This window comes from Bactrocera tryoni, chromosome 5 (assembly GCF_016617805.1).
Source record: "Bactrocera tryoni isolate S06 chromosome 5, CSIRO_BtryS06_freeze2, whole genome shotgun sequence".
In the NCBI taxonomy this organism is placed as follows: Eukaryota; Metazoa; Arthropoda; class Insecta; order Diptera; family Tephritidae; genus Bactrocera; species Bactrocera tryoni.
The window spans coordinates 50,462,798-50,573,633 of record NC_052503.1 but is presented as its reverse complement, the minus strand read 5'-3'; the positions used below and the strand labels follow the sequence as shown (position 1 = coordinate 50,573,633).

Here is a 110,836-nt window from a genome sequence, read left to right as displayed (position 1 = left end):
AAAAAAATGCAATAAAAATACCGCAAGACTTTTTTGCCAACCCATTATTAGCATGCTTTTCGCACATCGTTCCGTTCTCCTACATGTCTCTTCTACATTGTCAGGCATTGAAGATCCTTAAAACATGTAACTCGGCCAACCTACTACTTACGTATATAGTATTATATAGTATTATATATAGTATTATATAGTATTATATATTTATATATAATATTATTATATTAGTATAAGCAAAACTTAACTTCCCAACAACAGGCAACCTTTGCAACTATTTTTTATTAAACATTATTATGCATCTTATATATTAATTTAAATATGATTTATATACAGAGTGAAGTAAAGAGAAATAATTGTTTTTAGTTGGACCAAACAAGTGTGCGGAAATGAGAAATAATGACATGCAGGGGATAGATAAGCGAGCCGGATGTTAAATTTAACTTCACACAAGAGAAGAGAACTACAAACTGATACATTCAGGAGTTTATGTACTTTTATAACTTTTAAACAACTGAAGTATGGAGGTCTGAATCTGGAATGTCACTTGAAATATCTTAAGGCGAAAAGTAAAAATTGCTTTTGAATGGACGCTAATTTGTCGGAATGGGTTCCACAGTTTTTAAAATATTTCAAGTAATATACGGCAATGTTAAATACTTGCTTAAGAATATAGTTTATATATTATGAAGGTCTACGGTAAAAGCACATCGTTTTACAGTTTTTAAGATTCGGTGACATATCATTTATACCGCACCCAGTAACCAAATTGTTTAAATCTGCTTGCAACAGACATCTTTCAACAGTTGATGTATATCGATAGTAAATAACAGTGTGTTGCTTTATGAAACCACAATGAAATTGAAATGTATTATAGAACTAGAGAATCCGTCCACGCTTTACTGTGGCTGACACATAGATAATACTACCACCATCATCTTTATGATTTCTATTAGTTAGATTATAACTATTGGAGGAGGGTCGATGGAGTCATGGGTAGAAGTTCACGCAAGTGAAGAAAGTTCTCTGATCGCCATTCACTTGAGAGTGGCCAGAAACGATTATTTTACATATGGTTCAAGCAGCTCACGACTTTCGGTCTTTGACCAAGTATCCTTTGGCTAGCCTAAGAATATCCGTTTGAAGGCGAGCTAAAGTGAGAAGGCGAAACATTCCCTCCACAGGGTTGTGCGCAGGGTTTGCGACCCGCCACGTAAAAAACAATAACAATGCAAACTAAACGACAGCCTCGGATAAGTGACCCCTCTTTTGATGACGACCATGGCAAACGAAATAAGGACTACGATTTGAGGGCATGCACCTGGAATGTCCGGTGTTCGGGCTGGTTGATGTCCTCGTTAGAGTGAAGGCTGACATCACCGCCGTCCAAGAAATGCGATGGACGGGACATGGCAAGAGACGAGTAGGTCCTTGTTGCATTTACTACAGTGACCATATAAAGGAGCGCAAATTTGATGTGGGATTCGTGGTGGGAGAGAGAACGTCAAGCCACAATTCGCATCAAAGCAAAGTTCTTCAACATATCGCGATGTGACCAAAGATGCCTTCTATGAGCGTTTGGAGCGCACTTATGAGAGCTGCCCCCGTCACAATATCAAAATCGTGCTTGGCGACTTTAACGCCAGGGTGGGCAAAGAAGGTATATTTGGCATTACGGTCGCTAAATTCAGCCTCCACAATGAAACATCCCTAAATGGGTTGAGGCTCTTCGACTTCGCCGGTGCTAGGAATATGATTATCTGTAGTACTAGATTTCAACATAAGAAAATTCATCAAGCCACCTGGCTGTCACCGGATCGAAAAACCACCAACCTGATCAGTCATGTTGTGATAGACGGAAGACACGTCTCAAGTATTTTAGATGTGCGTGGACTCCGAGGTCCGAACATCGACTCGGACCACTACCTTGTTGCAGCCAAGACACAGCTGCAACCGATACCATTGGTTACCGGAAAACGCAAAAGAACAGCTGGTACGACAAGGTGTGCCGTGTCGCAACGGAGAGAAAACAGACTGAATACCTCGCAACGTTACGATCGACCACAACATGTGCAGGATAGGATAGATACCGAGAGTTGAAGAGAAGCGAGACGCATTTACAGACAGAAAAAGAAAGAGGCCGAAATGTGTGATTATGAAGAGCTTTACAAGCTAGCCGACATTGGTAATGCTCGAAAATTCTACGAAAAGATGCGGCGACAAACAGAAAGTTTCAAGACCGCAGCATACTCTTGTAGAACCCTCAAAGGTGACCTAGTGATCGATGCCCAAAGCATACTAAAAATTATGGAGAGCACACTTCTCTAGTGAACGCACAACACCAGGAGAAGGCGGACCCGATTCCCCAATCGATGACGATGGAGCAGATGTTCCATTGCCCGACCATGAAGAAGTTCTAATAGCAATTACCCGTCTGAAGAACAACAAAGCAGCGGAGGCCGATGGAATACCGGCCGAGCTATTCAAACACGGCGGCGAAGAACTGATAAAAGGGAGACCCCACAATCTGCGCCAACTACCGTGGGATAAGCCTCCTTAACATCACGTATACGTGTGAAAGATAAGAGGCCACCGTCAACAAACTGATTGGACCCTATCAGTGTGGCTTTAGACCTGTAAAATCAACAACCGACCAGATATTCACCATGCGCCAAATCTTGGAAAAACCCCGTGAAAGGAGAATCGACACACGCCACCTCTCGCGCCGTTGTTAACTCGGCTATAATCGCGTAAGCGGTGCCTACGCCAGTAAAGAAGAAGAACTATTACTTAATGAGATATAGCAACTTGTGTTATTTTACAAGAAAAATCGTGTATTAATAAAGCATTTTAGGGGAAAATGATGTTGAATTTACGCTCTGCACCAGGGAAATCAACCGTTGAAAAAAGCTTTGCTAAGTTGGAAAGAAGCGAAATGAGCACCGAGGACAATGACGCCCTAAAGACTCGCAAGCTATGTATGTGCAAAGTGGGTACCTCGCAAGTTCATAATCTAACAAAAACAACGAAATGCTGATTTTGAGAAGTGTTTGGGGGCTCTTTAATCGTAATATAACCGAATTTTTGCGTCGGTGTGTGACAATAGAAATGTGGCTCCATCATTTCACACTGCAGTCCAATCGACAGTCATTCTAGTGGACTATACATTATGAACCGGTTCTCAAACGTGGAAAGACGAAAAAGTCGGTTGGCATTCATCGACTGATTACTGAGCCAGTTATAATCCATTGCACTGCGTATTTGGTTGCAGTTCTTTTCTACTACTCCAAATATTTAGCAATAGTATTATTTTTGAGGAAGGATCAGTTTGAAATTGTACGCATATACTTCATCGTTTCCGTTTAAATATTCCTTGTTAGCGGGCTCCGATAATAAACGCGTCCGATTGCTGCTAAACTCAAAGTGGTCTAGGGAGAACCGCGGCCTCCGACGCGCTATTTACACGATCGCTTTCGCCGCCCCGACAGCCTTGTACCGCCGCAAACGCTACGTCTCGCAATTTTTTAATCTGTAATATCTTCTAAAATATTCATTTAAGCTATTTAATTGAAAAAATATTAAGGTTGTATTGGTTAAAATCGCTCCGAAAATCAGCCTTCATTTGTCGTAAAAAGTAAACGACAAAAAGTGTTATTGTGGGATATCCATAAGAGATAGACATATACCATCGCGTAGTTTCTGTAGACCTTTTCAATGTGTACAATACTTAGTACATTGTTTTAATAAATCTCGTAGTGTTCAGCTTGCGTTTACAATGTAAGCGGAAAAAATTAATTAATTATTTACGGCACCACATTAGAAACCTCGAAAATAACAGTATTTATGTGCCCAAAAAATAAGGTGACATTGTATTTATTTTGAAAATTCTTTATTTATTCTTCCAAATCAATTTCATCCCCTTCAAAGTAATCCCCTCCCGATGCAATGCACTTATGTCAAGGGATTTTCCAATCTTCGAAACACTGGTTGTAGTCACTTTCCGGCATGGCCTTCAGTTCCGTCTTCGCTGCGGCTTGAATCTCCTCTATCGTATAAAAACGGTGTCCCCGGAGCGGTCTTTTGAGCTTGGTGAACAGCCAGAAGTCGCACGGCGCCATATCAGGTGAATACGGTGGTTGCGGAACGATATGGGTTGAATTTTTTGCGAAATGATCACGAATTACGGGGGCAGTATGGGATGGTGCATTATCGTGGTGTAAAAACCAAGAATTGTCTTTTCACAATTCCGGCCTTTTTATTCGCTCGATTGATCGGTTGTTTCGGGGTCGTAAGCATAGATCCAAGTCTCATCGCCAATAATAATGAGGAAAGCATCGTTTCACACACTTCAAATCGCCTGCAAAATTGAATGCAATTTCTTTGCTCAACAAATTTCGACATCGCAAAAAACGATTTCGGGTGTAAGATTTTTTATTTCAGACCCAATTATTTCATGAGTTGTCACACTTATATTAGTTTTCAACAAAACCAGTGTATGTATGGGGCTCAATATACTAAGCATTCATACCGTACGCCATGTCGTATGAGCAACACAGAATTTGTATCAATGCTTCTTACATTGAAGAATTAGGTTTAGGGCAAAACCTAAAACTTCAGAAACGTTAAATTTTTAACATTTATCTATATATAACATTTGCGAGCATTTTCTTCTAGTTCTAATATACGGTCATAGCGTTACAATGATCATAAAGTTTAAGTGTGTATTTCATTCTATCGTAGAAATATAGTCAGTCTTTGCCATAGAAATTCCCAGATATTTTTATTGTTATTTATTATAAATACTCTGATGAATTTGTTATGGGTCTAAGCATTTTTGACTTGAAATTGTGTATTATATCAATGTTGATGCAACGGTAGTATTTCACACTTGAATATTTTGAAGGACAGCGCATATAAACAAGTTTGGTATTAGGGCTAACTTTTGATTATTTACTTATGTGATATGTATATAATGTATAGTGCTTGATATAATAAAAATGAATGGGCCATATTTTTCCCTAACCCATACACCAAATATACGAAATACCATCTTCTTGATCAGTTTAGTTTAATAAGATTGTGTTGTCAATGTCATACCCAGTTCCCATATTCAAAATAATATAATCTTACATATACCTGTACATGCGCCCTAAATATAATTGCGATCCTTCGTTAATTTTACGTTAAATACAATGAGACTTAACGCCAAATCTCATATTTTGATAAGTGAATTCTTTAAGAATGAAACTACATATCTGCTCGTATTGCCTAAAGACAAGGTTTTTGAATACTAAAATAAGACAATCGTGTAATAGTGAATAACAAATATTATCTTTATAAAATTCTGGCAATAATATGTCTTGTACATATGCGAAAAGCTTTCGGATGGCTGTCGGATCGATAAATATGTAAGAAATCTTTGCAAAATTAAGTGAACGTATAATATTTGATATATAGCTTAATGCCGAAAATGTGTGAAATCCGCTCACGAATCACCCCAGCTTCCATGTAAGTATACTACAAGTAATGAGTTTTGTTATTTCAACTGACTGGTTACGAGTTTCTTCATAAAATAGCGTTGTAGCAATCAGTCCAATCCTTCCTATAACCCCCATATACGCGATATAATTACTTACTTTCATTCAATCATTACGTTGCTAACTAAGAAGTGTAATTTCAGAAATGTATCTAATTGATAAAAGTTATAAAAAAGTGTTGCTTTATTGTTTCAAAATATATTGCGATTTTTTAAATTTCGCGTGCTGCGTACAACAAAATTAAAAAATGCTACTCACAGCTGGAAAAATATTAAACTAAATGCGACAAAGCTCTTTGAACTGGTCACAAATTTGTTGGTTGCGGAAGATAAGATTTTCTCAGTCTTGCAAAGGCTAGATAATGGAGAACTCTGAGAATTAACGTCCGACTGGATTTTTAGTTTTACATCATGAATGTTTTACTTGGACAATGTTTAGTAAGAGCTGCTACGATTGCGGCCAGATGTACTTTGCTAAGAGCAAGCAGTTCAGTAGATCACCTACGTTCTGCTCTAGACCAGAAGGATGTAGTAGTGGCACAGGTCATTGAGCACCGTCAGCCAGTGTTAAACCGGAAAATGACAACGGACAACGATCAAACTCGTGAAGAACAAAAAACAAAAACAAATCTCTTAATTTTTAATACAAATATTCGATACTTTATTTGCTTCTTATCAGCTTATTTTATTGTTACTTTAGTACTTATTTATAAATTCCGCCATATGTTGGTAAACTCACACATTTCTTTCATTGTATAATAGTGTTTTTGTTTGTGAACAGTATATACTCCATTGCATATCCTTACAATTATTGATATTTAATATATAATTCTAGTAAACATATGTATATGCCTTTAACCTTTTGTAATATTCGATTTTTCTTCGGTTTTTATCTACTGTTTAACTACATGTGTATACGTATGCATTTGTAATTTTTACAACCAAATTATATGAAATTGGACCACTTAATTAATTTATATTTACCGCAATACGGAATGACAATATCCAGTTTCCTAACTTCTAACAATCAACCGACTATACGTAAATAACTTTAAATTTTTATTGGTTAAGATGAGTTTGCAAATGATCACGCGCTCATAAGCCAAAGGGAGAGATGTGAGAAATGTGCTATCATCGGTACGAAATTTGTGCTGTATAACATATTACATATTTATCCGTTAGAAAAAATTAATCTGGAAGAAATCTTTTAGCTTAGCAAGAGCAAGTAAGCGCCTAATTAGGTGACTAACATAATTGGCTGACATAAGGTTATCTTGATATCAACAGCAATCGGTAAGTCTAGGATCAATAAAGATATCAGAATCAAATCTCACACAAATATCTTCAATGTTTAGCAATTTCCATCAAAAAATGTTACAATCAGACTATGCCTTTTCAAGCATACAGATACTGAGCATGAAACCCTCAATGTATATGTCTGACTTTATCTGACTTTATACCGAAAATATAGTGAGTCTGTAAAATTACATGAACATATTTTCTTACATACTGTTTGGTGAAAATTGGTGAAATCCAATCTTAAAGAATGTACTAAATGCTTTTAGTATATAAAAATCCTCATAGACATAGGTATACAGTACATATGTATATACCGACATACATATGCATATGCCTATGTTTTAGCGACCAGACATTTCAGATTATTTTCAGTCCATGCATGAACATATAGTATATCTTTTGCAACCTTATTTGAAGAGACAGTCATTTTCATTTATGCGGAAATTGATTACTTTAATTTTGATATCTGTCCATCGATATTCGTACTCCCTAGTACTACATTGCTTTTGTCTCCAAACCAACGTGATGAATTGTTTTTGCTTGTTTATCAAATTGACGCACGATTTTTTTGGAAAAATTGCCATCAAGATAGAGTTCAAGTTCAAAAAGTGAGAGTGTGGTAGTAAAAAGTTAATACTTCTCGAGATATTCGGTTTTTTAAGTAAGGTTGTATGGGATTTTCATAGATTTTATATTACATGCCATCTATGAAAATTCTATAAAGCCTTACATAAAAGCCGAATATCTCGAGAAGTATTAATGATAGCGATTTTGACCTCGGAACTTTTTTATAGCAAATAAATCTTCTTACAAATTTGTCGAATATATTTTTTCTATAGCTCTTGTCATTTACGAGATATATACAAAAAATTGCGAATTTCATGGAACAATCAGGTTTAGAGCCCCGTACTACCTCGCCGGTGTGAGTTACGACTTTGTTGCACTGGGCACTTTTTTAGAGTGAACAATTCTGAGAAATATGCGTCTAAAGTCAAAGCGATGCCATAAAATACCTCTGATCTGTAGGAATTTAAAGATAAAAAGCAACGATTGCAGTGTATTTTCTATGGAAAATTTTTACAAGCCTTGGCCCAGTTCTTAATGTTAATATTAAAGGCTAAAATTTTCAGGGAATTTTTTCTAGAGTATTTTCAAGGAAATTTCGTGACTAGACTGAAAAAAATTAAGAGTTAAAAAAACACCCTAATGTATATATAAATGATCAGGTTTATGAGCAAGTTTTTAATCCGGCGACTCTCTGCTGAGACTTGATGCTGCAGATGGATGGTATTAGACCACAGTCACGCTCGCAAAATGCCGTTACACAAAAAATTGGAAAAGGCTAAAACCAAAATTTCAAATACAAAAATCTAATTTGGTCTAAGGATTCAAAATTGAAAGGGGCATATTTGATGTGAAAATCTTTAGTAAAAGGGCATTGCTTCGCCGTCTAATATGTTTGATATACATACTTATCTCACAAACGAATTTCGCTACCCAAATTTGCTAAGAATACTACATACATATATATATTTCTACCACCAATTCACACAGTGTTACATGTTGTGAAATCGGGTAATAACAATGACAACTCATGAAATAACGGTTATGTGGAAAATTATTAAAAGTGCGATAATTAATTAACTAACGTCAAAAGCATTAAATTTTAAAGCCAAGTTGGTCCGTATGGTAGTTAAACTTCGGTAATGGTCATGAATCGCCACTTTTAGGTGAAATCCTCTAAAACAGGAATTACTGCACTAACTCCAACCAATCTTATCACATGGCCATGTAGCACAATTTTAAATTCCATATGATTGTTTCTCTTTGCAGTTTACACAAAAACTACCAACGAAAATATCGCAACAAAACTTTGCCTTCCCCTTCATAAATACAAAAGATTCCGATCTGAACTTTTTCTTTGGAGATTGCGCCATTGCCAAACAACAATGCGTGGCAAATGTTTTGAAGATATCTCGTCAAATGAAAAGGTTTTCCATACAAGCACTTGATTCCGATCGTTTAGTTCGTATGGCAGTTGTATGCTATAGTAGTCTGATGTTGTCGGTTCCGACAAATCAGCCGCTTCTTGAAGAGAAAAGGACGTGTGCAAAAATTCAGATCGAAATCTCAAAAATTGAGGGACCATTTCGCATATATACAGACAGATGGGCATGATCATTTATATATGTATTTATATTATAGGGTATCCGACGTTTCCCTCTGTGTGTTACAAATATCATGACAAATGAAGTATAACCTGTTCAGGATATAAAATTCTGATGATAACATTCCAAGACCTGTATGGCTTTGTACTGAAAATATCGCTTTATAATGTATACATATACATATGTATCTGTCAATATGAAATAGCATAATTTGATAGACGTATAATATTGGAAATACATTACTATAGCTTAATGCCGAGGGTACACACTCACAGTCTACGAATTATGCCAATAGATTTTCGTTATTTAGCATACTTTATATCAAATATTTCAGAGTTTGAGTTATGTGCATAAAGTTGTGTGAAAAACATGTTCTCGAGTATACTTGTGCATTGCCACAAGTTGATAAAATCAGCTCAGACATTGACCTAGCCCCATTGGGCAATGTCTGAGCTGATTTTATAGTCATTTTCGACTAACAGTTGAAATTATGTGGATCATAGTATGTAGTATCATAAATCGGATATCGTATTCTCTGGTTGACTTTTTCAACTTCAGATCAACCCAACTGGTTTTAGGTATTACGATTTCAATTATATTCAATCGAAGTTTGATTTATGTTGCCAACCTAAAAAATGAAAATTTGACAGATAATTAAACAGCTAAAAATTTGTAAATGAAAAATAAAATTAAGGTAAATAAATATTAAAATGAACATTAGTTTTGATTTTTACTACGATGACAAACATATTGGTGCCAAAACTGATGAGTTGCGCATAAGAAGGAAGCCTTCGTGATCACTGAAATCCATTCAAACTTCTAAACACCAAGTAAGTCAGATTAATAGGTTATTTTCGGTAAAATCACAAAAAAATTAGTTTTTTACTAAAACTAAAACGATGAAGGAACGTTACCACAAACTATTCATTTTCTTGCCGCCGGTAGTCATCAATAATGAATTTTAAATGATTTTAACTTTGTGCTGAAGCAATCTAAAAATCTTCTTTAAATAATGTATTATGAACACCATATTTCTGCGTTGTGGATAAAACACCAGTGATTCAAAAGGAGCAAAAAAATAAATAAATTTAATTTTACTCAAAAAGTCCTACAAATAGTAGATTGTATCGACTGTTGTTCTGTTCTCTGCGTTCGAAACACTTCCCACGTTCCCTTAATTTTATTTTAATTTTCCAAATTGTAGCCTTTCTCATCCAGTTTCGAGATTTTACTACAAAAGCTCAACAAGAGATTTGCCTTCCTAGGGACTTGTACATAATAACTGTTTAAAATAGTAGCCGTTAATAGTTTTCCAAAATAAATGCACTAATTTGAGGACTTGATTTAAGTTTGACAACATTTCAACTAACATAAGTATTTTTTGAGTAGTTGAAAACCATAACACGGAATTTCAAAACCGTAATGGAGGCCCGAAATAGTCTCGCCCTGTTCACCTTTCATCGCGTCGTAACTTAACATTGGACCAGATTTTTAGTGAAGGGCTCATGGTGTTAACAAACAATTTTACTATAAGCCAACTATGTATTTAGCTATCCATTAAATCGCTGGATAATTGCCAAAAGCGCTACAAGGAATTTCTATTTCAACGAGCTTCTTAAGGCCGAATTGACGAGCTTGATAACTTCCTCACACATAGGGCTTATGAGTTCTATGGTATGCATGTACTCGTATTAGTTTCCACGCTAATTATTTCAATGTACTGGAATTTCAGTACTCCGTTGATATAGAATTTTTTGTCTCGATTGATTCGGGATAAACAATAACGAGGGATAAGGATTATTGAACTGAAACTTATTATCTTCTTAAAACGTCAGAAACAGTGAAGTGAAAAGGGATCAAAGTTTTATATCATTTATCATTTAGGTACGAATATAGTCACATAAAATTTAATCGTATGCAAACTCAGTTCCCTGTCAAACAATTTTGAAACCAACAACACCGAATATTTCTATAAAAACTAGAAGTTTATGTACATATTTTCTAAGTAATTTTTTATTAAAGTTTCTCAATTCTAAGAATAAAAGACCATACCGTTTACAAAGGCCCCCATTATGATTTTGTTTGGCAACTTCCTACAATGAGTTCGGTAAACCTATGGAAATTATCGTTAGGTACCAAAAATGTAAGATGACGAAAACTAACAAGGAAAAAGAGCGCATTCTCTGATCCAACCGTTACTATTTTTTCACATTTATTAAAATTAAAAATTTCATAAATATTTTGTGCTCACAACCGTAGACCTGCTAAAGTAAAAAATGTTTATAGTCAGAGTCTTGAATCCAAAAAGTATGCAGCAAAAAGTATATTAAAATTTTCAGCACTTTTTCACCATCGACAGTCGCCGATCAAATGCAACTCATAATAGGGGCCTAAAACTTTTATAATTTTTAAAAATGATCAAAAGCGTATTCAAAAAAAATATGTTTAGGTAAGTAAGGGCCCAATTTATAACAATGTATATATTGCAACTCTTCCGGAAAGTTTGTATAGTCACAACTTTAACAATAATTATTATCTTATTTGCTTATGCTAGACTTTTAATAGAAAAAATTATAATATCTACTTAGTAAAAAACATTGAAGAATAATATAAACGGTAATAAATATTATAATAACTATGTTATGCTATATATATTTTTATAGTTAAGTTGCTGGTGTAAATAAGTCTTTTTGTGATTTATATTTATTTTTTATCCATTTTTAATGAATTAAACTTATACAAAAAGTTATTCACTATAAGTTGATTGAATGAAAACATTTGTTTAACAGATAATTCATTTATATTACTCACACTATATATGTGCATTAATGTAATTCGATTTCCTTGTGATTAAAACTAAAACAAAAATTATAATATCATGACTTATTGTATATATAATGTAAGTATATACACTGTCGCATTTTTACTTAAACATTTAACGTATCCATTTTCGTATAATGTGTTTGGTATTATTTTTATTGTATATGTAAGATACATAGGCTGTAATATTAGTTCAGAAGATTTTTAAAAATAATTATCAAACTTTTGTTATTTCCCGTAATTTCTTAAATTAAAATCAATTTCCTAATCTATAGTATTATAGAATAACGGGAGTTGAGAAATATGCGCTAAAAACCGAGGAAAAACTACAAAATAGAATTTCGTTTTATTAGGTGACCTCAAGAATTAAAATAGATTCACATTCCGATTTTATAGATATTTGGCAATGATCACTATGCGTCCTTCTGTTCTGTTTCGCAGTTCAGCACGGCTTTGGTCCGTTGATGTTACACATTAATTTGAAAGGCTTCTCTTTGTAGTTTCTGATTGCCACGTACCCGAGGTGAAGTTTGAGCCTTGGATTTATCATTAGAGTCGGAAAAACGCGCTGGTGGATTTATGTGGTCCTGATAATTTTGTGGATAGTTGGATATGCTGCCAATGTTTACCAAAAGAAATTTATTAAACTTTTAGTTAAAAAAATACATACATATATGTATGCATATATGGATATTAGATGTTACCTAAACGTTGTTTCTTCGTTGTGACTTGAATAACCGCTGGAGCTGCGCACATGGCGTTTGCCACTTGTACCTGATTTTCCGCTCTTACGAGCTACAAATGGGGGTTTCGATTTTCTCGATAAGCTTGTCGGTGTTGTCTCAGACGATGAAGATGTTTCATCTTGAGTATCTACATACGTATATATATATATGTATATAAAAACCATAAGATGTTGTATATAATTTCAAAGACATAAGGGTGTCCCAAATAAGTTCGTGTACGAATATGAAAAATATGTTTTGGTGGGAGGTTATCATTCAGAAGTGACATTGTGTGACAAGGGGTAGGAGGGGTCCAAAACTTTGTGACATTACATTTCAAAATTTGTGATGTACAAACGTGAAATTTATAGGTGAACAAAAAAAATTAAACATTTATAAACACAATCTTTGTTTTTTAATACTTAAGTTGTAACGAAGAATTTTACCACCACCTGTGTTAATTAAACAGACATCAGAAGGTTATGGAGTCACAGGGAATGATGACAACGACGCTAAGTTTGCTCCATTATTACTACAGATATTATTAAATCTCCAAGCATCATCCCATCCGAAACAAGTTCCATATGATAGTTATTGCCCTAGTATCGAGTCATACTTATTTAAAAGATCGTGTAGCATACAATGTATGTGGCCTATATTTTTCTTCATATAAAGCCACCAAACAACACAAACAATCACATAAAAAACAGGAGCTGTTACCTATTGGGAAAATTCGTCCTCAAAGAATTGCGGCTAGATGTGCCCGAGAGATTTCTGTTTAATGAATGATGACGATGCTTTATGGATGGAATACGAATGATACGAAAGATGTCAGGAACATCCAAATTCAGAACGAAAATGAAGTGCCTGATTTACCAATAATAAATGATATAAAGGTGTGGGTCAAAAGTCCGTGGACACAAGAAGATTAAGTTTTGTATTTTTAATTATCATAATTAAGTATCTATTATTTCTTGACTAGTCAACTTGTGACAAGGCCGGGGGGTGGGGTTAAAGGGTCCTTAAATTCGTGTGACGTAATTTCTGGATGGCCCCTTACAAATCGTTCAACGTTTACGAAAATTCACGTGGAATATTCGCACGTGTCATTCGGCAGTTACCACTCGAAATGCTCGAACGATGGACCATCGGAGACGTAGCCCCGGCCAACATTTAAAAGAGCTAATCTTCAAAAAAATAAATGAATGATAAACATTCCCCAAAAAATTTTAAGTTTCTGTGTTTTTTCTTTAAAATAGTAGAAGTCGAAATAGATCACCGCTTATAATAATGTATTTTGATGGGGACACCATTATTAAAAGTTAACTAATTTAAAAAGTTGTTCTTACCACGTTGAGTACGATACTTCGCAGAGTTGATTCCTCGGGTAGACACGTCGTTGTCGGACTCGGATCCTAATGTGTCATATTCTGTAATTGGTATGTGAAGAGTTAGGATTTTCCTAACTTCGGAATCTGTTGAACCTGGATTGTCCGATTCTAAAAAGTTTAGTACGGTTTGATGGATTTTGTTTTTAGATGAAGTTGATTGTGGATGATTGTTAAGTTTATTTTTTGGTTTTAATATCGGTTTAAATAAAATAATATAAAATTTATTAAACTGAGAAAATACGTGGGCAACTATTTTAACTAATTTCATTTTATGTGAGAAACAGAGAAGTTTTGTAAAAGTAACGCCCATTAGTTTTAGTTTGTATTTCAATTATTTTGTTTATGGCGAACAGCTGATCTCCTTAGCCTGATTATAGTATAATGAAATCAAAATTGCAGCTATGTATTTGGTCAGGCAGCATTAAAATATGCAATGTTCCCAACAAGCTGGATTAACTTTAGTTTTAGTAGTTTGCGCCAAACAGAGAGTGAATCGCCCATTTTTTAAAGAAAGAATGTTACAATTTAATTTATCGCGACAGACCGTCGGACACACAGGCAGACATCCAGCGTTAGGTGGACAAAGTTTTTATGCTCTTGGCAATATATTGTAAAAACAAGTGATAAAATGAGCTTTTGGCAAATACAAATTATGACAAATTACAATAAAATAACTTGAAAAGCTTTGGCCAAATAAATTCTGAAATGAAATTTAGAAAACCGATACTATACACTATTGAATTTATTGAAACCTCGTATGACGATCATGAAATGTTTAACGATTATAATATTATCCATGTATATTCAATGAGATTTAATTTTAGTTATGGCCCAAGTTAATATTAGATATATAAAATAAAGATAAACAAGTTGTCACATACTGACCTTGACTTTCGGAATGCGGATCCCGTAAACGCCCAACTTTCCGACGCACCTTTGTATACTCTGGCTCTTTCGACTATTTGATTGGAATTAAATCATTAATGTAATCTCAAAAAAGCTGGTAAAAATTACTCACATGATAATTATCTGGTTTTACATCGTGATACACAAATGAGCCACGCACAGAGTGGTACGGTCCACTGTATACATTACCGCTATATGAGCTTTCGCTGTATGTTTGTTTATTTAGTTGGAATGTTGCATATGGACAGATATCTTCTATGTATTCATTGCCTTCAGCCTTGCCAAAGCTACCTGAGTCGTTTGAATGCGAACCACGTGTAGGTCCACTACCAGGGTTGCAACGCACGGCCAAGTACTGCTGATCTCGATTTTGTTTATTTTGCAAATTGGCCAGAGATGGAGACTCGGACATTGAGGAAGAGGCCAAACGCGCTTGATTGTCAATTTCTATAAAAAGTGAAACCACCATGATTAGTCCATTGATAAATATTCAATAGTAATAACAAATCAATATAGAACATGTAAGGAAGGGCTAAGTTCAAGTGTAAGGGAACATTTTATACCCTCGTAATTTGCAAAACTCAATGGCGGAGAAATACTTTCGGGCACCGATGTTACAATATAATACCCTTGACATGTGCAATTCTAGCAAGATAAAATTATATTCTTCCATCTCTTTAACTTGATTTTATTTGGTCAGTTTTTATGACGACTTTCGCTAATGTAGTCCGATATAAGCGGTTCAAAAATTCAGATCTATGACTCAAAAACTATATTCATGAATTTAATACATTGAATATACATATGTGGAAAACGTCAGCCAGAAGATCACAATGACTATACTAATGAAAAACGAAAATTTTACCACTTAATTTCAATGATGTTTTATTGATTATTTATACACTATGACCAACAATTTGAAGTCATGTAGAAACCCCGAAATAACTTTATCGACTATTTTGGTGCTAGGGGAATTGTGATCTGCTATAACCAAGCCCGGAAACAAAACTCTAATTTGGTTCTTAAAGTCGTACGGACGGGAATTTATGATTTGAAAGTTTATTTAAACCAAACCTGCTAAGAACAAATCTTTATGGAACTACTTCCTAGAGAAATAAACAAGATCCGATAATAAACACGCTCTTCTTCTTCTTCTTCTTTATTGGCGTAGACCCACTTATGCAGTTAAACCCGAGTTTACAACAGCGTGCCAGTCGTCAGAATTTAAGGGCTCGAAAAAAATTGCCATATTCAACCAAACTTGGTGTATAATATTATGCAGACATTCTTATGTTTCTGTTGGTGATAATGTGCCATTGTATTAAAAATGGGTAAAATGTGGTCAATAAATCCTGCAGCCCACAGACGTTATCTATTCTACAATCTATATTATCCATGTTCTTTTGTATGTAGATACGCTAACTAGACGATCTAAAATCTTTCCAAAGTCCTTTTCTCTCCATGAAACTGCTCACTTGCCACGAATATCGTAGATAAAGCAAAGAAGGCATCGATTACCTTATACTGCTGTGGAGGAGCCATTGGCAAAAGGTGGGGTCTCACCAAAAGTGGTCCTCTGGCACTGTGACACCACAGTCAAACCCAATATATTCTATGAGGTATTTTTGTTGTGGAGGGCTCTAGAAAAGACCACACTTTCAAAGAAACTCAAGAGCGTTCAACGGCGCTCATCAGCGTGTGTGGTGTCCTAAAGTTCACTCCAACCATGGCACTTAACGTCATCTTGCACATAGTGCCCGTCGACATCGTCGGAAGGTCTATGACTGCGAAAGTGGCTATTAGACTCAGTGAATCTGGGTTCTTAAAATAAGATGTATCTGAACAATCGAATATCCTCACACACTTCGACTTCATACCGGATCACTTAGACCATGGAATCGCCAAACCGAACTCTGGCGGCTACTTTTCTGCCCATATACCGACGAGGGAGCTATGGGTGAGAAGAAGCCGTTGGAGGAGAGTGTGTGAGTTTCTTTAAGAATTGCTCAAAGCTTGGGGGAAGGTTGCCGGAGGGGTTTCCTGTCAAGAGCTCTCTATCAACTCCAGCTTCAGACTTCCTGACTATTGCAGTGTCTTCCAAGCCGAGGCTGCAGCCATTAAGGTAGCAGTAGATCTACTGCTCCAGAAAGCAGCCTTCTTCAGAGGAGTGACCATTCACTAAGATAGCAGTGCGACGATACTAGATTTGAACTCATTTACAGTACGCTCAGGGTTGGTCATGGAGTGTTTTTGTGAAAATGCTGGTATGGGTGTCGGGCCATAGCGAAATCGCATTAAATTGTAAAGCTGATGAGCTAGCAAGGAAAAGCACCCTGGAACCGCTATCGGTAGAATGGCAACGGGTCGGTGCTCCCGTATCCTCTTGTGTTCTATTACTAGATAGCTGGGCTTCGCGAAAACTTAGGCAGCGCTGTGCCGTCATCGGTACATGCCACCAACGAACTGGCGGGAGTTGGAATTAAACTCATACGCAAATTTGTATTGGCTACTCAGCGTTTTGCTAATTCTTTCTTCTTTTCTATGGCTTCACAAAGGACTACATATACCAGTCCACTTGCGATCATCGAAAAGCCATCTATCCCTAACCAATATGGAAAACTTTTTTGTAACGATATATCTTCAAGAAATTGGTACGGATTATTGTCCAAGGCAACGGTACAATATCCGAAGAAATCGTTCAGGTCGGACCACTATCATACAAACTGGACGATTAAAATGATGTTCTTGTGTAGACACTTTTTCATTTGTGAGGGTATTATAGCTTCGGTGCAGCCGAAGTTAACGAAACGTTTTATTTCACACATACTTTTCTGCAATTAACTTCAATATCAACATGTGAAACTAATGAGATGAAAATATTTATTAATATGAAACGGATTAGCTAAGTGAAATTAATATTACTTCCATACTTACTTCGTTTACGAATAAGTAGCACCGCTGCTATTATACCTAATAGCATAAACATTGAAAGACATACAGGAAGTAGCACCTTAAAGTTCGCATAAAAGGGACCATCACTCATGTGAGATACAGGATTCGCGTGATCTGTTGAATATATAACTGAAACCGAATATTTATATACATAAACCTAGATGTTAATTTAGGGGCGTTAATTTGTGATTACCTCCTTGTGACGAGAGTGTTGTAAAATTGTACACTGCTGTTGTAGAGCCAGCATTATTGTGAGCTGTAACTTTTAGTTGATATTTAGTGCCAGGAACTAAATCACTAACCGTATAAATGCGTTCAGTCGGAGGAATATGATTTGAGATAACATTCCATTGGGATCTGTTAATTGATGACAACAACAACATCACATTTACTTATACAACTTTTTATTTAAATATATGTATGGTTGGAAATGAAAATAGGTTCAATAAAAATTTTGCTTTTAATTTTCTACGGTTTTGCAGAAAAAATCAGTTTTAATAAAGCCAAAATTTAATTTAAGTGCGAATACCCCCAACACAGTGTTATTAAAATAAGTTTGTTGTGGAATAATTATTTGTAAATAATTTGTAAAGTATTTCAAACTTATGTACATATATCATATTTATATCGATGACTCTAAGATATGCATTACGGACAGTAGCAAAAACCGAAAACAACCTACAATTACCACGAATTCTGAAATAATTTTTTTGAAATTAAATTCGTTATCTAGGTAATTGCATAATTTGCTCTGCGCATTTTGTATTTCTTACTGCTAATAACTTACCTCCCAAACACCCTAGACTCAATCATGAAGTATAAAATGCCACACCCTCCATCGCCCCATGAGTCCAGCCAGCATGTGACACTGGTCGAATTGTTCGTGATCATTTGCGAATGTTTCGGTTGTACTGGTGGATTTCCTTTTGTGTAAGAATTCACAATGTCACACGGCAACCCTGTACCGATTTTGTTGTAAGCAGTTATGTAGAGTTGATAACGTGTCCCACACCATAAATTTGTTAATAAATGTGAGTTTGTTTTAGCATCCACTTGCAATTCCTCCCAATCACCATTTTCACGCTTATAATTTATTACATAACCAAGAATAGGGCTTCCACCGTGACTATTGTCCATCCATTCAAGATGTAAACTATCTGTATAACTATTCACCACCGTTAAGTTGGGTGCTTCTGGTGGTACTTTTATAACAATGTTATAGATAATCTCATCCTTTCCCCATGTATTCTCGACACTGCACGTATAATTACCAGCGTCGCTAGACTGGCATTCACGTATATAAAGAGTGCCGTTCTTCGCAATAACCTTGCGTGAGTTCGTATCCATATTATGACCATCTTGCCGCCAAATTGTAACGGGCGCTGGTGAACCAACTTTGAGGCAAGGCAATTCAAGGTGCTCTTTCCAGGGACTTATTAAACGCTGACTAAAAGATACAATGCGTGCGGGCACTTTGTTGTTCGGTGGTACAGTAACAACTTGTGTCTTCTCACCCTCACCAATTTTCGTAGACGCTGTTAACCAGAATTGATATGTGGCGGATTCTTGTGTGCGTTGAGTCTCGTGCATTTCAACAAAGGGACCAAGTATGCGCTTGTGAGTGCCTTCTTCACGACCCCCCTCCAACATGGACATATAGAAAGTGTAGCCGGTCTGAAAGTGAATTAGTCAAATAAAATTATCTGCATTTGATAAAATACTATATTTGTACAATATCGCCATTAGGAAATTCCGGTGGCAGCCAAGAAATAATGATTTTAGTGCTGGATGCAGGTATCGCTTTGATGGCTTGGGGCGCCGAAGGTACTACACGAATTCATAAAAATTATTATGTAATAAAAATGAAAGATATTGATCGCAATATTTTACCATCCTCATGTGTGCGACAGTGAAATGGTTTCGTTTTCGTGCCGTCTCCAATCTTGGTATATGCGAGTACCCACACCGTATAATTAGTATATTTGCGTAAGTTTTCTATGGTAACATATTGATTGGTTGACTTCACAACATCGGGATCCGTTTCTTGATATGGATATAAAAATATATCAATTATTCATATGATATGATGTATTTATATGCAATCATAATGTTATTTGAATAACGAACTGAATAAAATCACTCCTTTTGGCGATCTCTAAATTGTTAATGGTTGATAGCACGTGTTGAAATTCAACTTAAATTATAATGATCGGATAACTTAGGCTTTAAATTAATTACCGTATAATTCATTAACAGATATAAAAAATACTTTGTATCCTTTGATCTTGCCATTTTGTCCATCAACATCTGGTGGTGACCATGTTATATAAATTGAAGTTGATCCAAGCACGTCGCATTGAGGACTCTCTGGAGGTGAAGAAGGCACTAAAAAAGAAGCAAATACATAACAGCTTTTCATTTGAAATATTGCCTAATTCGTTGTTCAATTATATTTAATCTATATTTGTTCCAAATATTCAATTTTCGAACTCCAGCGGAGTGGGCCCACACCGCACAAAAATGGAGATGTGTTCTTTGAGATTTGTGCATAAAACACTACGAAATAAAAGGTGATCCATTCTGAGGTTTCCTACTTTTTTAATGAAAACAAAAACACAGAAACTTTATGTGTATTACCATTCAAAAGAATATTCTTTAGCATTTATTTTATGTCTTAGAAGGTCCATTTGCTGAATCCAATTTTCAATGACTCGCTCCCGCATTTCGACTGATAACTGGCGAATGACACTGGTGGCCTAAATCGAAGTGGGATTGTCCGCTTATACCTTAGACTTTAAATATCCCCACAGGAAAAAGTCTAACGTTCTTAGTGGTCAATCGACCGACCCAAAACAATAAATCCATTGATTGACGCGATGTGTGGGAAGTGGGGTCATTTTGTTGAGACCACATGTCGTTAAGATCACAAGTTTCAATTTCATGCATCAAATAGTTGGTTATCATGGTGCGATAATTGTCACCATTGACAATTACGTACTCACCGTCATCATTTCTGACGAAATATGGACTAATGATTCTTACGGCCCACAAACCACAACAAATCCTTTTTTTTTCTGGATGCAATGGCAGCTCTTGAATCTCTCCAGGCTGCTCTTCGTCCAAAATGCGGCAATTTGGCTTGCTTACATACCTATGGAGCCAGAAATGGGCTTCAGCTGAACAAATTTTGGCTCGAAAACGTCTGATCTTCTTGGAACTTTACAATAGCCTATAGAGCGAAGCGATCGCGCTTGGGAAGGTCGACCGGCTTTAGTTCTTGTTCAAGCTGTATTTTGTATTGCTTTGTACGTGAAATGCAAGTAGTCGTTTCTTACGCCAGTCCGGTTTAATGCGAACGTCGCCGAATCGACTCTCCACGGTTTTCGTGTACACTCTCACCTACGGCTGCTAAATTTTCTTCACTGTCTGCTGGACATAGTTTAATCGAATATTATCCAATAATGAATGCTGGGTCTCAAGACGGGCCGATTTTGTTAACCATAAGTTGAGCGAAGCCCGCGAATTACAACACTTACAAAACATGAATTATTCGTAATAAAGTTGATCCATTTGTAAACGTTGTTCAGGCCATTATAAAATGCCACACCATACTGAATAAAAATAACATGACTGATGCGTGATCTGTCAAAAAAGGCTATTGAAAAAAGTACCTCTACTTGGATCACCCGTTACATACATACAATATATGATCAATATATGATTGTTTAACTATAACTGACAACCATACATAAACTGACATTTTTCTTGAAAATAATTATAGATTGATATCAAAAATAAAATATTTAATACGTTAACGAGTTACGCAGTGGGACCACGCATTCAGAACTAGCTTATACCTCTATCAGTTAAAACAATGTCATGTAATCGGTTACCGATACAATAACTAGAACTGAAACGAGATGAGCGTACGCTTTTGACGACTGTATTTCTTTGGTGTTGCAACAAAAGTCCCGCTATTTATAGCGTCGCCTGTTCTTTAGCATCTTAACTTATTGAGATAATACATATAATAATATAAAGTTTCAGTTATTTAAACAAACTTTTAATTTTTGTTAAGGTTGAACATCACTTTTCAACGGATTGAGTTGATATCGATAATACCGAATTTAAAAACTCCAACCAAAATTATGTTAGGTGGAAAACCGTAACAGGGGTTGAATTAAGGGGGTATTCTGGTCTAGAAATTTAAAAAAATCGATTTTTTTTTTCAATTAACTATTCAAGAATATGTGTACAAGAGGATTTTTCAAAATTCGAATTATTTTCGGAGATATAGGCATTTTTCTGAGCCGGCATCCAAACTGGTTCGGCCGGAACTAATCGAACAGACTTCACGCGAAACTGTATACGCATTTTTTTCAAAACTGGCTTTTTCGGAACGATACCCACGATTTCTCAAGTTCTACTGGACCAATTTACTTGAAATTTTTATAGAGTCTTCTTTATCGGCTTGTCTATGGTTGGAACTAGCCCCATCCCCAAATTTTTATTATTATTATTTTTAGAAAATGAGTCAGAAAATGATCCAAAAAAACTTTTTTTTTCAGGCAGTCGCCATTTTGTGAAAAAAATTTTTTCGCACTTTTCCGTAGTTCCGGTCATTGCGACATTATTCTAGATTTATAACCTTATTTTTTGGTTTCAGATAACTAGGAGGGTTGAAATCATGGGTATGGTCACGTCGAAATTTGTAGAAACCCCCCACTTCGTCAGCTCATAATTTTTGAAATTTTATACTTTTTTTAGTTTTTAATTTTTTTCTGTACTCTTCTAAAATTAACAAATAACCAATAAAAAATGGGTAGTAAAAATATTAATTGCCTTTTTTTACGACTGAAATTCATGCTTCTAGACCAGAATACCCCCTTAATAATTATTTATTATGCACCCAATGTAATGATTTTAGACTTTATGTTTGATTTTATATGGTAAATTGTTCAATTTGTTACATATTCTGAAAAAGATGACCAGTTCAGGCCTTACATAAGCCTCAACCGTCTGATATAATGATTTCCGCTCTTGTGGTTGATTTAAATCTTCAAAAAAACTAGACATACACAATGGGCAAAGAGTGTTTCTCTACGCCGTACTAATATAATGAGACTATATTCCCTCAGATTCTCTATCAATATGCATTGCATTGATACCGAATTGGCATGTTGATTTAGGTTGTTGTTTGTGGAAAAATTACTCAGATCTAGATCATTACAATATTTTAATTTCCGTCTGATTGGTTTTCATATCGGTAACCGATAACATGATATAACTACCTAATTACGATAATGATCCACATCTGATCACTTTCACTTACCATCTTCCATTGTTTGCACGGCAATCTCTCTGCTTGGTGGCCCACTACCTTGACTTGTGTACGCTTGTACAATAACATGATACTGTGTATATTTGTTTAAATTACTCAATACAGTTTCACCGCCAAAATGTGAGCGCACTTCCACAGTTTTAAAGCTAAACCCTTGGGTAGGATTCACCTCTTTGTCTTCAGGTGACAACGACATCTGATATCCAACATAGTAGCCAAGCAATATTCCATTCCAATGATCGCGTTCTGGCGCATCCCAAGTGACTGATATCTCAGTCGAACTCTTTGCTTCTGCGCGCACATTCAACGGTGGTCCCGAAGGAACTTCCTCCAGTGTGGTTACTTGTACGACCTCTGAATACTCGGACGCACCCAATTTATTTTCAGAAGTCATCCGAAAATGGTAAGCTTTAGCTGGACGTAAGTTTTGTATATTAACAACCGTTTGTCCACCCGTGATCGCGATATGCTCTGCATTTTGCCAAATATCTATTTGCGTAAAATATCAAGTTGAAAAATTAATTAAAAAGCTAATTTATATAGACAATATTTTAAAGTATGATTTTATTAAAAATTACAAGTATATTTAAAATAAAGAAATAACGAATTTTAGTTAGTTTTTAGCGGCTTTTATTTTTGGTTTGAATATACATTATTAAAACTCAATTAGCCGATAATACAAAGTGTTCTTCCTATGTCCAAGCAGAAAATAAGGATGGAAAGATTGTTTACAGAATCGATTCTCGATTCCGATTATTTTTTTATATTTTTCGATTCTAAGAATCGATTAATCGAGCGCAAGAATCGATTCTTTTGATTTTAATCAATTTTAAATTCAAAGGACAAAAATTTATTAATTAAATCGATTAAATAAAACACAAAAATAGTTAAAAACAATTATATTTTTTGTCTATAAATAATATACCAAGAACATTACATTTCATATAACATTTTTTTTTAAATAATTCAAGTTGTTTAAACAAGTTTAATAAAATAAGTTTATAAATAAATTTAAAATAAGTAAAAGAGCAATAAACTAATTGACAGTTTAATAAAACCATACATTTTCCGGGACAGATCTTAAAAACGGAAGCATATTTAAGTGATCAGGCGTTAACCGGCTGCGAATTTGCTGCGAATTTCGATAAGTATTTTCTTGAAACTAGTCACTTAATTAATAGTAAAGTCGATTGTCAATAATCGATTCTTAATCGACTTCGACTACTGAAGATCGATTCCGAAAAATCGATTATTTTACGAGAAAACTCGATTCTCGAGTAGAATCGGAATCGAGTTTACCATCCCTAGCAGAGAACTGATCCAAATTTCTTCAAAACTGAAGCTGACTGTAATGTTGCTGTCAATCGGGAACGCTATAGAGCTATGCTTAATAACTATATCTCGCTCGAATTGGAGGATGTTGAAGTAGACGACATTTAGTTCCAACAAAACGGCGCTACATGACTTGCAGCCGACGAAGTAATCAATTTATTGAAGCAAACTTTTGGTGAGCGCATTATCTACTAGATCGTGCGATTTAACAACGCTGGAGAATTTTTGGCGGGATTTTGCTCGCTTGTCTACGCAGTTAAGCTGGAGATGATTGACGCTTTGGAAGAAAATATTCAGCAAGTTATTGCTGAGTTACGGCCCCAATTGCCACAAAATTTGGCCTCCCGGTTGGAATTTATTCGAGCCAGTGGCCAAAACTATTTTTAAAATATAATGACAAACCCGTATCTTTATAATAAAGCTAAATTCTGAGCTAAAATATAAAATTATAATCGTTGGATTTCTTCTTGGTAACCACATGTCTAAAAAACACGCTTCACTAACACCAACATTTATTTTGAACTATTGTTTGACTTTGTTAAAAATACTTTCTCTTACCAGAAATTTGTTTATAGTATATATGATATCCTTCGATTGGACTGTTTCCAGCGAAGGGCTGACTCCAAGTAAGTTGCAGACTGCGTGATTGTTGTGAGTTAATACGCAAATTTTTCGGTTGCTCTGGAACCTCCTGTACAATTAACTGAATCGACATTTCATCCTTTAAAGAAATAATATTTCTTTATCACATCACGAAAATTCTATATTTTTAAATTATATGTTGCATTCCAGTCGGTGTGAAACAACACCAACTAACATACGAAATTTAAGAAATTTCAATAAACCTTATGTAGGTACAGCTCGGAATATACACCTAAATTGACATCAAATATGTCACTATCACAAATATGGCTCTACATTTTATGAATATTTAAATTGCATAGCACTTACCTGACCAAATGCATTGCTAGCTTGGCATATATAAATCCCAGTATCTTGTCGATACGTATGTGAAATGCCCAATTCAGAGACCATCCCATCATCTAATATTTGATCTCGAATGGTATACCTGAATGAAATGTGCACGAATAACAATGGAAGTTTTAGCGTTAAGAGTTTTATAAATACGGGTTTGTACTAACTCAGAGAAAGCCAGACCATTTGTTATATATTTCGTTTGATCTATCTCGATCTGTTTTAAGAAAACAGACATCTATCCCGATATCAATTCTCCTAGTTATCTTTACTCTTTTTATTGTATTAATTTTTTCTATACGGGATCGAGTCAATAGACAGCAAGTAATTGTAAAAATGTGACACTACTCTAGGAACAAGGAGTAAGGGGAAGGTATTGATATGAAAATTGGTTAGAGCCCAGTCACAAGTCACCACGAATGTGATGATGAAATAAAAGCAAATTTAAACCATCGAACTCGAAGGAAACAATAATTCGAGTGACAACTCACAAAAAAATTGGACTAAGTATAAGAGTTACAAAAGTACAGGTATAAGCAATTTTACGTGGTTATATATTTAGTTTTGTAGAAAAACGTAAATAATTTGATAGGCAGCGCTTTTTTAATAATTATGTAGAAACTACATATGTAATTTACACTTGGTTAATTTACCTGGAATCGAGTGACTCATCTAAATACTGCTGTGTTGCGTGCATTTTCCATTTGATGTCGATAGGATTATCACCCTGAACATTACATTGAATGTGCACCTGCTTTCCTTTCGCCACTGAAATCTGCTTAGTTTTCGTTTGAAAGTGAGCGGGTACTAAAATTATAGAATTACTTATTATTTTAATGCTATTCTAATTACAAATTAATATTTCTTATCATAATTTGATCAAATATTAGATTAATTATAACAATAAATCAACAATGAAACTAGTAAATATTTTAAAAATTATGAAAAAATAGAAGCATTTCTCAAAATTTATTTTCTAGAGCTAAACTAAATTTTTTACCCACCATTCACTTTTAGAAAAATTACTTTGCTGACACCTGAGCCGATATTGTTTTTTGACTCACAGAGAAAGTGCCCCTGTGACTCCTTATTTATCTTCTTAAAGTATATCGTGCCATTCGGAAAGAGTTGCACAGTAGGTTCATATAAAAAGTCTTTATATTCTCCCGGTGTCGGACCGATTGCCTTTTTCCATGTTATTGTTGGTTTTGGATATCCAGAAGACTGACAATGTAGTAAAACATCTTGTCCAGCCTGCGCGCTTGAGTCTTTTGGTTCCAATATCCACTTTGGAGGCACATTCACTGTTAGCGGTACAGTGAAGCGTTCCAAACCGGCAATATTACTGGCAATACATGTATAGTTGCCCGAGTGTTCCGAGGTAATATGTTCTATCACTAAACTGGCAGAGTATTCATCTAATCGACGAAATACCTCATTCCTTCAAACAAATTAAACAAATCTGCTTTAAATGTTTAAGATATGGACTTCATTGTTATTGAACTTACCCTGTTCCTATTAATGGTTTTCCATTACGCTCCCAACGAAAACTCACTGGCAAATCTCCCTCCAGTATCTGGCAAGAAATCGCGGCCCGCATTCCTTCACGCAACATATTCGTCATTGCCTGAATTGGCATTATTTTTGGGGGAACTACATAAAAACAAAATATATTTTATATATACAGACAGACCTACATACATATATATAGCACAATACATATGTTATGCTGTTTCATAGTTCATTTATCAGTTTTTTTAAGTTTTAGAGTTGAATATTTTCGACGATGTCTGTCTGTCCGTCCGTCCGTCTGTCCGTCCGTCTGTCCAAATCCGAACGTGCAAGCTGTAACTTGAGGTATTAAATGCAGTGAGATATCATGATGAAACTTGGTACACGTATTTCTTGGCTCCATAAGAAGGTTAAGTTCGAAGATGGGCAAAATCGGCCCCACTGCCACGCCCACAAAATGGCGGAAACCGAAAACTCTATAAAGTGTCATAACTAAGCCATAAATAAAGATATTAAAGTGAAATTTTGGCACAAAGGATCGCATTAAGGGAGGGGCATATTTGGACGTAATTTTTTTTTTTTTTGGAAAAGTGGGCGTGGCCCCACGCCCCCTACTAAGTTTTTTTTCGTATCTCGGAAACTACTATAGCTATGTCAACCAAAGTCTACAGAGTCGTTTTCTTCAGGTATTTCCATATACAGTTCAAAAATGGAAGAAATCGGATAATAACCACGCCCACCTCCCATACAAAGGTTATGTTCAAAATCACTAAAAGTGCGTTAACGGACTAACAAAAAACGTCAGAAACACTAAATTTTACGGAAGAAGTGGCAAAAGGAAGCTGCCCCCAGGCTTTTTTTAAAAATTGAAAATGGGCGTGGCGCCGCCCACTTATGGACCAAGAAGCATATCTCAGGAGCTACAAGACCGATTTCAATGAAATTCGGTATATAATGTTTTCTTAACACCCTGATGACATGTACGAAATATGGCTGAAATCGGTTCACAACCACGCCTTCTTCCAATATAAAGCTATTTTGAATTCCATCTGATGCCTTCTTTGTATAATACATATATACATTAGGAACCAATGATGATAGCGGAATAAAAATTTACAAAAATACGGTATTTGAAAAATATTTAAATGACGGATAATGAAATCTCGATTATCACTTTACCATGCGAGAGTATAAAATGTTCGGTGACACCCGAACTTAGCCCTTCCTTACTTGTTTTTTTATGCACTGATGTTCATTTCCTTTAATTAGCATTTACCTAGAACTTGTATTTCCACGTTACGGCGCGAAGTTTGCTTCTGTTTATTTTGAGCCATGCATGTGTAAGTTCCAGCATCCTCGAGTCGCTGCAGTTGCTCTATTATTAGAGTGCCGTTGTTGTATGCGCGCTGCCTGCGATTTATAGGCAGTGTTTGACCATCTTTTGAACGCGTTGAATTTCGCCAAAATTAAAAATAAATAGTCAAAATCGAAGAAAAACTACATTTAGTGGATTTGGAAATAGTATTCGGAACAAGGTAATAGTGGTTTAGAACAACTTTGTTGGAAAGCTAAATTTAAATAGGTACACGTTTAACAAAGTTGCACTTGCGCCTCCAGGTTTTAGCGAAATCGCTCAATTTTCGATAACATATGAATTATAACAACTGAGGTCGTTATATCTAGTTTATGTAATGTACTTCAACAGTTAATTTCAATGTGTATATAGAGGGTGTTTTTTATGTATGTGGTTTTCGAGAAGGCGATTTGCATATAATTTAATAGGCACAATTCCGATTTCTTTGGCGCCGCGATTTGAAGGTACCGTTGGAAAGAGGAAGTCCTCCTGATTAAAAAATATATAGGGTTATAGGTACCGCAAACGCTTAGTTTACGAGATATTCGACCTTAAAGTTCAAAAATTCTCAAAATTCGAGCATTTCAACAAGCTATTTTACCGCATTAAACACACTTTACTCACATTTTTCACTTCAAATTAATTAATTTAAACTATAAACTTTTAAATAAATCCACATTTTACACTTTTAACAGTTTTTTTACCGAAGAAATCTTTATTTTAAAAATTACATTTTACACTCGTAGTGAACATCATGTGTGTGCTAAAATTACGACGAAATGTGATAATAAGGAAATTCGCTGAAATGCCTTTTTCCCAAAAATTCCTCTATCCATTCATATGGATATGTTCTTTATTTAATTTAATAAACAAATATGTAATATTATATAATAATATTATATAATAATATTTAACCATTTTGTAATGAAAACTCAAACTTTGTTTCAATATCAGTGCAAGATAACCAAAAAATATAACCACTTTATAACGAAACTCAATATATATTTTTTTATTTTAACGCAGAAAGGAGTACTATGCGAAAGTACTTTAGTCACCCCGGGTATTCGCTCGACCAGGGTTATTTTTTAAAAGCGCGGCCGAAGGCCGCCAACGCAGAAAGGAGTACCTCGCGAAAGTACTTTAGTCACCCCGGGTTCAGTCACCCCGGGTATTCACTCGACCAGGTTTTTTTTTAAAGCGCGGCCGAAGGCCGTCAACGCAGAGTTGGAGTACTACGCGAAAGTACTTCAGTCACCCCGATATGATATAAATTTTACAATATTATTATAGATTTTTACTTATTTATTTTTATTAAACATAAATCGCATATTATACATATACATACATATATATAGTATATATGTATACATATGTATATATACATACATATGTATATAAACAAAGAAAAATCGTTAAGAATCCTATAAATTTGGTGTTTGAGATGTGGCAACGCTCGTTTTCCTCATAATTGTAAACAATCTAGCCTTTGCAACGATGAGTGTTCTAAGTGATTTTTAAATTAATAAATATAGGTAAAATATTACAAAATAAAGATGAAATGTGAACTTATTTCAATCTTCAAAGTGTATATTTAAATATAACAAGAGAAAAATGTGAAAAAATTTAGAGAAACATAGAGAAATAACATGTTTTCTTAGTGCAAATTTTTGAATTTTTAAACGTGAATATTTCAAAAAATATTAGTTATTTTTACATTATTTTCGGATATTCCTTCTCTGGAGAAGCTACCCTATCCACACATACCCCATTTATATGGAAATTCGTTTTTTACCCCGCCATAAGTAATCGGAATCGTGCCATTTAATATTATATGGCCAAGAGTTTGACTTTAATGTAAAAATAAGATTTCGCCTTACCACAGGGGCTGGCTCGAGTAAATTTCAGCCGAGAATCCAATTTTCGGACATTTTTTGCAGTAATTCGAACTGGTCGGTAATAAGCACCCATATTATCTTCCACGGTGTCAATCGACTCCATTATTTTCTTCAATAAATTGATTGATTTGTTAGCTGTATGGCATGTCTTGTTAAAACCAAAGTCCGTCTTGTTACAACCAAAGGCCGTCCACATCAGCATCTTCCAATTCAGACACGTAAAAGTCATTAATACCACCTCTATAGCTCCCCATTGATTCCCTTTGCCCATAAAGCACACCAAACAGTGACTTTTGAGAATGTAACGGCGTCTAAACTACGGAATGCGGATTATCGTCACTCTAAATGGGACAATTACGTTTCTAAACATACCCATTTAACCAAAGTGGGCTTCATTGATGAACAAAATATCTTATGAAAATTGGGATTAGTGGCCACCCCTTTTTGGTAATAAATTTTCACGATTTGAAAATGTTGTGTCAGAAAGACCAACTCCGTAAAAGGTATTGCCTCATAGAAAACCACATGTCTAAACAAATAACACCCATACGTAACTTATGTATGTAAGTAAATAAAGAGAAATGTAATGAGACATGCGTCTTATGAGCAAACGAATGTGAGACGATAGATAAAAAGTTTCACTTTACTAAGTAATAATAAAATCAAATAAATATAATTACCACGCTCCCAATGAATTTTATCTATTGGATAACCTGCTACAGGGCACGTTACTGTTAAATCTGAGCCTGAGATACCAGTTATTTTAGGCATTTCTCGAATAAATGGAAGCCCGTAGATATTCACCTTAGCGCTATGTGATACTCTGCAATATTAAGTATATTTGATTATTTTTTCTACACACATAAATTCTACATTGTATGAGGTATTGGAACCTCGAATGTCTTCGAACCATCTGACTAATCAGAAATAAAAGCGATGAATATTATTAATAGCAAAAAATGTATATATGCAAAAATATAAAATGAAAGCCGTCCGGAAATATATAATAATGAACTATTTTGTACAGATTACAGTTATTTGAAAATACATACTTCCCAATTGAATTTTGTGCTGTACAAGCGTATTCGCCGCCATCTTCCTCTTTGACGTTTGATATGTTCACGTGACTGATAACGTCATCATGTATGGTTACATATTGACCAACCAAAAATCGAGAGTTGTCCGGAATCTGAAATAGAAATGATTTACATTAGAAGGAAACGCATTGAATACAGCCGTTAGGTTTATCACTGTTTTGTTTGAAATAATTAGATCAAATTGGAATACGAGGGCTGCTATATATATTCTGGCCTAGGGCAACACTAAGTGTTGCCAGGTGCAATCTGACATTTCCATTGGAAAGTTTGACATTTTTTAGCATAACATCACTCAAAACGTTTTGTCATTTAATCGTGAATTGTTTTATTTACAGGGAATTAAAAAATTCATCTCGGCCAAAAAATGGAATTAACTCGTGAACATTCTCGTGCGATCATTTTTCACAACTTTCGACGTGGATTATCACGACAAGAGTGCATCGATGAACTAAAATCTTTGTATGGCTATGAAGCACCATCCTATAGCACTGTGAAAAACTGGTACAACGAATTTAATCGTGGCCGACGCTCGCTCAAAAAACCAGAAAACATCGATGCCGTACGTGAACTGATAATGCAAGACCGTCATGTAGCATACCTTCAGATAGAGGCATGCCTATGCATTTCTCCCACCAGCATACATTCGATATTGCATGAACACCTGGCCGTAAAAAAGGTTTGCTCTCGTTGGATCCCGCACAATTTGACAATCGCTCAAAAGAAGGCTCGTGTGGATTGGTGTAAAGAAATGCTGAAAAAATACGATCGCGGTGCTTCAAAAGACGTTTATAAGGTCGTCACAGGTGACGAATCATGGATCTATGCGTATGAGCCCGAAACAAAACAGCAATCGACAAAAAAAAAAAAAAAAAAAAAAAAAAAAAAAAAAAAAACATTTTCGTTGATAAATATGCCTATTTACATTATTAGGCCAGAAATATATATAGCAACCTACGTATTGGCACCTAAGCCCACGTAACTTCATATATGGTTTTATAATAGAAATTTGAAATATTCGACATTTTTATAATAAACACAAAATTAGGCGAAAATGATTTGAAATTTTTCGAAAATTGGGCGTGGCCCGTCTCTTAATAAGTTTAATGCACGTATCTCACAAATCCCTAAAGCTATATAAAAACAAATTCGCTAAATGCAAATCTTTTCGGCTACTCTTTTGCCAACTAATTTGTTGAAGACTAATAAAAAAACGATATTTCTCTAAATAAGTATTATTATACTCTAAACAAGTATTAAATTACACATACTATAATGACATGACTTAATTAATCAATGAACGCGGTTATCCAACATTATATCAAATCCTATACTCGACCAATTTCAATCAAATTTAGGGCACTAAAACTTTTTGGCGTTCTTCAGCTGTAGTGTTACGAAATAGAGGAAATCGAATAATCACACCTACTTCCCATTTATAACAGTTTTAGTTTCCATATGAATATTTCATTATGTAGCACGTTACCGAAATAACGCAAATATGTAGTACTTTTAAGGTATACCAACTCACATCTACAAATTGTCGAAATGGGATCATAACTTTTCAAGCCTCCAAAAACTGAAAAGGTGGATCCCAGTGCCTATACCTGATGAAGTTATCATCCATCTACATGTAAGTGTTAATGCTCACTCCAAACGTCTAATGAGCTTTTGCCATATAATTAATATTGTCGTCTTAACAGCAACTATTATTCGGTGCGTTTAATATGATATTTTTGATTCGGATACTTACCGGGAATCCATCGAGTGACCATGTAAATTGCGGTAAAGGATTTCCAGTTGCTACACATTTTAACGACACAGTGGGTCCGGGCTGCAATGTTTGCTCCGAAAACCAATAAAGTAATTCTGGAGATGCATCTGAAAAAAATTAAAACCATATATTAAATTGTGAAGAATAAGAACACTTTGGTATATATATATACTTGGATTTAAAAATATACATGTGTAACTCGTATCCAGATAAGCAAAAACAAAAGATCTTGAAAATTTATGGTTTTTAACATCGAAAACAAATTTAAATTGTAAGCAACCCCTTAGAAATCAGAAAATTATGTCAAGGAAAATCAATATTTCGACGCGATCAATATCGACTTTTCGAGATGACACGGCACGGTCAACGGCTATGAAAATATCGTTTTTATATATGAAAAATGTTTCACTGTTGAAGAGGTTTTTAATAAGGAAAACGAGCAAATATATGCAAAAACTTCCATAGACGCAAAACAAGATATACCTGGTCACATTCCAGCTGCTTTAATGGTCTACTGTAAAGTAGATAGATCTTCACTTAACTCTAAAAAAATATTAAAGCTGGGGCAAATGTGTACCAGCAGGATATTTTAGAAGGCGTAGTATAGCAATTAAGCACTACTCTTTTCCATGGAGAGCATTGGATCTTCCAGCAAGATACTGAACCATCCAGGAGTGGCTTAAAAGCAATATTCCTGATTTCATAGCTGCAGATGACGTCTGGTAAATCATGTTTAAGTCCATTGGATACAGTTTGTGATCAGATTTTGAGAACATGGCCTGTCGAATACCCCACAAAAATGTAGAAAGTATCAAAAAATATTTGGTTCAAGCAGCATCATCAATACCAATAAAAACTGTGCGAAAGCAAAAGGAGATCATTTCGAATATAATTTTGTATATCGTAATGACAGGCCTAAATTAAATTTGGTAGTCGAAAAAGTTTTTTCGTATTTCTAATCAAACTTCTGTTTTTATATTTATACTAATAAATAAATAAACAAAAATGTACCATTTTGGTCGACCACTTTTTGCCACTTTCCCGCTAGAGACATTATTCCATCAGTGTAAAACTTTCATCAGCGTAAATCGAAATTTCCAGAACGAAAGCGAGCGAACCATTGTTGTGCTACACGAACTGATACAGCATCGTGTCCGTAAACGTCAAAAATTTTATTGGTGGCTTGCGTGGTATTCTTCGCTTTTTTATACACAAATTTCAAAATATAGCGAATTTCTACATTATTTTCACTCATTTTGGACAGCAGTAACTTTTTTTAAGTTCCCCAAATGAAGTCAAATGTAGCTTAAATGAAGATTAAAATCTCACCAACACTATGGTATAGGATATGACACAATATGATTGGTAGCACTAGAGATAGTATATGGCAACGACATCTAATGTCAAATACGAAACGACTTTTTCGACTACCCAATATGTACATGTATAATCCGCCATAACCTAATCCTATGAGCAAAAATTATTTATCCTCTCAAGTTAAGTAATGTGTAAACTAAGTTTTCTTTCTTGTATAAAAAGCATATAGTATAAGAACTGGTATATGAAGTCAAAAACGAATGAATGAGCAATATATGGCGATATCTGAACATGAAAGATGTTATATTTAAAGCATTAAATTAATAACTCAATTTTTCTTATGTGAAAAATGTATGCAATGGATGAATATTAAATCATATAACTTGGTGTCTTTTATATTTATGCATAATAATAATTATTTTTATTTTATTTTATTTAATCACACAGCTTACCTCCCAGTTGTAGTTCAGCTGTCGACTGAATCTGCTCCCACTCATTCGAAACAAAGCACTGATACATCCCAGGATCGTCCTTTTGCACTTTCTTAATTATCAGTCTTGGTGGGTCAGTTAGTATCTGTAAAATGAAAATAATAATTGTAATATGTTTTTTACAATTTTTCAATGCTATTTATTATTAATTAAACAAATTATGAATGGCTAAATTCAGTTGTAACCGAACATTTCATACATACAACTTATGGTGAAGAGGTATGGTGGAAGTCATTATCGAAAAAGTGTCGTATTAAACAACAAGGAACAAGTGCAACGGACCTACTTGCTGTAGATTAAGAACGCAATGAAAATTACGTCAACTAAGCCTCTGGAGGTTCCTTGACATCCGGCCAATACATTCACAAGTGAAGTATGATGCTTATTTAGGCACCAACGTGCCGTTCTACCATAGTGACAACGTAGTTATTCCTCTAAGTTTCATTAAGATATCTCACAGGTTGGCCAACATTTTCGGTAAAAAGTGAGCCATAGACACAGAGCTCCACTAATTCGTTATTTGCATTCGGCAATACCTCTCATCCCTCTCTGCTTGAAAGTCCCTACATAAGTTATTAAGCGACTAATGAAAGGGCTGTACTGAATTTATTAAACCAAAAATGATTTAGAAAATATGTCCGTCGACATACATACATACAGCACAATCATTATATAAGAACTTAAATTCTTCAAGATGTCTTGCAAATTGAATGATACTCATATTACTATCTGAGTACTTTAATAAGTATATTTCGACAACTTGAAGGCCTTGACAATATTTATGTAAAGCTCCAAAAATTAGGCTATAGTTGTAGCGATAACCTCTTCATTCGACCCTAATTTCTGCATACACGCAAGGAATCAATTTCATATTACGGCACACATTTTACACTTGTACAGATAATCAATTAAGATCAGACCTAGAAAACGGCAGCCATCCTCTTCCTAGTGTTTCGTCGGCTGCGACACGAATATACGCTTGGGAGTGATTTCACGGTTGCACTTGTTATCCGGAGTAAGTAAACGCAACACAGCTCAGACGGAATTCTTATGTCTACTATTAAATTTAATATGTGGTCTAAGCGGTTTTTGTTTCGCCTATCCCACGTTCGTTCAATCAATAGTCTATCAGTACGAGTTCAGGGTATTTGTTACGTGTTAACCGATTCCGGAACAGGCACAATGATTATCGGACCCATCTGCGATATCATTTGACAACCAAAGCAAAAAGTTGGAAAACTCTTTACAGAGTTGCTTCAAAGCGCAATAATACAATTGTCATATATTTATATTTTACATTTGCATTTAACTTACCTCTACTCGATTGTCACGCAATATTGGTTTTCCGTCATGTAACCAATTGACATCATGCACCGGATGTCCGGACACTATACATTGAAATTGCGCATCCTTGTCCACATCCACTGTTTGTACCTGAGGCTGCAGATGTGCTGTTAAGGGTGCTATATAAAAAATAATGTGATAAATAACGGTGTAAAATCATCTTCATGCTGTTAGTATAGGAATCTTCATAGCCATTATACCACACTGATATGTGTAGCATCAAAATTTCTACACTACAAAATAGTATTCCATTTCAGTGATTTTATTATTATGTTACCTACCCGTTACCGTTAATGACACTTGAATTGTTTCCTCGCCGGCAGTGTTGTTAACCCAACAAAGATATTTTCCACTATCTTCTAGACGGGCCTAAAATAGATTAGTATAAAAATAATCATTTAACTTTAACGCATGCCTAATTACATACATATAATATGTACACAGTCATTATAAAAAAATAGAATGCTTGAAAATTGAGTGACAACAATAAAGTACAATATTGCAACAAATCTATATAAATAAAAATGAACCGCCAAACTGTATGTACGCTCATAACTCTCATACGACTGAACCGAATTTGATAATTTTTTTTTAAATGTTCGTTGAGGTTCAAGGATGGTTTTTACGGAGAGAAAAATTCGAATAATTGCCGGAAAACCCCTAAAAACAGCCCTTTTCTTTTTCCCATACAAACGAATGAATGTTTGTTTGTTAGTAACGCTAATAGAACGGCTGAACCAATCTTGATGAAATTTTCAGAGGTTGTTCGTTGTGGATCAAGGAAGGATTAGAAATAAAAATACCTTATACTTTTCATGAAGAAAAGTCGGAAAATTGGATAATTCAAAAAAGTACAAATTTTTTTGAATTTTTGTGCGGAATTATGGATTGCGGTCAATCAGCAAGCGATCGTCACGATGTCATAGTATGACTTTTCAAACAACAATTACGATGTTTGATGGGCTTTATCTTGAAGCAACGTACATACGTATATGTGGTGCTGTTGGATGCTAGATGTACACTGTTGAGTGGCAAAAGAGAGGTTTTCCGCATTCTTCTTTTGATGATGGTTACACCAGATCAAATTGATGAAATCATTTCTGCGGAAATTCCTGATGTGGAGAAAGATCCAGTATTATACGAAGTGGTGGAAACCAATATGGTTCATGTTTTCGGTTTGTATGTCTGACAATAAATGCATGAAACACTATCCACGTGCTTTTCTTTCGGAAACACAAACTGGAAATGGTGGATATCAACTCTATCGGCGTCGCTCACCAGATAACAGCAATCAACTGACAAGAGTTAATATCGAAGCTGACAACACATGGATCGTATCATATTCGCCATTATTGTGTAATTCACATTCAAAACTCATATCAATGTTGAGTATTGCAGTTTCGTGAAATCGATAAAATACGTTTGAAAGTACGTCACCAAAGGAAGCAACATGGCGATTATTGGCCTTGAACGATACGGCCGATACGTGAACTGCAATAAAGCGCTTTGTAGGATATTTACTTTTGCAATTCATGAACGTTTTCCGACTGTTGTGCGTCTCGCAGTTAATTTGGAGAATGGCCAAAGAGTGTATTTCAACCCAAAGAATACAGTACAGCCAGTGGAAACACCGCCAGCAACAAAATTAACATTGACGAGTTTTTTCTCAACTTTCGTCAGTGATCCGTTTGCGAGAACATTGCTCTATTCGGAAATACCCTGATATTATACATGGAATGCATCGTCGAAGAAATAGTTGCGCAGAAAGCAAGGCCAACCAGTAGATTGACATCCAGATGTGTTCTCAACTAATGCATTAGGACGAATTTACACAATCCACCCGAAAAACGACGATTGCTTCTACCTTCGGTTTCTATTGAATAATCTACGCGGTTCAACTTTATTTGAGTCATTGCTTACTGTGAATGGTACTTGTGTGCAAGTTTTGGAGAAGTAAGCCAGCAATTACAATTGCTGGAACACGTTAATCACTGGAATGAAAATGAAGTTCGCACACTTTTCGCGATAATCATTTCGACATATCAGCCTTCAAATCCGCGTCAATTATGGGATACGAACAAAAATGACATTGCCGAAGACATTTTACATCGCCTTCGCTAAAAATTGGAAATGGTACAATTTCGGTTGATACTTCCGGTGGTTCGATATCAATTCCATCTTCCCTTTATCAATTCACGAAAGATGAACTCATCACAAATGTTCGGACATTGGCCAAATTATCGTAACTACGATTCCTTAAGGGCACGCGCAATGTTAGCTGCCAAAAATACCGATGTTGTTGACTTAAACTGGAAGATTCAAAGTCAAATTCAGGGAGACTTGCGCTCATACAAATCGATCGATCGTCTTGACAATGAAGACGACGCCGTGAATTATCCAGTGGTATTTCTAAATTCTTTGGACAGGCTTGGTATGCCACCGCATTATTTGCGTCTCAAAGTAGGATCGGTCGTTATTATGTTTCGCAATCATCATGCCCCGAAATTGTGTAATCGAACCCGACTGATTGTGACGCACCTATCGAATACAAGGGGCAGAATGCTTGATTCTACGAACTCCTTTGAGTTCTAAGGATTTCCCATTTCAGTTCAAACGTATTTCGTTTCCAGTGAAAATTGTTTTTGAGATGACAATCAACAGGACCTAAAGATAGTCGCATAGTGTGAGGCATAAATTTGGAAATGCTATGTTTTTCACACGGCCGTGGCGTGCTCACGAGTTGGAAAACCATCTTTTCTGTACACCGGAACAGAAACCAAAAAATGTTGTTTATCAAGCTGCGTTACATTGAAAAAAAAAATAAATAAATAAATGATAAATTTAACTTTCTTTTCATTTCAAAACACATAATTTCACGCAGGACAACGGCTGCGGGGTCAGCTAGTTGAAAATATTTCTTACTGCAATGTTCCCAAAAAAGTACGTATATTAAAATAAAAAAAGTTCGAAAGATTATGAAAATTGTAACTTGTATGAAAACAGCAATCCTCATACCACGAAAGTAGTTTACTTTGAGATCATGACAGAGTTGAATTTTTTTTTAACAAAATATCAAATATCTCAATACTAATAAGAATTAGGAAATACTTTATTAAAAACTGTATAACCTAAAATTGATCAAAATCGATAGAGATATACAAATATCAAGTGATCAGAATGATGAGACGAATTGATGATGAGATATCTTGATGAAACTTATTCATTCTTCGATCAGATTCTTTCACTTTTCATTTTGACAATTTATGAATCAAGGAAAATAAGTTTTTAAAGTCAATATCCGAAATGGACATATGGGCATAGCGTTTCACGTTTAATGTATTTAATTGACTCGCTTTGTAGGATATTTACTTTTTTTAGTTCATGACACGTAGGACCCTCGAATAAAACTGTCAACATAACCTTGATTTTTAACCTGCTTTGACGTGGTTTTTTCGGTTTCGGCTCCCTTTGTCACGATATTCGACGGATTGATCATCTGTTTCTGTGTCGTAAGCATAGATCCAAGACTCATCGTCAGTAATATAATACGGTTCTTAACATCCTGGTAGTTGAAAGCATTATTTCACTGACGTTAACGCGACGCTGTTTTCGAAAAAAAAATAGTAATTTTGGAACCAATGGTGCTCTTACTTTTCTTAGGCCCAAATGATCTTTCAAAATAGTTTTCACTGATCCTTCTGATATTCCAACAATACCAGTAAGATCTCTGTATGTTAACCGTCGATTCTCAAACACCAATCCCTTAATTTTATTGACATGTTGATCATTAGTTGATGTTGATGGACGTCCTGGACATGGTTTGTCGTCAACGTGTTCTCGACCCTCTATGAATAATTCGTACCAATCAAAAACACTTGCACGTGACAAACAATTATCACCGAATGCCTTCTCCAACATTCTGAACGTTTCAGCATCAGAAACTTCATTCCGCACACAAAATGTAATAGAACTTCTTTGTACAATAATTTCACTCATCGTAAAAGTCGCCAAATGCACTTTATGTACTATACTTCACAAAGCTACAAGCTTATACTAAACACTAATGATTATTTTGATGATAAATTTGGCATAGATGTCACTAACAGTCATACCAACTTAGAAAATAGTTTTGGCAGCCTTTTCTAAAAGGGCGAATGTAGTTCAGGGCATCTCTTCCTGAGTGTTCTGATGCTAAAAATTAATCAAATCGGTTCAACACTTGACTGTTGACTTTATAAAAATTTATAGAAATTGGCCAAGACCTTGATTTATATTTAATTATAAAGATTTTCAAGAGGGTTGAAAATAGATGAATAAGTAACATAAAACATGTAATGAACTTAATTTAAAATCTATTAAAATAAATACATATATAAAACGAAATTACTATATAGAAATTTGACTTGGTTACATCATTGTTAAATATTTCTTATGTATTGTAAGTAGCTACGTTTGGAAATATGTTACCGGTTAATTTTTCATATTACCTTCGCTATCTTTAACAATCCTGCAGAAACGATTGTAATGCGCTCACTTAGCTGCAGAGGCAATAGTTGTTCGTTTTCCTCCTTGAACCAGCTGAAAAAATAATAGAACAGGATAAAAAAAATAATAAGCGAAGTTTCATTATATTTAGGCCCAAATTTCATACAACTCAATTATAAACTCCATCTGATTCTTGCATACAAATCAAGCCACAATGAAAATATTATTACTTTAAAATAAAGTATTACAAGTGGTACTTTGATTGTGGATTTTACGCCTGTCATTGCACATATCAATCAGCTTACTATAATTAGTAGGTAAAAACGGGAAAATTGTTGAGAGACTTTTAGAATTTAGACTGGCCATAAGGATAAGGGATATTAAAGATGTTCTGTTAAAAACACTTGAGAACAACGGTTACAATATAATAAACTGATAAATTTTATCACAACGCTAGTTACATGTCAGTTTTATATTCAGTAGAGCAGTCAATCTGCAACCTGAATGAATTATGCAGCTGAATCTGCAACCAAAGTATGTAGTTGACTTGTTTATCCTCTTTGGTAGAACTTAGTGCAATAAGAAGCTTCAGGAATCGCAAGCGAGGGTGTTGGCAAAAAAAAAATCAACTTGGGGAAATAACTAATCACCAATATACCCATACATTGTTTCCGCCTAGTAGGTTTTATTTTTGTTTCATGTTCCAAATTCATCGTATTGATTAAAAAATACTGAATTTCGTAGCCTTTTCTATAAACAGTGACTCAACTACTGTTATTATTATTTGATGAGGCTGCACTAAGTTTGAGGTGCGTTCATTGCATTACTAAATACTTTAACTACATACAGAGTATATACTAATACATATGTACATACCGATAAGTTGGCACAGGATGACCTTGAGCGATACAAGGCAGTGTTGTTTGTCCATTAAGCATAACATGTCGAAGTGAGTGCTTTTCGACGTTTATGCGCGGTTGCACCATACCTTTTGGTTCTGTGACAATGATGCGTCCAGGATATGTAGATATTTGAATTTCACCTGGAATTAAATATAATAAGCTATTCATGAAGTAAGCAAGCACATATGAATAAGTTTTTATATTGCGACTCACATCAATTATTATTATTGTTACCTAAACATATTGCAAAATTAATGAACTACCCCTTCTGGTAATATAGATCACCTATGTATATTATTTTTAGTATATTTTATTTTGCTCGGGCAGCACATTTTTTTCTTATTTTTCGTACTTCGTTGCCAGTAGGTTTTATATCTGAATCCTATCAGCATATTTAACTTTACAACAGATAACTAAACCGTTAATGAAAATATTGAATTCACATTTTATCGTTTTCTAGAGTCTATATATGAGGGCGAAAGAGTTAAAATATTGAAAATTTTCTTCTAAAATTTTTCTTGTTTAACATACTGACTATTTGAATTCTCTGACTTATCCCCCCCTACATACATATATGTATGTTTACCTGTTAGTCGATTCACAGTGCGGCAGGTGTAACTCTTAAATGCGTCATTTGTCCCCGCGTTATTTATATAGAGTTCGCCATTTGATAGCACTGTATATTTTCCACCAATGTCCGTGTTAGGATAGAGATGCATGCCAGTGTCTTGAACCCAAGCTGTTACCATAACAAATTCAGACATGTAGCTGGGCACCTGCAAAGGTTAAGGAAAGATTAATAATTTTCGAACTATACACTGCTGGTCAATAGCTTAGACGCAAGTTTACTTGCATTACAATTGTTTGAATATTTATTATTTTAATGATGATTGAAAAAAGTTGAAATGCAAAAACATGGTTAAATTAATGATAATTTTAATATAATATTCCAATATTTATTTCAACTTAACAAAATTGTGTTTTTCAAACATTTTCTTAGAGCTACTCAAAAAAATGTGCCTTTTTCTTGTTCATTAGAATAGACGCACATAAGCTTTTAGGTTTTTTATAAGAAAATAATTTTTTTTTAACTTAAATTTTTAGTTCGTATAACTATTTGATTTATTAGAAATAAAAAATAATAATTTCAGTAATGAGTACTTCCTCCTTTGTTAGTAATAACTTCATATATCCGGTCATTCATAGCATGATACATCGAATTTATGTAGCTCAAGAGAATTTCCCTCCAAGCATATTTAATAGCTGCAGTTAATGTTTCCTTATCTCCGTATTGCTTTCCTCCTTCGTATACCTTCCATGTTAGCCAACCCCAAACATTTTCAATTATGTTAAGATCTGGAGAATATGGTGGCCAGGTCATGACATTAACGACTCGAAATAAACGACTTTACTACCCGGGCGTTATGAATGGGAGCATTGTCTTGTTGAAAAATCCAAGGAATTGGTCCAAAGAGGTCTCTTAATTGTGGAAATACGGACTCCAACAATGTTTTGAAGCGAGCGCCGTTCATCTCCTGATCGATAAAAACCAAGTCGATCGTGCCATAAAACGTGATGGCACCCCATACCATGACTCCACCTTCTCGGCTGTGATAAATATAACTTATCTTTCCGCAGATCGTGATAATAGTATTGAAAGTGATCAGGGCCATCTAAATTAAAACGTTTTCCATCAGTAAAGACCACTGAACGCCAATCATTAAGTCGCGTGCCAGATTGAACAGCGAATCGAGGCCGTTTTGCTTTGCGTAGTTCATTCAGAGGGGGTTTTTTTTCTTGATTTTTAAACGCTTTAGGTGTTTTGTATTTCGGATTGTACGCTGAACAGTTGAAAGGCTTGCTTTTACTACGGCTAATTCCTTAATCTTAGCTGCAGACTTAGTCGAATTTGAAGCAATTCTAACAATTTTGCGTACTGATTATTCAGATAGCGTTTTCTTTTTTCCTTTAAAGTTTTTTCCATATTCCACTGGGTCCTTTAAATATCTATCAACGGTTCTGGAGCTGCGTTTTATCTGTTTGGCGTTGATTCGATTGGGTAGTCCTTGGGAGTGAAAAAAGTCTACTTTTTCACGTTCCAATAAGCTCAGAATAGTAGCTTTTCCCATTATTACTTTAAATGTAGCTCGAAAATAATTTATTTTGTTATTTTTAGTACTTTCTCAATAAAAAAACCTGCACTTGTTTACGCAAGATAAAGATGCGTCTATTTCAATGACTAACCGCAAGCGCACGTGATTGCCATAGACATTTCTGGAATCTTCGAATGTACAGTTATTTTTTCGCAAATCAACCAGCTATGAGCAAATATTTTTCCGACAAGATTCAAACTTTGATAAGAAAAGCATTTTGGACAATAAGAACAAGCATGATTATAAATATAACAATTTATTAAAAAAAACATTGGTGCGTCTAACCTAGGACCAGTGGTGTATATTGTACTAATATATGAATAGTAGGAAATTGAATTTCAGTCATAGGTCTAAAGTATTGACTTAACTACAATAAGTATAACAAGTAGAATTGAGTGCAACGTATACTTAAATTTAATTTGTTAAAATTGAAGAACTGCAGTTATTACTAACATATCTGCGAGCATGAAGTTGGTTTTATTATACTCACCTGGCACTTTAAAACAGCCGTGTTGCCAGACATCACATATTCATCATGAACTTGCACTGTATATTTTTGGTTGACAACTTTGTGAAATAAAAAGCAAAACGCAGATATCAGTATATATGTACATAACCGAAGGAAAAGAAATTTATTATCCATGTATATTTTTAAGCTAAAGTATATTTACCTCCACGCACGTGCACCTCCCTGCTCAGTATCGTACCAACAAGATTTCTTAATTTACATCTACAAAAATTAGAAGTAAAATAAAGGAATCTTGTAAGAATCTTATTTGACTAGCGCTTAAACTAAAATTTTACGTTTTGAATTTTTTGTTTTTTTAAGAAGAGGGAAATTTTTTTTTAAGAAGAGGGAACATCTGTAAGACGAAATACCAATATCAACTGAAAACAAAGAATTAATTAGACACGAAGTGTGTTACTACATGAATTTTCCATCCTATTTTGATTTTCATCAGAAACTTCTCTCTTAAACTATTTTCGCAAATATTCTTTTAAATTAAACAGAAAAAAATTAATTAAATTTCCAATAAGTATAATATAAAAAACATATTCATAAACAATCCTTTTAGCACAATTGTAAATGTCATGTTAACAAAGCTTTCATCGATTCGCTGTTTCCCTGCTGCACGTATTCGCTGCACAGAGACCATACAACCAGAGAATGGTAAAGAACTTGCACCAACTCATTTGTTGTACGTTTTCTGGTGAAGGGTCATCTTCCTTAGTATTCCGTTTACGGCATCCTTCCTGCCTGTTGGAGTCCGCCTTACAGTCGGGAGCGAAATGGTGTGGCTGTGTGCTTGTCCTAATCTACCATTTTTTGGAATGTGGAAACCAAAAGCTTATTAATTTCCTAACGGAATATGATCTAGCCTTAGTATTGAATCTTTAATGCTTAACCCTTCAGATTGCTACATTCTGTTAACTTTTTACCCATTATTTTTCCGCTTCCGTGTTTCTTAGTTTAATTTACTAAAAAAAAGCGGTTCAATGCATTTCAATTTAAACAAACTTACTCTTAGGTGTACAAACATACTCGTATTTCACATCTTGCACGAATATCAAAATTCTCTTAAAGTACCAACTCATAATTGTTATAGTATGTATATAATGCCTACCTGTAAACTGTAGCATGTACTTCATGCCTATACTTTTCTGCTGAAAACGGATAAAACATTAGGCTACCATTGGAGAGTGTGAAGACCATGTCCTGTTGGGGAGGTATTGGAGTCCATTCCACCTAAAAATATGAATGCGTTATATAGTGTTACTAATTAATGCGGGGTAAACTGTCTATAAAACATTATGAAAGAAAAAGATTTGGCCCAAAGTATGCCTATTTGGAATGGCACGGCGCACACAAACCATTCGATTTCATCCTGGGGCTTAGTAAAGGTCAAAAATAGGTATTCATATCTTCGTCTGATAAATGTTGGATAGCAGCATAGAGAACTCCGGATGGAGGCTCAACATCGAACAAAAAACATCCGGAAAAAAGGAAACTTTCTGAACTACAGGTTCAATTCTATTGAATTCCAGGGAAACCTAAACCTCCAATGTTTCACGTAAAAAGGTTGCTTCGGCTGCTGTTAAAAGCAGAGTGCTACCCTCCACACAGGAACTCCTGGAGAGGATGTATGCGCATTGGGCCGCTCTGACGTCGCAAAAAGTACTATCGAATAAAAAACATCTTATGCAATAACCGCTGTTCGGAGTAGTGGTCTGAGAGATTAGTGAGTCTAATTTTAAATTCATTATTCGTATTATTTAGATAGGTAATGATTGAAGGGCGCCAGCATTCAAGAAAATGTCCTTGACGAAATTATTCAGGTCGTGATCCCCCAATTCACATCCAAAACTGGAATATTTTTAAGGATACTGTAAAGATAAGTAAGAGTAAAGGGGATCAGCTAGGGTTCAGTGGTGGAGCGATTCTTGGTTCGGGAGAGCGACAAAACAGTATATTATGGTTCAATAAAATCTCCAATCAGAAAACCGATCATTTAACTTTTTAACAAAGCTAAGCGAACCGGACTGGGTAATTATGAGGGTTTTTCTCACTGCTGACTCGATTATGTGGACACAGGCAGAAACGACATGGCCCCGTGTGCAGACGGCATCTACAAAAGGGAGGGGATATCTTATTGCCCTACTTTGTCAAGTTGATGAGAGTTAGCATTGCGAATAGTGGAATAGTGGAATAATAGTGGGGTCTCTAAAGTTCGATAGATAACGAAGAGATGTCTATCACGTCCTTCTTAGACAAAAAAGGTGCTTTGACAGAGGTAAGGGTAACAAAACAAATACCTCTGGAAACGATGTTATAAATTTAAATTAAATGTTAACCATTGTCCCTTTCATCAGAAGAACAAGCATGAGGAATAGTCTTGGTTGAATACACGAAAGCACTCTTGATATGCAAATGACTGGCAGGAAAACTCTGAAAATGTAAGCAAGGAATCATTAGGGCGATGTACATATAGCATGACTGGAAGGCCCATAGTTACATAAGGGGCGGGTCGCGTGACATCGAGGCTTCAACTCTCGAAAATGCAAACTTTTTTGTGGCTGAGCACGTCGCCGTCGGCAGCACGAGAAATCTATTTGGAACTTACACCACGCCTATTGTGAACAATCAAATCGCAAAACATACCATGCTGCATATAAAAACAGAGGGGTATGGTGGAGATAAAGTTATTTCAATGGAAAAGCAATTAACTGTTACCCATGGCAGAAAGGTCGATTATTGCGACCCCAGATATACACCTCTAGGAGCAACTAACGCAATGGATGTCATATTGTCATACTCAGGAATAGTCAGGCCGCACTCAAAGCGATATCGTTTTACGATATTAAATCGTTAATGATGCAGTCTGTGACCAGGTTCACCTTATCTGGGTGCGTCGGCATGGAAGGATGGTTGGACCAGAACTTTTTTGCGGTTGTTCCAGCTATTATGAGCAACTTATACAGGCTCAAGCACCTGTGCAATATTTGTAAAACCTATCATTCAAAATGTCGATTCTGTGACATGGAACCAGAAATTTCGTAGCTACTGCTTCCAGATTGCGTAGCGATCTGCGGACGCAGGAATAATTCTCTTGGATTCATAGATACATTGCAATCAATCTTACTAGGCAATCCTGGTATTTATTAACTGCATATTCACACAAATTACAGTATAAAACAATATGAGTGGAAGGAGCTGCGAGCAAAAAATAGTCGAAATCGATACAAATCCATTTTTTATACCGAAAAAATCAGTCAATTCCTAATGGAAAAATCGGTTATCACTTCCTCTGATTGATACTCTCTTCATCGGCTTTGATCTTTGAAAATTGCGATAGCACAAAACTTAGACACCCGAACTTACCTCTTTTTGACCTGTATAATATAAAGTATTGTCCTCCTTACTTGTTATGCCCTGGACATATTATTAATATTAATATTAAGTTTGCCACAAAGAATGTAACACCCAGAGGGACACGTCGAAGACCCTATAAAATATATGTATATGTAATCAATCAATAAGACCGGCTGAGTCGTTTCCACGACAGTCGGGTCTACGTAATCGGAACGGGGCGGATTTTTATCCGGCCAAGGAATGTCAACTCGGCAGAACTCTACCCTTACAACAATAACAAGGAGCTTAGTCTATTTTGCCAAGTCCGTTTGTCTGTCCGCTTCTTTCTCTCCAAGAAGCTCATGGCTGCCATACAAACTGAACGACCAAAATCCAGCTATTGTGTAGAAAACCTTTGTTTTTGGCGATATATAGTACATATGTATGCATAGCGCGTTTCAGCAAAAACAATCCTTTTGCATCCTCTAGGGAAATAGAAGCGGAGCTTAAGTTGGGAATCAGCGATGTAACCATTCGACGATGACTGATGCATGAAAATTTTAATGCGTGAAGCCCACGAAAGGTGCCTTTACTTAGTCAAAGACATATCAAATCCCGGTTGGAGTTCGCCAAAAGCCATTAAAACTGGCCAATATCAAAATGGCGCAATATCCTTTGAACAGATGCGTCCAAACTGGTCTTGTTTTGTTGAGCAAGCTCTAGACAGTATGTCCGTCAACCACCAAACACGTATATTCCAAATTACACGGTCAAGAGAGTAATGCACGGTGGCTTTAAAATTTTGATATGGGCCTGTTTTTCCTATAGCGGTGTGGGCCCAATACATATGATCAATGCGATCATGGATCAAAATGTGTACGTGGAGATATTATGGAACGTTATGCTGCCATATGCCATTTGGAATATTCCTTAAAAATGGACATTCCTGCAGGATAACGATCCAAAACATACCAGCAAATTGGCTAAAAATTGGCTCAGCCAAGAAGAAATCGATTTGATGCCATGGCCATCGCAATCCGCGGATGTCAACCCCATAGAAAACTTTTGGGGAGACGTCAAACGCTTTGTTTCAAAGCAATCCCCGACTTCTAAGCTTTGGCAGGTTGTTCAAGAGGCATGGGCCCATATTCCTCTTAAGCGTTGCCAGGACTTGGTCGGCTCCATGCCACATAGGTGCGAGGCTGTAATAGCTAATAAAGGATACACAACAAAGTATTAGGACAATACAAAATGTTATTTAGTGTAATTAAGTGAATTAACGAGTTGTGTTGATTTTTTTTAAATATTTTTTGTTAACACTGCTATTTCACTGAACAGCACAAATTAGGGCTTTTATTTTATTATTCATTCATACTTAAAATATATAGATTAAATTAACACAAAAGAATTTCTAAGTCATGTAAAAATAAATAATTTATCACTTCTAAAACAGTTTTTATCTCATATTGGTCTTTATAATAGAATTTGTCCATCCAAAACACACAGGTCATCTGCACTGCTATTTCAATGAACACAGCTGTATGTATATAGTACATATAATTTAACTTGACCTTCAATCAACAGGAATTCATTTGTCATTTAAAAACCAGTACTTGAATCAATTCTTACCTCTGGTGGAGGGCTTCCATGTCCAGAGCATTCTATTAAGCCGCCTGTATTATTTGAAAACTCAATACGATGCAGTGGTTCATGTAGAAATATCGGTCCTTGCAAGTCTAGCCCATTTGCAATTAAGCTAAAATCAGCTGTAGAAAAATAAAGTAAAATATATTTGAATTCAAATTTCTAAATTTAAGCTCTTGTATAAGTCTGTGAACATATTTTAATAATTTTCATCAGACTTAGATGCTGAACACACTTTGATTATACATTTGCAAGAATTATAGAATATTTATTGATTCAATAATGGAAAAAATTAAACTAAGAAAGGTTTAAATGCATCGAGATCTAAAACTGATTAGATACAGAAACCATAATTTCAGAAACTAAGACTTGAAAATGTGTTATATTATTATTATTATTTTTTTTTGATTTTACTTGAAAATTGAAGTCAGATAAATGAAATGCGCCGAAATAAGAATTAAAATAATGGTACGTAACGTAAACGTACACGTCGGATTGGTTTGTTTAGTTTAAAATTTAATCTGCAGATACAGGGCGGATCCAGAGTAGAATTTTGGGGAGGGAACTACAAGGTACGTTCTAAAGTAATCTAGCTGGTGCATTAGAATTTGCTATCTTTATCGATTGTCCATTTCATCGCTTGGAAGTGAAGTTATTGCGTTTTAAGTGTTAGTACGTCTGTGTTATTGTTTCGAAAATGAGCTTCAAACATAGAGCGAACATTAAATTTTGTTTTAAAATTGGTAAAACTTTTACCGAAACGTTTCAATTGATGAAAGAAGTTTATGGCGATGATTGCCAATCCCGTAGCAGAGTGCACAAGTTGTTTCAACGTTGTCGTCAGGACATAAATGACGATCAACATGTGGGCCAATCAAAATCCGTGATCACCGGATATTCCATCGAAACTGTGCGTGAGTTCGTCAAAACTCAGCCGAAATCATCATTGAAATTCATGGATATGGAACATCTCCAAAACATCGAACATCATCAAAACATCGCACATTTGGGCTTACGAAAGGAGTGTGCACGGTTTGTTCCGCACGACTTGACTGACGACCAAAAATTGCTCAGAATCAAAGTACATCATTGTGACCGATTAGTTGACCAAAAATCACATTTTAACCATTAACCACTCCCCCTATTCAGCTGATATGGCACCGTACAACTTTTTCCTTTTCGGAAAAATGCATTTGCCCATGAAAGGAAAGCAGATGTAGAGGCCATTTAAAAGGCTTGCACCGGCATACTGGCGGCCATACCGGCCGACGAGCTAAAATATTCATTCGACATGCTTTTGGACCGTGAAAAAATCTGTATTGAAGCAGAAGAAGACTATTTTCAATCAAATAAATTGATTTTGCCGAAAAAACCATTTTTTCTGTTTTTTTTTTAAGTCCTGTTTACTTTGGATCACACCGTGTATATAATTTTGTACTTGCAACTCCAAGTAGTTTTCTTTGCGGAGTGTCACTTATTATGGAAGTAACGTATAACATTGAACTTAACCGTGGATCCGCCCCCGGCAAACTATAACTTGAGTAAAAGTTGAGATATCTCCGTATATGCTATTACTTCTGTGGAACAGAGTATTGAAGAAGACCCGAGTGGGCACAAAACTGTCGCATTTGAAGTGATCATAATTCAGAGGCCTTTCTTGAAACACCGTCATTATACTATATTTCTTCAAAATAATCAAGCTAGCCACAATGTTACAGTCAATACACAATCTAAAGAGCCATGATTAATGACTTGTTCGTACCTGATTTAGAGGGCAATCTTTGGTTCCAACAAATCGGCGCTATATGCCTTAAAGCCAACGAAATAATTATTTTATTGAAGAAATCTCTTGGTGAGATCGTGCCATTTATAACCGCCGTACCATTGTAATGAGATTATGCGAAGTCGATTGTCTACACAAATATTCGGCAACCACGATTTTTTCAGTATTATTTTAATTTGGTTAAGACCCAACTCGGGCATTTTTCTAAGAACACATTAAATTATATCCGAGCTCAAATAGGTAATATAATTGATAACTTTTCAAGAGACGCACGGTAAATTTAAATCTCCCAGAACAATTAAGGAATCGAAATTACGTCCCTTAAAAATAACTCGACTTGTGAAAGAAATTGCTGCTTACATCCATATATCACGCGAAGTCATTCGCGAAACGGCATCGGAACATGCCACAAGGTTACAAAATCTAGGAGAGACTAGAAATAGCAGGCGTAGACTCTCAAATAATTTTTATTAGTCGTTGATGGTTTTTCCTATTTAAAGGTAGTCAATAAAAATTATTTCATGCGCGTCCCCATAACCTCGCCAGCCGACTGTTGCATTTTTCCACGTTTTGAAGCGGGTTCATCGCGTGCGGTCCACTCGGCTGACTGTCGATTGGACTTCGAAATGAATTGATGGAGCCATCTTTCATCTTTTATCCATTATCACATATCGACGCAAAAACTCGGATTTATTAAGCTAGAACATCTCCAATCACCGCTCCGAATCATTAACTCGTCATTGTTTTTTGGGCAAAATTGAGCCCGCAGCTGCACAGTGCTTTATCATATTCGTGAATGATCGATGTACACATTCAGTTGATATCTTTACAATGCCTGCTATCTCGCATAATTTCACTTTACGATCATCCAAAACTATTTTGTGATCTCTTTTCAGGTTTTCCTCAGTAGCAACGTCTTTTGAACGTCCCTACGTTTACCGTATTCGGTGCTCATTTCACGACGTCATCAAGTCAAGTTTTTACTTCAACTGTATTTTTCCCCTTCAAAACCCATTATTTTATCAACACACGAAATTCCATTTTATCATTTTTTTTTCGTAATAACAAGACTTGCTTCACTCACAATGATATTATTCACATACTAATGATCCGAAAGCACGAGCCTTTTGAAGGTTAGGACAAGAATCATTTGAATTTCTTGTAAAGATCTACTATATAGAGGCTGCCGGAGTGTGCCGCAGACACAGCTCTAGTTAGAGTGCTACCATATAAAAGACAAATGAGATATACATACATACATACGTAAGTAAGAAGTTGTAAGTTCGCTTATTGATAAGTGTACAAGTTGTATAGTCATAAAATTGAGACTTATAAATCCGCCACGATATCAGAATCGTTCTTGGCAACTTTAACGTCAGGGTGGGCAAAGAAGGTGCTTTTGGCACTACGGTAGGTAAATTCACGATGAAACATCCGCAAATGGGTTGAGGTTGAAGACTTCACCGGGGCCCAAATCTGGTTATCTGTAGTACTATATTCCAGCATAAGAAAATTCATCAAGCTACCTGGCAGTCTCCGGACCGAAAAACCACCCACCAGATCGATCATGTTGTGATAGACGGAAGACACGTCTCCAGTGTTTTAGATGTGCGTGCACTCCGAGGTCCTAACATAGACTCGAATCACTACCGCCTCTGTGTAGCAAAAAACGCAAGTCAACAAACACAAGGAAGGTTCGACGTCGAGAAGCTGCAATTACAACAGACAGCCGAACGATTTTCTACTCGACTTGCACTCCTGCTCTCTGAGAGCACTCATCAACAAATCGGTATAAGAGAACTGTGGGACGGCATTTCAAGCTCTTTACGTACAGCTACAAACGAAACCATTGGTTTTAGGAAAATGCAACAGAACAACTGGTTCGACGAGGACTGCCAAGTCGCAGCGGACAGAAAACATAGTCAAGATCGGGAAGGACCTCTCCGAGCCGTTCGATACAAAACGGGGTTTCAGACAAGGCGACTTCCTTTCGTGTGACTTCTTCAACCTACTTCTGGAGAAAATAATTCGAGCTGCAGAACTAAAGAGAGAAGGTACCATCTTCTATAAGAGTGTACAACTGCTGGCGAATGCTGATGATATTGATATCATTGGCCTTAGCAACCGCTTCTTTAGTTCTTCTTTCTCCAGAATGGATAAGGAAGCGAAGCAAATTTCATCAAACAAAAAGTCGTCGCACCCGCGACTAGGCACTCACGTCACTGTTGACAGTCATAACATCGAAGATAATTGCGTCTATCTTGGAACCAGTATAAACAGCACCAACAATGTTAGCCAGGAAATCCAACTAAGCATAATTCTTGCCAACAGGTGCTACTTCGGAGTGAGTAAGCAATTGAGAAGTAAAGTCCTCTCTCGACGAATAAAAACTAAACTCTATAAGTTACTGGCAGCACTGGTGCAGAGGCTTGGAGGATCAACTGATGAGTCGACGTTGCGAGTTTTCGAGAGAAAGGTTCTGCGAAAATTTATGGTGCTTTGCGCGTTGCCAACGACGAATATCGCGTTCGATGGAACGATGAGCTATGTATATGAGATATACGACGACATTGACATAGTTAGCGAATTAAAAGACAGTGGCTACGCTGGCCAGGTCGTGTTGTCCGAATGGACGAAAACACTCCAGCTCTGAAAGTATTTGACGCAGTACCCGCGGAGGACGAGGAAGACCTCCACTCCGTTCGAAGGACCAGGTGGAAAAGGACCTGACTTCGCTTGGAATATCCAATTGGCGCCACGTAGTAGCGAAAAGAAGAAACGACTGGTGCGCTGTTGTTAACTCGACTATAATCTCGTAAGCGGTGTCTACGCCAGTAAAGAAGAAGAAATCCAGTGATCGAACTCAAGAATGGGTTACAAGGTAGGCGATTAATCGAGAAATCAGTTACAATATTTGGGTTAATACGTATAGTATGTAAAAATCTCACTCAAAATAATAACAACTTTATTATTAATACTATCTAGAAAAGGGGCATATGGGGCTAGGCTATTACGGAAATAACATCATATATTCGAAAGTATAAATATTTGTAGACTTCTTAAAATTAGAAGAATATAACCTAGTACAGACTGACATAGTATGATGCATATGTAGACAAAAATTTAAGAAATAATCAATAAAATATTTAAGTCAAAGGGGAGATGGTTACAGTTTATTTCCTACAAATCTTACTCAAAGCCATATAAGCGACTTTAGCCGGTGTGAACAGTGGACAGTTAAACAATTATTGTAATTTAGAGGCACCTCAGTATTAAGACATCATAGAACATTTATCCCTGTGACCTTTCGTCAAGAAAGTAGGTAAGCTAGATTAGACAGAATGTACTTATATTTGTATATTTTGCGACGGGTATGACTATAGAATTGAGACGAAATACTTGTATATTTCACCGTATCTTATGTTCGAATTAACACTTTTATTAAATCCAGTTGATTTTTAATAGTGCTTAAACGGGCTTCACGGAAAGTAAAAGGGACTAATGATGGAATACCTGTGACATCTAGGAGTTACGCATCTTTTGGACCTCCCAAGTAATATTTAAGTAAAACAAGAAAAAAAAGTTAACATCTGTTACTACAAAGCTGTAAACCGTTAAAAAATAAACTAGTTTTACACTAGTTTAGTTTTACTAAGTTTTCATCGGTCAGTTTGTCAGATAGTATCGTTGCCTTGAAAAATCCCAAATAGTCTGTGATAAATTTCGTGAATTACCCTGTCAATTAAAAAAGGAGTTGTTTTGGCTCTGTCGGTTTGTGTGGCAGCTATGTATATGCTATAGAAGTTCGATTCGGCGGTTCCGCCTCAGCTTCTTGAGGTGAAAATAACATATGAAAAATTTCATATAGATGTCCCAAATTTGAACAATTAATATGTATATACCCGAGACGGACAGCCGGGCATGTCTAAATCAACTCAGCTCGTCACGCTGAACATTTAAATGTATAGTCCATACACTAGTGCCAAAAAAGGGAAAATCAGGTATGCGGGGAATGTGCTGCGGATCATTCTGAACCACTTAGCTTAAGCGACTATGCGTCTAAAACCGATTTCGAGCAGTGTTTTTTAAGGCGAACTTTTTTGTGATCATAAAAATTTGTTCGTCAGTTTTTGAGATATCCGAATGATATTTTTATATTATATTGATCATTTGTCGGAATCGGTCAGATCGTACAACTATAATATATGACTCCATACAATCGATTATTAAGAATTTTAAAACTTTGCCTTAAAAATCGCTGGATCCAAAAAGGTTTTACATCCATAGTATCTTAGGCAAAGTGTTTTAGGATTACCTGTACAACATTTTCCGCGTACGCCTTTTTATAGATAAAAAGAAGTAAACCCGCTCTAAGAAACATATATATAAATATATATATTAAAATATTCGACGTTTCCTTCTGGATGTTAAACATTTCGTTGAAAATTTAGTCTACCCTGTTCGGGGTTAAAAATTATCAATCAAACTCTCTTCTAAAATAGATGTATGTATGTATGTAATTGGAACACCGAATAATACAAATATTCTCTCGTTAATGTATTATCTTATAACGGAATGAATAGAATGCAATATGTTATGGGAACTCAACAATAATTCTTGCATTGTGACTGCACTCTTTGAAAAAGCAAACTGTCTTATTTCTAATAAAAATTACTTTTTATGTTGCATTTTATAGTTTTACGTTTTTAATTAATACAGTTGGTAGTTCAGAAAGTCAATTGAATTCATAATAAAGTCTTAAACAAAAATAAAACTCTAGTATGGAATTAATTAATTCCCACAATCTTAAAAGAACATTAAATACATATTTACATATACATATGTGTATTCTTGTATTCATTTGAAGCTACTGCTTTCGTTGCCATATAAACAGAAAGAGGAAAAGAATTTTTTTACACTGCTGAAAACATCCCTCTTAAACTAAATGTTGTTCTTACAACCACTTCCTAATCCGCAACTCTACTGCATTGGCGCAACATCTTTATCAACAGCAACACATCATTATCACAACCGGCTATTATTTTGAGTACCGTAGGCATGAGCATTCTGTTTATAATAACAAACTTGCAATCCAACGTTAAAGGTTATTCGCTTTTCTAGGGTGTGTTGTTGAACTTGCCTCCCCGTGTTCCACCAACAACCTAATGATTCTGATGGTCGGTCTTCTTGCTGGTGTTTGTTTGTTTTTAAAACGTCGCCACCTTTATGTCAAATGTATGTATACTCGTACGTTGCTATGTTGTGTTTAAGAGAGTAAATTCTTACAGAAGTAAATGCTTCAAAGAAAGATCTCGGCAGATTTCATGGAGAATGCTGGCCACTGCGAACGAATAGGAGACTAGCTCAATCTTACACATTTTTCCCAATCACATTTTAATGCAACTTTTATTTATTATATATACTATATATCCTATATCACACTACATATTACGAGTAAAATATTTTATATAAAATTTACTATAATATACCATTTGTCTTTACGACCGTAACAGGAAATATGGAGCTATCTGTAACCATAACAGCAAGCGTTGGTACTCCTAACCAAGGAGACTATCGCATCTCTTAACGACGTAAAGGGGGTCACAAGCTACAGCTTCGAGAGGGTGATCCTTAGGATCTTCTCGACGGAAGTCAGTACCAATGACCGGCGGACTATATCCTTTTGAACGCCATGAGCATTCAGGCGAGGCGAGGCGTAAATCAGTTACATAATGACGATTACCTCAGCTTGCTAGTGAGGAGCCTTTAGGATGAGGATCCAGGAAGCATAGCTAAGCAGCAGTGGCATCTCTCATTTAAGGACAAAAATTAATGGTTAGCGGTCAGAAATACACTTAATGTTTTTCTTTTATTAAATTTCAGCAACTAGGCTAGAAGTTGGAGCCGGAGCTCGTCTCAGCCCACATGCTGCATGACGTCGAAATGGAGCCACCCTCGGACTCGCTGAGCATAGCTCTGGTAGAGGCCGGTGAAAGAAGAGTCAGCCTGAAAATTGGCTCGAGTACTAACTCAAGCAGCACCGGTGAGTCACTTTTTGATTGAATTTGATTTTGACTACTGACAGTGCGGAGGTCCTTGACGTTACGCTAGCCAAAAGGAAAATTATACTCTTGATTTCGATATTGAGAGTTCTAGATGAATATTCCTTTTCTGAACACAGATGTATTAGTTTTGCCTGCAAACCTTATAGGAACTTCAGCAACCGGAAGCCAAGAGAGCTTCTGTGCTTTAGGCGCATTCTCGCGAAAAGTCATACTCGCTGGGTATTTAAAGAATGATAATGGTGAATGGGCAAGGAACAGTGTGGAGCTACTCCTACTCCTACTTTTCGCGGAATCAATCAACTAAATAAATGTCACTTGGAAAGCTCCGGGAGGGTTATACAGACTTCTCAGGCCTCCTGAACGAAAATCATCTCACTTGTGCATTAAATTCGTTAAATTCAAGTCAGGCCATTGAAATCCCCTAAGCTCCATTACAGCGCAATAGCAATGGAAGCTCAAGGTTTCATGCATCTGGTTGGTTCCCATTTAGGCACATTGTGTTAGGTTAAGCTACGTTTCTAACCTTGTAGACAAGTTAGAGTGACGTTAATACAAAGTAGCCTTCAATAATGTGTGACCAGAGACGGAGAATAAAGCCCTAGAAATGGCCTTAGAAAAGGTTAATGGGACAATCCGCGGAGTAAAGATGATCTTCTGAAAGAGCTCGAAAAAGTGGATGTCGGCTTAACTATATCTAATGCACGAACAGATGCGGCTTAGTTGTCAACCAAAATAAAACTGATTTGATTTTATCCCATATCATAAAATTCCTGACGTTCCCTCATTCGGAGGATCCAGTCTACAACCTATTGACAAAGTAAAATACCTGCACCTTAATAAGTAGAAAGCTTTCAAGGAGCCCAAACATTGGCGAGAGAGTAAGAAAAGCCTTAGTTGTCTTATACTGCAATAGAGGAAGAGGTGAGCCCTCTAACTAACGATGGTGTTATTATCTACTAAGCCGTAATCAAGACAATCATGTTTTATGGAGTATTCGTCTGGTGAACAGCGCTGGAAATTTATTTTACATTTCATTCAAGAAGTGTTTGTCAAACTACTTCATTATCAGACTCGTTTGGGTGCCTGACTATTCAGGAATCTCTTAAAACTGGCAAGCCGATGAGACCTCAGGATATGGCCACTTACATTTCTTGCATTTCTAGCGGTGGACCTTTTGACCTCTCCTGAGCTTAGCAGGCGTTAACGATCAACTCCTGTGCGACTGCGACTTCCTTCTGTCCTACAGTAGAACGCAGGAGATACACTGAACTAATTGCTCTTAACATGTTTTATCTTGCGGTATGGCTAAAAATCTTTTCGGACGGAATTTCTCAAAGTTCTATGGAAACATCCGCGCTTTTCCCCTAATTGTCCAGCTTTTGCAATACAGAAGAGGTTTCATAGTATGCATACGTGGGTTTAATTCGAGATTTGGCAAGCTTTGTGTTGCAATCTTTATCGTAAAGTTTAACATTTTTCGTTTTAAAAATATTCAAAATGTTTTGTTATACCGGCGCTATTTGTGTTGTTTACAGTAACTAAAAATATTCATCTCAACGAAAAAATTAAATTACATCGCTAACATTTTTATTTTTTTACGTATTTCGACGTAGATCCGCAAAAGTGCATCGATGAACTTAATTCTATTCAAAATCATCAAGGGCCAATATTTATCAATAGTATGGTGAAATTAGGAGAGGTCGTAGATCACCCCAATACGAATTTCGTGATAGTCGTTCAAAATCAGTCCTACACAATTTGCCAATCGCTCAAAAAAAGGCTCGTGAAGAATTGGTAGAGTCAAATGTTAAAAAACACGTCTATAGCATCGTGAAAGGTGATGGATCGTGGATTTATGCATGTGAGCACGAAAGTAAACAGCAGTCAACTGCATGGGTATTTTCAGATGAGCCGAATCCAACAAAGGCGACACGAAGCACTTCCAAGTCAATGGTTGGCTGTTTTTTGGTAAAACGGACTTTTTGCAACCATTTGTTGCATATAATATATTATGTACATATATTAGGGTGCCCGTTATTTTCCAATATCATTATATTAAAGTTATTCATCAAATGTACTGTATTCATGTGTTATAGTACACCATGTCGTATGCGTAACACAGAATGTACAAATCACTTATTGAATGCTCAGCGTGATGTACGACTTGAGCTGCGTATAACTTTCAAATAAATGTAATGAACGTTGTAGTTTTGCGCTGCACGTTTGTACGTTTTTGCTTTGGGTATAGAAGCTTTTTGAAAACGATTAAAAAATCTTAAATAAAATATATGAAAAAAGTAGTGATTTAGGCAAAAACTGAAAATTCAGGGGGCAAGAAAAAATCAGCTTAGGAAATAACAGACTATAAAATTTATATATATATATGTATATATGCATATGAATGTAACACCAACCTTTAATGGCATATACGATCAATATAGCCTTAACAAGGCAATGTAACCCCATTTTTATGAAGAATTGGCCTTTCCATTACATATTTCATACATCTTGGTAGATAATTCTGTCAATGTACTGCTTAGTGCCGCTTAACATGGTTCCATCTCGTCTCCATTGGTGTCTTGTGAAATCAATTATTGGCGTAAAGTTACTTGTTTTTTGACATATTGTAAATTATAAATTTCAATGATGTGATGTGCACTTTATCACCTATTAAATATTATTTTGTTAAATATTTTTTATGGTTTGGTTTTTAAACAACTGTAATTTGACTTTACAGTGCACTGGTACCACTTTATGTTTTTTTTCTAATGAACGCATGCGAAGATAACCGGGTAACCAACTTTCACTTTAAGAATGCTCGTCGAACATAACTGCGAAGGGATATATGTATGTATGTTACACGGATTTGTCAATAGATCTGTCTGCAGTATTTTCGTTATCTTGTACATATTATAAGTATTTAAAAAAGGCTGTTATATTTGAAAGTATTATTAACTCTTCCATTGCTTGCTGGTTTTTATTGCTTGAATTTGAAGTTGCCACCTTATCCTAAAGAAAACTTTCCAGCGAATCATAAGTATTGAAACGAATAATAAGTACGTTGTGCGAATGGCAAACGAGCTGTGTTTCATTAATACGTCTAGTACAACTTGATATATTGTGTAAGTACACGAACATATTTCCTTCAATATGCTTAGATCACCTCTTTACCAAACCAAGAAGTTGTTTTCTAACCTGTAAAGAAAGGGAAAATTGATTTTAAGTAAGCTATAATAGATTGCTTAAGTACATATAAGTATATACTTTCAGAGAATAATTATCTAGAATGTCTTAAGCCTATTTAGACATCCATCTCTTGAGAGGGTTGGGTAATTAAAACGTGTTCCAAAAAAATTGTTAGTTAAACTCAACTAAAAAGGCAAAATTATTATATGGATTTGTTGTGTTGACGTGCATGCATACAGTGAAACGAATTTGAACAACAAATTAATTGGTTACATGATGTTTTCTATTTTTATCTGCTATATCTCTCCTTCATCGTACATTAAGAAAGACTTAAACACAACTAAGTATGTGAATATATCCTATTTAAATAGGGTAAGGATTTAAATATGATATATACTTTGAAAGCATCCACTTTAAAATTGAGGTTGATGGTACTAGGTCAGTATAGTAAAACCCTCAAAGTTTTTTTTTTATTTTTTTTGCCAAAAAGTTACAACTAAGCGAAAAAACATCAAGTTAAGGAAAAAATTTAAAAGGTCATAAAAAAACTAACACATACGAACGCCAAACCCTTTGAGAGTTTTACTATACTGACCTAGTACCATCACCCTACTTGGAATTTCTCACCCCCCAGATTAGCTGTTGTACTGTGTTATTTGACAATAAATAGCTTTTTTAAACTTTCATTTTTGGGAAGTCTTAGGAAATGTAAAATAAAAACATTTACATAAATGATAATGTGATATACTGATACAAAAACAACGTCATTAACATCTTATTATCCAAAATTTTACATTATGTTAGTTTCCTCAGTCTTCAGTTTGGCAAAGTTATGCGAAATTTTGACATTTAAATATCTTCATAACATTCATAGCTTCCACAAAAATTTTTGAAAACGAAAGCTCTCACACTTCAGAGACGCACTTGATCTTATAAAAAAATGTGTAGAAATCGATTTGCATCTTCATTTTTATACTGCGCGTCCGCCACGAATTTACAATTGTTATAACGGTTTATGTGAATATGTCACTATTTCAAATGTCATCAGACAATTAGAGTAGCTGTGTATAGAAGAAAAAATTTATCTTAAATTTAAGTAATTTTGACTAATTCATAACATCTCAGATATATATTATTATTAATTGCTTACAAGTAAAGTATCAGTTTATAGCTTTTGATGATTAATATTTTAAACTGTTTCAAAGATAAAGGTTCACAAACAAATTAAAAATCGAGTTCGTAGATGGGCCACTGCCACGCCCATAGATCGCCATTAAGCGAAAACATATACAGTGCCGTAACTAAGCACTAAATTAAGATATAAAACTGTAATTTGGTACAGAGGATCGCAGTAGCAAGGACCATCTGTCGGCAAAATTTTTTTAAAAAGTGGGCGTGGCCCCGCTCTCTAAGAAGTTTAATGTACATATCTCCTAAACCACTTAAACTACAACAACTAAATTTGCTGAGTAAAAATCTTATAAGAACTTCTACTGACAGTGTGAAAATGGATGAAATGGGACGATAACCCCGCTCACTCCCCATATAACGGTACTGTTAAAAACTACTAAAAGCGCGATTAATCAATAACCAAATACGCCAGAGACATTAAATTTTCTCACCTAGATGTTATGAGAGAGCTTTATTGGATCCGGAGTGAAAATTGGGCGATGGGCGGGATCCGACCAACCGATTTCGTCAAAATTTAGTACGTCACATTCTTCTTTATTGGGTCCGGAGTGAAAATTGGGCGATGGGCGGGACCCGACCAACCGATTTCGTCAAAATTTAGTACGTCACATTCTTCTTACATTTTTATGTCACATTGTGAAAGTGAACGAAACGGACAACAACCACGGCTACTTCCCATATAGCACAATGTTTAATTCCACTTGATTCGTTCAGTTTCCAGTACACAAATCAAGAAGCAATTAATATAACGGGATAAAACTTTGCATGAATAATATCTTTAGTGTGACCTTATGACCGAAAAATGTTTAAGTCCAATAAAAACTATTCAAAATCCTAGGTACCGAATATTTAGACCCCGGTACTTATAGTTGACTTATGATCGAAAATGAAATTAAGGGATAATCCTTCTCTTATAATGGTATGTCAGTATGTCAAAAATGGGTTGAATCGGACCAATACTTCCCTTAGTCCCATATACTTAATATAGAGATTTTCGAACTTCCGGGTGGCTTTGTACCGCATATATCGGCCAATATGTGAGTTATCCTAATGAAAATAAAAGAGCGTGTTTTACTCATAACAGTATGTATTTGTGCGCCAAAAAACACACTAATTGATAAGGAAATTCAAATGTTTTTTATTTACTGTGATCGATACAATTAATTTCTGAGAAAGCATCATCCAAATGGCCTTCACGACTTCTTTTGCAGGAACGAATTCGAGGAACCCAATCTTCGAGTACTTTTTCACTAAATCAAGTAGTATAATAATTCGGTTATTGCACGAGTTGTGTGGCACGTAGTCCCGTCTGGTTGGAACCAGATGTTGTCAAGATGAACTTCTTCCAATTTCGGTCATAAAAAGTTGGTTAACATCGATCTATACGGCTCTCCATTGACAGTAACGGTATCACCAGACCAAAAACTACACCAAACTGTCTATTTAGGTGAATGGAATGGTTATTCATGAATAATTTGTGGATTTTCTTCGCACCACATTTCTTTTTTCTTTGTTTAATTACTGCCACTCAGGTGGAAGTGGGCCTCGAAAATTTGCATTTGGAGAATGATTTAATTGATAATAAAATTGAATAATTGTTAAACGTTGTTCTTGCGTATATCTTTCGATAACAAAATTCTTAATTTTACTGAATACAATAAAAAGAAAATTACAAACCATAAGATAATAAAAATGGCTGAAACGACACTTATAAGTAATATCATTCCTATTGGAAAACCCGATATATATTGTACTCGCATAGGTGAAACAAAAGATTTTTCTGTGATTTAATGATACAAATGTCATGAATATCAAGTGAGCCTTAGGTTTGACAAAGTTGTGCGCAATTTTTAAATATTAATAATTTTTTTTTTTTACAAATATTTATTTCTAAAATGAATTTTGTTCATATTTTTTAGTATAATTACTCGCCGTGCACTTCATCGTCGTTTCGAATTTGTAAGCGCAATTTTCGAAAAATTTAAGCTTTTACCACTTTTGGAAAGCACTTTATTTTACTGAAAAAATTTATAAAAATCGTTTCTGATATACATATGTACAGAAATGTTTAATAAACAATGCGCTCATGCTAAGCATTTACCAATTTTTAGCATTTTTGACTTATTTAAACAGGTCATTCGTTGTGAAATAGAAAAATATTACGATTTGAACCCTAAAATAAGTTTTTAAATGCAAAACTACTTAACGGCTTGGGTACAAATTATTTTTTATTGCTTGCAAGTACACTACCAGATTATTAGCTAGTTAGAACTAATATTTGAAGTTAATTCAATAATAAAATAACACAAACATACATACAAGTATTGAAAAAATTTGGCAACCAACCAAATTGAACCAACTTCGTCATCCAACTTCTCGCAACATGTTGCTACAGAGTATTATAGTTATGTTCACCTAACGGTTGTTTGTCTCACTTAAAACTAATAGAGATAGTTAAAGGGTTACGTATAAATATATGTATATGTTCAGGATGACGAGAGGAGTTGAATTCCGAGTGATTGATCGTCTGTCCGCCTGACCGTCAGTCTATCACCCGTGCGTACAGGGCAGCGATACCTCGAGCAAAAATTTAATTATCTTGACAAAAATTCCCACGCCCATTCAACGCAATTATTCAAAAGCCTGTAAAGCGCTACAAATAAGCTCCACAATGCTGTTATTTGAAACCACCAATCATTTTAAGAAGAGACTGGGGGGTATATTAAAAAAAAAAGTCGGCCTGATATCGTCCTCTAATAGGCTTAATGTTCATACTTTATCTCCCAAACCACAAAAGCGTACTCAACTAAATCTGCTGAGAACAAATGTTTTTGTTTCCACTACGAAAATGTGAAAATTAATGAAATCGGTTTATAATACCGCCAACTATTGATATAACGGGTCTGTTAAAAACTGCTTGATTGCGATAAATAAACAAATAAATGCACCAGATATATCAAATTCGCACCTGAGATGGTACAAGAAAGCTTTATAGGAGTCGGTGTCAAAATTGGACGATGAACGTTGCACCGCCCATCTACAAGTATATAGATCACCAGACCTACTCAACCAAATTTAGTATATGTGACCTGATCTACGAAAAGGAAGCTAACGTGCGAAAACTAGTTTTCTGGGAAGCAGCTGTTAAAATCTCATCTTCCATCCGAATCAACTAAAAAGTGAAAATTGATTTTTTGACACCTAAGCCCCTTTTCCGTAGACCAGGTCACATATTAATTTGACATTCCTATGTTATAGTGCGAAATTAAGCGAAATCAGATTGTAACCACGCCTACTTTCCTACTTCAGGTTGACTCTGTATTAAGCATATATCGAAGAGAATCTTTCTTAGAACTAGAAATTGGTTATAAGGGTTAATATTTCCTCTAAGCCCTAAAACCTATTACCTAATATAATGATTTCAGAGTTTATAGTTGGTTTAAAACAATTCATTTAGATCAGTATACAAGTATGCTATATTTTCAAAAAAATTACCCGCGCCGCTAGTTGCTGCTCCCTCATATATCCACTATTTTATATTTCGTCCCTATGATTGAGTTTAAAGCTCTATAGAAGATATCATAATTAAACGAGAATTTATTAATTAGCCCTATATCATTCACATATTCTACTATGTTTAATTAATAATGGTGTGAAATTTGTATTCTTAATTTTCTATTATTTATTTTATTCGAAATTAGTGTACTGAGAACAAGAAAGTTTCGAGAAGTTGCTAAGAAACCCATATTTTAGTGCATTAAATTTGTTTAGCTTACTAATTCGTCTGAAACAACTTTCTGCAGAAAAAGTTTGGTATATTATATTGTTCCACTATTCTTTTACGGCTTTACTCAATTCGCTTTTGTTGGTTATATGTTCATATTTTAATTTCTGCTTCATCACGTGCTCAATAACGTTCAAGCCAGGAAACTGTCCAGGATTTTTAGTCATTCGGGAACAGTTCTAATGGAGCTAAAAACGGGCAACGTTAGGCTTGTGCATGGGGTCGTATGCGGATAAAAAACAAATTCGTCTTATTTTTTCAACTTTTGAGCACTTTCTTTTACGTAGGTTGCATAGGCATATTTATCAACGAAAATGTTTTTTTTTTTGTCGATTGCTGTTTTGTGTCGGGCGCATACGCATAGATCCATGATTCGTCACCTGTGACGATCTTATAAACGTCTTTTGAAGCACCGCGATCGTATTCTTTCAGCATTTCTTTACACCAATCCACACGAGCCTTTTTTTGAGCGATTGTCAAATTGTGCGGGATCCAACGAGAACAAACCTTTTTTACGGCCAGGTGTTCATGCAATATCGAATGTATGCTGGTGGGAGAAATGCATAGGCATGCCTCTATCTGAAGGTATGTTACATGACGGTGTTGCATTATCAGTTCACGTACGGCATCGATGTTTTCTGGCACAACGGCTGTTTGTGGACGACCTTCACGGAATTCGTCTTTGAGCGAACGTCGGCCACGATTGAATTCGTTGTACCAGTTTTTCACAGTGCTATAGGATGGTGCTTCATAGCCATACAAAGATTTTAGTTCATCGATGCACTCTTGTCGTGATAATCCACGTCGAAAGTTGTGAAAAATGATCGCACGAAAATTTTCACGAGTTAATTCCATTTTTGGCCGAGATGAATTTTTTAATTCCCTGTAAATAAAACAATTCACGATTAAATGACAAAACGTTCTGAGTGATGTTATGCTAAAAAATGTCAAACTTTCCAATGGAAATGTCAGATTGCACCTGGCAACACTTAGTGTTGCCCTAGGCTAGAATATATATAGCAGCCCTCGTACATGCAATTTCAAAAGATTCACATAGTAAATTTATTCAATTCCCTTGGATGATATGGAGGTTTCCCCTTCCAGCAGCTGACATCCTTTATCGTAGGATAAATGGTTGCTTTTTTAAACTATTCTTTACCATAGCTTTGCGCCATACATAAGATTGTCCTTTTAAAGGAAATACTTTTACATTGAATTGGCCATTTGTATTAAAAATCCGTTTCCAGAAAGAAAAACCTTTATTTATGTGCTCCTTTGCAAAGATCGTCCTTTTCTGTATATTGGCCGTACTCACGAATGGTTTCCTCCTCAGTACTTTACCATTATCTGGAAGAGCTTTGTTGTCGAGATACTTTTCAGTTGATTTACCATGACTTTAGGGCACCCGTATGAGGATTTCTCTTTATGTTTTGGAAAATATTTTTCGCCCACCGGATTTGGTTTTGGATTTGTTTTTTAAGTTTTTGAATATTGAAAAAAGTTGTTGCACAGATTTTCCCGCCTTTGGTAATAATAAACCAGTTCATGACAGAGAACTCAAAAGCATCCAGGAAAATATTTGGAAAAAGTTTTAAGCATTACAATAACAACAGCAACGATAACTCTTCTCCTACATACCAACCATAATGATCGTCCAGTTTAATTTGCATCCTAACAAATAAAGGGAAGCATTTTATAATCTTTCGTACTCGATCAAACTCATGAAATTTTACACAGATTCTTGTCGAAAGCAACGCTACAATCTCCGAAAATATTATTCATATGGGAACACTATAGCATATAGCTGCCATACAAGTAGGCCAACCAAGCTAAACTCTTGTATTCTTTCTTATGCATAGGGATAAAGAGTTGCATCGTGTGCAATTTCAATTTTCACTTTTTAGTTCATTCGGATGGAATATGAGATTTTAACAGCTGTTTCCCAGAAAACTAGTTTTCGCACGTTAGCTCCCTTTTCCCTTTTCGTAGACCAGGTCAATGATGAGCATGACAGGCAGAGTCGATTTAGCTATGTCCGTCTAAATACGCGAGCCCTTCATTTTTGAGAAATCGGGTTCTTTTCTCCTCAAGAAACTGCTCATTTATCAGTACCGCCGATATCAGACCACAATAGCACAAAACTGACTGGCTGTAAAGAACATTTCAATGTAAAATTATCCTTACAGTAGAATTCAGAACTTATTATCCTTTACAGACAGTACTTATTACATGATCTTATGGAAAATTATAGTCAATGCTATGAAAAAAATTGCAGCAATACCGAACAACCCAAAACAATTTTAGTACACGAGACGATTACACTTTGTTCGTTTTTTCACAGATTTGTTTTTTTAATTTTTATTACTATAAGATTTAGTTAACAATTGAAAATGCATTAATATGCAAAAAAAAAATTTAATTTCCTTTTATTTACTGAAGCAATAACTGCACGACTTAGAAGCATAAACTCATTGCTGAACTATATTGTACTTATATGTACATAATACAAGCGTACACATATACAAACATACAAACGTACATACAAATGTATGTGTATATGTAGTTACATTGTGAATAGAGTCGACGAACTAATGACTTCTATAAGCTACAAGTAAACTGTTGAATAAAAGATATGTATACTGCAAGAGAACAGAAGCTGGTTGTTAAATGATATGGTCTCACGCCCACTAACTATGCAGTCGGCAACAGCAGAAAAGCCGCATAAAAATCGATAATTCTCATTTGTTTCAAACGACTGTAGCAACATCAACAGTTACAACGTCTGCAATAAAAGAATAAAAGTGGCATAAGCAAAGAGCAATATTCCGAAAAGCAGTTAGGAAGAATGCTGCTATATTTTGCTTTACATATTCATAACACTGCATGGGGAAACAGAAACTGATTCAGTTATGTTTGGAATATAAACTTGGATCTTGTAATTAATTTTTAACACATAAACTCCATAGTACGTTGGTACCGAAGAGGTACCACACCCACCACATAGTTTCATTTAAAAACTCACGAATTCGGAATATTATGTAATAAATTAAAATATTTAATTGTTATGGGAGGTGTCATGCATTTAAAGTAGATAATTTTATTTATTTCGTATTTTGATACGAAAGAAGCAATCTACGCTTATGTCAACATTTTAGAAGTTAACTACACTTGACGCTTTTTTTTTGTACAGAGAGCTACTGCAAGTCAACTAACGGCTAAAGCACTGGATAATTAACCTAAAGGGCTATCAGAGAATTTTGTTAAAGTTCCTATGGGTTTCTTAAAGTCCAACGACAATTCTAACCGAAACTCTACTGTGCGTGTGATCCTCAATCCCTTTCTTTCGCAAAGGCCGTAGCTATAGTGTGTATGTGTTAGTTTCCGCGCTAATTCATTCAATATATGTAAGTATCACACTTGAAAAAGTTTTGAGTTTTGAAATTTTTTACCTAAGGAATTGTTTTCTACGTGTAATAACAGGAAAAACTTTGACCAAAATGATATCAATGCCTTTTAGTATAGTAATAAGTTCAACATATGATATACTTATACATACACAGGCGTATTCGAAATAATAAAGAAACCTACCAAAAACACTTTTGCAAACGTATTTTATTTACTCTTGTTTTATATATAATTATGGTACAATCAACGAAATAAATTCCAATTCAAGACATAAAAATCAATTTCTGTTTGTAAAATACAAATAACATTCTATTATTAATAAAAACCTGGTTTCAGATAGAAAAACGTTTGCACATGTACATATATAAGACAGCTTTTGAAAGTTTTAAAAGAAATGATATCAAACTGTCAAATTAGTCGCTAAAAGCTGAAAACAAATGTCGAATAAGCAGGATGCGTTCATCACAAAAATCGTTAAAAGGCGTCCGTTTGTAACTTCCAGGCAGGTAAAAAACTACTTGTAATTACCAATATAATAATAATAATAATACCCAACGATTACCCTAGATAGATTTATAAGATTTTAACGATTGGTGTATGGGGAAATTTAACCTGGATTCCCAATAAAAATGATTTAAGGCAAAAAGTAAAAGTTGTTATTGAACGGGCTCTAACTTCTTCGAATGGACTTGATAACTGGAGTTCCAATATTGCCTCCCTAAAGATGTAAAAATAAGTTTTTTAGTAAGCGGTTCTCTAAATTCTTTAGAATAACGTTTAACAAAACTAAGAGCACCATTAGCCTTAAAAACCATGGAAGATTCTTGAAGATTAAAATTGAGATTGAGATTCATAGTTACTCCCAGACCCACAAAACTGCATACTTGCTCCAAGCTAAAGTTTCATAAATATTACGCATGAAGTAGGGTCTACAGATCTACGGGAACATTTTTTAAGGTTTAATGGCATAACACACCAAGAAGCTAAGCTGTTTAAGTCTGTTTGCAACTGACATCCTTCGCTGTTTGAAGTATATGTTTTAAAAAATTTTACATCATCAGCATATAAACTCTTGAATACTTAATGACAGATGATATATCATTAATAAATAACAAGAACAGAATTGGAACAAGATGGCTACTTTATTAATTAAATCAGAAAAAGTATCGTTAAATATAACTTGTTGAGTTCTATTACTAAGTTAAGAAGCAACCCATTTAAAAAATATTGGCTGAAAACCAAGAAGATTCAATTTGTTCAAAAGAATGAATGATTTACTTTATCAAAGTCTTTAATTAAAGCTGCGTATATAACATCAATATGCTTATTCTCCCTAAAGGCCGTTGATACATGTGTTACAAATTCCAGTTAGAGTAGATTTCTCTTTACGAAAGGAAGGTTATTTCGATTTTATATTGCTGCCAATTTTGCTATTCTCCACAGTTTTCAATGGATGACCTAAATCCCCTCTTCTGCATATCTTTCCATATTTATGGAAATAAGCCTTGCTTAAGAGATCCATGCTACGGCTGCTACTTTGCCGGTCTCTTTCGACCAATTCAGCGATTTTATCGCAATTTTCGACGACAGGCCTTCCGGAGCGTGGCGCATCTTCGACCACCTGTACATCAGAACGAAAACGTTGAAACCATCGTTGTAACTGTAATGGAAACTGTATCGGGTCCATAAACTGCACAAACTTTATTGGCGGCTTGAGATGCATTTTTGCCTTTATCGTAGTAGTACTGTAAAATATGCCTTATTTTCTCTTTATTTTGTTCCATGTTTGCGACACTATAACTCACGAACGACTTAAAAGAAACGACAATCAATCAAACATGTGTTAGCGCGTGAAATGAGCTTTCCAAAAAGGTATAACTTGACCCGATGCGACGAATAAAACTAGAACAACGCGCTTTCAGCGCCAACTAGCGAGAATACCGCAAGACTTTTTTGACAACCTATTATATTTTGTTAAATTCAGCAAATTTTCGACGCAATTTATAATATTTTGAATGGTCCTAAACCAGTTTTTTTTTAGTTTAAAATCACGAGACTCTTTATTTTTTAATTTAACTCCCTTACAAACCTCAAATTAGAACTGATTCTTTGAGTAACAACACATTTCGGCACATATTTTTCAAATAAATTTAAAATAAATTCAATATTGCTACTGTAATCTGACCAAGTCACTTTACAGGGTTGTCCGGAAAGTAATAGGACTGAGTCGATTTAAAAAAATGTATGGCACCAATAGTTACAATCTTTTAAAAACTTTGAAAATAGGCTCCTTCCGCGTCGATGCAGCGATGCCAGCGCGATTTCCAAGCATTGAAGGCGTCACGGAAGGTATTCTTCGAAATACTCTCGAGAGGTGCCGAGGTGCATGCTGCTTGTGTAGTCTCAAAATGCCTGCCTTTCATCGGCCTTTTCAAGCAAGGATAGTCAAAACCCATGACTCGTCACCTGTGATTACGTGATTCAAAAATTGGGGGTAACTTTCTCACATGTTCAAATTTTCTTTCCAATCGACGCAATTTCTGGTCGTCAGTGAGCACTTTTGGGACCATCTTCGCGCACACCTTACGCATGTTCAAGTGCTTTGTCACAATGTCATAAACCACAGATTTTGATAAATTTAACATCTGGGCAATTAAAGGAATACTTAGTCGACGGTCTGAGTTCAAAACTTTGCACACACGAGTCATATTGTCGGTGTTTTTCGAAGTCGCAGGTCTCCCAGCACGGTGCTCATCAGCGACCTCTTTCCGGCCCCTCCAAAAAGGTATGATGCCACCGAAACACACCACTTCTTGCTAAACCAACATCAAGCAGGCTGACGATCATATCAAACGTCTCTGTCGCAGATTTACTGAGTTTCACTAATAATTTAATCACTCTAATGAACGCTGCGTTTTCGGCTTGCACCACTCACAGAAACACGTTGCGCGAAAATATTTGTCCTGACTCTCCAGATGTCGGACGCGCATGCTTCTATTACTTTCCAGAACTTTCCAGGAACACCTGACGCAATTTCTAAATGGTACCGCCTGTTTTAGGGATTATCTTCACAAATATGGTCATGATGAGGTAGAAATGTGTTCATTTTGTGGCTATGGAAAAGATAGTGCTGAACATGTCTTTTACCACTGTATGAGATAGATAAAAAGATATTGCGTTCAAAGCAGGTGTGGAATTACGTTAAGAACTGGGCCGTAAAGGTTCTTCAAGAGCAGCGAAGATTAGAACGACGCGATGTTGCGAGGCAAACAGCCACAATCAGTTCGAAAATTCCTGAGATATTATAGCCAATATGCTTAGCTTGCTCTTCGATGTAATACTTAACTGACTTCAACCAAATTATAAAATTGTACGTTCATCTTCTTGCTGATTTTGTCACCAACCAAAAATATTTACATTGTTATTTATATGAATTAAATGATTGTTGTAAATAAGGTGATGTTAGTGAAATTATGGGTTTTGCAAAAGATGAAAAAAATTTTGGCGATCAAAAGCAATATTTCTTGGCAGGCGCAAGCAAGTTTGGTCACACAATATTGGGATTTCGAAATTAAACTTTCCCATTCAATCCAAAAAGCCTTAAGAGATCAATCAAAACTGTTTTGGGTGTATAATACATTTGACTGAAAGCGTAGTATATAGTATATTTTTTACTTAGTAAATATTAAGTCGATTATTTTCTTTTACAACTTCACTAAACTCGCACATTGTTATGTTGTCAGCTTATGAGAGACGCGGACTTTTATAAAATTCCAATTATAAACTGACAGCTTATTTTTGTATCCCCGCAAGATTATAATTGATACTTATATTTAATTTACATATATACAAGTATAAGAAAAAAAAGTTTTTAAAAAAAGTTTCGGCCAAGTTTCTGTCAAAGTTAATAAGAAAATCCTCTTCAAAACCAATATGATAACCCTCAATAAACCATATTGTTGAACGGAAGCAAAATTAAACACAATGCAAATGATCAACAATTTATAATAGAATCTGTCAAGTCTTCGACTACCTTTTGATTTTGTTCAGTTTAAATATCGATTTTCAAATATGTATACAGTTATATTGGAATCCATGTCCGCCTTTTTTTTTTGGCAAAATTTAGTACTACTGAAATTTATATACATATAGTACATATCTCCAATTCGTTCCACTTCGAGTCGTGAATTTCTGCCAATAGAACGTTTTCGTGTTTTATTTGTCACACGAATCGCTATATATCATAAAATATACAATTTCTATCAGAAACAAAAATTTCAAAGAAACTCATATTTTTTAATAATTTATCTTCTAGTTAAACTAAGAAAATTAAAAAAAGTGTAAAATTTTACAAATTTTTTAAAAATTTAAAAAAATTGGTTTTTGACCAAAAAAAATTTGCTTTATGTTGTTAAAAAAATTTTACCGTTACTTTTTTTAGTTCAAATACATACATATTCTTAAATAATTTTTAAAGAGATTTAAGCAAAAAAAATCGATTTTTTGAAGCTTCTAAAGCAGACCCTTAAATGGACTAATATTATTGTTAAAAAGTCAGTCATAAATACTTGTAGAAACTTAGCTCCACATATTCGATACCAGGGGAGTTAAAAAGTTAAAGTCTGATTTCCACATTTGGGTGAAATTTGGATGACTCCAATATCCTCTTTTGTGAGGAACGTGAGGAAACCAAAAGTATTACTTGTGCAACATTTTGCGGCAGTTGAAAAGCATTAGAAAAAATAGTAAAGAAGGGTTAAGTTCTCTTCTAATCGATCAAATTAAACTTTCGCAATGTAGAAAGATCATATCGGGGAAATACTTCGAAATGTTGAGAAAACAGCTGGAAAGTCGGACATCTTTATATCCCGTATATTGGTTGATAAATATGGTATACAAGGTGCTTACCAAAGTAAACAAGACTTAAAAAAAAAAATGTTTTTTTCGGCAGAATCAATTTATTTCATCGGGTGAATACGGGGAGTGGTTAATGGTTAAAATGTGATTTTTGGTCAAACAATCGGTCAAAATTTTTCACATTATCGTGCAACAAATTCCAACTTTCATCTTCGCGATATTCGGGCCGAACACATCGAATACGGCGCACCAAACGCTTCAAAACTCCAAGGTAGAATACCGCATTAACGTTTTGACCGGGTGGAACAAATTCTTTGTGGACAATACCCTTGGAATCATAAAAACAAATCAGCATTGTCTTCACTTTTGACTTCTCCATGCGCGATTTTTTGGGTTTCGGCTCGTCCGATGCCTTCCATTCAGCACTCTGGCGTTTCGTCACCAGTCACAATATTGTAAAGGAATTTTGTCCTTTTTGACCTCTTTAATGATGACCTTCGAATGTTGGATACTAAGCAATTTGTGTGGAACAATCCGTATAGTAACGCACCAGTCGACATATAGATGGCGCCACTAGGGGGCGTTAGATTCCTGTCCGGTTTACTTTGGAACGCACCTTGTAATATATAGCCAAGCGGAGACTCGCAATTCTAATATATCGGGCATATGTTATATTACACTTGGTATTAACATGAATCCAAAATTCTGAAATACCCTTACGCAGAAAGTTTTTGCTATGACGGAAAAGTTCTGAATTATCTAGCAAAGGCATTAGTCATACAAACTCTTTTCGACATTTATGGGGGCTAATTTCATGTCATTAATTGAACAGTGCTTTTAGACTCTTTTGGATTTCCTGTGAGGAGTCAAGATAAAACCTGGGCTCCACAAAAATGCTGTGTAGAAAAGAAATTATCAAAATTTAGCGTGTTAAAATTATAAAGGGAATACTTATAAGTCCACGAATATGGCAACTGATAAAGGAAAAGAAGAAAAATTCGCCAGAAATGTTTTATAAACGTTGTCCAAAATTTTGTAAAAAACCATAAATCAGAAATTTACAAAGACGTAATAAATAAATTTGTAGTGTCACATAAAGCTTAGGGGTGTAATATGTCCTTAAAAATACATATGCTTGATTCTGATCTGTATGTCTTTCCGGAATTGTTTGGTGCTGTGAGTGACGAACAAGGCGTGGTGTTTCCATCATGCCATTTCCTTAAAGGAAAAGTGCTATCAAAGAAAATGGAGCGTTGAAGTGGTTGCAGATTATTGAAGATTTCAATTAAATTTATATAGCATGTGTTTTGAAAATATGAAAAACTAGCTGTTACCCTGTGAGCTTCGTACATCTAAATCGATTAAAACTCTTAAGGGTTTTTACTTTGTGTTTTATTTATTGTTGTAAGGCTGTTACTTATTTATAAAACATTTATAAAGCATATTGGTATACCACATTTTTGGTTTTTCCACCTGGCGCGTAAATGAATAAGCACCTTGGTGTTCCCACTCTCGAGCATGCGACGAACAATTGGCCGTGGGAGAAGCACGGTCCTTCCAAATTGACGCCGCACACTTGAAACGTTTGCCCTTGCGATTTGTTGATGGTCATCGCAAAGGCAAGACGTACTGGTAACTGCAAGCGCTTAAATTCAAACGGCATGTCCGTTGGAATCATGGGAATGCGTGGTAAGAGTACAACTTCAACTTTTTTATATACATATAATTAAGTGGAGCGTTTTTCCCGAAATTCCGACAAAAAGGGTTCAGATTTTGTCAATTTAAAAAAGGCTTAGATCAGGCACATTCATTGTCTGTTAATAAAATTTTTTTTATCCTATTAATTTTGGTATAATCAAAGGTTAGTGATGATCAGCGAAAGAAGCTTCTGTTGGAACTGAGCAACCCAAACAACCATTACTTTTGAAAATGATTATTTTTTGTTTAAAATTTCTTTTTTTTCAAGTTGAAACCTTATTTAATGAAGCCATGTTTTTAGTTTTTACTTTAATAAAATAAAATAATTTACTAGAAACCAAAAGTTATTTAAAATTGACGTCTCTGACTACACCTAACCCCTTAAACTACATTCATATGCTTTTATTTTATTGAACATAACGTCGCCCACATTTAAGTGAGAAATACATATTATATGTATAAGGTAAATAACCTTTGGTATTAAGGTTATTTGTTATTATTTTGCATTATTTGAAAATATTTAAATAAACTACGGATATAGATATGACAGAGTGAAATATTTGTGTTTTGTAACACCTAAAATTAATGGAGATTGATTTGTCATATATCGTATAGAGTTATATATGTACATATGTACAAATAAATATGTTCGAGATGACGAGATGAGTTGCATTCCGGATTTATATATTTCCGTGCAAGCGATGACTTGTTAATTGTAATATTTCCTTCAATTTGCTAACACATTTAATGCAGGCTCTCTGTCATTCTCAAATCTCCAAGTGATCCTAAAAAAATTCTAATACCTAATTGATTTATTGAATTTATACTCCGATGGCCAAACATACAAATACGATGCATAATTGAACGACAAAATTGATTTTCTAAAATTTCATAATAATCAGTTCCAGTGATAATATAATAAATAAGTATATATAAATGCATACATATGTTATGTGTACGGACATATGTACATATGTACATATATTCGCGTGTATATTATGCCACATTCATACAAACGTAGGAGTATATACATACAGCCTCCAACGTGGCGTAAAATGAGCTACCAATTGACTGGCATACGATAAAGCCGGCCGTAATTAAGTTGAAAAAAATTTCATTCAATATTCCACCGATTTTAGAACCTGTTACCCAATAAAATTAAAACAGAAAGAAGTTTTATATGTACATGCATACATATTATATTTTTTAAATATCGGTTATTAAATTATCATCAAGTCATTGTACATACATATATGCGATATAAAACTACATATGTAGTATGTCTAATACCAACCATATTTGAAGCCAATATTCCATATCTGCTGTATACACTGTTTCAAGCACCAAAATATTTTTTTTATATATCTTCTTTAAGTATTATCTTTTATCCTCAATTTGCTTCAATTAACACCATTACTTTGAACAAATCTTTGAATCTTTGATTTGTAACTTTTAAAACATTTTTTTTTATAAAATAATTTATTCACTAATTTGCCTCGGCTACTTGTATACCATATATGTACCATATTCGATAAAGGCATTTGGCACCTTAAGTTGTGTCTATGACTTTCATTCGTTGCTTTTCGCGCTGATGCTGGAGCGTCGGTTTTCATGCATCGTTTTTTGCACTTTTTGCCTTTTTACTCGTAATATTTCTTCATTTTTTAAATTCTTCACTACACTTGCAGTGATATTTCAGTGGGGACTCGAGTCCATTTTATTCACTGTACGCTGTACGCTTTATGCTCCTTTTTGTTTTTTTTTTCACTATTTAACGACGTATGAACTCTGTCGTTATCACTACACTCCACATGGTACTCACACATGTATATACTCGTATAACGTAGTAGTAGCATTCAAATCAAGTAGTATATAAAATATTTAGGTATATGCAAACACCGTGCATTCGCTCATCACTTCCTCATTGCACTTTCCCCTTCCACTCGTTTTTCTTACACGCTGACACATTGAATTGAGTAAATGTTGAAGGTGCGCAGACTCTCTCAAATTCTTCAACTTTTTTCTCTCAACCCTCTTTCATTGACACGATATGTTAGGATAATTACATATTATGTCAATAGCTGCGGATTCTCTTTCCGTTATCCCGTTCCAAGTTTTCTTCCGTTCGTTTATTTTCCAGACACAACCGAACACAGTCAGCTTCGAACAGCAACTGATTCTGCATTGTGGCGTGCAGTAAGAATTTTAATCAGGACGAAACACGTAAGTGGAGTTCGTCTTAACGTTAGAAGTACTCGTGTTCATCTGGTGGATGCTGTCTCATTTGAGTGAAATTTTATTCATGAAAAGCTCCATAACAAAGAGTGAACTGTTCATTTTATACCATTTTATTAATTCATTTTATCCGTTTCTAAGATAAAGGACTCATTTGGACGACCTTTTGTGTTAAGATTTTGTAGTCTGAAACTCAAATTTTCACAGGGTACCAACATTTTCCAATATCAGAAATTATCAATGCTATAAAACGTTTATTAATGTTCCACCGAAGTCACAAAAATCGGTTTTGCTAAACATTCATTACCAAATTATATAAAAGAGATTCATTTTAGTCAAAATATTGTCAGTAATAATAAAAATGTAGATGGTCCAAAACGACTTACATGGAAGGGTGTATTAGGTTAGGTTAGGTTAGGTTATACCGACCGGTTGTCATGTCATTTATAGACCAACTGGTTCCTACTTAAAAACTTTTTTCGGCTTTATATCCCATTTTGATACATCATCTGCCCCCTTGAATTGTGAACCTTCTAGACGTCTATGAAGAGTTCTAGAAAATGCTAGACAGAAGCATTAAAGAAGTTTCAGCATATCTCTCATGCCTAGTTTCCCGAACATTATGCATGCATTGTCGTTACTAATGCCCATCCAACTCGTATCTGATGCCAGTAAGTTGTAACCTGTCATTAGGCCAACAACCATCCTGAAGCCCTTTCGAGATCGTGTGAATAAAAGGCATGCGTGTTTTTCTTTGAGGCTCTTGCACATGATTCAGAAATTTTAGCGAATTATGTATTTCCTGTATTGCTTCGGTAGCCGCAGATAGCACTTTTGGGAATCTCATCAACCATTTCGCTTCCAGAATTATTTTTGGGGCATGAAACGATGGTACATATTGATCTTCTTTATACTCGTATTGTTTAAAAAACTTTCTTCTGGAAAATATTGTAGTATTCCGGAAGCTTGAAGGGTCGCCTGAGATTAATTAACGAGCAATAAATTCCGACGCTCATTCCAGTAGCCAGTTTTTATTCGGGACTCTTGCCCCATCGACCCTCTTTTAGTGTATCACCAAATAAAGGGTGTATTCAGTTTCGATTTGGAATGAAGTGCAGCCTTCAGAATCAAAGCATTTCAAGTTGAACGTATTTGGTACTGAGGATAAGCTTTGATAATAATATTAAGCCGACTTTGGTAATGATACGAAGGCCGCCAACTTCTAGACTATATATTACGAGGACATTACATTTGCAACTTACCTCAGCGAAAAATATTATAGGGTGACATACAAATTTTCGATAGGACACCCATGTCGGATGAGTGACGAAAATTTTATATACTTATGTATGTACATATGTACGTAGTATGCCCAGCTCTTGACCGATGCTACGGCTGCTACTATGCCGGTCTCTTTCGACCAATTCAGCTATTTTATCGCAATTTTCGACAACAGGCCTTCCGGAGCGTGGCGCATCTTCGTCCACCTCTACACCAGAACGAAAACGTTGAAACCATCGTTGTGCGGTGGAAATGGAAACTGCATAGGGTCCATAAACTGCACAAATTTTATTGGCGGCTTGAGATGCATTTTTGCCTTTATCGTAGTAGTACTGTAAAATATGCCGTATTTTCTCTTTATTTTGCTCCATGTTTGCGACGCTATAACTCACGAACGACTTAAAAGAAACGAAAATCAATCAAACACGTGTTAGTGCGTGAAATGAGCTTTCCAAAGGTATAGCATGAAATAGCATGCGACGAATAAAACTAGAACTATGCGCTTTCAGTGCCAACTAGCGAAAATACCGCAAGACTTTTTTGACAAACTATTACATATATTTTACTTTCTCTGCTCCTAAAAAATAACTTATTGAGTCAGAGCTTCCCTGTAAGCGACATTTAATATTAATTGATTTTATGGCAGCAGTATAAATTGATTTTCAGAACCTCCGATACGCGGTAGACCAACATACAGTTGGCCATGAGTAAAACAATATTTTCATAGGTCAATCCCTACTAATTCGAAAAATTGACCTTGGGGCTTATTTATAGTTAAAGCGAAAGGTGTTTTTACCGAAAATTGAAGCCGTTTAAATAGGATTGGCAGATCACTTGGGATCATCGGACTCCCAACAGTTGGGCCAGTGATAATGGTTGCTATAATTAAATTGTCCTTCAATTCCTTGATAAGTAGCCTCGTCCCCTTGTACATGCTTGGAGGGCTTAATTTCCTCAAAAGCATAATTGGAATTCCCATTTTTAAAGCCAATTCATGTGGTGGCAGTCAAGAGGGGTCTTCGATATTACTCACTGTGTCTATCGATTTGTATTTTTTTATTTGTCCAGCAACTTTTTGAATAATTAGTTCGTTTATTTCGTTGACACTAAAATTTTTGGGTGACACTATTGCCCTAGAACATAGCCAATAAATTTCCTTATTCGGATGAAGATTCACGGACGAAGATCCATCACATCACAGCGTGTTTTTGATACCTTCGTCTGGAAAGTATTTCTAGAAAGTTGAGATCTAGATCTTTTGGACATTTTGAAATGAAAAAAAAATAAACTATACTAAATTATTTGCTTAAAATCTATGAAATGTAATTGAAAAATTATAAAAACTACTTGAGTCGCTAAGCTGTTTGGATAGTTAAAAGTTACAATATATTATTTACTGAAAAATTAAAAAAACGGATTTAGTTCTTAAAAGAACTTTGTTTATTTTGAAAAAACTTTTTTTTTGGGTTGAATTACCTGCTATAAGAATTTAAAGTATACATATGTACATATGTACATATGTATGTATATACAATCAGTATAGACAATATACGAGGTGTGTTCAAAACGTATCGCGAATTTTGAATTTTCGCGGGTTACGCATATTCGAATTTCGAATTTTTTGTGGCGTTATGTTGGTACTTATATCTCACTTATGCCGACAAACTCGGCCATTTTGAATATTCATTTAATTGTTAACAGCTGCTTTGCTTGCACGTGTTTCGGATCGTCTTCGATTTTTACCTATTCAAAAAAATGGATCAAAGAACCTGAATCAAATTTTGTGTGAAAAACGAAATTAAGTGCGCGGATGCATTCCGAATGTTGACTGTGGCATACGGAGAAGCTACCTTGGACCGAAGTAACGTTTATCGGTGGTACAAAATGCTCTCAGAAGGCCGAGAAGATGTGAACGACGAAGAGCGTGCCGGACGCCCGAGCACTTCAACAACAGACGAAAAAAATAATGAAGTGGAGAAAATGGTATTGGCCAATCGTCGAATCACCGTTAGAGAAGTTGCTGAGGACCTAAACATATCGATTGGCAAGTTATGCGCAATTTGCGAAAAGCAATCCGCCAGAAACGCCCGGATTTGTGGAAGAACAAAAATTGGCTTTTGCACCACGATAACGCCAACTGCTCACACATCACCTTGTGCGCGACTTTTTGGCCAAAAACAACACACTAATGATGCGGCAGCCACCGTATTCCCCAGATCTGGCCCCCTGTAACTTTTTCTTGTCCCCTAAACTGAAGAGGCCCATGAAAGGACGACGTTACGCTTTTCTTGACGAGATAAAGACGGCATCGAAGGAGGAGCTGAAGAAGATAAAAAAAAATGATTTTTTGAAGGGCTTCGAAGATTAGAAAAACCTTTGAAACAAGTGCATAATATCTCATGGGGATTACTTTGAAGGGGACAAAATATATATTCATGAATAAATAAATAATTTTTGAAAAAACACAAAATTCGCGATACTTTTTGAACAACCTCGTATTTCAGCAAAATTTATTTAATTCCGCACCCGACTGCTGCGGAGTGGATCGACCGCGCGACTGAGCTTTTGTGGCGGTTGCATTTCTATATACATTTTTTAAAATCATTAAAAAACTATTGTGACAAAACTATAATGTGCTGTGGGGACATTTTTTGTAGATAATTATATGATCTGCAAATGTGTAGTATATTATTTTGTTCTATAATCAATATTTTTCACACCTTGGGTGTATTGTATTGCAGTTTTAGTATGTGTAGCTTCTCAACAGTGAAAGAAATTTTCAAATCGATCAAGCCTATTCAATGGAAACAAACAAATCTTTCCTCTTAATAATATTAGTAAAGATTTGTTAAACAGTGACAACATTTTTAGGATTGTATTAGGAAAGTAATATGTATATAACAATATCAGTGAATCGGTAGTTGCTTTTATTAGTGAATAAATTAATAAACACATTTAATTAAACATTAAAAGATATCTACGTCCAAGTGTGCTTAAATAGGGTCTTAATCAGGGGCGTCGCGAGGATCCAGATCATGGGGGGGTGAGTCCCTTTGAAATGCCGACTCATTTCAAGAATTTGCCGACTTAATGTATATGTTTATAAATATATATAAAATAAGGATATCTTCATTTCTGATAAGGTATTACGGAGAAGTTTGACAACATAATAGCAAAATCCATTATTTTATTCTCAAATAAGTATTCTACATATTAGTATAATCATCATTTAATATGTTTCTCTTAATATAAAATACATATATGGTTCAGCGACGTATTACTGAGTTATATTTTCACTCTGCGATGTTTCAACATTGACCATTTTCCAACAACATCGCGCAGATCGATTTCGTCTACTTTATCCTTTGAAGAAGAAAGCAGCATCAAAGAATTCAAACGTTCATCCCCCATTGTTGTACGTAAATCGTTGAAAACAGATCAAAATTACAAGCAGTTGCTGGATTATCGTCATATTTCTTCGGAGCACGGCGTGTTCTGTGGTGTTTCGAAAAGTCATTGAAAAGTGTCAGATCAACCCTGAAAATGACTTTTCGAAACACCACAGAACACGCCGTGCTCCGAAGAAATATGACGATAATCCAGCAACTGCTTGTAATTTTGATTTCCAGACACTTTGGTCCGAGTCGATGTTAGGACCTCGGACGGTACGCACGTCTAGAACACTGGAGAAGTGTCTTCCGTCTATCACAACATGATCGATCTGGTTGGTGGCTTTTTGATCCGGAGACAGCCAGGTAGCTTGATGAATCTTCTTATGCTGGAATCTAGTACTACAGATAACCATATTTCGGGCCCCGGTGAAGTCGATCAGCCTCAACCCATTTGGGGATGTTTCGTCGTGGAGGCTGAATTTACCGACCGTAGTGCCAAAGATACCTTCTATCATTAATACTTCTAGAAATATTCAGCTTTTTAAGTAAGGCTTAGGTTTTAGGGTATTTCCAAGGAAATTTCATGACGGGATTGAAACAAATTTAATAGTTAAAAAAACACCCTAATAATTATGGAATATAGTATAGTGCATCATAATCAATAAGAAACACAATTTAAATTTTTTTGATGATACGTTGTTTTGCATTTTAGGTAATGATATACATACATATGTATGCGTTCCATTATTTTTAGAGGGTGTTTGAATAATTACTTCTTTAGAATCCTCATTGTTTTCCATGGCGCTAGAAGTCATAAACGTTGGGTCTGAAATATCAGTTATTCTAAATCCGGCTGAGCAAATCCCTTTGTCCCCCTCAATATAATCTGTAACAGTAACATTTTAAGAGATAACGCGCGGCGACGTCTACGTGAGCAACTATTTACAAAGTGGGATTTCCCGAAAAATGCGACCTCGATAATCACGTGCTAATTAAAAAGTTCGATTTATGGAAGGAGATTTGTATGATATTTTACTTCTATTGCCAATTCAAGAGTTCGAGTTATAGAAGTTTAACTGTTTATTTGATAAGGTATGTATTTAGCAGGAAATTATCAAAATATTTGCTTACACAAATAAAGAAAAACCACAGCTTACAAAAGTTTAAAATGCGCTTAATTCATATCAAAAAAGTTGGCATACACTAGTGATTGATTATATAAATCAAAAATTATTCAAATAATTTTAGATAAGAGGATGTGACACCCCCCCCATCTATGAACGGGTCGGCCGTTTTAATATCATAACTAAAAATTTGAAATTTCATTTCGGCAATTCCAGTAAGAGTTGCCAAGTTCCCGGAAATTTGTTGTCAAAACTTATTGAATATTTTTAGGATTTAATCAAAATATGTTATTGCACATTAATTTTTACGTGATATCCATTGCGAATTCACTAGCCGGCATTTATGAAAATTCTAACTTCAGTCAAATGCAATAAATAGCTCTATAATTGCGGAAGCAAGCTTAAAAAGACACCTTTTCGTAATTTCCACGAAGATTATTAAAACACTACAATGTTCGAATAACAGTGGTTGAATATATTATAAATTAACGCATTGCTAGCGAGTTCAGTTGCATTTGCTGAAAAGCGTCAGATCAACCCTGAAAATGACTTTTCGAAACACCAGAGAACACGCCGTGCTCCGAAGAAATATGACGATAATCCAGCAACTGCTTGTAATTTTGATTTCCAGACATTTTGGTCTGAGTCGATGTTAGGACCTCGGAGGGTACGCACGTCTAGAACACTGGAAAAGTGTCTTCCGTCTATCACAACATGATGATAGCCAAGATTCGCACCCGCCTCTGTGCAGCAAAAAACGCACGTCAACAAACACAAGGAAGGTTCGACGTCGTGATGCTGCAATCACAACAGATAGCAGAACTATTTTCTACTCGGCTTGCACTCTTGCTCTCTGAGAGCACTCGTCAACAACACGGTATAAAGGAACTGTGGGACGGCATTTCAAACTCCTTACGTACAGCTGCAACCGAACCCATTGGTTTTTGGAAAATGCAAAAGAACAGCTGGCACGACGAAGAGTGCCGTGTCGCAGCGGAGAGAAAACAGACTGCCTACCTCACAATGTTACGTTCGACCACAATACGTGCGGGATGGGATAGATACCGAGAGTTGAAGAGGGAAGCGAGACGCATTTGTAGACAGAAAAAGAAGGAGGCCGAAATGCGTGAGTACGAAGAGCTTGATAAGCTGGCCGACAGGGGTAATGCTCGAAAATTCTACGAAAAAATGCGGCGGCTTACAGAAGGTTTCAAGACCGGAGCATACTCTTGTAGAACCCCCAAAGGTGATCTAGTCACCGATGCCCAGAGCATACTTAAATTATGGAGGGAACACTTCTCCAGCCTGCTGAATGGCAGTGAACGTACACCACCAGGAGAAGGCGAACCCGATTACCCAATCGATGACGATGGAGCACACGTTCCATTTCCCGACCATGAAAAAGTTCGAATACCAATTACCCGCCTGAAGAACAACAAAGTGGCGGGGGCCGATGGATTGCCGGCCGAGCTATTCAAACACGGCGGCGAAGAACTGATAAGAAGCATGCATCAGCTTCTTTGTAAAATATGGTCGGACGAGTGCATGGCCAACGATTGGAATTTAAGTGTGCTATGCCCAATCCACAAAAAGATAGACCCCACAATCTGCGCCAACTACCGTGGGATAAGCCTCCTTAACTAATCGTTCTATCGAGCGTATTTTGTGAAAGATTAAAGCCCACCGTCAACAAACTGATTGGACCTTATCAGTGTGGCTTTAGACTTGTAAATCAACAACCGACCAGATATTCACCATGCGCCATCCACCATCTTGGAAAAGACCCGTGAAAGAAGAATCGACACACCCCACCAGTTCGTCGATTTCAAAGCTGCTTTCGACAGCACGAAATGAAGCTGCCTTTATGCCGCGATGTCTGAATTTGGTATCCCCGCAAAACTAATACGGCTGTGTAAACTGACCTTGAGCAACACGAAAAGCTCCGTCAGGATCGAGAAGGACCTCTCCGAGCCGTTCGATACCAAACGAGGTTTCAGACAAGGCGACACCCTATCGTGCGACTTCTTCAACCTGCTTCTGGAGAAAATAGTTCGAGCTGCAGAACTAAATAGAGAAGGTACCATCTTCTATAAGAGTGTACAGCTGCTGACGTATGCCGATAACATTGATATCATCGGCCTCAACACCCGCGCCGTTAGCTCTGCTTTCTCCAGGCTGGACAAGGAAGCACAGAAAATGGGTCTGGCAGTGAACGAGGGCAAAACGGAATATCTCATGTCATCAAACAAACAGTCGTCGCACTCGCGACTTGGCTCTCACGTCACTGTTGACAGTCATAACTTTTAAGTTGTAGATAATTTCGTCTATTTAGGAACCAGCTTTAACACCACCAACAATGTCAGCCTGGAAATACAACGCAGGATTGCTCTTGCCAACAGGTGCTACTTCGGACTGAGTAGGCAATTGAGAAGCAAAGTCCTCTCTCGACAAACAAAAACCAAAATCTATAAGTCACTCATAATTCCCGTCCTGCTATATGGTGCAGAGGCTTGGACGATGTCAACAACTGATGAGTCGACGTTGCGAGTTTTCGAGAGAAAAGTTCTGCGAAAGATTTATGGTCCTTTGCGCGTTGGCCACGGCGAATATCGCATTCGATGGAACGATGAGCTGTACGAGATATATGCCGACATTGACATAGTTCAGCGAATTAAAAGACAGCGGCTACGCTGGCTGGGTCATGTTGTCCGGATGGATGAAAACACTCCAGCTCTGTTCGACGCAGTACCCGCCTGGGGAAACAGAGGAAGAGGAAGACCTCCACTCCGTTGGAAGGACCAGTCGGAGAAGGACCTGACTTCGCTTGGAATCTTCAATTGGCGCCACCTTACGAAAAGAAGAAACGACTGGCGCGCTGTTGTTAACTCGGCTATAATCGCGTAAGCGGTGTCTACGCCAATTAAGAAGAAGAAGAATGTTCACCTTAGATAGTGTAGCTTTCCAACAGTGAAAGAGTTTTTCAAATCGATCAAGTAGTTTGGGAGCCTATTCAATGCAAGCAAGCAAATATTTCCTCTTTATAATATTAGTATAAATTTGTTAAACAGTGACAACATTTTTAGAATTGTATTAGGAAAGTAATATATAATAAAATAATAATAACAATATCAGTGAATCGGCAGTTGCTTTTATTAGGGAACAAATTAATAAACACATTTAATTAAACATTAAAAGATATCTACGTCCAAGTGTGCTTAAATAGGGTCTTAATAGCAGCGATTTCAATTCCAACAGGAGGACGACCCAAAACACACATCGTATCTCTTACTTGAATGGTTGTAAAACAATTGCAAGCAACTCCTTACGCACTCGCAATCACCAAACATTAACCCTGGGGCCCCATAGATGGGACTTTTGGGAAAATCGTATTCGATCCGTCAAATTGTACCAAAAGAGACCCTTAAACTTATTCGGCTGAGTGAGTCAAAATATATGGAAATGAAACTAAAAAGTGAGTGTATTCGTCAACATCTGAAGGCAATTATAGCTACAAAAGAAGGACCAACTAAATAATAAATATACGAGTATCTAAAACTATTTGAATAATTTTTGATTTATATAATCAATCACTAGTGTATGCCAACTTTTTTGATATGAATTAAGCGCATTTTTAACTTTTGTAAGCTGTGCTTTTTCTTCATTTGTGTAAGCAAATATTTTGATAATTTCCTGCTAAATACATACCTTTTCAAATAAACAGTTAAACTTCTATAACTCGAACTCTTGAATTAACAATAGAAGTAAAATATCATACAAATCTCTTTCCATAAAATCGAACTTTTTAATTAGCACGTGATTATCGAGGTCGCACTTTTCGGGGAAATCCCACTTTGTAAATAGCTGCTCACGTAGAAGTCGCCGCGCGTTATCTCTTAAAATGAAATAAGATTTGCTGAGCCGGATTTATAATAACTGATATTTCAGACCCAACGTTTATGACTTCTAGCGCCATGGAAAACAATGAAGATTCTGAAGAAGTTATTATTCACACACCCTCCGCGGATGCAAAAAATTTTAGGGAGCTGCAAAAATATACAGGCAATTATTTTTGAAACTAGTTGTAATATCCGAAATCTAATTAGACATACATACATTATAAGAGTAGTCAGAACATCGTATTTTAACCGTTATATACAATGAATGCTATCGCATCCACGACGATATATGTATGTAGATAATATTTTTCAACCAGAATGACGTGAATGACTTAAGGAAATTTGTAAATACACGGAGAAAAGATAAAAGTATCTAATGAACCAATTGGTCATTATTTTGAAATGAGTATTAATTACAAAAACTTAAGATTGTATAAAATTAAATGAATAAAAATTGGCTTTAAAATTTGAATGCTATAGCATTCACGTCCGCGAACGTGTTAAATAGTAGCACCTAGTGGTTGTTGTTATATGACGTACGTTGCTATGCTTTTACTGAGAGTATTTCGTTAATTTGCTGACAAAATATGATGTTTATGCATGTACACTGCTGAACAAAAGTCACCGTCATTTGGTATTAAATATTATTATTTGAAGAGTGTCCACGCCCACAAAATATTAAAAATATTCTCTACTGAAGCTGCAATTTGTTTAATTTCTTATTTATAGAAAAGTTTTTTTTTACTTCGCTTATTGTACAAAAATAAAAATTTTCTCACAGAAATAACGGTACTTTATTTTGACAGATCATTTTCAAAGCTTACATATTACATGAAATTGGTGATGGAGTGCCCAAATTAATTTTATTTCTTTTCTATTTTTACCAAAATAAAACGACTATTGCACAAATGACGGTGAATTTTGTCCATAAAAAATATGTACATATGTATGTACTTTAAAGAAACTATAGTCGTTTTTTGTAAATAAAGTAAAACATAAAATAATTTATATGTCATCAAATACATTCAATTGAATTGTAGCGTAAGAAGAATGCTAAAATTTGTGTTGCAAATATTTTTTGGTTTTATATGCCTTTTAAACATTGTAATGATCATATCACGGTGAGTTTTGTTCATGAGTGTACATACATATGTACATATGTATGTATGTACTTCCGACACCACATGTATGAACAACCCAAGTTCGCTTGGGAAAACAGAAATAAAAGTTCAGTTATGAGGGGCAAGATGAGAAAATTCGGGATGCTTAGAAAATGCTTAATTCATTTCTATTTTGATATTATTGATACTGGATTTTCTTCAAATGATGAAATATACAATCAGTTGAAACAAGTTATTGAAACTGTACGATTTTTAATTAATATTGATCAGCAGCAAACTTTTACATACAAATTCTATAACACATGAAAAATTATAATTATGATTAACTCACGTTGGTTTGTGAGATACTTATACAGTGAAATATAAAGTTTACATACATTTAGTTCTATTAATCTACGGCACACTAATATTTTATTAAATTAATATATCTTGTGGTTTTTATATAAACATACATACATATATACGGTTGAACTTCCCTAACTCGATTCACCATAATCCACAACAAAAAAAGACTTCGATTTCTAAAAGCTGTAAAACATATATGTATATTATATACAGTTTTATTTATATACTATACTTTGCATAAAGTAAAAAAAATTCCCTGAAAATTTGAGTCCTTGATATTAATATTAAGAACTGGACCACGGCTTTAAATTTCTATAGCTCAGAGGCATTTTATGGCATCGCTTTCACTTTAGACACATATTCCTCAGAATTGAACACTCTACAAAAGTGCCCATTGCGACAAAGTCGAAACTCACACCGGCGAGGTAGTACGGGGCTCTAAACCTGATTTTTCCACGAATTTCGCATTTTTTGTATATACATATCTCGTAAATGACAAGAGCTACAAACTTGTAGGAAATTTTATTTGCTACAAAAAAGGTCCGAAGTCAAATCGCCATCACTAATACTTCTAGAAATATTCGGCTTTTTAAAAATAAAGCAACGATACTCCTCCCATGTATGTTTATAATTTGTATTAGAATGCGAAAATATAGAATTTTGATTTTTTTATATAATATAAAAATGAAATAAATAAAGCAATTTGTAAATTATTTTTATTGAAATAAAATACGTAAAGAAAGAAACGTTGACCTAAAATTTTTGCGCCCTACGCAATTGGTTTACGTGCCTGACGGGGCGGCCCTGACAGTACCCATGGAATAAGTGAAAAAATAAAGTATAATCACAATTTTTGTATGAATGGTAGCATGCATCGCTCATGGGTTTAAAAACCTTTTAATAATCTACAATTCTACCTCAAACTTTTTTGGAAAATTTCACATTGAAGAGAAAAATCGGCATTTGAATAATTTTATACTTGGTGTCCAATTATAGTACGTTTGCGCCACTATAAGTATGTGGTTAATACGTATGAAATATTGTGAATGAGAACAATAAACACATTAGTTATGAATGTATATAATAGATGCGTAAGTACTATGTACTTATGTATTTGCTCAATTATAGTTAACACTTATATTTCAGCTAACACATTCCCAAAGTTTTGAATGTTTTAGGATTGGAGCATTAACTGTGTTTGAACTGCAGTATATTGTTCTATATAAGTAGTTCTATGTATTAAAATTGAAGACTGATTAGGTTGATATAACACTAACATATGAAAAAATATTCAAAAATACAAGTAAATATGTACATAAGTATGTACATATATATAAATCAACTTTTGTGCTGAACGACTGATATAATAAGTATACTACATATATGTAAATCCATTATTAAGCTTCTTACGGGCAATATGTAACTTCTTCAAACGTATTTATGTACATATGTATGTAGATAAAAATCGGTAATGCTGGTCGCGTATCATGTACAAATATGTAAAATTCCCCAAGGTCTTAGAGCATAAAACTAAATATTAATATATTAAACTTTATTATGCTACGTTTTAAATACATACACATTTGTACATATGTATGTATGTTTGCACTTCGATAAAAAAATGATCACGTTGATATTTTGAATATTGTATTGCTAATTTACAATATCCTTTTTAGGGCAACACAAATGCTGGTACCTCCACATAGAATATGTATGTATGTATGTATGTGCATACGTGTCCATACAAGTTTATATACATACATAAGTACAGTCGTGATCTGAAATAATAGGGTTACGAAAACCACTTATTTTAAATTGCTCAACTACTATGTCAAATACAATTTATAAAAAAAAATCAGATTGCTACTACGATAAATTATGCGACATTATTTTTATAGGATGATCCATTTCGAGATTCCCTAACTTTTTAAAGAAAAAACACAGAAACTTTGAATTTAATGGGAAATGTTTATTATTATTCGAAAGAACATTCTTTGGCATTTATTTTTGCAAGATTATCTCTTTCAAATGTTGGCTGCGGCTACGTCTCAGGTCCATCCGTTGAGTCCAATTTTCGATGGCTCGTTCAAACATTTCAACTGGTAACGATCTTGGTGGCCAATCGACCGGTCCAAACGTGTAATTATCTGCTCACCGAAGTGTTCTCTCAATAAATCCATTAATTGATGCGATGTGTGGGAAGTGGCGCAGGCTTGTTGAAACCAAATGTCGCCAAGATCTCGAGCTTCAGGCATCAAATAGTCGCTTATCATGGCGCGATAACGGTCGCCATTGACGGTTACGTTCTCACCGGTATCATTTTTGAAGAAGTTAGGGCCGACCGGCCCACAAACCACACTAAACCGTTGTTTTTTCTGCAGCTCTTAAATCTTTTGAGGTTGCTCTTCGGCCCAAATTTAGCTTGTATATATGTATGTATACCAATGGGCCTCATCGCTGAACGAAATTTGGCTCAAAAACGTCGGATTTTTCACAGAACGTGAATTTTGGTGTTAAAGTTGAACGATTTTTAAACGTTGTTCAGGCGTTAGTATTTTCAAAATGAAGTAGCAACCGATACTGAACAAAGAGAACATGTCAGCTTGACGCGACTCGCGCGTGATCTGTCAAAAAAGAGCATTGAAAAAAGTACCTCTTCTTGGATCACCCTTTATTCTTCAATGTCAGAGCTGCAAAAGGTTATACTTTTAATCAGCTTTATTACTCATTACACCAAAAAGTATTATCTTACTTTCTCTTTGAGTTTTCTGTTTCAAAAATATTAATAACAAGAAAAAACATGAACTTCGGTTGCACCGAAGCTTGAATACGCTTCACAATTAAAAAAGTTTTTCTTACAAGAACTTGCTTTCGATCGGTAACTTAAAACTCATTCTATAGGTCGATATATGTGTGTGTGGATGTTTTCTACATTTTTTTAAAGTAATAACTAACACTAAAAGGTATTTTAAAGTTTGTATTTAATATTATGTTGGCTTTTAATATTTTGTTCTTTACCCTCACTTATATCATTCTGACCGCCACTGTACATACTATTGGTACATTAAACTTAGACTGTGTCTATACATAAAGATTTTTGTTGCTCAAACAGCTTGTTTGGCAAGTGGAAAGTCTGAGGGACCGAGTCGCTCGTGTCCGAGGTTTTTTCCGTAACAGTTCAAGGAATATTGGCCATGTGTTCCAAAAATTTGAATTTTATCATTATTTTTTTGCAGATAAGATAAAAAATGTGTATATAAATATTCATAATATGGAACTTATACATATTTTAGAAAATGTACATAAAACTTAATTAATAATAATTTTTATAACAATTTTAAAAAGTAGTTTATGGAAAATATTTTCGTGTGTAAATGAAACATAGTAGAATCTTAGAATATAATATATAATGCATTGAACCACACCAAAAGACAATCGTCTAATGATAACCAACAAAAGTTTCCGTGTGTAATCGCGGTCTTAAACGTTGGCTCAATAAACATTTCCTGTTTGCTTTTCTTCTAAGGCGCATAGTTTCAAATATAAGACGATTGACAGTTTCTAACAAAGTTGTCAAACGCTCATCCATCATCAATTCGGCTACATTAATTTCCTTGTCTAATACAAAAGCTGCGCAAAATTAAAAAAAAATGTTTAAATATGTAAGTGTGTGCAAGTATATGTGCATATACCTACATATGTTAATATATTTGAAAATCTAAAGTGCTAATATCAGTTAATCTCAATATTAGCTTATTGTGGTAAATACATATAAATCAGAGTAGTGATCCTGGTGCGAAAGTCAAATGCCCAAAAGATTTTTTTAAAGACAAAAGCGTAAAAAACTTCCATTGATTGTGTAAAACGTACAGTATGCAAATACATCCTTAGTTTTAAAGGAAATGTGGTGTACTATCTTGCATCAATTATCAAAATATTCGTCGTGAGTTAGTGTGAATAATATATGATTGCCACAAAATAATTTGCACAAATTAAAATTTATTATAATATTGAGCCAATAATACAGAAATACAGATGCTGAATATGAAATTAGTAAAACTTGAAGCCGTGCATTCATTGGAGGACATTAAGTTGAGAACATAAGGCAATAGGCAAATAATTTCTTATGAAACTAAATTTTTACAATAATGTCTCTTTTTTAATTTTAACCAAATCACAGCTGGCCTATTTTTTGAACATAGAGTATGGTATTTGAAATTATATGTACATGTACTATATGTACATTAAGACAAAAACAAAGCGGAAATTGTAATTAAATTCAATTTATTTTGCTAAGTTGGTACTAGGACTGTCCTTAATTACTATGCCAATAATAGGCGTACGGTGATTCAAGAACATATGTAAGCCTACGAGTGGCACTAAGCCTTCAAAGAAGGTCGAAAGATCGTTGAAGACATGCTTCGTTCCGGACGATCTTCGACCTCTCGACTGATGAAAATATTTAAAAAGTGAAGGATTTGGTGCTTGAAAATCTTCAAGCAGATATTAGAGAAAGGGCAAGAGATCTCAATATCTCTCGTGAGTCCGATCGAATGATGTTGGTGGATATTTCTGGCATGAAACGCGTTCTTGCTCGAGTCGTTCCGATTGTGACCGAATTTAATGAATGAATGAATACCACCGTTCAACCAGCGTATTTACCAGATTTGGCTACGTGAAATTTTTCCTGTTCCCCAAACTGAAATTTTCGCTCGCTGGAACCCGTTTTCAGTCGATTGAAGATATAAAACAAAATTCGCTGAAGGAGCTGAAGGCCATCTCATAAAGTGCATATGAAAAGAGTTTAGAGGACTGGAAAAGCCGTTGGCTTAAGTGTATTAGATCTGGTGGGGATTATTTTGAAGGCAACAAAATAAAAATTGATGAATAATTAAATATATTGCGTTTTTTACTAACTTTTTTGTCACAATATAAGTGAATATTCTTATTTCTATCAAGTTATTGTTGCAATTAATTTATGGGAACATTTTGTAATTTATTACAAGCTATAACCTAACACATTTTTTTTTTAAACAGTTCACAATTTGCTTTCTTGCGTTTGTCACCTTGGCCACAGCGAAACCACAATGGTTGATATCAGATCCTTATGCCGCTCCCGTAGCTGTTGCCGCACCATCGGTAGCTTTGTCAGCACCCTCGTATGTTGAACCTTATTATGCCTCATATTCAACTGCCCCGTGGTGGTCTTCATATGCCGCTTATCCATATGCTGGCTCCTATTGGTGAAGAATAAACTACCTACGAAAATAATTTTAATTTATATAAGTATGTATGCAAAATATACATACATACTACATATACATGCATACATGCGTACAATGTAATAATTTTTAAACATCACGATATATTGAAATCAATAAAAACTTTTACAATTTAGTTTTACAACATACACTGTTTGTATAATTACTTAAGTTTTGCATAATAAATAAATTAGTATTTGGTTGGTTAACTTTTGAACATAATAATACATATGTCCAGGTTGTTATGGTTATGTCCTTTACTAGGTTTTATGTGGTTGTGTGGCCGGTATTTGTCGTTCCAGATGATCATATAACTGTTCGATTGGGTTGACATTCCCCGGTAGTGGGATTTAAAGCTGTGTACGAACATTATACAAAAGCTAGCCTTCCGCACTTAAACCATCAATCGCGTCAATTGATAATCAAATAAGCCCTGTTCAGCAACTCAATGGATTTTGTAAAATGTCTTAGTTTTTCCAAATTAACTAACCAATATTTTTAACACTGGGAGCAATGAAAATTATTCCATTTCAACCGACTGTAGCGTTGGCGTTCTGCTATGCATTCTTCTGATTCACCTTTACCAAGTTTTTGAAGGTTGTGTCTTAGAAGTAGAGGCCTATAATGACCCCTACAATGAAACTTACTCCCCTTTTGGTTTTTAGGCTGATCACCATCCATTTTACCCCAAATAACTTTTGTAGTATACCCTACGTTGCTAATGTGCGAAGACCTGAAGTGTTCGTCTAGAAGTTATTGTTCCAAGCAATTCCTGAAAGAATGAATTGTAGTCCCATAGTTTTCTTCATTGGTACTGCTAATCAGAGTACCATTGGCCCATCATTCTCTACCTGGGAAGAAAAAAGTTGTATTTAACTCCCTTCTCATATCTTTTTTCCGTCATATTAACGATCTAGTCGGAATTCGGTGTTCTCTTCATTATATTTTTTTATGTATAATAACCCCGAGATATTTGACATATTTATGTAGCTCGATACTGTAATAGAACGGTAATTCACTAAATAAAAAACAGTAGAATCATTTAATTTTAAAATGAAGATAAAACCGCAGGACTACATAAACAAATATAGAAAACGTGAAAAAGTGTGTAAAAATTGGAAAATAGAAGTAAGTCCATCTACTATTAAGTGACATCATACATCGCAGCAACAAATCAACCAATTTTTAACAAACACCTATAATATTTCAAGGACTCAGAAAAATGTGTGGAACCCAGTGCATTGTATCTGATTTTTTCGATGACGACATTTGAACCACCAATTGGAAGAAGGGAATAATTACAAAAAGTTCGAATTGAGATAAATAGAAAAAATTGATTTACTCTCAACGTATAGATCAAATACCCATGATATTTTAAAATGAAATGTAGTAAACATTGTTGCCGATAATATGCTGTAAAAAAAAAATATTTTATGTAAAGAAAAACAAAAGTTAGGGTAGTTTGAAATTCTTGGAATTATTCCCTTTTTCCAATTTATGAAAATAAAACAAATATTAAAGAATATTAGCACTTACTATATTAATAACATAGAAAAGATATTGTATTAATCCTCATCTATATCAGCACCATCCAATGTGGTTGTGGGCCAAGTCAAAATCAAACCATAAAACGTCTTATACTCTTCAGGAATATATGGTATGATTTTTCGCATATCATTCATCTTTTTTTCGTTTATGGGTAGTTTTGACCGGTATGCCTTTTCGTCAGGTATTTTAGGAGTAGTTCTTGATTTTCGGAGCAAAAAAGATGTGTTTACAAATCCGTCAATGAATTTGGAACGTTCTTTATTGCTTTTTGCCTGTACTAACCTCCCTGTGCTTGTATCTACTTGTGTACGATTCACCCAATAGACGCTGTGTTTTTTGTATTTTCTTTTTATAAAGGTGAAACCTCTATTTTCTTCTTTTTTGGAATGTTAATCTCATCATCTTCTTCTTTTAAATAATCACAACAACGCGCACCACAAACGTTTGTATTCAAGGTCAAGTGTCAACTAAATAACTGGTAAACAAAACAAAATCGCGATGATCTAAGCAGCCGGCTAACCAGCCAATAAAATTCAGTTATTAATAACGGTTTAAGTGAATAAAAATGTCAAATTAAAATGACCTTTAATTGTATGACAAAAGTTTGTTAGTTGGAAGAAATAAATAAATCCATGATTTATTCCCTTCTTCCAACTTACATTTTTTTTGGCCGCTAGTATTACAATGGCGTTTGACCTTTTCATTTCTTTTTTCAACCTGACGAGTAGTTTTACGATTGAAAAGAGCTAATATGAGTAAAAATCTATTTCGTCAAAAACGGCCTTTATTCCTTTCTTCCAATTGGTGGTTCATTTATCATGCCAAAAATGGGTAAATAATATAAATATTTCGATTTTTCGGTTGACTTTGTACCGCATCTATCGTTCAATATGTAAGAAATCTTAGTGATATTCAAAAAAAAATCTCTTTCTAATAACAATGTATCCTCTTGCCTTAAACAAATGGAATTAGTGCAACGCTTCCATTATTTTAATACAAAATTTGACAACATCTGAAGTTACTTTCTGGCTTTGATCTTTTCATATTGTATTAAATGTTCGGCTACTCGCGAACTTAACCCTTTCTTTATATGTACATAAGTACATACATATGTACATATACATATATGTATATATGAATATATTAATATAATAATACAGTACTTATCGGATATAAGCCCCCCGGTTAAAAGATTTCCCCGCTTATAAGGAAATAAAATCAGGTCACAAAAAACTCCTCATAAGCAATATACAGAAAAATCCCCGGTTAATGTGTTCCCCGTTTAAAAGGTCTCCCCGCTTATAATATTGAAAATGTGCGAGCCATTTAAAGAAATCCATACAAAAATCCCCGGATATAAGAATGAAAAATCTGACAACACTTATTTGATTTTTTTTGCGGTATGGCAATCTGTAAAAACATATGTTTGTTGATTAATGGCGGTAAATGTGAAACTTTGGCAAAAGTGTATGTGAAATAATTTCTATGTTTGCAAAATGTATTAGGGTTTAATTTTTTACAGGATGGCTGGTAACAAAAGAAAGGCAAAATTTATAACTACACCCACTGATCAGAAATTTTAAGATACAGTTGCTGAAGTAGAAAAAATTGTTGAGAGCCTGGCAGATGCAAATACACAAAGCTCATTTGACACTTACATACATATGTACTATGTACATATATTGTATGTGATGCGACATTGCATGCTATGGCAATAGGACTGATGAGGAAATTGTCAGTTCCATTGTTGATGCAGAAGCAGATCCACTGCAAATGGATAACGACGGGTCTGAAGATGAAGAGGAGACTGAGGAAATGCTAAAAACACCGTCACTTGCAGGAGTTCTGTATTGCATTCACAGCCTCAGAGCCCACTTCGCGCCAAAAAATAAATACATTGCTGAATTAGAAGGCATGGAAGGAGACATTCTCCATAATGAGATGTCTTTCCAATCTAAAATAACAACAATTTTTTTTAAATGTAATTTTTTAAGACTTCGTTCTGTGCAAAATTTTTTCAAGCATGGGCGACAAAGATCTCATTTGTTCCTTACATTTTTATGTTTTGTTTTTTATATGAATTTTACTTTTGTTTTTTTCTGTTCACTATGTGTATAAATATACTAAATTACTTTTCAAAAGTATCTAATAAATACTTACATACTCGTAGCTTAAAAAAGTAGTTATTTCATATGTGCACTTTTATATAAGCCTTAAAAGGTACATAAAGCGGAATTTTCATATAAGCCCTAAAAGTGCTGTTATCCGGGGTTTTCATATAAGACTTCCCCGGATAAAGTGTTTCAATTTTGAGCATTTCGTTCGGCTCTTATATCCGAAAGATACTGTAAATGCAAATTATTAAAAAATACATAACAAACGACAGTTTTCTATTTGCATTCTCTATTATTTTACTCGTAAATCAACTAGCTTTCACCTAATGATATTTATAAAATACTTTTATAAGATACTGTCGAAGTGGCAACACAGCGGGCCGAATACACACGCAAAATTGTAACGTAAGTATAGGTGCTCTGCCATAATGCATATATGTACATACTTATATATGTAATATACTACATATAACCAGGCATACGTTCTTTTGGACGTATCCCAGTAAACAAAAATTAAGCAAGCATTTTTGAATGCCACTCAATCAACATTACAAGTTGTGGTTAGGTTCCTTCTAGTTAAGAAAAGAGTAAAACAAGAAACAACGTAAACTTCGATTGCACCAAAACTATAATACCCTACAAATACAGAGCCATACAGAGGACATGATTTTGATCATGAAACCCAAGGAACTTTGTTTTAGTATGGGGTATGATAATATTTGTACGATACTACTCCGACTCCTATATACTACATATATATGTATGTATAATGATTTTCGTTTTTCTAACAAACTTTTTGTCGAATACGTCGGTCAGTGTACATATGTATGTATATGTTATATGTATATGCATATATATAACAACTCTGTTATAACCGCTAAGCGGTGTCGACGATAATAAAAGAGAGGAAGAAGATACATATATGTATGTATATATGTATATAAAGTCTGACTTACTTATGCTTAAATGTATTTACATACATATATGTATGTATATACAGTGGAACATCCATATTCCATAATTCGAACTTCTATAACACAAACTCTTGAATTGGTAATCGAAGTCAAATTTCATACAAATTTCCTCCCACTACTCGAGGTCTCTCTAACTATATGCACATATAATTGCCGATTGCATCCGATCCTCTAGTTGACGGGTTGCACCTTAAAGTATTTCCCTGGCTTTGATTCTTGCAAGTTGCAAGAATATAAATTGTTCGGTTGCACGCGAACTTAATGCTTCCTTACTCGTTTCTTTTTTTAATAGACACATTTACCAGCTTACATACACACATAGATATGTAATTACTTATTTTCGGATGTCTATACATACCCAGTTTTAAATGGACCAATTACGTTGGATTTATGTATGTATGTATATATGGTATGTAAGTATGCTTGTGTCTGTTCATTGAGGTGATCCTTAAAAATTAATTTTATCTTCGTTCTCAGTTAAAAAAAGGTACGTGAAGGCCCTTACGCTGTGAGCAAAGTGTATATTCAAAATTTCAAAATCTTTTAAGTCCTACTGAATGTAATCTAAATTTTGAGACAATAAAAAGTTAACTAGTTTTTGACAACTTTGTCGAAGAAGTTAAGATTTTGTAGAAATAAATTAGAAATTTTTTATTTAGGAGCACCGTTATTGATAAACTTAAAATCGAAACATACATACTTATGTATATTGGTACTAATTTAAATGAGAGGTTATGTAATTAATATACATACATATATGCATACATATACACATATGTAGATATGTGAGTAAACACGTGCAGATAACTATACACGGAAGTAAGTATATAATATGCAAACGAATTTCGAAGAAACGCCCCAGAAATTCCTTAAACGCTTCTGAGAATTTATAAGAATAAAAAGAAAGGAATATACTTGTATACATAGCACAAAGCGCCTCGAAAATTCTTAAGAAAACTTTGACAATTTTTTTATTTTCACAATAAAAGCGTGTTTTCTGAAATTTGAAAAGAATTACAATGAATATCTATTTTAAAGCTGAAACGAATCCAGCAGGTTGGGTTGCAGATCAACAACATCAATCACTAATTCAGTATCGTCGTTCTCCATTTGAGTTTCCATCAACACAATATGAATCGTATCAGGAAAATGGCACTAAATATCTTAAAAGCTTAAAACCGATATCAGATGCTCTTCAAGATGAGCTAAACGCATGCACAGGCGAGGTAATATAAAAAAAAACAAATTTCGTGCTAATAGTGATTCTATAAATCGATCCATTTCAGGTATTTCTTAGCGGCATACCGCCGGAAATTCCAGCAGAATCTATTGCCGAAATCGCTGCATTAATAGGTGAGATATATATACTGAGGTACAAGGTAACATTCTCTGGGAATTCTCGAGGCTTTGCTTATCTTCAATACATAAATCCCACACTCATGCAGCTGGCTATAATTCGGTAAAAATTTCGTAATCTTCATAATAAATATTCCACTAATATCTCGAATTTATATGTAGCTTGCCGGCTCTTTTTCGACAACACTCATTACCCATGATTCGCGTTCGCCAATCACGAAACTCTTCAAAACTTTTACTGAAGAAAACTTATTGCATTTCGCCACAGAATGTTTATGAAATGTTACGTAACCTAATAGCTTTTGACAAATTAGTCGGACGCGAAATATTTCCCGGTTATTTTGAATATCAAATAATATTTAAATGCAATGAAGAAGCAGTTCATGCTCGACGTGATCTTTTGCGCACCATTTCCAAGTTTGGAAAAAATGCCATAGTGGTTTGGGATACTAGTAGTGAAGAAACGGATTTTACAAAGGATTTCATTAGGTGCGAAAACAAAGTGAAAGTAGAGACGAAACACACTACTTTTCTTCTCCCAAGAGACTCTCAGTACTCTGCATCAATGACCGCCGAAATTGGTTTCCTTGAACTTTAACGAAGTTGCTAAAAGAAGAGATAGTATCAAGAAAGATGATGATGTTAGAAACAGAACAATTAGATACATACTTACATATATGCGTCCAATATTAAGTCGCAGATCTGCATAAATATAAGCATATTCATGTGCATACCTTTAAATTTAAAGCTATGTGTTATGAATTATTACTACTGTCGAGGAACTTAATGAATAATCTTGTACGAATATTTTTTGTTTAAATAATAAATTGGTAAAATTTAATGGGATTTTAGTAATTTCAAACCTACTATTCTCTGTAAGTATACAAGTATAGTAGGAGTAAGCAAGTCTTAGCTCTGAAGCTCGAGGATTTTACACTTGGTGAGTGTTACGCAGTAAAGCAGTTTCCTTGTTGTTGATGCCTTCATGCCGACAAATAAAATCTATTAATAGAGTACGAGTTTAGGGGTAGGTGATGGACGAACTATTTGGGATCTCTGCCTGAAAATTTACTATTGCCACTGTCATGGTATCCTTTTTATCTGATATGGTTTGTGCCATTGGCACGAGTGACGGTTTAATTTCATAAAATGGAAGTGATTGCAGCTGAACTATTGTTAAGTTTCAATATTTGCCAAAAAATGAGTTTCTATAAGCATTCTAATTGAAAATATCTCCGATTAAACCATTCCCAGATATCTGTTTTTAGTAGTGTCTTTTTGAGATCCTGCAGTATAGTGGAATTATTGCTTTTCTCTGCTTTTCATAATAAGAGTTTACCCTTTAATAAAAAACCTGTGTGGTTTTCTTATTGTCATCTCTTAAGAATTTGATTCTGTTAAGTTATTGGAAATTATCAAACTTTGTAGAACAGGTATGATTATCATCTAAGGTTAACTCAGGCAGAGAATGTAAAAAAATGGAGAAGGTGCAAATTGAATTCTGTATGATGGTTCGATTGGACGGCCAACAGAGCCGATAGAATTGAAATAAGGAATTCACCATTCTCGCTGCTATTTAGCAGAAATGAGCACGTTCAATGGCAGAAATATATGTAAAACGACTGAATTGAATGAATAAATTGAAGAAAAATATACAAAGTCACACAGAGAATGTAAAAAAGCATTCTCTGAGTCACATTTGCAGTGGCGTAGCTACAACTTTGGGCGCCCGCGGCCAAGGGTGTTCTGCCGTCCCCCTTTATCTACCTACCTACAAGCTTCATGGTTCGAACAAAAGTGAATTTTTACAAAATATCTTAGATATTAAGTATAAAATTTAGGAACTAGAATCCACGCAAATTCTAAAGTTCCAAAATTCTCACAATACGGTTTTTGAGGAAATTGATTTACAAGACATTTTATTAAAAAACATAGAAAAATCGCATTTACGCCCTATATCTTGTACACTTTTGACACAATTTGCAGGAATTTTTGCCTATTTTGCCTACTATTTTTAAGAAAGATATAAGCCAAAAGATATAAGACAAATTCAAAGAGTATTCGAGTAAAAATTAATATTTTTCATTGTTATTCAGATTATTACATTGTGAGTGTACAACTCTTTATGTTTAAAATTTGTTGAAGTATTTTTCTGAATATTAAAAAAACAGCGAAGATTGTTTTGCCGCCCCCAAGACGTTGCGCCCGAGGCGACGGCCCCCTTCGCCCCCTCCTAGCTACGCCACTGCACATGTGCGTGATTATTAGTATCATATGAACCATTTTTTTTCGAAAAATTTTTCATTTTTATATAAAATCGGGAAAAATTAGGTAAAAAGAATTTTAATTTTATTTCTCTTTAATTTTATTTTTGAATTTTTAAATAAATTAATATTTTAAATAAATTATATTTATTTCGACTATTACAAAATGAAGATGTGCCAAATGAACTTCATTTCTTCATAGAAAATTGATGACCTTCAAACATAAATATACATACATATGCATATTCCCATTATTTCTTATCATGTCTACATTTGTATCATAAGAATTTCTATGACATATACATATGTATGTAAGTATATTATTTTTTTGTCACATTTGTCTGTATGTTTACGAAAGCAGATATGAGCCACATACATATGTACATATGTACAAACATTCATAAGGACAACTGCCTCACGCATCTTTTCGTATCTCCGTTGTCACGAGCAACCAATGGCGGAAGCTCACGTTTTGTCAAAGAGTCAATGTGTCGAAACACTGACGCGACGACAAAGCTTCACAACATTGTGTTGTTGGTAGAAAATCGGAGTTGTGCCGAAAAACTCAAACCAAGGAACGCCGATTGACACTGCTTCCCTTACCGCTGAAACAGCTTCGCCTACAAACCTGCGTAAATGTACATGTGTATATGTATGTATGTATATGTACGAGCGTGAGTACATATCGAAGCAGATTTTTGCGAGCCACGGAAAAATATTTCAGAATTGACCAATATTATAATTCGAAAACAGCTATGTTGCCACTTTTCTCACTTCCTTTTTAGAACAAACGAAAAGACGCTTGTAGGCAAAGGCATGCTCGGGGAGATGTAATGGTGTGTGCTTTTATGAATGAGGCGAGTTTTTCTGTTTAAAGTGCGCTTGCGTTCATGAATGAAAATGTTGTTGTTGTGTGTTTTTCTACAAATTTGGTCATCAACTATTTGGTTGCCATATTGACTTGTGACGCTGCTGATGCTTTTTAAGACAATTGTTGTTTTTGTAGAACAATGTTCGTATTTTTTGCGGGTGACATATCTGTATGCATCATGTGCACATATTTATGTATGTATGTACATACATATGTATGTACATATGAGCAGCGCGCACATGTTTTTATTGATAAGTGACAATATGAATTCGCGAAAGCGAACTTAAACACATATGGTCATGATGCATGTGAATATAAGTTTTGAATGATAAAACATACGATTTATGTTCATTTATCACTATTGTAATATATTTCATTTTTTAAATAATATTATAATAGTTTGTTATATAAATATGTAAGTATAAATACATATATCAAATACAAGAAATAATTAAAAAATATACCTTATTTTCACATTAACTACGAATATTGCTTTGAAAAGGTTAATTAATTCATATGTATTCAATTGCACCTGTATTCATAAATATGCACAAAAAGAATTCATATGAATACACATGTTTGCATATAAACGTATAAAAATAGAAGCAAAAGAGCGAACATACATACATACGTCTGTTAGAGCAATATATACATAGTTTTGAGCATAATTTTTATTCTACGCTCAGCTCTGTTCAAGCGAAAATGTTAAAATTTCTCCTGCCGAGATGGCAGTGGTGAAACTCCTCCATCTCGTCCGAATTATCCAAAAATATTTTTACGTGAACCTCTCTATGATAAACGTTCTCTGTCTATGATAAACGTTCTCTGTTCTGGTTCACATTTAGTCAGAACATGAACCAAATGGTAAAGTGTTCGAATAATGTTTCGCAATTCCATTTTCGTAATTGTTTCCAGCGTTTAAGACAAGAACCAAAATAAGTTCGAAGTCACCGAATCGAAATCGGAATTCAGCCATTCTGAGCTGAAAAGGCAGGAACGTAGAATAACGTTATTCTGACCAAATCCTAATAAAATCAAAACTATTTGTATCAAATTGAACATACTCCTGAAAATTTAATAAAAAATACGTTATTTGATATACGTTCTCTGATGTCTCCAAGTTCGAATGCAGTCAGAACATGAACCAAACGATGATGTGTTCGAATGTTGCTTCGCAATCGCATTTTCGTAATTACTTCCAGCGTTTAAGATAAGAACCAAAATAAATTCGATGTCACCTCCGCAGAAATCGGGATTCAGCCATTCTGCAGAGAACGTATATATTAGACAGAGAACGTTTATCATAGAGAGGTTCACTGCGCGGAGAACGTAAAAATATTTTTGGAATTAGCCGAGTCATAAAAAGGCAAGATAGTTTTAAGCGTTGCGATCTACAGAAACAAAAAACAGCCAAAATTAAGAATTAGATTAAAGTTTATTATTTTTAAATGTTACTTGTTAAGAGTAGATAAAATAATTTTTTAATGGTAAAGAGTGGGTCTGTTAGATCAAATGTGCTGGAATGAGAATTGAAATCATGACATATACGGCGGAATGATTCGTTTAACTCAAAATTTGTTCCAGAAAATTTTAAAAGTAAGGGTCTAAATTGCCTGGTAAAGCGAGCGGGAACGTTAAAATTAATATCAGATAAAAGAGATGGGCCACACACTGACCCATTCATGAGTTTGACAAGAAATACATATTATACCAAGAATCTCCCTACGACTAGCGAGTGTCGAGATTTATAAGTTTTAAACGGTTAGTGTAAGGGGGAAGATTTAAACTGGAATCCCAATGCAAATGATTTAAGGCAAAAAGTAAAAATTGTTTTTGAACGGACTCTAACTTATCCGAATAGACTTGGTAACTAGGGTTCCAAACCACAGAAGCATACTCTAATATTGGCCTCACCAGAGATGTAAAAAGAATTTTTGTGGTAAGCGGATCTCTAAATTCTTTAGACCAACGTTAACAAAACTAAGAGCGCCTTTAGCTTCAAAAATCGTGGAAGATGCGTGAAGATTAAAATGAGTTTGGGGTCCATAGTTACTCCCAGATCAACAAAACTGCATACTTGCTCCAACCTAAAATTTTGTATTGCGTATGAAGTAGGGTCTACAGATCTTTGCGAAAAGCACATCGTTTTACATTTTTTAAGGTTCAATGGCATGTTATTTCTATCACACAAAGAAACTAGGTTGTTTAAGTCTGTTTGCAACTGACATCTTTCGCTATTTGAAGTATGTATGTATATGTTTTAAAAAGTTTTACATCGTCAGCATATAATAAAACTCTTAAATACTTAACATCAGATGATATGTCATTAATAAATAACAAGGACAGAATTGGACCAAGATGGCTACCTTGAGGAACGCCTGAAGGAACATTGATTATGTCAGATAAAGTATCGTAAAATATGACTTGTTGAATTCTATTACTAAGATAAGAAGCAACCCATTTTAGAAATATTGGTTGAAACCAAGAAGATCAAGTTTATTCAAAAGAATTGAATGGTTTACTTTATCAAAGTCTTTACTTAAAGCTGCGTATATAACATCAGTATTCTTATTCTCCCAAAAGCCCGTTGATACATGTGATACAAATTCAAGCAAATTAGTTATTGTGTCCTCGCAAAAATAAAGGCTGACATCACCGCCGTCCAAGAAATGTGATGCACTGGACAAGGACTGAGCTTGTGGCTTTTACTACAGTGGCCATATAAAAGAGCGCAAATTCGGTGTGGGATTCCTTAAATGGGTTGAGGCTGATTGACTTCGCCGGGGCCCGAAATAAGGTTATCTGTAGTACAAGATCCCAGCATAGACAAATTCATCAAGCTGTCTTGGGATCGAAAGGCCACCAACCAGATCAATCAGTCTCCAGCATTTTAGACGTACGCACGCTCCGAGGTCCTAGCATTGACTTGGACCACTATCTTGTTGCAGCCAAGATACACACCCGCCTCTGTGCAGCAAAAAACGCACAAGGAAGGTTCGACGTCGAAAAGCTGCAATCTCAACAGACAGCCGAACGATTTTCTACTCGACTTGCACTCCTGCTCTCATGCACTCATCGGCAACGCGTTATAACGAAACTGTGGGACGACATTTAAAGTTTCTTACGAAGAGCTGCAAATGAAACCATTGGTTTTCGGAGAAGGTAAAATAACAGCTGGTACGATAAGAAGTGTCGCGCCGCAGTAGAGAGAAATAGACAGCAGGTTGAGATAGATACCGAGAGTTGAAGAGGGAAGCGAGACGCATTTGCAGACAGATAAAGAAAGAGGCCGAAACGCGTGAGTATGGCGTGCTTGATAAGCTGGCCGACAGGGGTAATGCTCGAAAATTCTATGAAATGATGCGGCGGCTAACAGAAGGTTTCAAGACCGGAGCATACTCTTGTAGAACCCCCCGAGGTGATCTAGTGACTGATGCCCAGAGCATATTAAAATTATGGAGGAAACACGCAGGGACGCTAAAGTGGCCGTTCCATTGCCTGATCATGAAGAAGACCGACGATTGGAATTTAATTGTGCTTTGTCCAATCCACAAAAGGGAAGACCTCACAATCTGCGCAAACTACCAGATCCAGCCTCCTCAACATCGCATATAAGGTTCTATCGAGCGTATCATTTTATCGAAAGATTAAAACCAGTGGCAGATTCAAAGAGGGAAAATAGGGGATATTTCTCAAAACGAAAAAAATGGCAGCAGAACAGAAAGTTGGCGAAGAAGAATCAATAATCTGCGGTCGACAAACAAAACACGAAAATTTTTGCTTGAGAACTTGCTAAGAATACTACAGGGTCTCAGTGTACATTCCTCTGTTGGATACAATCGGCGAAGATTTGAAGATGCTCTTTTCTAAAGAAATATTGGATGGATTTAAACTGAGTTTGCTGCTTCTGGAAAAGTATGTGCTTTGAAAACCAAAGAAATGGAAAATCTTATTGACTGCTTGGTAGATAGATTCAAAGGCCTTTTGTACAATGACAACGTCGTGTAACGTTTGAAGTTCAAAGGTGAACTTGCTCACTGGCAGTGCATTGGGGGACAGAAGCAAAAGTCAAAAGACAAGAAGTTACCTACTATTGCATTGGAAAATGTTGAAGAACTGCGATGTAGACCTATATCGCATATTTCATAGCATTTTCCCATATTCTGCACACTTCGCCACATGAAAACGTGAAAGAAGAAAAACAAAAAATTATATCTACATACATATATGATCGTATTTTAAATGATTGGTAGTTGAAGTTTCGGTGTTTGCTTAACTAGAGTAAAAAATTATTAAACTAGATATTGATTGGCAGAAAAGGTGCTATTACTCCAATTAGCTCCAAATGAAAATACAAAACTGGTATGTGGTGTATGTAATCGCAGTAAAGAAAGATAGAAATGGTTTAATTTTTTTTTAAGTCGTCAAGGTTCACCAACATATTTCAGAAATAAATTACAATTATTGACCTTTAGGTGAAATCCTATAAATATCTTAGGTAATACTCGGCCAATTTCAACCAAATTTTGTGCATAAAATAATTTTGACATTCTTGTACCATAATATCGGTCAATATCTGCTTTATCTTAATCCAACTTACAAAGCATCTCTCTCTAATAATAGTGTATTCTTGTGCCTAAATGGATAAAATATGTTGAATACTTCCCGCAGCCCTAATGTACCTCATATAAGGTTTTTCAAACATCCGATTTACCTTATGTGAAACGTGACATCAAATGCAAAAAATCTGATCAATACCACACGCGGCCCCATTTACGTAAAATAAAAATTTCAAACTTCTAATATATATGTATGTATATATCCTGGTTGATGTTTTTATCATTTACGACATAATTAATTTAACCACAGAATTTTAGTAACGAAACTAAGTGAGTCTACGATCTTTTATCTACAGAAGTATATACATATGTATGTATAAATCGAATCAGTTTGTCTTTTACAGTTGCGTGCAATAGATATAAGATCAAGCAATAATATGTTGATTTTTATATTCTTGCAACCTGTTGCTACAGAGTATAATAGTTTTGTTCACCTAACGGTTGTACGTATCACCTAAAACTAATCGAGATAGATATAGGGTTATATATGGCGTCATGTGTAGCAAGTGAGGAAAGTTTTCTGATCGTCATTCACTTGGGAGAAACGATTCCTTTACATATGGCTCAATCAGCTCACGACTTCCGGTCTTTGAGCAAATATCCTCTGGGTAGCCTAAGAACATCCGTTTGAAGGCTAGCTAAAGTGAGAAGGCGAAACATCCCCTACATAGGATTGTGCGCTGGGTTTGCGACCCGCCACGTAAAAAAACACCCCCAATGAAAAATAACAACCAGCCTCGGATGAGAGACCCCTCTTTTGATGACGACCATGGCAAACGAAATAAGGGCATGCACCTGGAATGGCCGGTCCCTTAATTGGGAAGGTGCCGCTGCCCAGCTGGTTGATGTCCTCGTGAAAATAAAGGCTGACATCACCGCCGTCCAAGAAATGCGATGGACGGGACAAGGACTGAGACGAGTTGGTCCTTGTGGCATTTACTACAGTGGCCATATAAAGGAGCGCAAGTTTGGTGTGGGATTCGTGGTGGGAGAGAGACTCCGTCGCCGAGTACTATCATTCACTGGACAGAAAACGCAAAAGAACAGCTGGTATGACGAGGAGTGCCGTGACGCAGCGAAGAGAAAACAGACTGCCTACCTCGCAACGTTACGAACGACCACAACACGTGCGGGATGGGATAGATACCGAAAGTTGAAGAGGAAAGCGAGACGCATTTACAGACAGAAAATGGAAGAGACCTAAATGTGTGAGTATGAAGAGCTTGACAAGCTGGCCGACAGGGATAATTCACGAAAATTCGACGAAAAAAGGCGGCAGCTAACAGAAGGTTTCAAAACCGGAGCATACTCTTGTAGATCTAGTGATCGATGCCCAAAGCATACTAAAATTATGGAGGGAACACTTCTCCAGTGAAGGTACAACGCCAGGAGAAGGCGAACCCGATTCCTTAATCGATGACTATGGAGCAGACGTTCCATTGCCCGACCATGAAGAAATTCGAATAGCAATTACCCGTCTGAAGAACAACAATGCGGCGGGGGCCGATGGATTGCCGGCCGAGCTATTTAAACACGGCGGCGAAGAACTGATAAGGAGCAGGCATCAGGTGCTTTGTAAAATATGGTCGGACGAAAGCATGTCCAACGATTGGAATTTAAGTGTGCTATGCCCAATCCATAAAAAAGGAGACCCCACAATCTGCGCCAACTACCGTGGGATAAGCCTCCTTAACATTGCGTATAAGGTTCTATCGAGCGTATTGTGTGAAAGATTAAAGCCCACCGTCAGCAAACTGATTGGACCTTATCAGTGTGGCTTTAGACCTGGCAAATCAACAACCGACCAGGTATGCACCATGCGCCAAATCTTGGAAAAGACCCGTGAAAGAAGAATCGACACACACCACCTCTTCGTCGATTTCAAAGCTGCTTTCGACAGCACGAAAAACAGCTGCCTTTTTGCCGCGATGTCCGAATTTGGTATCCCCGCAAAACTAATACGGCTGTGTAAACTGACATTGAGCAACAATAAAAAGCTCCGTCAGGATCGGGAAGGACCTCTCCGAGCCGTTCGATACCAAACGAGGTTTCAGACAGGAGAAAATAATTCGAGCTGCAAAACTTAATCGAGCAGGTACAATCTTTTATAAGAGTGTATAGCTGCTGGCGTATGCCGATGATATTGATATCATCGGCCTCAACACCCGCGCCGTTAGTTCTGCTTTTCCAAGTGACTGTCTGCCTGTCCGTTCGTGCAAGCTGTAACACGAGTAAAAATTGAGATATTTTAATGAAACTTGGTATGTGCGTTCCTTGGCAAAAACAAAAATACGAGTTCGTAAGGGGTGTAATCGGACCACTGCCGAGCGTAAATATTATGAGAACTACTGCCGACAGTGTGAAAATGAATGAAATCGAATGATAACCCCCATCCCCACTCCCCAAATAACGGTACTGTTAAAATCTACTAAAAGCGCTATAAATTAATAACTAAATACGCCAGAGACATTACATTTTACCTCCAAGATGGTATGAGAGGGATTTATGGGAGCCGGTGTGAAAATTGGACGATGGGTGTGACACCGCCCACTTTTTGGTGAAATCACATATCTCGGGACCCGACCAACCGATTTCGACTAAATTTAGGACGTGGCATTCTTCTCATATTCCTATGTCACAGTGCGAAAATGTGCGAAATCGGAATGATACCACGCCTACTTTTCATATACCACAATTTGAAATTCAATTTGATTCTTTCACTAGGTACCGAATATGTAGATCGCTGTATCTACATATAGTTGACTTTGGACCGAAAATATTGGTCGATGTTTGGAATATAAATACAACTAATTGAAATTCAGGGAGAATTTCAGGTGAGACAAAACTTTCTTAATACGGTTTAGATCTGAACAAACAAAAGCAGTCATCAAATTGTCATTGATTAGTGCGTGCTAGTACATCCATGTTACGGGCATTTTAGCGTTAGTAAATTGCACCATAACATCATTTATAATCGATAGTTACTAAAATTAGTTCATTTGTCCATCAATATTGAATATAGGCCCAATGCCACGTCATGGCATTGCACCCTAAAGCATTATATTGCTGCCTCAATGCTTCAGCGTTGGAGTAGTGTATCTAGGATCCAACTGTTTTCGTTATCCTATCTAAACACACTCTGTTTATCTTAGATTCGTCCGAAAACAGTAACTTTTTTATTAACTTGTTGTCAAGTGGCGGTATTCTAAAGC

The 110,836-nt window shown here is 35.4% G+C and overlaps 3 protein-coding genes across 5 annotated transcripts; 2 read left to right on the top strand and 1 right to left on the bottom strand.

Moving 5' to 3' along the window:
* Positions 1-8,956: 8,956 nt before the first annotated feature.
* Positions 8,957-77,373, bottom strand: LOC120776992 (Down syndrome cell adhesion molecule-like protein Dscam2). 3 transcript variants are annotated; one of them, XM_040108092.1, is made up of 33 exons: positions 76,518-77,373; positions 59,517-60,297; positions 49,240-49,376; positions 45,386-45,507; positions 44,432-44,490; positions 44,251-44,327; positions 42,194-42,383; positions 41,582-41,747; positions 40,708-40,798; positions 36,502-36,589; positions 36,191-36,339; positions 34,838-34,961; positions 33,048-33,175; positions 31,253-31,389; positions 30,881-31,023; positions 28,228-28,389; positions 26,948-27,092; positions 26,444-26,880; positions 26,093-26,246; positions 25,416-25,533; positions 25,023-25,185; positions 23,124-23,621; positions 20,030-20,176; positions 19,682-19,834; positions 19,524-19,618; positions 18,579-19,465; positions 17,985-18,148; positions 17,774-17,920; positions 14,952-15,286; positions 14,819-14,891; positions 13,892-14,041; positions 12,522-12,690; positions 8,957-12,432 (listed from the first exon to the last, which is right to left on the bottom strand). In XM_040108092.1, exons 2-33 carry the CDS (start codon positions 59,566-59,568, stop codon positions 12,285-12,287), a joined length of 5,808 nt encoding a protein of 1,935 aa, XP_039964026.1. In that variant the 5' UTR covers positions 59,569-60,297; positions 76,518-77,373; the 3' UTR covers positions 8,957-12,284. The 3 variants fall into 3 exon arrangements, with proteins under 3 accessions (XP_039964026.1, XP_039964027.1, XP_039964028.1); XM_040108093.1 differs by having other exon boundaries at positions 13,892-14,026; XM_040108094.1 differs by having other exon boundaries at positions 13,892-13,972.
* A 14,857-nt stretch (positions 77,374-92,230) lies between these two features.
* Positions 92,231-93,864, top strand: LOC120776459. Its single transcript, XM_040107126.1, has 2 exons — positions 92,231-92,279; positions 93,655-93,864. The coding sequence occupies exons 1-2, from the start codon at positions 92,268-92,270 to the stop codon at positions 93,862-93,864; spliced, it is 222 nt and encodes a 73-aa protein (XP_039963060.1). The 5' UTR covers positions 92,231-92,267.
* A 5,669-nt stretch (positions 93,865-99,533) lies between these two features.
* Positions 99,534-100,468, top strand: LOC120778348. Its single transcript, XM_040110137.1, has 3 exons — positions 99,534-99,740; positions 99,801-99,973; positions 100,033-100,468. The coding sequence occupies exons 1-3, from the start codon at positions 99,534-99,536 to the stop codon at positions 100,466-100,468; spliced, it is 816 nt and encodes a 271-aa protein (XP_039966071.1).
* Positions 100,469-110,836: the final 10,368 nt, after the last annotated feature.

Bases quoted from the DNA above. Each gene is read 5' to 3' on its own strand.
- LOC120776992 (XM_040108092.1), bottom strand. From the start codon at position 59,568: ATGGGGTTACATTGCCTTGTTAAGGCTATATTGATCGTATATGCCATT. The intron at 34,962-36,190 runs GTAAGTTAAATG...TTCATTTTACAG, and splicing joins TGCGTGACAATCGAGTAGAG to ATACTAACTGACCCACCAAG. The intron at 25,186-25,415 runs GTAAGTGCTATG...ATTTCTTTAAAG, and splicing joins CTAGCAATGCATTTGGTCAG to GATGAAATGTCGATTCAGTT.
- LOC120778348 (XM_040110137.1), top strand. From the start codon at position 99,534: ATGAATATCTATTTTAAAGCTGAAACGAATCCAGCAGGTTGGGTTGCA. The intron at 99,741-99,800 runs GTAATATAAAAA...GATCCATTTCAG, and splicing joins TAAACGCATGCACAGGCGAG to GTATTTCTTAGCGGCATACC. The intron at 99,974-100,032 runs GTAAAAATTTCG...ATTTATATGTAG, and splicing joins ATGCAGCTGGCTATAATTCG to CTTGCCGGCTCTTTTTCGAC.